The following is a 138,466-nucleotide window of genomic DNA, read 5'->3' on the forward strand; positions in this document are numbered from 1 at the left end:
CTCTCCTAGTACTTTCCTTGAGGAATTCTGCATTCTAGCCAAACTGCATTACACATTGTTCTCTTTTTGAGATTTCTTTCTCCTGGCCTTTTCTTTGGCTGCCCATGTCTCAGTTCTTAGATAGCCTTCAAAGCCCAGCTAAAATGTCGCCTCATTAGCATGTAATAGCCCTTTAACTCTTCCTATAGCTCTTAACTCTTCTCTCTCTAGCTCAGATTTTTCTCTAACTCAGAGAAAAATCTGAACTAGAGAGATTTGGGGGCTTGCATATTCAGGATAGGATATGAAAACCTTTTCTCTATTGTGTTAAAACTACAGGTATTTATATACTTTTCTGCCAGATATATCACTGTGCATCTCGGTAACCGTGACACTATCTAACACAGTCACTTACATCTATAAGTACTGGTAAATAGCTAATCAATAATGGGTTAAATTAAATTCTGTTAAACTTCAATAAGGTATTAGAAGTTAGTAAAAGCAATCTAAGATTTTAATAAGCTGCCTGCAAATGTGACATTGATTTTTATCTATTTTTGGTGTTCAGAGATAACTCAGACTTTATGCTAAGAGCAATGGGGAACCATTGGAGGGTTTATAACAGGGCGAGATGAGAGAATTGATGAAAAAAGGTCAGATTGTGGGTAGGAAGTTAGTGTGAGGCTGTTAACATTATCTAGGTGATGACTTATAGTGTCTAAATAGGTCCTGGGAGTAAGGCTTTAAAAAAATAGATTAGGAACTATTTCTCCACTTGCTATTGCCAATGATATTGAATATTTGGGGAGATACTGATATGTATGAGGCATTGTTCTTGGTTCTTTAAGTACATTATCTTATTTAATTTTTATAATATGTTTGTAAGAAGGGTACCATTATTATGCTTCTTTTCACAGATGAGGCTCAGAAATGTGATGTAATTTGCCCATGGTTATATAACTGGTGGTTAAACTCAAGTCTGTCTTACTCTGAATTTGGTTTTCTGAACTACTTTATTATACTGTTTCCTAGTCTCTATGTGTATTTTTAAATCCTCACCGAAGGATATGTTTTTTGATTTTAGAGAGAGGAAGGGAGACAGAGAGAGAGACATTGATCTATTAGTTGCTTCCTGTGTGTGCCTTGACCGGGGATTGAACCTGCAACCCAGGTATATGTTCTGATTAGGATCAAACCTGTAACCTTTGGTGTACACTCCAGACAGATGAATCACTCAGCCAAGACTTGGTCTATATTTCATCACTAATGATAAACATGTAGGGCCCAGAGACATATGCTTCAATGTGTATTGAAAAAACTTGGCCCTTTATGTTTATAAATTAAGATCACTGAGAGATGTGGCATCAATTTCAACCAACATAATGACAATAAAAAAGGAGAAGCAGGAGGCATCGGCCATGTTGAATCCCTTCAGTTTTGTTTTGGAATCTTGGAAAGCATGAATGCAGTAGATGTGTACAGGCAAATATTGGTAAAGTATAAGTAGAGGCTATCATTCAAAGATTGGTCTATTGTTCCTTCATTGATTATTTTTAGGAATATTTATTATGCTTTTTGGTTTTGTTTGCTTCTGCTTTTGATAAAATTGTTTACTCACTGTAAATCATTTTCTTTCTACTTATTTTTGTCCACACTGATTGCCATATCAGGGCATTACTTCATACTGATTGCTAACTACTACTATTAATCTTCTATTGTACAATATTTAACATAGCAACACATCACTTAAGAGTTTTCTGTATATAAATCACTGGTATTCTGACATTATATTTGAAATCTTGTTTCATGTTGTGAAGGCCCCGAATGAACATATTTTGTGATCAAGTATAATTTTATAGTTGTCTGTGTAAGATCCCAACTCTACAGTCATATCATACAATAATGCCAAATGTACATGCATGTAAAATATTTTAATTTTGCATAGCACACAGCATCATAGTAGGTACTTAAGGGTAGATATGTTGAAACATATAAAACATGGTCTCTGGACTCACATTGCCATATTTCCTTGAATAGTCATGTTTTCTCTCAACTCTAAGTCATCGATGTTATATTCTCTCACACACCATATTTGTCCTTTTTTTGCCTGACTTCTACTCCTCTTTCAGTCTCAACATAGACTCATCATTAGTTCCTCTGGGGAGTTTTCCTTGACCCTGCCTCCCCCTCCCCCACAATATCCTACTCCTGTGACACATCTGTCATCATGTAAATATATATCGTTACCCAATAGACTGTACAGCCATCTGATCAAAGGTCATACCTATCTCATTCACTTGTTTTCCTGCTACATAGAGTAGATGTCAATAGATATTTGTTGAAAGAAAGAATAAATGAATGAATAATCATTTGAATCAAGGGCCTGGGAGGCACCATTAGTCTTCCAGACCACAAAAAACATATTTGCTGAAATGGTAACTTTATTTCAGCCAGAAGTGTGGAATCTTCAAACTCCTCTCTCACACTTTCACTGACTGTCCTGCCTCCCTCTTTCTCTTATAAGGACTCTTATGATTACATTGGACCTGCCTGGATATTCCCAGCTAGCCAACTAGCAACCTGATTCTATCTGCAACCTACATTCTCCCTTGTTATGTATTATAACATAACACAGACACAGGTTCTGAGAATTAGGATATGGACATCTTTGATGGGCCTTTCCCTTCCTACCATAAGAGCTTAGCATTTATGTTAGCCTGAAAAAAGATGACATCTTTTCTCAACATAAAAGAAGAAGAATAATAATAGATACTATAATAATTGAATGTTTGTATGTTATAAATATGTTCTAGGTTCTTTATTCTCATCAGTTCTATGAATTGTGTTCTACAGTCATGCTCATTTTTTGGATGAACTTTAGGAAGAGAGAGGTTAAATAACCTACTAAAGTTCCATTTGAACCGAAACGATCTGACATCTGGCCTTTGCTCTTTGTTCAGGAGGAAGATGGCAAAGTAATTGAAGAGAGTATATATGTCTTTTAAGACATATCTTTACACTGCAAAGTATTATGTTGTTTTATGTATTGTTAATTATTTAAATATACAATATATTTATAGCTATAATTTTGCAAAGTTAGTTGGAAAATAGTCAATTTTTAAACATCTTTTGGGCTAAAGCAACTTATTTGAAATTTGAGAGAGATTCAAAATATGTTTAGGATTATATTAAGAGAAGGCATTAAATATTTTTATAATTATTCACTGGATATTGTCCACTATGGATTTATGCTTTTTCCTTGTTCTTGGGGTAAAGAGATAGTATGGCACTTACATATGATGTAAAAACTAGGAATAGAAGAGTTAGAACAAGAACAGTTTCATTTTATGTCCCATTTTCCTGAATCTTTATAGTTGTCTCTTGGTGTTTCCTCATATCCTTTTATCCAGTTGTGACTGCTCTTTATGATACGCTCTATGCATCTAGGAAGCATTAATTACAGTATAAAATAACTTTATTTGAAGCATGACAATGTAAAGTAATATGCCAGATCGTGTAAAATGATATAAAGAGGTATAAGATTAATTTATTGGCGATGAAGAAACAGAGAGCAATGTGGTGAACAGAACCCGATGATATTAAGCAGGGAAGCCTTGTTAGAATTAGTTTTAAAGATTTTTGTATTTTTAACAAGGGTTGACAGGAAAAAGGAACTACAGTGAGGAAAATGACAGAGAAAAAAGATTCTGCAACAGGAATTAGCTAATCACAGGAAGAGGAAAACATGTCCGATTAGAGCAGAGGCCTCGCCTGAAAATGGATGAATATTTCCTTAGAACAGTGAGGGACCACCCTGCTGAAGTTAACGAATTGAAAGAGATACTGTTTGAGAGGTTTCCTGGGAAGTTGTTTTCTATTATATCTCTAGGGAAACGATCATGAAATCTGAACTGTTGATTTTCAAATAAATTTTTGGAAATAGCCTATTTGTAAATTAAGACATGCCCAGAAGGCAGTGTGGTGAGGGGAAAGAGCTCTGCCTGGTGGTCAAATAACTGACATGTAATATCCCAAGCAGCTGTTCCGTGAAAAGCCCCTGCAGGTGTGAGTTTATTTAAAAACAGACCACAACACAGGTGTTGTTCTGCTTATAAACATTCAACCACAAAACACTACCCTAAAGTCTACGTGGAAAGCCGTTGGAAAAAAGATAATTCATTTTTCTGTTTGTCTTAATTTTTTAATTTAAAAAAAGACCTTGGAATGCAGGGTCTTCCTCATGTTTTGAGTTTTTTGGTTAATTTAGCTGTTGCCTCCTGATGTCTAAATATAAATTTTACAAACTCTGATTGGATACAGAAGCATATTTGAAGAAATTCTGCATGCAAGAACCAAAATGTTCAGGGTTGAAAACTGTCCAATTAGAAGAAATTTCTTCATATAGATGCAAAAGAAATAATAATGGCTTTTGGTTTTGTGGGAGGTGAAATGGCCTGGAAGTTAGGAAGCCTGTGCTCCTGCTTCAGCTTTAGAATGACTAAGTTAAGTGGGAGGGGATAATGGCGGGGAGAGGGGACAGGTTTTCAGGAACGTCTATAAGGGACACATGGACAAAACCAAGGGGGGGATAGTAGCAAGGGAGGGAGGTGGGCTTGGCTGGGGTCGGTGGGGGGAGTGGTGGTGGGTAAACGCAAACAAATGTAATTGAACAATAATAAAATAATTTTAAAAAGAATGACTAAGTTTGAGTCTCAAATTCAAAGAAGACTCTATCCTTGTATAATTCAAATGGGGAAAAAATTACCCTTGTAAAGACGTACACAGTGTCATCTGCTGTGGTTCTCCCTGTCTCTCTACTTCCCCTCCAGAGGCCTTGCTCCCTGCTACTTGTCCTGTGCAGACCAAGCTCTTTCCTGTCTTGGGTCTTCTCCTTGCTGTTTCCTTTATTCTTGGAAGACAACTTTGTTTGATTCTGTTGTAGGCAGAATAATATACCTCTGGAATATCTGCAGGCCCTAATTTCTAGAACCTGTCAATATGTTGCCTGTTATGTAGCAAAAGAATTCAGAGATGTGATTAAGGGTGTGGACCTGAAAATGAGAGGATTATTCACGATTATCTGGATGGGCCCAATGTAATCACATGAATCCCTAAAAACAGGACTTTCTCTGGCTGAAAGCAGGAGAGATGAGGCAAAAGCAGAGGTCAGGGAGATTTGAAGCATGAGAAGGACTTGGTCCACTGTGGCTTACTATTGCTGGCTTTGAAGATCAAGGGGGCCACTAGCTAGGGCATGCTGTCAGCATCTAGAAGCCAAGGACAGCCTCCATGAGGTAGGCAAGGGTATGGGAACCTTGGCCCTAAAGCCATAAGGGAATTTCACTAAATTTCACTGAATTTCACTAACAACCTAAGTAAGATTGGAAGTAGATTTCTCCTAGAGCCTAGGATAAGAGCTAAGGTGACTGGCATCTTGGGTTTCCACATTGTGAAAGAGAGGCGTTAGCTTAGCCCACCCAGGCTTCCAACTTACAGCATTTTGAAATGATGCATTTGTGTTATTTTAAGCCACTCAGTCTGTAATTTGTTAGGAGCACAGAAAAGTAGCACAGATTCTCTTTCTTTCTTTTCTTGCCCATTTAATCAAAAGTATGTATATATTTTATATGAAATATTATTTTGTATTAGTGTACAGTGTAGTGGTTAGGTAGTCATATACTTTATAAAGTATTCCCTCACCATACATAGTTATTATAATATTATTGAGAGGGAATATTATATTCCTTATGCTAGTACAGGCTCCTTTTTATTTGCCCCCGGTTCAACCTAGATATTACTGTTTCTGAGAGGACTTTCCTGAGTATGTCTTCTGAAGTAAACTAATTTAACCCTATGGCAAATGCTGTCTATCACAATACTTTGTCTATTTCCTTCATTGCATTTATCTCAAACTGATTGTTTATTTGCTTTTCTTATCTGTCTTCTCCACTAGAGTGTAATCTCTGGGAGGGCAGAGCCTGGTTGTTCACGGCCATTTGTATCTTAGCACCAAGGGTTCAACATACCAGATGCATATTAGGTCTACAACATACATTTGTTGAAAAATAGTTTTTGACTTAATGGTAAATGGGGTAATCCCAAATGGGGTAGTAGACACTTTATGCAAAAAAACCCATGGTATATTGACATAATGGAATATTACATAACTACATCAAAGGTTACTATGGCTTCTACAAGGTCTGTCTGGAAGAAGTCCAGGCATTGTTGATATAATGAGAACAGTTTGCATGATGTTGATGTAACCTGGCAGCCAAGGAGAGTGGACAGGAATGTGCATGTGTGAACAATGATGACTTCACCATACTGGTCAGTGGGAGTGGTAGACACCATTGAGTGAGCATGGGTACTGTGTGGCTGTCGCATTCAAAATGACTGAGCGTGTGGAGCAATGAATCTGCATCTGATTTTGGTTAAGCTTGAACGTTCCTCCCCAGAAACTATTCAGATGATTCAGAAGGCCACAGCTATGGGCAACTGGTGATTGGCAGCTTCGTCACAATGTGCCTATTCATGCATTACGTCTTGTGCAGAGCTTTTTGGTGAAACATCAAATCACTCAGTTGACTTGACACCCCTACAGCCCAGATTTGGTGCCCTGTGACTTCTGGTTTCACCTAAAACTAAAATCACCTTTGAAAGGGGAGAGATTTTAGACTGTCACTAAGATCCAGGAAAATACAATGGGTCAGCTGATGGTGATTGAGAGAACTGTGTGAGGTCCTAAGGTGCCTAATTTGAAGGGAACTGAGGTATGATTGTCCTATGTACAATGTTTCTCGTACCTTTTATCTTCTTCAATAAATGTCTCTGTTTTTCATATTTCATGGCTGGATACCTTCTGGACAGACCTCGTATATCAATTTTTGGAAACTGGTATGTAAAACACGCAACAAAAAGGAACACAAAATAATTTGTGGGAAAAGTACAATTGTATAAAATGCAATTATATATGCTTTTAAAGATTAAAAATTAATTTTGGAAATAAAGTTTAGTATTTTTAATTCTGCACTTAATACTAAGCATTGACTTAACTATAATAATATTCAAAAGGTGCGGTCATTAGTTAATTCTTAGCTGACTGGATAGATCCAGATTAAAGATTCTGAAAGGGGAAGGATAGGCATCCCTTGTTTGGAGTGATAATTGGTCTCTTTTGGATAATTACTCAATTGTTTTAAAGTTATTGTCAAAATACAGCCCTGGCTGGTGTAGCTCAGTGGATTGAGCACTGGCCTGTGAACCAAAGGGTAGCCAGTTCAATTCCCAGTCAGGGCACATGCATGGGTTGCTGGCCAAGTCAGGTCCCCAGTGGGGGGTGAATGAGAGGCAACCGCACACTGATGTTTCTTTCCTCTCTCTTCCTCCCTTCCCTTCTGTCTAAAATAAATAAATAACGTTTTTTAAAAAAGAAAATACAAGTTGTAAAGGGTAATATAACACTCATGTACTCCATCTTGATTTTTAAGAAGTAAAGCATGGCAAATACAGTTGTAATCTATCCTCCTTAATATTATCAAACATCTTAAATTTTTTGTTGATAATGATTCCTGGTAAGTTACACTTGCTTTTGTGCAGATGGAGAGAGAGGGCGCCCCAAGAGTTCTGGGAAATCCAGAGCAGCCCAGACAGGATCTCTGTGGGGAGGAGTAGATTGCCAGTCGGATCAGCCTTTAGCTCAGTTTTGTCATAGAAAAACCTCTTTTCAGTCTTTGTGAGTAACTTTGTGGACCTTTGAGTGACTATAGGATGTTTGGGGACTTTTAGAATGTTTAAAAGTAAGCTGATAACAATTACATATTTGTTATATTGTGTATATATACACGTAAAATATTTTCCACTTTTGAATGCTTTATCTTGCTTCGCTTATCTTGGAGATCATTTTTGCTGTTAGCTTCCCTTGGCAATGATCTTTCCTCCAGTGCTAATATGATCTTTCCTCGGTTAATTTTTGAGGGTTGAATCCAAAGTTACTTTTCTACTGTCTAATGTCTCAAAGGTACAGAAGATAGAGATAGAGTGTGTAAGGGGAAGGGGTAAAGGCTCTGTTCCTGATGACCCTGTAACTCATTTCAGAGGCTGTGGTTTGGGAGCTGTTTTGGTTAATACTATTCAATACCAAAACTTGTTTTCCATATAAAGTTTAAGGACAAGTAGGAACAATGAATTCTTACACTAGGTGCAGAATTTAATCCATTAAAAGGAAAGTCAAGACAGTTCAGCCAGATCTCGGATTTAAAGCCAAGAAGTTCTTTAAAAATATCATCATCTCCTTTAAGTGTTTATCGGGCAAGATGCCAGGGTACAAGGAGCCTTTTATTTTATGGAAGATTTTTCAATTAGCAATAATTGCGCCTCGGATAAACCTCATTAGCTATGATACTGCCACTGCACAAAGCTATTTATGGAAGATTTTTAAGGGAAGTAATCACATGAAATTAAGACAGAGGCTAAGGACAGATTGATTACTTACAATTATTCATGCAATTCTTGTGGACAGAATGGAGAATTACAGTCTGTGTGATAGTATGTTATTATGTGAATTAACTTGAAACGAACTCCTATACTCCACCTGTGCATGTTAGTGTACTGGTGTTAGCTTAGAGGTGGGTATCTAGGTGTATGCCATAGAAGTCTATCTTCAGCACTACCATTTTCAACATTTTTCCTAATGACTTAAATGAGGATTCTGATAGCATGTGTATCGATTTTATAGATGCTGTGAGGCTGAGAGAAATAACTAACGTGCTAGATTTCAGAATCTGGACCCAAAAGAGAATTTAAACAGGTATAATGTTGGTTTGAGTTTAGCAAGATAAAACTGGGAGACCAATGCTAAAGCACATACCTAAATCTCAACTATTGAATTATTAAATGTGGGGAAGTCATTACTTTATAAAAACACATTTTAAAAGGGGAATTTTAGGTGACTGTACACTTAATAAAAGCCAATAGCATAATGTAGCCAAAAAGAGATACTATTATTTTAAGTGGCATTTATTGAAAAATGTTACAGTTCTGCTATGTTTTGTCCTTGGTCAGATGACACTTGGATTGTTGTGTACATCTGTATACTACACTTAAAAAAGCAACTATGACAATATGGAGCCTGTCCGAAAAAGAGACCAATATCATTAGAGGACATAAGATTAGAGAGTAGTTTTCAACTCTTTGTGAAAAAGTTTTCCATTCATCCCTTATTCAATCAGTACATTTTAGGCATTTCTGTGCTTGGTTCTTGGGAGAAGTGAGCAGCAAGATAATGCCATTCTCAAGGGTCTTTTGTTTTAATGAGGAGGAGATAGGTACTAAATAAAGTAAAGAAGAATTTCAAGCAATGATAAATACTATGAAAAAATACATTTGGGCAATATGACAATGACTAGCAGACTGCTTAGGAGGATTAGCAACCAGAGGCAATGGCATCTGACTTGAGACTTGAATGATGGGGAAGGGCCAGCCACGCAAGGATATGGAAAGTGTTCATGCGGAGGGAAGGGACTAAATAAAGAGTACAAAGGCCCTGAGCAGAAGTAGCTGGAGAGGGATGAATGAAAGGAAAAATTGTGGGAAATCAGGCAAGATAAGGAGTTTGAGTTTATTCCAAGTGTAATTAGAAGCCAGTGGAGGGCTTTAGTCAAACATGGTCTGACTTTTCTTTTGAAAAGATTGCTGTTTGCTGAGTGGACAATGATTCATAAGGGTAAGATTGGATGTAGAAGAGAGTTTGGAACAGTGAATAGTTTAATGAGTTAAGCATGAAACCATTTTTTTCTCCCAATCATTCTTCTAAATTACTATAATTAAATTTTCCTTTGACTTCTCTTGAGAGTGTTATAAAAACCTTCAATAATTTTATTTGTTTTTTGTTTATTTTTGCTCATGGATATGTATTTTAATAAAAACAGGTCTATCAAAATACAACAGTTTTTTCCATCTCCCAAGTAGAATTTAATAGGATGTTTTGTGTTAGAATTCTCTGTAAACCCTTCTATACCCACAAGCTTCCTGCTAATGCCAGGTATCAAGCTACAAGGACAAAGGCAGAACCAGTGTGCACAAAGCGAAGGATGTGTGTGTCGCTGTAGTTACGAATGGAGGAGAATGCTATGCACAAAGGTGATGCCTCGGGCAGCCAGAGTCCACAATCTGGCCACAGGTGCAAGTGCACGGGACTCTTGGTCAAGTAGGGCTGTGCTGCCCAGCTGCCCCATAGCATGTATGCCTGACTTGTAAGCAACCATGAGAACTTTTAGCTCTGACAGTTCTCTGCCTCATCTTCTCTGTGCTTGCTTAAGGGGTAGGAAGGCACTGGGAGGCTGGGCAGTTACCACTTCTCCATCTCTTGGTATCTCCTTTTTGAAGACCTACATCCAGCCACAGACCCATGTGGGTGAGGATTGGAGTTCTGGCTTTCTTGTGTGGTCTTTCAATTTCCATCCCCTCTGGAAGAGAAATCATTTGATGGTACAAGGGGAAAAGGTAAATAAGGAAGGCTGTTGTTCCCTTAGGGCTGGACAACCCAAGAGGGCTAAGTCTTCCTCCTGACCCTTTGGGTCGAGTCCAGTTCTTCACCAAGGCTCCTCCCAGGTGCCTTCTCTACTCTTGGCTCCTTACCAAGCAGCCTGGTAGGACTGGGTTGCATAAGGGGTTCCTCTGGCTGGCAGGAAGTCCTGGACTAGCAGCAAAACAGTGAGCTCAAGCAGCTCAGTTTTGGTCCTGTGCATGGCCTGTGGGACAAAGGCTTATGTCCCAAAGGTAAGCTGTCCAACTGGGTCTGAACGCCTCTCTGGAGAGGAGCAGAGTAAATAACTTGGACTCAGCTGAAGCAGTGAGGGAAGGGACAGAGAGTGGGGAGATGGCCATGCATCCTAAATGCAAGCCAGGTGGACCCCTAACTGCAATCAGCATACACCTGCCCGAGCCCTTCTGGGCCTTCTCTCAGATGCTCCACAACCCAAGCCCAGGCTCTTATCCCCATCTCTGACCACTTCTGAAAGTACCAGCTGCTCAGACCCTGCTGGAGGACGCCCTAACGCTGCCGAGCCTAACCCCTCACCTGCACCCACCATTCAGGTTTGGGCCTTAACAGTGCTGTCCAGCCCACAGGGGTGAGGTTAGTCCCATCTCTGGTGCAAATCTGCCATTTGACTTTGGCCAAAGAAGAAGATTCAATAATTTTGGTAGTTTTCTATTGTCAAATTTCTGGTTTATTTGCTATGAACCTAAAACTGCTCTAAAAGGTAGTCATAAAACTCTAATTTGGTCTAAAAACATGTATCTCAAACTCATGTTTAATTTCAAATCTCTGACACCCAATTCAAAACAAGATCAAATAACAGAACAAGATTTACCCTTTCACTTGAAACAACTGAAAAGAAAAAAATGGACAAAATGTAAAAACAAAATGATTTCTAAGACTTTGGACATTAGGCAACGAAAGATAGTGGTCTCTGAGAGGCAGAAAACCAAGAGGCGGCCTCTGCAATGGCCTCAGTTTGCTGCCTTGAAAGAGTTTCCAGGCCATCGCCTCACCGGTGAAATCTGCCAACAATCTAAAGAAAAAAATAATACTAATTCTACATAAACTCCTGCGGCAAATTGGAGCAGAGGAAATACTTCTAAACTCATCCTATTGGGCCACCATTATCTTGATAACAAAACCAGGTCAAAGCATTACAAGAAAAGAACATTTGAGACCACTATCTTTATGAACCTAAGAGCAGAAATTCTCAGCAAAATTTTAGTAAATTGAATCCATCAATTTATAAAAAGGATATTACATATTAAGTTGGTTTTATCCCAGGAATGCAAGGTTAGTTTAACACTTAAAATTGATGTAATTCACCATATTAGCCAACTAAAAAAGGAAAATCATATGGTCATTTTAGTAGAGAAAAAGCTTTTGAAAAAGATACAAGATCCATCTCTAATTAAAATAAACTCTCAGCAAACTAGGAACAGAAAAGGAGTTCCTTAACTTGATAAAGGACGTTAAAGGAAAATCTGACATCATACGTAAATGCTGAATTCTGAAGATGTGAATTTTTTAACAGCTTAATTGAGATGTAATTGATATACAATGGACTGTATACATTTGAGCCAAACAGTATGGTAAATTTCAACATATTTGCACACATGTGCATTCATAACCACCATTCAGATAATAAACATACCCATCCTCACCCAAGATTTCCTTATATACCATTGTAATCCTTTGCCCCTCTTCCTCTCCCTACCTACCTTCCAGGCAATCACTGGTCTGCTTTCTGTCACTACAGATTTGCTTATGTTTCCTAAAATTTTATTGAGATATATAATATTTAATATAATATGAAATTTAATATAAATATAAATACTTTTATGATGTATATCTAAGTATTATTTATAATATAGGGAATCATATGGTATGTACTCTCTTTTCAATAGTTTGGCTTCTTTCACTCAGAATAATTATTTGAGATTCATCCATGTGTTTGTATTTCAACAGTACATTTACTTTAATTGCTGAGTAATGGATACACTACAATTTGTTTTTCCAATTTATTTATGGACATTTAGTTTGCTTCTAGTTTTAGGCTATTACAAATAAAGCTAACACTTCTTCTAAGTGTCCTCTGCCTCTCCTCCAAGTCAGAAAAACTCTGGATATATCATTTTTCTTTATATGTCCTAGCTTTATTGAAAATTAATTGGCATATAACATTATGTAAATTTAAGTTGTACAATGGGGTGACTTGATACACATATATATGGTGAAATGGATACTACAATAAGGTGAGTTACCACATCCTTCACCTCACGTAGTTACCATTTTGTTGTTGTTGTCATGGTGAGAACATTAAAGCTCTACTCCCATAGCAACTTTCAAGTACAGTAGTCGCCCCCCAGCTGTGGGGATTTGTTCCAAGGCCCCCACTGGATGCTGGAACGTATGTTTTCCCCCTGTACATACGTAGTTTTTAACTTAAAAGAAGCACTTTACAGATTCTCTTTGGAATATGTGAATTGCCAGCATCACTACTGTTTCACTTTGGGCCATTTTTACGTAAAATAAAGGTTACTTGAGCACAAGCCTGGCGATACCATGACGGTAGATCTGGTAACTGAGACATCTACTGAGCGGTGGATGAGTAGCAGACGATGCAGCGTGCACACGCGGGACGCAGGCGTGATTCGCATTCTGGATGGGCTCCAGCAGGACTGCAGGAGATTGCATTATGCTACTTGGAAGAGCGCAAAATTTAAAACTTACGAGTTGTTTATTTCTGAAATTTTCCATCTGATGTTTTCAGATCCCAGTTGACTTTCGGTAAATGAAACCATGAACAGTGAAACTTCAGATAAGGAGTGGGGCGACTGTATACAATACAGCGTTATTAACTACAGTCACCATGCTGTACCTTAGAACCTGGAACATGCTCATCTTACAAGGGGAACTTCGTGATCCTCGGCTGACAGCTCCCCATTTCCCCTCACTCAATCCTCGTCATCCCTGCCTGCAGCCACCACGTGACTTTGTGTTTCTATGAGTTCAGTGTTTTTCCATCCCACCTGTAAATGAGATTATACAGTATTTATGTTTTTCTGTCTGACTTCCTTCTCTTGGCACAATGCCCTCAAGGTTCATCTACATTGCCACAAATGGCAGGATTCCCTTCTTTTAAAAAATTATATATATATATATATATATATATATATATATATAGTTTTAATTTTAATTCTGGTTTACACTCAATATTATTTTATATTAGTTTCAGATGTGTACATAGTGGTTAGATAATCATGTATTTTGTAAAGTGTTCCCCCTGATATTTCTAGCACCCGCTTGGTACCATACATAGTTATTTTGATGACTATATTTTCTACACTGTACTTTATATCCCCATGACTATTTTGTAAATACCAGTTTGTACGTCTTAATCCCTTCAAGTTTTCCATCCAGTCCCCCAACCCCCTTCCCTCCCTCTAGCAACCAACAGTCTGATCTCTGTATCTGTGAGTCTGTTTCAATTTTGTTTATTTTTTCTTTAGATTCTACCCATGAGTGAAATCATATGGCATTTGTTTTTCTCTGTCTGACTTGTTTCACTTAGCATAATGTCCCCTAAGTATGCAGATTAGTACAGCCACTATGGAAAATGGTGGGGAGGGTCTGCAAAAAAAAGTAAAGATGGAACTGCCTTATGACCCAGTGATCCCACGTCTTGTTATATATCCAAAGAAATCCAGAACACTAATTCAAAAGGATATATGCACCCCTGTGTTCATTGCTACCTTATTTAGCCAGAATATATACAAGCAACCCAAGTGCCCATCAATAGACAAGTAGATAAAAAATCAATGATACCTATATACAATGGAATATTACTTGACCATAAAAATGAAATCTCCCCTTCATTTTTATGGCCGAAAAATATTCCATTGTGTGTGTGTGCACATTTTTCTCTATCCATTCACCTGTCAACGACACCTAGGTTGTTTCCACATCTTGGCTGTTGTGAGAAGTGCTGCAGTGAGCGTGGGGATACAGATGTCTTCCTAATCTAGTGATTTAATTTTCCTTAGGTGTATACACAGAAGTGGAAATGTGGGATTATACGGCAGTTCTACCTTTAATTTTTTAAAGAAACTTTATACTGTTTTCCATAGTGGCTGTACTAATTTACATTTTTTCCAATGGCTTACGGGGCACCCTTTTCTCTACATCCTCGTCAGTGTTTGTTAGCTCTTATCTTTTTTCGTTAAATAATAGCCAGTCTAACAGGTGTGAGGTGGTACCTCGTTTTGGTTCTGATTTGCATTTCCCTGATGGTTAGTGATGTTGAGCACGTTTTCATTGACTTGTTGGCCATATGAATGCTTTCTTTAGAGAAATGTGTACTTAAGTTTCCTGTCAATTTTTAAACCAGGTTTTTCCACTTTGTTGTATGAGTTTCTTATTATTTGACATATTAACATTCTATGAGATATATGGCTTGTGAATTGTTCTCCCATTCTGTAAGCTGCATTTTTATTTTATGATTGCTTTGTATATTTTGCTGTGCAGAAGCTTTTTAGTTTGATTTAGTCCCAGTTGTTGCTTTTTGCTTTTGTTGCTTATGCTTTTTGTGTTATATCCAAAAACTCAATGCCAAGACCTATGTCAAGGAGATTTTTTCTTTTTTCTTTTCCTAGGAGTTTTATGGTTTCAGGCCTTACGTTTAAGTTCTTAATCCATTTCAAGTTAATTTTTGTGAGTGGTGTGAGGTAGGGGTCCAGTTTTATTTTTTCACATGTGACATCCAGCTTTCCCAGTGTCTTTTAGTGAAGAGACTATTCTTTCCCCATTGAGCATTCTCTCCCTCATCATATATTAGTTGACCATATACATGTGGATTTATTTCGGGGCTCTTAATTCTGTCCTATTGGTCTATATGTCTGCTGTTTATGCCAGTAACATACTGTTTTTACTACTCTAGCTTTCTGAATATTTTCTAATATTCCTTATAAGGGCCACTTAGCATGAACACATATTAGTTTCTATGTTCCCACATGCCTGTAACCCAAAGGGAAATGTCAAGCTCTCCCAGAAATGCTTTCATCAAACTTCATTAGAGTTGATATCCTCAGGTTGCGTTTGCATTTTCTGCAACTCAGCAAGGAGTGACCAACATAAGGATGATGATGTGATAATGGGTATGACAATGTTAATAATCATGAATAATTGTTAATAATCACAGGCCAAGATCTGCTCTACCTTCTTTATATGCAATAATACATATTAAGCCTCATGTCAACCCTATGAAATATATATTGATATTGTCCCCATTTTACAGATAAGGAATTGAAACAGAAGTTAAATTGTCACATAGCTGGTAAGTGGTGGACTGGGAGATGAACCCAAGCAGCAGACTCAGAATTCTTTCACCTGACTATTATGCTATATTGCATCTCAGTTTCCCTTTTTTGCAGGGTCCCTGATCTCTCTGAGTTATTTTCTTGAATCTCTCCCTCATTTGACTATGAGAAAGAAGAACACCGTGTCTTTCTCCTTCCTAAGAATAAAGGGGAAATGTCTTTTACCACAAACACTGTGTCCGAAAGGTCAACAGCTCCCATGATGACATTCTTCTCCTTTTGCCCCCCAAATCACCTAAAGACGAGGTGGGAGCTGGGAAGTGGCGAGGTGGTGGTTGATGGCAGTGAGCTGAGTTCTGTTGCCTCTTGTTAAGGCTTGGAGGATGTGTCCGACTCTCTTAGAATTTGGGGTACTTTGCCATTGTCATCTGTCAGCTGCGAGTGATAGTTGCCAGGGCTGGGGCAAAGAGATAACCATTTTTTTTTAAATCACCAGGACTATTGTAGTCGTCTGAAAAAAAGGATAGGGGCTTGGACTAGGGTAGCAGGCAAAATGGAAAGACTCAGATAAGTTTGTGATATATCTTGGGAAGAAAGCCATTAGGACACGACGATAAACTGAATGTGGGGGAGAGGACAAAAAGCAATCAAAGGAGAGGGTTTTGGCAAGCAGCTAGTTGGGTTGGTGCCATTGACCAAGGAAGACTAAAGACAGAGAGAGTTTGGAATGGTGGCGTGAGGGTGACTTGGTCCTCAAGTGGACTGTTTTCCTGGTTACCTGTTAGACAGCCAAGTGGGGATATCAAACAGAGAGCTGGAGCTGAGCGGGCAAGGAAAAGTCTAGAGTTTTCTATCTGAAAGTCACAGCATGTCCTATATTCAAAGCCATGGGATCAGATAAAGTTAATCAGGCAGAGGACTGAGGAAAACTCAGCAAGAGACTGAGGCATCACCAATGAAAGCAGGAAAACAAGGAGAGTGTGTTTGCTATGTCCCAAGAGAATAAAGTGTCATGATTTGAGTGTCTCCAGTATAATAAGCTGTGTCAGAGGAAGTGAAGCGTTGCCCTACTTCAGGTGGTTTTTAAACAAATGCTAAACTCAGACTGTCTGCTGTATAGGTAATTGAAAAAGAACTGGAGTGGAAATAAAGGGGAGACAAAATTACTGTAAGCTCTTTTTTATTCAGATGAGTCTATCACTGAACCCCTTACCGTGAGAATATCATGTATGGATGTAAAAAAAAATCATTTTTGGTGAAAAATTTGGAACATGTAGCTAAGCTCCCAATTACTTATTTGACTTGCTTAAAAAGAGTTCTATTCACATTTTACATTTTTTAGTGGGAAGAACAAAATCTGGAGATGAAATGGTTTAAAAATTAAACTGCAATCTATTATATATATATGTAGATATATTTAGTTAGAAAACATCTATATAACTATATAATAACCAGTATGTAGGTGTATTTGGTTAGTGCTAAAAAGATTAAACAATTTGCCTATATCACAGAATTGTGAATAAATTTGCTCTAAAAATGAACTTTATTAACTTCTTGCTCTTTTATAGTTAAGGCTGCTAGTTATTCCCCTGCCCGCCTCCCCTCCCCCAGGCTTCTAGTTCACCAATTTTTACACTGTGGTGTACTTAACAGTCAACTGCAAGACTTTTTAATGATACGCATTTCAAGGTTACATCTCCAGAAACTCTGACTGGGCGTAACCAGGAAAGCCGAGTTTTTACTAGTGCTCCAGGTGTTTCTGGGGAAGACAATCCCTGGGACACGCCTGGCAAAACACTGGTTCTGGTGTTACATTGCAAGTCTAGTTAACTATTCTGGTGGCAAAAGTGCCTCTTGGATCCCCATGCCTTGTTTTTATTAAAATTACTTTTAGATGTGCAGCTTACCTGATAGAAATATAAAACTATAATTTTGAAAGAATACAAACACCAAATATAGAGCTGTCCTTTAGTATTTATGAACCAGGTAATCGTCTTTGCTTTTATACAAAATGAGCTTTGGGGAAAGCTTTAATTTGACCCCAGGAATATATCCAATTGTTTTTGGGAAGCAGTTTAGTCTTGTGTTTACTTTCAAGGAAGTAAAAATTTCTAAAAAAGTATCAAGCTAACTTCTAGTTACTCTTCTTTTGGAGTGATGGAATAAATCAGTTATTTAGAAACTACAGTTAAAGATGAGGAACTCTTTAAGTGGTTGGTATTTGTTTTTACATCCTGACCACATACCTAAAATAATGTGCTTTCAGATCTGTTTCTTCTTCTACTAGGTATAATTGTTCACGTGAACCCAGCGCATTTTCTTAACCCCAAAGAGTTTCTAAATTTGCTGAGAGTGGACAATAAAATAAAAGTAAATTCTGACAGTATAGTAATATTGTATATTCTAGAACTTGACTTTTAATACTTATTGCTGAACTTTTAATACATATTGATTTAAGGAGAGCAATTATGTGCTCCACTTTATAGCTTTCATTCTGCTGTATTCTACTGCTGGCTGTGAAAGCTGCTTGCTTACTTATGACCCTGAAGTATTTCTTTACTACCTCTCAAAATTCTAGGAGATCCTTAAAAAATTAGAGAACTAAGAACCAAAAGTAACATAGATTTGATGTGCATGTAAATGTAACCAATATGCTCTTGGAACAAGCCTTCCTGAGACAGAAAATTCTAGTATATTGGGATGGTGGTGGTGGTAAGATAGGTGAATGCTCTGTCCAAAAGCTCAGATTTTTTGTTTTTGCACTAATTAATGAAAAAAATATTTATAAGAAATACTACAGTGTTCTGTTTTCTGTTGAGGCATCTTAAATGAAGATCATTTTATGGGTTTACAATTCTGAAAGGTGTTACTAGATGAGCAAACACAAAGTCTGCCTTAATGCTATCAAATTAAAATGTGGCAGCTGAGACTTCTAGTCTCCACTTATTTCTAATTCCAATTCCATGTTTGAGCTTATATGTATATGTATCTGCTGTTTGAGATATATCATATATATTAAAAATATACATATAGTAGCTTGGTTGATTAAGGACTAGAAGAAAAATTGACATAAGATACAATTGGGACCTTAATGAGCTTTAATTCATTTATAGTCCTTCATTTATTGTTCCAAGCACAAAAAATGCCATGTATATTTGAAAACTTTATTATCTAGGGTATAAAGTTGAAAATTCCTATTTAAACATTCTTAATGGACTCCTGCCGTGAAATTATTAGTAGTCTTCTCCTTTAGTTATATGGAGTAAATGTAAAATAGTGATCACATCAAAACATGACTTTTGGGGAGATGCTCTGGAAGAAAATAGGTAAATCTGAGCCATACATTTCTTTCCAGGGCAGCATTAAAATTTCAGACTTCAGCCGCAGTTGTGATTGGTTTTAGTTTGTTAGCTGCCTGGAGCGTTATTTTAAGAAAGCAGAAGCACCGTTGTTCGCCACACTCCTCACAGATCACACACCTTAACCTTGACTTTTTGGCTCCAGTTTTCGAAAGAAGAGAAGGCAAGATGAAGAACCATTTGCTTCTCTGGGGAGTCCTGGCCATTTTTGTTAAGGCTGTTCTTGTGACAGGTATGTGGTATTTTGAAAATAAACCCAGATAAAAGGAAAAAGATGCCCCAGATTTGTTCTTCAGAGTGAAACATTAATGCTTGTGCTTTAGTTGGCTGGCTAGCTGGCTACTTTTTTCGAACTTGCCTTAATCTTTGTATAGGCAGTGATCTTTATGCAGACAAGACTCATAATTCTTTTTTTTCTTTTTCTCTTATTTGTTTGACTACTAAATCTTGTAGGGCTGTCCAACCTGTGGCCCCTGGGCTGCATGCAGCCCAGGATGGCAATGAATGCAGCCCAACACAAAACTGTAAATTTACTTAAAAGCTTTTTTTGCTCATTAGTTTTCATTAGTGTTTGTGTATTTAATGTGTCGCTCAAGATAACTCTTCTTCCAGTGTGGCCCAGAGATGCCAAAAGGTTGGACACCCCTTATTAAAATATATATCTCCAGGTAAGTGTTGATATGAATCCTGTACCTATATGAATATACATATTGACTCAAAAATCAGTAGTCCTCTCTTTGAGTGTCTTAAATTAGTATTAGGAAAAATGAAGTAGTAATTACTATTAATACATCATAGAATGCATTGGGATTTTATTTCTCTAGATTTATCATGACCCTTTAACAATGTTTAGTGTTCCATAGGGCCTATAACCAAACGGCTGAACTTCGGGTATTTTGTTTATTAACCCTTCAAAGTACTGTAGAAAGTGGAATACATTCTGCAAATAGAGGTACAGTTTTTCATAATTTTTATCCAGAACACATGCGAATTAGAGGTGATATAATTTGGCTGGATTATTTCTAACATTTACTGAGCTTATTCTTATTTCAAGAATGAGTATTACATAATTAAGAATAGTCATTTAAAATATATTTTATTCTAATTTAGCACAAGAACAATGAATTTCTAATAATATTTACAATATAAAGATAGTAATAAAATGTATAGTATGTGTATCTATATGTAGGTATAAATACACACATATACACATATATGAGCTATAATTATTGAGCACATGTTATATTGTACACATTATGCTAATTACTTTACATATACTATTATAATTGTCACAACAACTGCTTGAGGATAGGTACCAATTTCTGACATATGTTTGAGCCCACTGAGATTGAAAGAGGCCAAACATCTTCCCTGAGGTCACACAGCAAGCATGTGGTAGGCAGAATCCAGACCCTCTGACCCAACAGTCTGCACTTCTAACTACTATCCTGTTTTGCCTGTATGAGAGAATCACCTAATAATAATTAGTAAATTAATTATGTTCAGATGTAGTATGTTATTAAGTCTATTTTCTTATTTGTTTGAACTGAAGTAAGTTAAATAAATATTTATTGAGTACCTACTATGTCTCAGGTGCTCTTAGAATAAAGTAAGGGACAGTCTTTAATAACAGGTTTGTTAGGAAAGGTGCTGCCTGCCAGTGAGAGAGAATATCAGAACCGTGTAAGTCGTGGTGACTTGAAGGCATTTGCATGTTTTCTAGTAGGAATATTGGGCTGCCTAATACTTTTATATAACAATAGTAATGTTGTTTCCCCCCTTAGGTTTCAGGTAAGAAAATAAACTGTATAACATAAATAAAATATAGACACTTTCTATTGAAGACTTAATGGTCAAGTCGCGTATTGATTCGATTTCTTCCTTTGCACCGGCACTGCCGGCTTATTTGTATTTTATTGGGAAACACATTTAAGAGTCATGATACAGCAGTTGGTATGACGACAGCACTGAAGGTACCCTCCCACCACAGCGGGAGGGAGAGTTGCATGATGCTCTTGAACCGACGTCGTGATGCTTCTTCTCCAGCACCACACAGACTTGTACCAGAAGATTTATTCGGAAGTTGTGAATGATGACGTCATATGCATTCTAAAATACTTCAAACAGTTTATAAGTACAATAACAATGATTTTAAAATGTTTCCGTAATGACTATTATCATTGAGTCAGAAATACGGCAATTAGGGCCTCTCTGCTCTGGGATCACTCTGGAATAATTCGACTTCCAGTAACAGTGGTGTGTGCCAATCATTTAACGCCATTAACTGGAATTTATGGGCTAAATTTTTGTTTTTTTTTCAGTAGAGGCTTGGCAAGAGGAAGTTTTAAAGGTTGCTTAGCTAATATTACAGGACTAAAAAAGTATTTAACATGGTTATTATCTGATTAGCACTGTTAAAAAGAGCTATTATTAACTCCTCAAATATCTGTTAACTGGTATAAGTCCAGCTATTAATAAATTTACTTTATTTATTCTTTGCAACACTTACTAGGTCTTATTGTGTAATATTCATATTAGACAATAAATGTTGAAAGTTAAGGCCTTAGTGGTCATCTCTATACTCATTCATTTACTAATTTTTTCTGCATTCAGGCATATTAAATGAAATAGTGATTGTACTTCTCAATATTTTCTGAATTGTTTTTGCAAATTTATAGCACTTCATGTCTATATATAACTTTAAAAATAATTCTTATAAGAGATATCAATATAGCACCTATTATTTTATTTGATTGAATCTTATCATAATAACCAGATTGTTATTATGAAAAAATAAATAATTAATTTTAGGGAAGTTGTAGTACAGAATGTTGAAAAACCTTACAAAACAAGGCTGTCTTGGGGGGAAGTGTGCGTGTGCCCAGCTCTGATGCCAGGTGGGCAGACGGTGTGTGAGTGGGAGTTCAGCAGGGGGGCGACACTTCGCCGGGTTTACAAAAACTGATGTTATTTTGGTCCACTGTTGAATGGATTGCTTTGGTCTGAGAGAACTGCAGTCTACATTTTTTGTTTTCTCTCTTACTTCAGCATCTGGCACTCCTTTTTACAAAGGCTACATCACTCAGAGAGCTGTGCCACTGTTAAAAGCCCCGGATGAAAACCACAGTTCTTTCTGTTCAGGTTCCCATAGACTGGTCCACCGGAAGAAGAGGAAACCCTTTGGGAGTACCTTTCCTTCACTATGCTGTGAGATTCTACTCCGCTCTTTTAGAGTAGGAAGGAGAACAAACCATAAAACTTCTCAACCGCAAAACTTACCTTTTTCCGCAGGAAAAAAGATGAGCTCAGTACAGAGTTGACCAGTAGATTTTCATTTCCATTTCTTCTCAACACTGTTTTCTCTTTCAAGCCCAAGATGAAGAGGAAGGGACTGTTCTTGTGAACAACAAGTGCAAGTGTGCCCGTGTCACTTCCAGGATCATCCCTTCTCCCGAAGACCCTAGTAAAGACATTGTCGAGAGAAACATCAGGATCATGTGCGTGGTATTTTATGTTTCACCTTTTCATGTTGTAAGCAGATACTCTGTCATATTAGCCATCGTTTGGAAGTAATGCCTCTACCTCTGCCCCTCTTTTTGATGTGTAGCCCCTGACATGAGGTTGAATCTGGTTAATGTGCTTGAGCCAATGACGCACAAGTTGAGAGCAGGAATGAGGTTTCCATGCAGTTGAAAATTGGTCATCTAGATCAAATGACGATAACTGGGGTTTCAGGCCTCGTCATCAGCATGCCCTGTTTATATGGAATTAATTCATTTTCAATCAGAGCTTCTAACTGCTCTTGATTAGTTCAAACTGAAACTCGAGATCCACTAAAAGCCTTATTTTGTACTACATCTGGACAGAGTACTTTACATAGTACTCAACTGTCTGGATACAGGTAAGGCAGACTAATCGAAGTGACTTATTTGATTTATTCTTCCCCTGCACATTGGACTTAAGATACTCGTTTCACACATAGTCCAGGTTATAAGCTATGAGTCTTGGTTTTCAATAGCCAAAATGCTAATAATAATTAACAAGCGAGATTCCTATTGGATCCAAACAATCCTTGAGTAGTTTTCCCCCAGCTGAGTGCCTCTTCTTGAAACAACATAACATTCAATTCCATCCAATCAATTGAAGAAGTTGTATGCGTTTAAAATTTTCTTTCAAGTTCTGGTTGGGCCACTTAATAGCTGTGCGCTCCTGTATGCAAGTTACTTCTCTACTCTAAACTTTCATAGCATACATCTCATCAGTCTATTGTAAAGCTATATTAAAATTTATTCCTTTTAGAGCATGTATAATTTCTGGCGCACTTTCAAAAAGTATTTGCTGGGATTTATCTGCTTATCCTATGTGTCAGTTATCATTATGTCACTATACTTCTTAAAATATTTTTGCTGGGTTACTCAACATTGTTATTATGATAAATTAAAAATGCCTCAGCCTAACCTACAACACTGAGCATACCTCTCTATTGACATTTTTTTCATCTTTTGTCTGAAAATCCAGCAGTATTGTTGTGCCCTCATTTCCCCACTCATAATGCTTTCTTTCTCTTCTATTTTTGCGTATGTTGTTCCCCTCCTGAAGAACTCCTTTCCCCACCCCTCTTAGCCGGCTAACTTCGCCTCAAGCTGCGTGTCCTAGCTTAGACATCACTTCCTCTAGCAGCTTTTCCCTGACCATTCAGGCTCCATACCACTTAGCTCCCTGTTAGAGGCAGAGCAACGAGAGACCCGTGTGACTCGAGGGGCTGCTGTCTGTGACGCTGGCACCTAACCTGTGTTGAAGATCACTGTCCATCTGTGTTTGACCCTTCAGATTTGTAGACAGCACTCCACAATTCTCTGATTCATCTCCTTTCTGTGACCATTTTTTTATGATGATGTATTGTTTTCTGAATTCAGATAATTCAGTGACTTCATCCACTTTGCCTGATGGGTATTGGAGGTTCTCTGATCTCATTTCTGAAAGTTCTATCATCATTACCAAGCCATTATTCCCAACTCCATCACTTACTAATCAAATGACTTTGGGCAAGTTTCTTAACTAATTGAGCCTGTTTCCTAAACTGTAAAAATGGGATAATAAATGAATGTAGATATACACTATACTTTCTAGGATTGTGAGGTTTAAATGTGATAGTGTGTAAAAGCATCTAGAACTGTGTTTGACCCATGGTAGACATTCATATAGGTTTATTTTCTTATCTCTAGCAATACTTAAAGCCTTTTCTGATATTACTAGAGCCCTTTCAATCTAATGAAGAATAGATTCATTCATTCATTCATTCACTCATCTATCTGACAAACATTTATTGAGTGCTAGTGAATGCCACTGAGGCTGGAGTTGGGGGCCCACTGGAGAATTCATGGTCCAGTAGGGAACTGTAAGCAGTTAAAAAGACAGTTACAATACGGTATTGTAAGTGCTGTGACAGAAACAGACATAGGATGCTAGAGGGCACCTGGTTCAGTCCTGGGGGTGGGTGGAGAGTGACAGTGGAGGCAGAACAGAATGTAGGGAGGCAGTGGTGGGAGTGATGTCGGTGGTTAGATGGCTGCGCAGTTCACTGGGTGGATGTGTGGGGCATGGCGGCCGGCAGGTGGGGCAGGGCATTCCAGGAAAAGGAAGCAGGGTTGCTGTGAGGGTTACATGAGATCATCACGTAACGTATTTACATAGTACTAGACTCACTTTAAGCACTTAGTAAACATGAGACCTGTGTTTGTTATTGCCAAGACTTGGACATGAGAAAAGCATGGTAAATTTGTGGAATTGCAAGCTACCGTTTGTAGCTGGCTGAAGGGCGAAGAGGGTGGCGTGCTGAGAAGTGAGACTGGAGAGTGAGAGGCATATTGTTAAGGACACCCGGCCATTCGTGGGAGACACTGTAGGTTTTAGGTAGGGAAGGAAGTTAGGCTCCTATAGTAGAAATGCCGTTTTGGTGACAATGGGGCTAATGCATCGGAGGGGTCAAGCCTGAAGGAGGGTGTTGCTAGGAGAGAAATGGTGGTGTCCTGAACCCAGTGGGTGGATTTCACAGGTGCAAAGAATTGGAGTCACTTGACCTGTGAGACAGATTAAATGACCTCATGACACAGAGGGAGGACTCAGGGACGATGTCCAAGTTTTTGCTTGGATACTCATGTGGATATTATTGCTAAACACTGAGTTAGGAAACACAAGTTGTTCTTTGTATCTTTTGGAAGGTGCATTGATGGGGAATGCTGATATAGATGATAAGAACATAAAAGTGAATGAAATCACCTGGACTAATTGATAAGCATTATCTAATTTTTCCTGGAAATTGCCAAATCAGGAGATTTGGGTTCCAGCTACAGTTTTATGACTCAGTAGTTGTGCGATCTTGGGTAGATTGCTAACCTGTCTGATTCATAATTTATGCATCTCAGAAAACGTGGCTAATACTATCTGTCCATTCATTCCACAAATATTGAACACATTCCACATGCCACACATCTAGCGAGGCACTGGGAATGCACACTTGTTTTTGCCTCAATGAACTTAGGTAGTCGAGAGAAGCAATTATTTTGTAGACAAGCAACTATGGTGCGGTCTTTGTTCTAACAGAGGTCTATGAACAGCGATGAGGGTACGAAGAGGGGCTTTATTGAGGGCTGGAGAGGGGATCAACATAAACCTCAGAGAGAGGGCAAAACGTGAGCTGCTAAAGGAAAACAGACTTGCCAAGTAAGCAAAGATCTTTGACTGGGGGATTCTTGTGAGGTTGATTTTGACTGGGAAATGCTCAAAATGTGGCAAAGTACTGTGAAATCTGAGTACTAGCATTACTATACAGACTCTTATAGAGTGCCAACTGTACCAAACGTAAGGGAGTAAGTACTGTCTGAGCAATATATCTGCTACCAAAAAATGGCAATACCCATTAGTTTCATTATTTTGACTGTTTTTTTTCTTTCTTTCTTTTTTTAGTGTTCCTTTTGGCAACAGGGAGAATATCTCTGATCCCACCACACCACTGAGGACCAAATTTGTGTACCATTTGTCTGACCTGTAAGAGACTGTCCTTCATAGTAATATATACATGAATATATATTCACATGTTATATATATTCACATTATTATATTTGTAGTAATATGTATATGCAAGCTAATAACTTTAAAAAATTAACTTGTTAGTAAGAATGTTTTGGAAAACATGTTGGGGTGTAAATATTTAGCAATATAATATGTACTTTTGAATACATTAGTTTTTATGTTAATTATTAAATATTGATATCATCAATTTGTAGAACTTTATCACAGATACAAGTTAGCTGTAAGTTTATTCTAAAGAAGAAATATTTGCTATTAGTTCACTATAGAATCCAATAACAAACAATTTTTAAAAAATTCTTCCTTCTTTGTCAGTATAAATAACTTGTTTAATCCTGGTACACAATATGTAATAAATCCAACAGAGTAGAAATCATTAATCATATTGGTCACTTTCAGCTAATTTTTATGTTGAAGGTTGAAAACAGTCCTGTAAACTACTCTGTACTGTAGGGCAGCTGAGCTCTGAAAGGAGCTGCCCTCTGTCAGTCGTCAGGCCAGAGCTGATGACTCGTTGATTTTGGGTGGAAATGTGTGGTCACTGAAATGCTGAGACAGCATTTGGTGGGGATTGTCTGATGCACGTGCTTGTTTTCCAGCTGCAAAAAATGTGGTCCCGTGGAAGTGGAACTGGAAGATCAAGTAGTTACTGCCACCCAGAGCAATATCTGTGACGAGGACAACGAGACCTGCTACGCTTATGACAGAAACAAGTGCTACACAAATCGGGTCCCAGTTTCGTATGGTGGTAAGACCGTGATGGTGGAAACGGCCTTGACCCCGGAATCCTGCTACCCTGACTAACTCAAGTCCTTGCTGGCTGCACAGCTCCTTATCTTGAAAGGCTCTCCATTTTGACCTAGAAAGTGAAAATATTTACCACCAAAGAATTTGAAACCATATTTTTTTGATAATGTAAAACTTTTCCCCAAAGTAATTGGAATAGTAACATTGTTATTTTTATTAGGTAATTACTCTAAGTGTTGACTCTCTTATCATCCTAGGGTATATGGTCTTAAGAATGTAATTTCTAACATTTAAAAGATAGGTAAGAAGAAAAAATGAAACTCAAAGTAAAAATCAGGATGCAGAATTAAATTTTATCTTTTTTTTTTTTTTGCTTTGCCTTGGAGAGCCACAGCTTTTGCACATCCTATGCTATTCTCTTTGCAAAAAGTAAAGCTGTGTAGAGAAAACTGATGTGTAAACACAGGTTGATTGTAGGTCTTCATTATGAAAATGATTGGAAAACATGCTTTGGAAATATTTATAAAAATAATTAAATTGGGATTTTTAATATTTACGAAACCAGGAGCTGCAAGGGACATAATTAAATGCATAATTAAAAATATGTTTTGACATAATACAGATTTGATAGCAGATGATACATATTTTTTTGATAATCTATTTTGGATCATCAGGATAGTATAAGAAATTCCCATTGGAAATTGTCAATGTTGTAACTGAATCTAACAAAATATCTTTTTCAAAATATGTATTCTCCAGCACAGTTTGAACAATTAAATGGATTCTTAAGCATATACCTGTGTGAAATAATTTACCAGGAAAAAAGACTGTGTTAATTTTGTTATATGTAAGTTAAAGATAATTTATTGCTTATGGATAGTTTTTGTAAGTTTGATGTAATTTTGCATTAATCACTGAATTCATGCACACACATATCTGAGGTAGCTTTGTGATTTAAACTGAAGTTAAATAAAAAGACAAGATTGTTAGGGGGAAGGGTGCATAGGGGACTAAATGGCAATGAAAAAAATCAATAAAAACAGAACAAACAAAAGATAAGGTCCCTCCCAACAAACTTAATGTTCATAAGCTCAGTTAACATTTATCACATACAGTTATAACAATTTCTTTTTGTTTCCTTATGATAAGGACTTTTAGGGGGAGGTTTTTTTCTGGAGAGTCTCCTCTGAGCTCTCCCCATCTTCACCATTGTTTTTTTTTCTGAAAAAGTTCTGTTGCCACGTGGCCGACTCCTATCCCAGCATTACTACTTCGCTAAATGCCAGCTGGAGGGGCACATCCAACTGAGTCCTGTAGATCTTCCTTCTTTCAGAAGTTCAGCTAAACTCGAAGACCATCATATTAATAACAATTTAGCATTCACCACCTCCTAGGCATCGATCAGTGCCTTATTAAACATTAACCCATTCAACATAAATCCAGAGTAGCTGGTGGCTCTTCACTGAGAGTTACTGAAGAAAGATTAAAGCCTTCCTGTGCTTAGTTTTATCCATGCGTTTGCTTGTACCAGTTAACAGTTTAGCGGGGAAACACGGAGGAATCAATGAAAGGAGATGAGGCAGCTATGAAAGGAGCCTCTGGGTTCTTTGCAGGGAGTATATTGACCGATGGCTCTGGTACCCAGCACTGCGGGGAGGGGGGGTGGTATGAGGTCCACGGGCTGCTCCCAGCCAGTGATGACTGCGAGTGTCAAGGTACTGAGACAGGCCAGGTCCTGGGAGCCACAGGACTTCTCTAGGGTGACTGACTTGAAGACTCCCCATCAGCTTCATTGAGAATTTCTTAGCACTGCACCACTTATTACCTGCACAGCCTTCCTTCCTACCCTTGGTCAGTGTGGGTCAGGCCTGAGTCAAAGTCTGAAGCCTCCCTCTCCCAGCCTTCTTGGGATCCTACCCCATTTTCTCCTGTATCTTTAATTTCACCTTGGATTCTGCCTCGGGAGGGCCTGAATTGTTAGCGTAGTAGCCAATTGTGCGGCGGTATCCGATATAATGATGTCCATACTGAATATTCTTTATCTGCCACATGATTCACCTATGTCATCTCACTTTGTACCTCCGAATAACTCTGGGGTTTACTTTTATATTGTTAAGGAGAAAGTGCACTCAGTGCATAAGTAACAGTTTGACTGGTTCACTTGTCTAGTAAATGGCAATGAAAACCCGATCACTGCCATAGCTGCAAGGAATACCAACAGAAGCTCTTTCATAATCATGCAGGCTGACAGGGTCCAGAGAGGAGAGGGGAGAGAATCCCAGGGGAAAAGGGGAGGGACTCACAGGAACAAGTATAAAGGACACATGGACAATAATTAAGGTGGGGGGCGGAAATGGGAGGGAGATGGGGAGCACTGGGGTGGGGGGCAGGGCAGGGAATATAAAACAGAAAACTGTACTTGAATAAGAATTAAATTTAAAAAAAAATCATGTATGCCCACTATAGCATTTTCTTACAGTTCATGTGGCATTTTGAGGTTAATGTGACCAATTCATGGATCTGTTGTAAGTCAATTGTTTGTGTGCTATTTGTCTTCCCTTTTTAATTTGGATTAAATGGATATTTTAATGAGATAGGTATAAGGGAGTATTATGGATACAAATGTTTTACTTTTGCATGGTTCTTAGCCATTTGCTTAAGTGAGCACACTCACCACCAACCAGAGAAAAAATACATTAATTGATAACAAGAATAACACTCCTCTTGTACCAGGACCTTAAAAACCAGTAGACCCAAGTTAGTATTCAGTTTTCTGACTGAATACGTGTCATTTTGAGTGGTTTTGTGTAACTTGATATTCAAAATGAACCATTATGAGTCAAAACTATGCTTCTGCAGTCACAGATACACACATGTGTACACACTCATGACCAGACATGTACGGATGCGTGACTTGGGGTCAGTGGGTTAGGAAAGTTACCCTCTAATAGGCTTCCCAGGTCTTGGCTTTGGGGTGGCTGTGTAATGCAGTGGGTAGTCTATGTGCTAGATGGAGTACAGACTGTATATTTTGTGACTAAATGACAAGTCACTAAGGGCAAGTTCATTCAGTCTGATAGAAAACAGGAGTAAAAACTATCTCATACATTTTTGTGAAAATAAGGATTTATGCCATGATGTGTGTATATCACTTAGTACAGCTATTGTAGCATTCTGTAGCATTCTCTACCTTTGGTACAGAGTGTAGTTTTGGGTTCATTGACATCTGGCTCTTCTCTCTGTCCAGACAACAAATCAGAGAAAAATGTGGACGCATTGAATCACTGATTCTCAATCTTTAGAATGCGTGAGACTCACGCGGAGGACTCTTGAAACAGATTGCTGAACCCCTGCCCTCCACCATGATGACTGAGTAGTTCTGGGGTGCCTTAGGGGCAACTGCATTTCTAAAAACATTCTCAGCTGTTGCTTGGGAATTGAGAGTCCCTGTTTTAGAATTATAAACCTCCATCTCCACCTAGTGGTTAATTTATGAAGCACAACACATATGCATTTTGTTTCATTTAATCCTCATAACTGCCCTATGAAATAACTACTATCTTCATTTTACATATGATGAAACTGAAACGCAAGAGGCTGAAGAAATCTTCTTAAGGTTTTAAAGATAGTGTATGGAGAATGGTCATTGAGTCTAAAACTGTCAAACTCCAAAGCCACGGCCGTCATTCAGTATGTTGCCCTGTCTAAAACACACTCCCAGCCTGTTTCCTTCAGTAATTCCACTTCTGAGGAGATAAAAAATACAGACAAAACAGCATAAGGATATTTATCACAGCATTATTTATTATAGTGAAAAGTTATAGTAAACTTTAAGTCCACTGTTACAGGAAATGATAAGATAGGTGTACTTCAAATATTTTACAGACAACGAAAATGAAGTTTTAAATAGTTTTAGTGTTATGGAAGTTGTATAACATCAAAAGGGAAAATAGAATATTTTATAAATGAAGCACTTTAAGGCCCTTCCAATACACATATGTAAAATAGGCCAAAATATTAACATTGGATGGTAGGATTATATATTATTTGCTTTTATTTCCCTTTACTTTTCAGTATGTGTCAAATGATATTCTGTAATTATTATGCATTTCACACTTAAAATATTCATTATTAATTTTTCATCAATTATTTTAAAATATGGAAAATTCTAAAATTCTCTCCATTTACAAAATGTATTTAAAGAAAAAGAGGTGTTTATTTAGCATCTACTCTGTGCTCAGCACACTTCTAGATGCTATGACCAATACACAAGAAGAATAAGAATTGGGCCTCACTTTTTAGAAGTATTTTTCCCTAACATGAACAGAACTAACACAGAAAAAAAATCAGCACACGACATAAGACAATATGGGATTCAATATAAAAGAGGGTGTGCTATGAGCCTTCAGGAGAGCTGGGGTAATATGGAGGAGATATTAATGTAACAGGGCCTTCATGGATGGAAGTGGAACTTCCTAGCACTACATGAGCCACACAAAGAAACAAGAAGCATAACATAAATGTGGGAATAGAGATGGGATTGTCCTGTTCCTCTTTCTCTTTGCATTTTTAACAGACCTTGCATTTACGTGCTTCGTTTATACACATGCCCCCCAAATTGGTGATGCTCAGATTTTTCAGTGGTCAAGACCTTTCTCTTCCCTCGGTCGTGAGTGTGCAGTAGACCCTTATCTGTAACAAATAGCCTAGCACTTTGAAATTCCAAATTTGGTCTACCAACTGGCTCACTCATCATCACCTGGAAGCAGGTCCATAATACAGAATTGCAGACCCCACTCCCGATCACAGAATCAAAGCCTGCCTTTTATTGAGACTCATGGGCACATTAAAGCTTGAGAAACGCTGACAGAGCGTGTGGTACTCACTTACGGTCAGAGACAGCTTGCATCCTGAGTGATGGGGCAGCTGCCAGTGTGGCTTAACAGCTAAGGGACTAACAAGGCCCACCCCAGTGTTTTCTACCCTTATTCTTTCCTGCATGCACCATGATTTGACCTCACTGTTCATGGGCATGGTGGGTAATTTGGGAGGATTACATATCTGCCAACATTTGAGCAGAAATCGTTTACCTGGTCAATCACAGCAAATACCTGCTTCGTACAGTGCGGCATGGTTATTTGGACAAGACCCAAAGAGAAAGTTACTGTCCAAGTTCTGATAAAGCACAGAAAAGAGGATGCAGAAGATGATGGGCACCGAGTGCAGAGGACCTTGAACAGGGAAGCAATGGGCTTTGAGAGCTGTTCCATCTATTTCACAATGATGTCTGTGTCACATTACAGCTCAGCTTCCTCCTCTTTTATTTGAAGAATTCGGCTTTACCCGAATGGAATTGTGTTTGTTACCAGCTGTACCCTGTTTCTAAATCGTATTGGCTCTGACTTCAAAGTGAGATAAAGGTCTAGTGGCTGATGCGACTGGCCTAAGGAAGAACAGGTGGACAAAACCAAAAGCTCTGTTCCGTTGTGAAATAGTGATTACCTTTTTCCATCAAGTGCAGTTTTTCTTCTGAGTTTTAATTGGGCAGTTGGTCTGAGTCACAGTGAAACCTCTGAGGTTTTGTGAAGAAAGGTCACAGTTGTTCACCTGAAATCCAACATTTCTGGTTCCCTTTTTGGTTTTTAGAAATGAAGTTTGGTTTTCTGAGGGCAAGAAGCATCTTCTGTAGGGTCCATTGGGTCATGACAGAGGTGGACGGGGGTATTATGCCAAAACAAGCAACAAAAGCATCTCAAAGGTCATGTCTTGTGAATTTTCTTTAAAGTTGTATAAAGTTAAGAAGACTTTGATGTGAGTGATTGAAGGCAAACATGTTCAGGGCATTCAAAAGGCCAGAGGAAGAGCCTTCATAATAATGGCTGCCAGGCTCAGTGTTCGGAGGGGGCTGGACCCTCCATTTCTTCCTGCTTTGCTTCCTGCTCAAGGTGCAAAAGCTTAAGATTTCCCTCAGACAACTGGATCAATGACCAATACCGTCTAGAACAGGGGTCCCCAACCTTCGGGCCTCAGAGGGGTACCAGTCCAGGTCTGTCAGGAGCCGGGCCCCACGGCGGGAGGTAAGCCTGAATGTAATGTGCTTGAATCATCCTGAAACCACCCCCACCCTGGTCTGTGGAAAAATTGTCTTCTGTGAAAATGGTCCCTGGTGCCAAAAAGGTTGGGGACCGCTGCTCTAGAGAAATCTATTACAGGCTGTGAGACGGAAGTGCTTATAGATGGCAGGTGTGTGTTAGCCTTGCTAGATTATGTCCTGTGTTGTCATCCTCAGGTGTTATTTCCTTCTTATTTATTTACTTTATGATCTAAAGACATCACCAGGATATATCCAGCCATTTTAAAATTAGCAGGTGACAACCACGAGGTGTAGGAACTTGCCATAGGAACAGGGTCACGGCGGGGGGCTGAGAGCGGTAGGGACAGGAGGGGGTCACCTCAGAGCCTGCCACCCCTGCTGCACGCACCTTAACTTCAGAGCTGACTTCCAAAGCTTTATCAATAACGTAACAAACACTTAACAGGGCACACAGGGTAATTTCTTTGCTCTAAGGAATGCAGGCCTGGTATCAGGTTTGCAGAAGGATACTTGTGTTGATGGAATGAAGAGTCATTTTCCTCTCTACTGTCTCAAATTTAATACATGTGCTTTGTTCCCTAGCGTGTTTACATGTTACATTACAGAGGTCTCAGGTGATTAACTAAGTTGCAGTGACTCAGAGGTGAAGACGTGCCAACATATCTGCTAAAACAAATGTACGATCCATACATTTTGATGAAATATCGAGGTGAAAGAGTATTTTACAGTGAAAGCCATTCGTATATAGATTTAAAAAATCATTTGAAAAAATAGTGAAACGTAAAATGTAATTTTATTTTGATAAGGATCATTCTTAAGAGACACTTTATAGAGAATAAGTTAATTATTTTGCAATGAATGATTAAAATATAAAACTGGCTGTGGTGGTGGATTTAAGCAACTAGTGGGTGGCCTAGAATAGCCTATATCTAAGATCCCTTCTTACCCTGAGATTCTACAATGCAAATGTTGCGGAATATTTTAAGCTACAGAATGTGGTAGGTCATTCAGCATCCTCTGTGGTTTACCAGCAGGAAGAGCACACTGCTGTATTTTCATGGGAGCTTTAAAAGCTATTTTAAGAATCAATCAGTAAGTATTTATTGGGCATCTACTATGTGCAAGACCCTGTACCAGGAACTTTATAAAACTAAAACGACAAGATTCATTTCCTCAGGAAGTTTTCAACATTATATTTTTTCAGATATCTGAGATCTCCTTTTGAACTCTGTCCCAGAAAATTTTTTTCCTAAGAAATTCCTTAGAGTTAGAAGGTTACTTTCCTGGTAATTCTGAGAACTCTTTCTCTCTAGGCAGGAATATACAGAGAGTAGGCCAAATGCTGTTAATAAAAGCAAAACACCTTGTATTCTAAGCAAGGCATTATAGAAATGTCTACTTTACAAAATCATTTACACTATTTAATCGAGATATGAAGAAAGTGGGTCTGCAAATAGTTCTACCAGGATATGAGGAGTAAAAGTCTTTGTTACTAGAAGCACATATTGCTAGCATCACTCATATTGTACTATTAAAGAAAACTAGCCATTGAGCGTTTCCCTTAACTGATCAGGACAGTGTTTCCCAAATCCTGCAGGTGATGAGTTGGTGCTGGGGGACGGCAAGTCCTACTCTTTCTGGTCTGGATGCTCAGTCGCAGCGTGGCAGTCCTTGCCCCCCTACCTTCCCCAGCCGTGGTCCCCGACTGCTAGTTCTGGGTAACTAGCTTCTCTCCCCCTAAACTTGTCCTCGAATGTGTTCCTTTGACTGAGCTGTGTCTACCTGGTAGAGAACATGAGAATATTAAAAACAAAAGCAGGTACTAATGTCTACTATTCCAGAAACATATTCTAAAATGAAGGTTAGGCTTGGCCAAGAAAAATTAGGTTAGAGTTTAGAGAGTAGATACCATAAAGGGAGAGCAACTTGCAATCTTAAGATATTAAAATAGTGCAGCAAGGAGAAAAATTAACTGAAGGGAAGAAGGAGTCATTGAAAGAGATTGAGTGACAAGTGACATGTCGGGAGACAGAACAGAGAGATGGGAAGAGAGGAAGACAGAATGGAAAAGGTAGATGTAAAGACTACTGATGGTTAGAGATAGCTTAGTATGTAAGAAGTGGTAAAAAGATGGGAATGAAAAAATAGAAAGCTAAATATAGAACAGTTGAGAGAGAAATAAAAGAAGGAAGATAAGAAAGGAAATGATAAAGGTGAAAAAAAGGTAGTGGAAGAGAACATTAACTAGGAGAAGAACTGACAAAGACCAACACAAGAAAAAATGTACAATCATCAGGATTATATAGATCTCCATACACAAAATGGAAAGTTCAGCTGCTTTTCTGTCTTGCAAAATCAGAGAATTTTGTAAGCACAGAACTTTGAGAGAAAAAGGAAGAATTAGCAAGCAGAGGGAAGAATTAGCAAGCAGGTTAGTTAGGGAAACTAACCTGAGCAGTGGCGTCCAGGTTTCAAGGTGGTGGCGGTCATAGTCTTCCTGCCTTTTTTTTTTAAAGGTCTGTGCCTATAGTGACAGCCCTAGATGTAGTGACACCCAGAGACCCAACCTCATCACATCACCTGGGCCACTACTCCTACTGCTGGAAAGGGGAAAAACTTAAGAATCACCAAGAGGGTCAGATACTTAACCAAATCTTGGGGGGGAAGTTTGAGAACAACTGTGCGATATCAGGCATTTTCCTTCTCCAAAGAATACTCAGTTGATATAATCCCTAGGCCTGAAGTAGTAAGCAGTCTTGCACCTGGTCGTGTGGATTGGTCCCTATTTGAAGGGAATCAAGTGGGGTGTGTTCATCTGCATTAAGTGGGTCTACATTTATACTCTGAAACTCAGTCCCAGTGGCTAATCCAGCCAATGAGTTAGGAATTTCAGTAGGCATTAATGAATCCCCATTGAATGGGCTTTGCCTTCCAATGCTAGAGGGATTTCCAGGGCCGGAGGAGTGATACTTGGCTAATTTGGAGCCAAAGCATGGCAACGGGAGGATGCTAGATGGTCTTTGTTGTTGCCTTTCACCCTCATTTCCCAGCACTTCGCTTTGGATGTCTTCTGGCTTGGGGCCTTCATCAGGTGTCCCGATAACAAGCTGTTCAGGAGTAAGGTCAACGGTCCTTTCATTGAGCTGGTTGCCTTCAAATATTTCTTCCAAAATATTGTTTCCTTCTCCTCCAGGGTCATTTTTGAGACAAGGTGTGTTCTTTGATTGAAGGGAACCGGCTTCAGAAAACGGCATAATTCCCCTTTGGTCCAGTTGATTCTTTATAGAACATGGCATGTTCCTCCTCAGAGTAGACACATCATCTCTAAAAGCACTTGGATTTTGACTTTCTACAAGCTGTCTTTTCTCTGAGCTGTTTGTTTGGGTAGGTAGGATGCTTGTTGGGGAAACAGTATGTCTCGTATGCTTCGCATGACCATCTTTTGTATACAGAAGGCTGGTTTCTTGGTTCTCCCCTGGCACCGGACCAAAGGATGGAGTGTAGTCTTGTAGAGCAAGTGGATTGTCTTTGTGCCCAGGGGAGCCAGCAGCACAGCAAGGGCTTCTCTGCCTCAGGTGAAATAAATGTGCTTCTTTTTGACCAATTGAGTAACTTGGAGGCAGTAAGTCCTGGAAAGCCAAATATCCACTGTCTGGTGAATTTAACCTAGGAATCTGCATGTCATAATTCAAGTTCTCACCTTCATGCCATGTTGGATTTCCCTGAAGCCCAGCTGGGGAGTTGGGATAAGGCTGGTTCTCCTTCTGGTGTGGTGGACTAGCAGGGGCTTGGTGTAAATGTCTTGGCTGATCCCAGAAATTTCTGCTAAAATATGGTCTTCTTTCTCTCTGCCCTTGGGCTTCTGTCCTGTGGTCCCAAGAGTTCCAAGAAGGGAACAGAGCACCTTCTTCTTGTCCAACAGCTCTATTAGCATAATAGCCCCTGCCCTCCACAGGTGGTAGTACAGTGGGCACTGCATTATATGATGGAACATTCTCATCTGGATTCCAGGGGTAATATTCACCATAAGCAAAATCCTCCCTAGGTTTTGCTGGATTATCTAAGGAATAGGGAAGGTATTCCTTTGGTTGACTTGAGGTATGCTGCTCACCTTTGTAATGCCTAAGTGTGGTGCCTTCTTTAAAGCTCGACTCCTCCACACCCCATTTACTTTGTTCCGGAAAAAGTTCATCTCCAGTTGGATCAATTGGGTTCTCTTCATTATAAGGGACTGTTTCTCTCAGACCTGGAGTATTCATGGGGTACAGTGGATCTTCTGGTAGCCCCATAGTATTGGGTGAATCATCTCTCTCATCCCATTTACTGCTTCTAATGTATGGTGAGTTTTCCCTGGGATCAAAAGGGTTATAGTCAGTGTAGTGCACATCTCCTGTAGAGCCATGAGGAGGATGAGGCAAGTGTTCTTCCTGCCTGCCTGGATCTTCCTTAAAAGGTGGAGAGGTTTCTTGGTGGTTCCAAGTATTTCTTCCACCAGGATATTGTTCTCTTGCGGGGGAAGGGACTCCCTCAGGGTATGCAGGCTCATATGTACTGTGCTTTAATTCTGGCTGCTTAGTTTCTGATTCATATGGGATCCTTCTCGGTTCTAAAATAATCCCTTTGGGCAAACTCTGAGTTTGGGTTTGTCCATCAGAAATTGGGGCTCTTCTGGAATCTCCTCTTGGGTAATACGAGATTTCACGTTGATCAACAGAATTAAAACTTGGGACTAACACGTTACCCTCAGGGTGAGGCAGTTTATAGTTTGATTTATTAACTCCATAATCTCGAGAGTTTCTCCAGGAGCCAGTTGGATCCCTTGTAGGAACGACTATTCTTTCTTTTTGACCTAATGGCTTCTCTCTTGGATTTTGAATTTTTTCATTGGGGCCAACAGTAGTACTATGTTTGGGACCCAGAGGGGCAATGTTGGTTCCCATGGGGTTTTTACTTGGCCCCTGAGGTTTCCTTCTGAAATTTGTTGGATTTCCTGCAAGATTGGGAGAACTGCCTCTTGCAGTGGAAGCATAAGGTTTGGAATGGGTTGGATTTCCTGGAGGAACTGCTTGTTTGCTTTCCAAAGCATAGGAGTTCCACTGAGGGCCTCTTTGGACTTGGTTTGGGTAAAAAGGCCAATTCTGTCTGTGCCCCGTGGCGGTACCAGGGTAACGCCATTGTCTTCCCACAGGAAAACTTTGAACGTTAGGATTTGGGTAACTTGCGCGAATATTCGGCTGACTTGGTCTCGATGGGATTTGACTTCTTGGTGCCCCCTGGCCTGAAACATTAACTGCTGGGGGCGGGGTCCCGTTTTGAGCTGTAGGGTTGCTCACAGTGTTTGGCCCCTGGCCACTGTTGCCTGTTGGGCTTGTGTCATTTCCACCTGGATGCCCGCCGGGATTGGCTGCATTTGCTTGGGTAGAATTAGTCTCAGGAACTGTTGAATTTGACGAGGGTTCGGTGGTGGCTGGACTCTCAGTTTTAGGAGGGTCTTCTTCTTTGGGTTTTTCAAAATCTTGTTCAAACATCTCTTCTGAGTAATATGGAGGACGGCCCCCAAACCCATGATATCCAAAATATCCAAAGTAAGGATTCTGTAGGAAAGAAGATGGACATCGTTAATTACTCTTTGTTTCCCACCATGGTGTTGTTGTTGTTTTTTTTTAATGTGATAGAGAATCTTATCAGCCGCATGCTTCTTTTAACTCTAATGACTTAAGCTTTCTTTCCTGAGATTTAAGTTCTCCTTGGGTTCCATGACCCCACTCCCTTCTCGTTTTCTCTTCTTGTACTTGCACTTCCTGACCATTACTTCTCAGCTTTCTCTTCCTAGGCTTGGATTCTGAACCTAATTGTTTTTTTAAAGGTTTCCATCCTCTATCCTCCTCATTCTTCTGTTCTCATTGTGCATATCTGCTGTGCCACAAACACTGCAATGACTTTCGATGACACGGTGCTGGACTGCAGTAACAGTACATCACTCTGCGACACGCATTTGGCTCTTCTCCTAGTGTGGTGTAGTAAAAAAGTCATGGAGGTCGGAAAACTTGGGTTCTGGGAAAAGTTTATCCACTCGGTAGGTGATATTAATTAGTAATTTATTTTCTCCGGGATTTAATAATATTTGCACAATGAGAAAGTTAGATGATTACTTAATTCCCTTCTGGGGATAACGTTCTAAGATTCTCTTACTTCCTTTCCTGTCTACTAGTGGCTCCATCACTGTCTAGGGTCCAGCGTCTGCCTGGAGCCTAGGTTATTAGGTTAGCCTTCTTTGAGAAAGAGGGAGGGAGAGGGAGAGAAAGAGACAGGGAGGGAAAAAAGGAGGGAGATTTCAATACACGCAGAGGAGAAATGATGTATCGCATTTGTTTTGTTTTAGGTTACTGGCTTGATTTGTTTCACTTTTCCCCTCTATAGTTTGAGCTATAGTTTCATGTGTCGGATTTTAACTTTATTAGCTAAGGATGAAAAAAGTAGACACTAAAAATTGTAATTGTAATTCCTACTGGGGAATGTAGCTTTACTAATACTTACTCCCCCTTCTTCATTGCTGACAGGTGGACGTCCGTAACCTGGTGGTACCCTCTGAAAGGTGAAGAACACAGTGACCATCAGAGAGAAAACCACTTTTTATGCTGCTACTTGCTTGTTAGACTTGAGGGGTCTTAAAATAGTGTATATCAGTGATTGGGTGTCAGCCTCATTAGCTTTTAGCATCTGAGTCGTTAGCTTTCACAATCCAGCTATTAATAACTATAATTATAACCTATCAGTGAATACTGGTGAGTGCAAAAGCTTCAGAAGGATGGTAGGTCATCCCACTCAAAATATCATCTCCTTGCAGTCACTGGCCCCATCACCCCAACACACACACACACACACACACACACACACATGGAGTGTTGAGTGCCACCAGGGTCCAAACATCCATGTTAGAACATGTAATAATGGAGAGTAAATAATGATGCTATTTTTAGAATGTCTACTTTTCACTTAGGGTGACAAATTGACAATCTTTCCTGGATTATTACTATAATATTTTTATTTTATTAAGGTTTGTTTTTCTAATCAAATTTGAAGGCTGAGTTTCTACTCAGAGGAGGGTTTAGAAAAACAGTTCAACTGCTATAGACCTTGAGAAATTCTGTGTAGATGAGATTAATAGCTACTTCAGCATGAGAATCATTCTCACTGACCTTTTATCTTTATTTATTTTTAATAACTTTATTTATTTATTTATTTTTCTAAGAGTTTAATTATTTATCTTTAGAAGGGAAGGGAAGGAGAAAAGGAGAGAAATATCAATGTATGGTTGCTTCTGGTGCGTCCCCTGCTGGGAACTGGCCTGGAATCCAGGCGTGTGCCCTGACTGGGAATCGACCCACGATCCTTTGGTTTGCAGGCTTGTGCTCAATCCACTGAGCATAAATAGTCACCTAGTACTGCCTCAGCTTCCTTAGTGCAGTATGGCCAGTAAAAGGGAGTAACTCTTTCATGAAAAAAAACTAACAGACTCTTACTGAAATGAATTGTTCCTTGTTAATAAGAAGCGTTCTTGGTCATAAGAGTGAAAGACAAGAAAAACTGATGCTGTAGCTGAATGAAGTCACAAAATATTTCTTCTTCTTTTTTTGTTAATTTAACAGCAACTGGCCTTTACTATTTCTTTAGTTCAAACAGGTTATTTTGCAATTCATTCATATTTTAATACCTATGATGCAATTTCAATACTATATTTTAATGACTTTAAACTTTAAAGGATTCTTGTAAATATTATTTTGTATGATTTTTTATAATAAAATATCTGTATCTAAAAACAAGATATGATGAAAAGATGTTTGTCTAATTATCTTATGATTTTCAAACTCCATTTTGTTCCAATTTCCTCATTACATTAAATTAGGATAATCTTTATGTTTTCTAACCTCTAGTGGAAGCAGGGAATGGTAATGAAGTAGCACAACCTTTAAAATTAATTCATTAACTAAGTTATTAGTGGTTGTTTGGTGATTTAATCTGTGTCCGTGTCACCAAAATGAATAAAAAATTCACTTAAAAATTTTTTTCCCCTACGTGATGACAGATGTGATGATTTTGTTCCAGATTCTCTACTTATTGGCATACAGCAGTCCATTTAGCAGTGTAAACTCATATTAATTTGAGGTATAACATGCGAATATTACTTTTTACTTCTAACGTAAAGGAAAGAACTCACGTGTGGAACTTGCCACGGTGGCTGTTGATAGGGAAAGATCCCGTTGCCGAATGGTGGGAATGGCTGGAGAGAAAGGAGAACCAGAGGGATGTGGAAGTGAGAAGAAGAAATGAAAAATAAAACAAACCCAGTCCATACCGTTATTTGAAACTTGGGAGAGTCTACGTCTTGCCTTAAACTGTGATTTTTAATTTTAGGGCAGAGACGACAGTAACACTAGTTAGTATTAGCATTATTGAACACTTGTTCTAGGCTTCGTGCTGAGCACTTCATAATGGAAAGCTTATTTAATCCTCACATGCCCAGGGGAAATATGTGCTACAGTTGTTCCCATTTCACTTAAGATCTGAGGTTTGCAGAACTTAGTCCCTTGACCCAAACTGCACAGCTGGTAAATGATTGAAGCCAGGATTCCAATCCAGAAGAGTCTTTTCATTCAATTCTCTTTTCTCTACATTTATAATAGTGTCTAGTAATAAATGCTGATTGACTAAGACACAGTATTTGAGAAGCTCCACACCAGATGAGATCTTGAGAAACCACTTATGCATTTTCTTGCTCTAAGTCAGGACCATCCTGAAGTACCGGAAGCAGTGCAACCTTTCGGGGCAACATTTTGGATCACCAAAGCTCAGATCTTGGAAGGGACTTGAAGAGCATTTCGTTCATCCATGGAGAACCCAGATTCTAGAGAGGTGAAGTGACTTGCTCAAGCTCATACAACCAATAGGGGCTGGGGATAGAATTCAAATCTCTGTTCCCTGAGTCTACCATTAGTGTTCATGTTACCTCTGTATTTTAAAAGGAGCTTCTTTAAGGCAAGAGTTTTGGGGTAATTTTTAATCAAACAAGGACCAAAATTGACTCACTAGGCAGTTCTGGATAGGTGATGACAGTATCACCTTGGATGAAGATGTCACAACTAATGCTTCTAATTTGTACACAGTAGTACCTGGGTTGAGCAGTACTGAAGCCAGCGTGGTATGCGAGAGCAGCAAGATCATGCCATCACTCGGAGGCCATACGATTTGGTTTGAAATTTTGCTGGGCAAGTCTCACCTGAGGTGGCTGGGCTTCCTCTTGTGGTGGAGTTGGGGCAGGTGGTGGCTGCTTTAAGGGCTGCTTTGGTTGAGGCTGGTTGGGTTTCTCGGTCTCTGGGCCTTGATCAGTCCTGCTCTGGTGTTTGGGTGCTGAAGGAGATGAAGGTTTCCGTGGGCGCCCCATTTTGGGTGGTGGCTGGGGCCACATGGGCATCTGGTACTGTGGGAAGAGCTGAGGAATGTGCGTACCATATCCATAAAAGGGGCCCAGCTGTGCTAGCTGCAAGGGTAGCAAATGACAGTAAGGTCACCTGAGGGCTGAGATTCTGGCTCTCCCTACTCTCTTGTGTTCATCTCTGACCTCAGCCAGGGATCTTACAAATCCTATGGAACTTAACAAGGGAAGCATCAAGGTCTTTAGCTAGCATTCTTTTAAATGTGATCTTACAGAAATGAATTTCACTCAGTCTTGTAGAAAACCAACCAACCAAACAAAGCAAAAGGCCGAAGTGGGGGGTGGGTGGGTGGGAACTTCAGTTTAAGAATGAAGCCCTGACAGGTAAGAAGTGTATAAATAAGTTTATAGGGAAGTTGATGTCCAATTCAAACCTGCTGTGGCTTCTTAGAGGCTGGAGAAGGAGGAGGAAAAGCAAAAAGAAGATAAAGAAAGTGAGGGTGTTAAAAAAAACAAATGAAGGACGAGAGACTAGGAATTCTGCTGTGGAAACACCCCCTTAATGGTGCCTGTGCTTCTTGATCACAGGTGAATTTCGTTTTCATGATCAGAATCTCCACAACTACAAGGTTGACAAGGAAGCAAAAATAGTTGTAATCTGAAAGTGCTAATGTCTGAATTGACCTGTTACAACGTTAACTCCCATTCAAATGTTCCTTCTCTGGCCTAACACCAGCGTCTCTCCCAGTCTTCAGTAATTAATCTCTTTCTGTCTGTTGGATGATGTACACACCAAACAGTGAAAATGCCCCATGGGCTGAAGGAAGGTAAAATTGCAAATCTTGCATTAAAATGCAGTATTTTATGACAATGAAGTTGGTGAACAGTTCAAATTATAGGCAAAGGCACTAAAATCAAGAATGATAGTTTAAAAGAGCCCAATCAGTAGCTGAAGATGAGAAAATTAACAATGATAGTAATTTTAGGTGAGGGGCTTTAAAAGAGAATGACTTGAATAAAAAGAAAATTAATGAAGTACTAGATTTTTCCCAAAAATAGTTTTTATAATTATATCACAAGTCAAAGGTGACATGATATTGCTGCAGTAAGAATCAATACATGGTGGTATCATCTAAATTTATTTAAATAAAATAGGAACTTATTTCATAATTTTGGTGTTATCTTCTAAGACAATCCACACCCTGAGTATTCACTATGCTATTTTTGTGTTCTCATTGTTTAGGAATAGTTTTGTGTGATCTTTTCCCAGGGCCCATTTCTCTTGGATTTAAAGAATACTTGTAATTAATAAATGAGTTTTATTTACTCAAAACAATGATAGTAATGAATAAAAAGAAAATTTGAGCCCTGGCTGGTGTGGCTCAGTGGACTGAGCGTGGCTGGCAACCAAGGAGTCGCTGGTTCAATTCTCAGTTTGGGCACATGCCTGGGTTGTGGACCAGGTCCCCAGTTGGCGGCACAGAAGAGGCAAACACACATTGATGTTTCTCTCTCTCTTTATCCTTCCCTTCCCCTCTCTCTAAAAATAAATAAATAAAATCTAAAAAAAAGAGAATTTGATGTAAGGGGACAGATGGAATTATTTCTCCCCCTTGAAATTCTTATAATGGTTACATTGTAACTTAAATGTATAGATAGCTATTGATGTCTTAATTGGCTAAGACAAACCCCATAATGTAATTATGAGTATATAAACAAGAAATCACCAGAGATAATATAAATCTTTAGAAATAATCACTTACATGTGGAGAGTTCATGAAGCTGAATTGACTATACCGCATCATCTGTAACCAAAGGAATCCATCAACAGAAATTGTTTCATTCAATCAGTCCACGAATCACAATTTTTTAAGGTATAAGAGCCCTAATATCTTTTAGTGGTTATTAATAAATTTTAAATAAATAGGCAATAAACACTTCTATGGGATTTTCATTTTTTACTCAGAGTTTTATTTTGAGAAGCATCAATATAGAATAATGGAGAATAAAAATCTTGTGTATGTTGAAGTTGTTAAATATTCTACTGTACTTTTTTGGAGTTCAGGATTTGAGAGTGTGATAAAAAGATGATAAAAAAGATTCTATGAAAAGATGACCCTCCCTTCTGGTGTGTGATGAATTTGGCTGATGATCCTGGATAGGAGTCAGGTAAAAGTTACTTATATACTTAAGTGTCTACCTTCTAACAGCCAAACGGTACAAATGGCTACATTTGCTGGCTTGAAAACTTAGCAAAAAAGCTATCTATATGTAACACAAATTCACATTTCCCTTGAAAAGGAATATTGAAATACATAGGTAGGATGATGCTCGGGAAATTATTAATTTGCCTTGATTTGAGAGTTTAAGTCTTTCAATATCACTTCCGCTATCTCTTTCATAAGGAATTTTATATGTCAGAAAGTTTTCCAATATTCTCCTTTTTAAGTGAACTCTCAGAACAGGGCTCTGGAAAACTTTGCCCCAGAGACTTGACATACATACCTCCTCACTTTTGCTGCTAAATCCAGGCATTCGGGGCATTTGCATTTGCATCTGGAAGTGAAAGAATATCAACGACAAATTCAGAATGTCAGATGAAATAAGCCCAATAATTTCCTCCAAGATATGTAACAAGGACACAAAAAAGTCCTAAAGTTTTAAAAAATACTCACTGGCATAGCAATAGCATTGCCAAGCACACCTAGAAAGGCCAGGAGAATCTTCATTTTTCCACTTGGTACCTGGAATTAAAAAATGGATTTTATTTTTCAACTATGGAATAATTATGCTTGGGGTACTCTGCACTTCCTTGAGCACTAGCCCGTCTGTCCGTCAAGGGGAATGCAGAAACAGACAGTGATAGGGGCCTCTGCTGCCATTCTTATTTTACATTAAGAAACCATTAGATAGTTGTTACCTGGAGTTGTTCTAACTGCCAAACGGGTCAAAGCAAAAAGAAGAGATGAGAGAGAGAGATAGGCAGAGAAAGAGAGAGGAAGTATATTGATGCTTGAGAAGATGAAAGATGGTTCATAGCACTGGAATGTGGAAATTAGAAGTTAGGAGTTTGCCTGAAAAATATGAATATTGCAGGTTTTGAATTTCTAGTTGCTAGCCTGGTTAGGAAAGGCATAGTAATGTCTGACTATATTCATTATTTAGAATAATCTCAGTTTAAGTGAGGGAACGCTCCAAAATCAGTACTTTGAAATCCTACCTAAGAAGCTACAGACAACATCCAGTTATATAGGGGCTAATTAAATACGCTAAAATAGTCCAGAATCCTATCCTTTTCTTTTTTGCTCTACTGTTGTTTCTTTATTGTCATTTTACCTTTTTAAGAATCACTTCTGCTCAAGGGCTGGTCAGAGAAATAGAAAAACATAAGCAAAGCTAAAATCTCATCTCTTTGTTAGGTACTTTGATTAAACATATAGAGAGAGATATTGATACTGTAGACATATATGTAGCTTGGAGATTATTTTCATGGATTTCATTTATCCTACTTTAGTTAATTATTCAAGCCTTGTCTAATTAGAGCTTGTATTTACACGTGTGAACAAGATTTGTTCTGAAGCATTTCCTTGGATAATTCCTTAAGAAAACTGTTCTACTTGCATACATAATAGAGGAGACTGAATGTTCTAATCAGAATGATTTATTTTCGTGGTATATCAGATACAACACAATTCCCTGCACAGTAACCAGCATGTAGACGCCAGGAGCTTTTCATCCCGTTTGTTCCCGCTGCCTCTGTCTAGGCATGAAATGCATCTTGTAGTGGTTTGAGCCGATGCTCACCCTGCTGCTTCTTTCCTAGCAATATAGTTAAAGAATGCTTCAGCATTTTTGTAAAATTTAGGTGTAATAAATTACCTTTTATATGTTAGAAAAATTGAGAGAGTGTAATTAAACAAAGGAAGCAGTAATAGGTAAATGCCTTGTCTCCTAATTAAAGACTTTCAGAATTATAATATTGTAAAAATAACAACTGAAGCTGGTGTGTTTAGTATAGCCTACAATAATACAAGGAAGCTGATAAGAGACTATTGATGAGTGCTTTTCTCCCCCTAAATCTCCTTTCTAAGATTGTAGCCTTAGATTTGGGGGAACTTTTAGATGTTTAATTTCTCTGTTGTTTAATCATCCATCTCTATAATAGCTGTCACTTAGATTCTTGATAATGTTTCACACTTATGTAGGATGATGTGGTCTTTTATTTTGCAAACATAAAATGCTACTCATTCTATCTTTTGTAAAATTAATATATTATGTTGGATGACTTTTAAGATTCCTTCCAATTCTAAAAGTTCATGATTAGATGAAAATTTATGATTAGTTATTTTTTGAACAGAAAATAACACTCATAATTATTGCTATGAGATGTGATGGCTTTGTAAGTTCCTACTTTTTCTATCCCAGCTGTCAACTCAAATCATCTTTGTTTCTTCTGACATACTGAAATAGTGTTTTATTCCATCCAGTGTACTTCTGACAATATTTAGTTTGGTATGGGACCCGTGTGTATGAGGAAAAATAAGTGAAAATACTCACCAAGTTATCTAGCTTAGGAAAAGAGGCTCCATGTCTGCACTGAAGCAGCACCATTTTTTCACCAAAATTTTCATAAGCCTTCGAGAAAGAGATGGTTTGGCATGAGAAAAAAACTCATACAGAAATGAAACAAACAAAATTATTTGCAAAGCTTCAGTTCTATGGCAGCACATATAGAGGTAATTATTTTACCCAATCATACTTTTATTAGAGTGCCTTCAAAATCAAGCTTAATCTGTTCTTTTAAGGGTAGAGTAGAAACTAAATCAGAGAGAAAATGACCTGGGCACTGTATTGTGAGATATTTCCAGTGCAGTGTTGATAAAACTTGGCTGCTCTGTTGGAAATGTACAACATCACAGTATTAAATGAGATGTAACTAGGTTGGAAGAAAACTTATAAGAAAACAAATACAGCAAATAAACCAAGTTTTATCAGAAATCAGTCTGCAAACCATGCTTATACAACTAATATCAAAGGATGCAATTCAGAAGTCAACCAACACCTATGAATTAAGTTTACTTTTAGCTCTACATTATTTATGTTGATAATCTCTAATACTCACCCAGTGCCAGTTAGAAGCTCCAATATTTAAAAAATAACTTTTACTTGAACTTTGTTAGCCTGTCTTTGAAGTATATTCTTAATGGTCTACAGTGGAAATGACTACAAATTGCAGAAGCCAGAGAGATTTCAAGAAGCAAGACACATTTATTTCTGAATAATAAAACAAATTCTTCGTAAAGTTACCATGTTCGGTACCAAAAAGGCTCCTCCTTGTTGGAAGAGCTTGGGAGAGCAAGGTCACATTTAAGCACCGTTGCTGACCTGTGCAACCAATCAGCTTTGAGAAAAATGGTTTTGCCCTCACAAGAGTTTAAGGTAAAAAAAACACACCCAATGTAAAATTTATAATGTGTTATTATAGATGCTGTCAAATCAAGTCTCTTATTATGTATAATAGCAGTCTAGGAAAAAGAGCTTGCAGCAAGATTTAGAAGATGCTTTCCTGGATGAATCTGGGCTTTTCTGGTGTAGAAACTCGGTTTATACAAAGACATTTAAGGAACAAAGGTGAATGTTTACTCCGCTATTGTCATATATCATTGAATATCATCAAAAGGCAGGCCAATATATGTATTTAATTTAATGTGTAGTTAATATAATTAATATATATATATATATATGTTTATATATATAATTAAAATTAACTGGAATGTCATGTCCATGGAAGGCTTGATTGGTTCCAATTCCATAAGGCTACCAGGACCTAGTGTTCTTTCTGAAGTTCACTATCGTTCCGTCCCTGGGGGTTCAGAGTTTGAGAGGAGATGGGCAAAATAACAAATGAACTCTCACCTATCCATGACAACACAACTTCTTAAAAATATGAGTTGAGAAATTCACCGAAGGGGTTGTTTACTATGGGTTTTCTTTTTGAAATCTGACTTACCATAATAAATATTTCATTTCTAAATAAATGGGCCAATCATACTTTTCATTGACAAGAACAAGTTCTGCTATCTTTGCTGAACTTGAATTCTCCTGTTCTCTTACAGCTCCACAAGAGAAAAACATTTGTAGTGGTGAGTTTGCTTATTTTAATGTTTCGTTTAAAAATTAAAAATGGTATCACTTCTCGGCCTTTTGGCTAAGATCAGGTGTAAAAATTAAAAATGTTAAATTTGATGCCAAAAGCTGGTTCCTATTTTGTATGCCTGTGCACCTCAATTCATCCAGAAGTTGCACAGGCCGCTGTTTTTCCAAGTCGCGAGAGGGATCATGTTCTGTCTCTGGAGCCAGATGACTTTGCACTTCTTAGCCCTACTCCCACCCCCCGTATGTATCACTGCAAATTAAAATTGCTCCAGACTTGAAATTAAGCTTTAAATATCTTTTAAGCCTGTAGGTATCAAAGATGTGCAAAGGTACATCTAAGCCCGGCTGTCTTTGTCTGATTTTTGTAGAAGCTGAGTACAAATGATAATATTGTATGTACGGTGTCTACACTGAGATGAATTTGCAAGTGGTAGGACACATAGTGCGCAGTGTATTCTTGGAGGGGAAATGGGAATCATCTTTCGCGATGACGCTAGCTTCTGCCTGCGCCCTCCATGTAGGGGCTCGAGTTTTGCTTTCAGCCTTAGAGGGATAGGTTATTGGGAAATGCCACTAAACCTCACTTTTGATCATCTTCTCTGTTTTTCCTGTTCCCACTGCCACAAGAGTGGTTATTGGTTGTGAAATAATCCATGTTTTAAAACCCAGCCAAGCTATTGAATGGGTGAACTTTTAGTAGTGGTGGCTTGGATTGAGAAAACAATTGAGTCTCTTTTTGCTTTAAGAACTCTGAAAAGGTGCTTAACTCAATATAATATTTTGAAACCAGGCCTTTGCGACCTTTCTCCATCTGCTTCAGTAATCTCAACTTAGTTTATAATTTTTCCCCTTCCTGTTGGCTAACATGTTTATGATTTGGCTTTTTAAAAAAGTTTGTTTGTCTGGGTGTTTGTTGCTTGTTTGCCTCTCCTCCCCATCTTCTTGTCCATAAAACAAGTCTTCCTAAACAGGATCTGTAAACCCATAAAATTGTATGTAAGTATTTGTGTGTGTGCACAAATGTGCTTTTATTTGTCCCTGAAAGAGAACTCACATCCTCCAAAGGTCTGTGACCTCTTCACTTTTCTTTTCCTCCAATTGTTAAGATTCTCTCATTGCCTTAGAGCAGTGGTTTTCGACTGCTGTGCCACAAAAAAACTTAAAACATGCAGTACCTGACTATTTAGTCGGGGGCACTGACCTCTTTTTCCCTGAGACAGTCAAAGACAACAAATGACAACAGCCGACACAACAATATTCATCTGGTGTAAATGAATCAAAATTATACCTATTTTTTGTCAGATTGGCAAAAGTATATATCTTTCTGGTGTGCTGCAGGATTTTAGTAATTAGTTTATGTGTGTCATGAGATGAAAAAGGTTGCAAACTGCTGCCCTGGAGTTTACAATGCCAGGAGCAGCAGAGTCCTCTGATTTCTTTTACTTCAGGTGTGGTGGAAAGAGGCCAGGCTTTGACATTGCCAGACCTGAGTTTAAACCTTCCACAAATCATCCAACGATTCAATTTCCTCTTTAGTAAATTAGGGAGTAGTGAGTTCATTCTAAGAAGCAAATGTAATGAGGTGTGGGAGCTGCCTGGTACCTGGTTGGCACTGAGTGATGATCAGTGACTCGCTGGTTAATACGTGAGTTACTTTCATGGTTCCACATTTGACCTTACGATGACTTACTAAGGACTTCAGAGTAATCAAGGCAGTCTAAAGGTCTGTGGATTATTTTTGGTAGAATACTACAACACTGTAGAATTTTTGAACTTGAGACACTTGAGATAAAGTTGTGTCTCGGGGATCCATTACTGGTGACCAAGTAGCACCTGAGAATCTACAACCTTGACTTCTCTCTGGAACCATTCATATCGCCTATCTGCAGGCTCTAAATCTGAGAAACTCTTCTGACCCAGAAGAAGAGGAGCATAGTTTCATCTCCCACATACTAAATGGTTAATAACATTTTACTCCACAAAAATTTCTTGAGTGATTTCTCATGAAAAACCCCAGCTAAGGTGTCCACCCATCCTGTACGAGACATTAGGTTAGGAAGTTTTCTGAGTCAGAGCTCAGAATTGGGTTTCAATTTTGGCTTCATATAATGACTTATGTGTTTTCAAATCTTGATCAAGTGAGTTCATCTCTTTATGTCTAAGTTTTCTCATTTGTAAAGTAGATGATAATAATAGTGTTTCCTTTATTGGTTTGTTGAGAATTTAATGAAATAATGTTTAAAGTTCTTAGCATATAGTGCAAATAAATGTTATAAATAGATAGACATATAAATGTTACCCACTGATGACTATGATTAGATTTTTCATACTAGTTGCTTTAACACTGACCAGGGACATACTTCCTAAAGAAGTTTTGAGGGAAGTTTCACCTCATTGTGCTTTTTTATCAAAACAAAACAAGAAAAATGGAGAAGGAACAAAAAACCTTCCAACAAGCAATCAGACATGTCTTACACATAATTGGAAGAGAGAAGAAAACTGAATCATAAAGCTTATCAGACCCATCCAGTTTCAGTCCAGCTTCTGTCTACAAAAGCGAACGGTGCCCTGTGGTGTGGGCATGTTCCGGCCGGTGGGTGGTGATTTCTGTGGACCTCCCTCAAAGATGGTGTTTATTTCTTGCAGCTCTAAGTGATCACTCTCATAGATGTACTCAAGGTGGGCTTTAAAATGATTTAGAGTTTAAGAAGACTGTCTTCTTTTCTATCCTCTCTTCACCCCGAGAAGGAAATGTCACCCAGTGGTTGAGCACATGGGCCTGGAGGTTTGCAACACTGAGTGATGTGCAACTGTGCCTTAGAACAGCACCTGACTCATGGAAAATGCTTCGTGTGGGTCAGACACTAGGAGAAGCTGGATGGAGGGACTGTGGGAGTGAGAAGAAACAGCATTCTTAGATAATCGCAGGCAAGTTTTACAAAACCTCATGGCCCCTCTGAAACACTGCCTGGGCCCCTCTGAGGGCGTGGAAGGGGCCTGGACCTCATGAGTTTCAGTGTGACTCTACTTCTGACTCCACCTTGAACCTATCTGTGAACTTCCTGTCTGCTGTGCCTACCTTCCAATTTTATTAATGTTAGCATTATTTCTTGCTGTGCACTGTCTAAAAATACTTTTTGAAGAGAGATAGATATAAAAATTCAATCAGGTAGTGACAATAAACCTTGTCATTATATTTTTCTTGCAGTAACTGCACCTTGAACTATGTAACAGTAACAACTTCATTTATTATGCGCTGGGCGTGTTGCCAAGTGCTTTGGATGACTCATCTTATTTACAAAAAACCTGTAAGGTAGGTGCTATGATTCTCCCCACTAACATTTTACCATTGGAGAAAAAAAAGAATCTTAGTTGGGTTAAATAACTTGCCGAAGGCTAAGAAGTAGAATGGGGATTTGGAACTAGGTCTGCCTGCAGTTAAGTGTTTCATTCCAGTGTCGCTGGAACATGCAGTCTGCCTGTTCTTACCAGTGGTATCAGAAAAAGATTCTATGAAAGTCTCCCTGTAAAAATGATGTGGGATGTGACCTGTAAGGAAATTGGTTAGTGCAACTTCAATTACAAATACTGACACACGATTATAATTTTTTGAAGTTCCATGGCATGTAAAGTTAAAAAAAAGTTCTTGCTCCTCTTGAAAACAAGAGGCTCTCTCTTGGTGCTAGGAGTGTAGTGTATGCTGGGCAAGATGAATCAATTTTAAATAAACAGTTAGAGCAGACTAGATAATTGAGTAAGTTGAAGCTTGGGGAGTCTATCACGTCATTTCTTACCAGACATCATGTAATCACTTCTTTCAGAAATGCTAACATCTACACAAACACATGTACATTGAGCAGCGCGCATATTCGGTTCAAGCTCTTCTTCCTAAATGTGTGGGGTGCAGCCCTCTGTTTATGGTTTTTGTGTCGTATGGGTTCCCTTTCCCACCCATCACTATGCAAATTCACCCAGCTATTTATAGGTAATGGCTGTCATATGCCCACCCTTGGGAGGTTAGACAAATGTGTCCTTGAATTCCAAGGTGCTGCTACCCATTTGTTCAGCATGTGACCTAGGGAAAAAGGTGTGTACCTCAGATATGTTGTCTTTTCCTCACACCTCTGAACAGTAGATATTTAACACTTGTGGAAATGGAGGCTCAGGTGATAAAGGTACGAACAGGAGCCGAGGTTACGCAGATGAAATGTGGGTCTTCACCAAGGCGGTCTGCCTCCACTTTCTGCTCAGCACAGTGTTCTTCACAGGACCAGGCAAACACCAGGGCAAGGGGCGCTGCTTGCCCAGCGCCACCAGAGTTAGTAGGTCGACATGTCAGTCATAAGCAACTTGCCTCTGTTTCTCGGCATTGTTCCATCTTTCCTCTGATGATAAGGTCCTTCTGTCTTCCCTGCTCTCTGCCCCCGAGCAATTCAATACTTGCTTTATCTATAATAAAAGTAGTTACTTTCCTAACCCAGCCCCGTTTAGGTTCAAAAGGTGAGTGCTGAAATAGATGGTTTTTCTTTTTAAAGAAATGGACCACTTTCTTTCATTGTTTTTAAAAAGGGTTATTGTCATAGATTTTCCCTTATTATAAAGCTTCCTTAAGAGAGGAAAGGATTTAACAGAGATTCCATATTTTCAGGTTTTTTAAAAATGAATGAAAGATTCTACTATGAAAAGAGAGAAAAAGCGTCTTTAAGTCATGTAATCTCAGAGTCATAAGAGACCTTGGATCTTTTACAGGAATGTGTCTCTGTCCTTCTAGTTTCACAAACCTAAAACTTTGGGATCCCCCTTAATTCTTTCTTCCTCCATTTCTGAGCAAATTCTGTCAGTTCTGCATTCAAAGTAGATCCTGAATTGGACCATTCTGCACTACCGTGGTCCAATCGTACCACCTTAGTGGTCTCTCTGCTTCTTGTTTCTCTTCAGTTTATTTTAAATCAGTAGCCAGAGAAATATACTAAATATATAGATCCTCATCTTGGCCTGCATCAGAGACGGTAACTATCTGGCCACAAGGCCCTATGTGACCCGATGCCAGCTCTCTGATGTCCACCTCTTCATACTTTCTGTCCTTCCTCTTCTCCATCCACACTGGCCTTGTTACTTTATTTTCGTCACATCAGGGATGCTTCTGCCTCAGGACCTTTGCACTAGCTGTGCTTTTTGCTTGGAATGCTTTTTTCTAGAGTGTACGTGGTTTGCTCTCTTGCTTCTTTTAGGTCTTCATTCAAATGCTGTCTTCTTAGTGAAGCTTTGCCTAATCAAAATTGTAACCCTGTGATCTTTCCCAACCCCCTTTCCTGTTTAATTTTTCTCTTTTACTCATCATCAATTAACACATATTCTTTTTAAAAATATTTTATTTATTTATCTCTAGAGGGGAAGGGAAGGAGAGAGGGAGAGAAACATCAATATATGGTTGCCTCCCATGCTGGAAACTGGCCTGCAACCCAGGCATGTGCCCTGATGGAATAGAACCGGATCCTTTGGTTTGCAGACCTGTGCTCAATACACTAAGCTACACCAGCAAGGGCAACACATCTTTTTAATTCATTTTTTGTCTCTTTTTTTTTTCTACAATAAAGGCAGGGAGTTTTGTATATTTTGTCCATTACTGAATTTCTAGCACCTAGAAAGTAGTAGAAACTCAGTAAATGCTGATAGAATTAAATAAAATCTGGTAATTTAACACTTTTATTGTATGAATAAGGGAATTGAGATCTAGAGAGATAAATTGATTTTTTCCAAGTTCCCACTGATGGTGAGGGTCAGCACTGGGGGCTTTGACTTCCAATTTACTGTCCATTTTACCACATGACATTTTGTTTTGATTAATTCTTGGCAATCGATACCACATTTTAATTTTTTATGTGTGTGTTTGACTGATTGTTCTCTAAGGACCTTTCAGTTTTGAAATCATCGCATTCAAATGTCACCTCCTCAGGGAGTGCCCCCTGATCAGCCATAGTTCCTTCTTCCTCTCTCTTCCTTCCCCCCCCCCCGCGTTAGTTTTCTTCACAGTGTTTGTCACTACCCGCCATTGTATCAGAGACTTCATGTTCATGCTTCCTGATGGCTGGGATGGTGCCCAGTGCATGGCGTTCCAATGAATCTTTGTTGAAGAGACATGTTTTACAGAAGATTGGCATACACGGTAACCCTCAGAAGCAGCATGGCATCTTTCACAAAAATGTATGCTTAGTGCTAACCTTTCTGAAACTATAAAAAAGGGAGACAAATGTTGTATTTTAAAGAATCTGCTATATAAGGGAAAACTATACTTCATCAGCTTGGTTTGAAAGTAGCTGAATTGGCATATTTGGGTTTTGAATGGATATGAAAGAACGCCTTAGAGATCCAAGACAGAGAGACAGACAGACAGTGTCCATCAGGATCCTTTTCTTTCTTTTTTTCCAAGGTTGCTACCTGCAGGAAGGCTGTAGCTTCTGTCATTTGGGACTCCATCTTCCTTGCCTCATGGAGGTAGCGTAGCCTAGACAGTCATATTTGAAATGATGTTAGACGCAATATACTAGACACACAACTCCAGGGTTGACCTTTTCATGTCAGCTTTTCAAACACAGCTTTAAAAAACACCCAGACATTTCTAGTTTGTGAATAAATTGGAATGTAAATCCCCATCCACTCTGGAAAACTCACAGTCATTTCCTTCACTGTGCTCATTACTGCTTATTTTAAAGTCATTATCAACCTGGTTGTTAGGTGGATCTCTTGGCAGAAAGCTGCTGAAGCCTGGGGAAAGATGAAAGTGCAGGAAGAGAGCTGAAGGCATCAGCGAAAGGTATTCTGACAAACTGCTTCATAATGATCATTTCTCAAACCTGAGGATTTTGTTTCTAATGTCTGGCTTTTGTGAAGTGTGGTTGTTGGTACTCTTACTTTCCTCCTAGTCTCTAATGTTCACAGAAGAAAGAAATTGTCTAAACATCAGGTTTGATCTCCCTTTCTAGAAAATGCAGCATAGCCTGTCTGTCTGTTGATATCATTTGGAGTCATGTGTTGTCTGTACAAGTCAATCTTTTAGTGCTGAGCACTTTGTTTTGTTCTTTGGCGGGGTAGGGGGGGCAGTGGTGGTGGGGAGAGAGAGAGAGAGGTAGATATCAATCTATTGTTCCACTTATTTATGCATTCATTGTTTGATTCTTGTATGTGCCCTGACCAGGGATCAAACCCACAACCTAACTGAACTACCCAGCCAGGGCTTGTGCTGAGCAGTTTTGGATGGAAGAGGAACACACTTAGGAACTCAAAGCTTTTATGTGTTTGGGATTTTTTCCCCACAGAGAATATTTTCAAGTTCAAAAAAAACCTCATATTGTGAGTCTGGGTCAGTTTGAATATTTGCTTCAACTTCAACATTACCATGCACTGGTAGGTAATTGAGTGATCAAACTTTAGGCCCTCTGAGTAATCACTAAAATTGTCAGCAAACTTTAATGTATTCTCTCCATTTTAAAGGAAAGATCATTTATAGCTTTCATTAGATTCTCAAATAAATGCTTGGCCACTGTGGCAGTTCTCTGTAGCAGAGAGCAGAACAGAAATCCGAAGGCCTGGATTTTCACCCTCTAATACCAACCAGAGTTTGGAAAAAGATAGTACTCCTCCAGGCCTTAGTCTCCTTACACATAAATGAGAAGACTGAATTAATTCAGTGTTGTTTCCACACCTTGTTCATGTTCATAGTCATTCATGTATTGCCCGTGTACTGTACTACTTACTTAATATTTTTGAAATTATTTATTTTAAAAGGAACCTCATTTTTATCTTGGCAAATGGAAAGCCAGCATCACTTGATATAAGTAAAAATAGGATTTTTCAAGAATTCGATAAAATCTATCCCCTGGGACACACAGGTTTAATGGATGTATCATGTTTGACACTCCTGATTCACTCTCTCACCCTTCCCCACCCAGAAGGGTCCAGAAAGCACTTTCTTCGCTAAGTTTTATGAAGAGCTCTGCGGTTTTATCCTCTGGAGCACAGATATGGAGATGGTAGATGTTGGTTTGGACTCTCAGTGGGAGAAACAAGGCTATGAAATAGAAGGCAGATCGTGTGGCCAACATGTCAGAGACAAGGAGGATGCAATAAGCCACATAATGAAACGATAATTGGGGTGCTTTGACGGATAGGAACAGTAGATCATGGGTTTCTGGGAAAAAAATGGTGGACATCCTCTTAAGGATGCACCTTTTTATGTCAAGGTGCTACTTGACCTAAAAAGACAAAAAAAATTCTAGCTTCACTGAGCCTAAGTCAAATCACCATGGTGGAATTCACATTTTCTTACCCAGTTCCCAGACCTAGAGCCCTTCAGTCAAGGGGAGACCAGATTCCTATGAGACGAGACTGAATTTGACCACATGTATAGACCATGGAAGTCCCCTTAAGCTTTCTCTAGAGGTTCGGGAAGCAATTTACAAGGGTGATTGTATAGGGTGGGGCGGAAGAGGGGAATACCTGGACTTTCTGGAAGTTGCTAGATAGTGGTTCCTCACCTGAAAAGCATTCATAGTTTACCAATTAAAGCTTACAGAAGTCAGATGAGAGATGGAATCTGGGTCCACATCCATGTGACAGTGGGTCCAAAGCATCTGTCTCGTGCTTATTTCCCCAGTCCCAGAATGTGTAGTGAGACGAGATACACCTAATGACTGACTGGCAGAACCCCACATCGATTTCTACATGGTGAAATGAAAGGTATCGTGGTAGAAAGGGCCAAGTGGAAGAAGCTCCTGGGGGTGGGGGTGGGAACTTTTTTCCACCCCCTCCCAAACGCCCAACAAGATGTTAATTCCTGTAGGGGGAATTGCAGGGCTCACTGGCACCACTGAAGACCTGAGAAACACAGGGAATTTGTCCTACCACACCCCATGTAACTCAACTGTTTAGCTGATACCAAAGCTAGATGGGTAATGGGGAACTGCAGTGGATTACTGCAGACTCTGGAAGATGGTGAGGGCAGCTGTAGCTGTTCTAGGTGTGGTAAGTTAGGAGCACATCAGTATAACCCATGGCACCAAGCATGTGGCTATTGATCTGACAGATACTTTCTTTCTATTCCAATTGGCAAGAAAAATCAGGGCCAATATACACTTAAACCACCTTGCCCCAGGACTCTGTCACCTTTCCTGCAGTTTTTTATAATACAGTCCTAAAAGTCCTTGATCATCTTCCTCTTCTACAGGACGCCACACCAGTCCACCACACTGGGCAAGATTGGGTGAATAGGGAGGGTGGGGCATCAGGGGCATTCTGGTTTTGGTCAAAAACTGCTGAACAGTCAGCATGGTGTGGGCAGATGCACCTGTAAATCATCCATCATAAAATGTTCAAATGCTTGAGTCTTAAAAAAATTTACCAAAGCTTAATTCAGCCTCTCACAACAATGCCAGCTGATACACGGATACAGATGGGTTCCTAGAACACTCTCCTAGCAGGGGAAACATGTACTACAAGGAGCCTGCTCTCCAGAAGCTAATTTCTGTTTTTTTTGGTTCCCCACTTATATGCTACATACTATGTAACTCGAAAGGCTGACAGTTTTGAGAGGACTTAGGGTATGAGAGGGGTTTATACTGTAGTATACACTTCCCTGTCACTTGGGCATTGAGACACAGGGACTGAAATATATTGGAACTATCTATGGCTGTATGAGACCTCTGGAAAGCCCTGAGAGAATAACACCACAGAACCTTAAGGGGTTTTTTATGTGTGTGTGTGTGTGTGTGTGAGAAGCATAATAGTTTTTGTCACTGAACCTTGATAGAGACAATGTGCCTGATTATGGGATGTCAAGTGGGTATCCTATAGAGTTACCCATCTTGAAGTAGGTGGTAAATAATCCACTGAACCATGAAATTGAATATAAATAGCAGCGTTCCATTTTAAGTTAAAATGATGGGCATGATCTCAGTCTAGAAGGCTCAAGCAAATTGCACAAACAAGTGGTTCAGACTTTAATGTATTCACTTTTTATAACTTTGATGCTTCCCCCTTATTCTGCATGTTTGGCTTCATGGGGAATTCCATATTACTAAAATAATCAGATGTCCGGGTTTTGTCTGGGTATTACCGGTTTAATACCTGTTGTTCAACATTCATTCATCATTCACAATACTACTTTTTATTAGCAAAAGTGTCCCAGTTCAGGTAATCAATTATATGGCTATCCTATCTATGATCAAGTAGTGGGGAGAGAAGAGTGTGTACCTGGCTCATGGATTTCTGTTTGGTATTCTGGCATCGGCTGGAAGTGAACAGTTAATGTGCCATAGCCCCACTCAGTGGGCAGAATTTAAATGACACATCTGGTTGTCTATATTGTCTAGGAGACATGACCTGAGATACAGACTGACACTTACTCAGGGTCACTACCAGATTGGTTAGTTGGTCAGAGACTTTGAAAGAATAAAACCAATGTATTTGTAATAAGAAGGTCCAAAGGGCGGGCTATTTGCATAGACCTCTTGGAATGGGATACAGTATGAAGATATTCATTTCTCATGTAAATGCCTCGTAGAGGGAAGTCCTGGTGGAGAAGATGCTCAATTATTAAGATCTCCCTCACTTCTTGGGTGACATTCAGTCTCTTTCCCTGGCCACTTTGGTTTGCTCTGTGGGTTTGTGTTTAAAGTGTATGGTGGCAAGAACAGAGGTTACTCAGGGTTCAACAACATGGTATCCCCCCTTGTCAAAGTCGATCTATTAATACTGTCAAATGCCTGGCCTGCCAGTTTTAGAGGCCAACTTTGAGCCCTTGATATGACACCATTCATCAGCAAAAGCAGCATACATGATCCCAGAAATGCGTGTTCCAAATTACCAAGAAGGATTAGAAGGGCAGTGTGTGGTGTGTAAGTAGAAAAGCACAAATTCATCAGGGAGAGAGAACAATTTCATCTTTCCATTGTTACTGCAGCTATTTTGCTAGGTTGTCTTTGTGGAAAGGATCAGCAGGAAAAAAAGAAACTACTACAATTCAGCAATTTTATTTGTGTACTTTATCTCATTTGTGTCTCACAATGACCTTGCGAGGTAGGTCGGGTTGTAGCTCTACCATAAATACGGAAACACAGGAGGAGAGAGATTAAGTACCACAGACTCATCGGTGGTTAGATGTGATGCCAAGGTTCGAACCCAGGTCTGTATGCCTGTTTGCATACTGTTTGTTAAGAGAGTGTGTGGATTGCTAAGATGGGTCTCAGTGGGCTCTCATCCGAGGAGGTCATTCTCCTGCCCTCGCACCTTTGCCAGAGACACTATGGGATGCAAATTGAGTGTTAAACTCCTGCATGTCTCTTTAGGCTCTGGCCACTGAGTGGGGTGAGCAGAGCTCTGCCTGAGAAAGGGAGACAACAGTTGATGCCTGCATGCTCCTGCTCAGGCTCCTGAATATCCCAATCAGGAGCCCCCTCGGGGCTCTTTTCCTGCACCCCAGGACCTTCGTAGGGGATGACAGGGAGTCTCAGTTCTGTGGAGTCTAAGACGTGGACTGGGCAACTTGGGAGGAAGTGGGGAGAATGGAGCAGGAGGCTACTTCTCGGGGGCCACCAAACCTGGCCTTGGAATCTCTTAGTTTAGTCCAATAGCCTTCACTGGTACATACCTAGTTTGGTGGCAGGGAATAATAATTTCCTGGGCTCCATTTCCCTCATTGTATTTCACAGGGAAGAGCTAATTCCCACTTGGCATTCGGCCTTTTCACAGCACTTTCACATGGGAGGTAGGTTTGCAAATATCTATTTTGCAGTGTTGTTGTGAGATAATATATACAGTGGACTTCAGCTCAGCCCAGAGTGTCTGTTTTTATTGTTATTGTGGTTGTCTGTCTACTTGTAAGTTGTGAGGGAAGGGACTATGTCCATGTTGCCTAGTATAGTGCCCATGACATTGATAGATGCTCAACAATCTTTGTGTGAGGGAATGAATGAATAAGATAAAGTGAGTTAAAGAGTAGCCAAGGTGGGGGATGAGTTGCTTTTCCTAACCATTTAAATATATGTAAATAATAAACATATAATGCCTGATATTTTCAGTGAGAAAAATTCTTTATTTAAAATAGGCTAGATGTTTTTACTAGATTAAATAAAATACTCTACAGATGAGAATTTAAAATCCAACATACCAAACCTAGTAACACCAGTCAGATTGTCCACCCATCTCCATTTAATAACATTTGAATGAAATAGCTTATAATTCTGAGACAATGAGCCTTTGCTGTGAGAAAAATATCCAAGGCAGTGTCACATTTTCTGGATCTAACAGTATTACACTAGTAAGAGAAATTCTGTGATGCCCATGACAGCTAAGAAGCTGTGATTGACGGCAAAGAAACTGGGATTTTCGAATGCAAAGATTAATAGTATTTCTATGTCACAGAGTCAACAGGTTTTATTTAAATAAGAGAACAAAAGCAAGAAGGGAACCTACACTACTTCTGCCACTTGAGTTTATTAATATATGCTGAGCACTTGTAACACCTTTGCTGCAGAGGGTAATAAATGTTTTGGGAAGAAGATAGGCAATTGGGACAAAGCCAGGGAGCTTGTGCCTACAGAATGTAGCTAATATCTCAAGGCTCTTAGGGCTCTTGGAAATGCCACACATTTTGCATCATATCGGGCTGCTGGGCCTTGTTTCCTGGCATCGATGTTTGCTCTGTGTCTGGGGTCACTGTGGTATCCACGGTCGTTTCGCCCAAGGGTGTAGTCATATCAACACTGTAGGGCTCATAAACATCAGCTAATCCAGGGGTCATCAGTGGGTCAGCAGCTGCTGGGGTAACCCTTGGGGATCCCTTGTTATGCTCTGCAGGGTCTCCAGTCAGGCCGGGAACATAGTCCTTCGGGAGAGCGAGAAGCCCTCCAAGGGCACCAGGAGTTGCTTCTTCTGGAAGCAGAGTTGGGTTTTCTGGATTGACTGGATTGGCCTCCGGAGGCATGGGCGAGCCTTGCACAACTCCTTCTCCCTTCTCTGGGCCTCTGGTTGCAGCCACTGGGGTGTCAAATTCCAGGGTAAAGTCCCCGCCCATGCCTGGGTGTGGAGGCATCCCTCCAAGGCTGGTCCTCAAGCCTCCAAATCCTGGGAACATGGCTCCATAGGCCATGGGACCTCCTCTGCCTCCCTGGAAAAAAAACATTTACCAAAGACACCGTTATGACACAATTCCATACCATTCAATCATACCTGGTCAGATTCACAGAGAAACCATACAAAACTGACAAGGAACAGGGAGCTGGCTGACAGACAGCTTTGTGTGAGCACATTTCTTCCTAAGCTGGCTCTGAAATACAAGGGAGAGAATTCTGCACTTTCCTGGTGGGGGAGCCCACTTCTCTGAAAGGGAGACGGAGGTCTCTTGCCATCCCTGGCTGAAAGGATGGGAAAGAAACAAGTGGGGCAGAACCAAGGCCATAGGCAAAAAGTAACTTGAATTCCATTTTAAGAAAACAATAAGCAGCTAAAGTGGGCAATACGACATCATAAAAAAACAAAACAAAAACATATACATTGCTGAGTTTATTGTGGGACGTTTTGGAGGATTGTGTCAATATCATTTCTTAGTGTCCTGTAAAGGAATGAAACCCCATGTAAGACTGTTTCTTTTCCTTCTACAAAAAATATGTATTGAAAAAAAAAGCTTGATTTCTCTGGAGGAACTGCAATACTTTCTTCCTTTGGGCAGTTTGAATTCTAGAACTGAACATATTTCTTTTTTCTCCTCTCTGCTGCCCCACATTTTGACACCAAAATCTTGGGCGCTTCACAGGAATTGCTCCAGGCTTTGTAACTTGCATACCTCACAACCTTGATTATCTCATATCTCATATCTCTAACTTGCATATCTCATATCTTTCATTTTCTCACAACCTTGATTCATTTAAACTTACATCTTCGGTTTTTTGGTTACACTTATTTACTTATTGTGTGTTTCTTGTAAGTTATAGCAAAGGCTTTCAAATATGAGGCAGAATATAAATAAATTAGTTAAAATTATAAGATGATAATTAACACTTACTTGAAATTTCAAACCAGTTGTGCTGGTGTTGTATAGATACCATACTGTTTTCTCTCACCTCCTGTCTCTCTACTCTTACCTTTGGCATCACCTTCTACAGAAGGTGACATTTTAAAGCCCGAGGCTGGGCTGAATGGCCCTCTTCTTTCCCTCTCTTACAGCTCTGATAGACTTATCACGAGATTTCGGCACTAGCTTGCCCTAGTACTGATCTCTTCCATCGATTAGACTGTAAACTGGTTGAGAACTGGATACTTACTTATTTAGCTCACAGGAAGCACTCAATGTTGAGATGCAAATTTTCTTTCAGTGATAGCATGTGGCTGTCATTATTAATTTGCTAAGATCTGCAGTTGCTAACAATTTGTTAATTCAGTATGGTTTTGTTTTGCTTTGTGCTCTAACAGATGTAACATGAACTTTCTGAGAGAAAAAGTCAAATTGTGTGTCTATGGACTTTGCATTTTAAATTTGTAAAATACAGAGATAATAATAGCAGAATAGAAATATACTTCAATTAACTTTCAATGTTAATGTAGTTTTTATGGTACTTTCAACTATATAATTGTAGTTTAAATGTATTTTTAATGCACTTTCAATTACATAATAATGAAAATTTAAACTTAGTTAATTTTCTTTTTCTTTTTTGATCTCTCAGTTTTGAGTCCAAATGATTTGTGATGCTGCTGGATTTGTTTCGAGGGGTTAAATGGTCTGAGAAGGACCAGGAGCTTTGTATGAGCCGAGAGTGTCTCTCTTGGTCTGAAGCATTTGCTGTTCAATGATGACTTTTCAAGAGAGATTTCTTCTCTCCTCATAGTTAGGAAGTAGAGCAAAACCCTATGCTCAAGGAAGGTCATCACTCAGAAACGTGTATGTGCGAAACCTGATGAAATCTTTGCGTGCCGCTTCGGGATCAAGTTCTGGTCTTGGAGCGGAACAATCTGAGTCCCACGCTGTGTATTTGGCTACATTCATAGCCAGTGCCTTTTGCAGCTAGTCATCTTTGACTGTTCCCCCTGGACGCTATTTTAAGAAAAGGTTGAAGATATCACTCACCATCATTTCTTCTGAGCTCATGATACCAAGTCTGGTAGGAGCATTCTGTTCAAAAATAAACACTGCATTGTGTTAGGAACCAGCTGACTCCTACTGCAGCTACTCAAGACAAAGTTAAAGATCATGTAGTTTCTCCTTAAAACTTAAATCTTAGCATTGCGGCTGTGTCCGGAGGCAGAGTATAGGGGTGAGATGGGTATTATTTAATAAATGTAGCCAGTTTGAATAATCCAAACAGCAAATTTACCTTTTCTTTAACGCCTTGCGTGTGTGTGAGAGTGTGTGTGTGTGTGTGTGTGTGTGTGTGTGTGTCTGGCCAGAATTATCCAAATAAAAAGGGTCTCCTTGCCATTTCAGTTGCTAACTTAGGCATTCAGAGAATTTGGAATATATTGTGTGAGGATTGGATTTTGTAACTTTAGCTCTTAAGATAACATTTAATTAAAAAATGACACTTTTCAAAGAATACAGACTTACCAATTGATTTGCACCATAGGACATGTAAAACATTCCTGGAAAAAGCTAAATATAAATACAATAATCAACACAAAGTGCATTTTCCAAGGGAAAAACTTTTAAGCGAATTATAAAAAACACTTACTGGGGATGGTTTATCTTGTGGAATTGGTCCCTGAGATATCAGACGGGCTATTGTGAAAATCTTTAAGGGGTAGAAAACAGAATAAATAATTCATATTTGCTACAACACAGGCAAACCTTCCATTACTGCCATTTCTAAGAGTTGCATGAAACACATTTTCAGAAGTATTCATAAGACAAAGAAGTATTTAATATTTAAGAAAACCAAGGAACTCACTATACTTCTTACTCATAATATGTCAGGGAATTTAAATTTTTTACTCTTTTCTTGAAGAATGAGATGTTTTTCCCAAGAAAGTTTCATTGAGATCTGTACTTACTGATGGGTCTTGTGGGCCAGCAAAATCCATTCCTGGTAGCTGCATCACAGATAAATATTTTAAAAATTACTAAACTACCAAAATAGAAAAAGTAAATCAAACATACTCTTATTTACAAATACGATGAAGCAATCTCAAATAAGTTTCCTGATTTTTCCTTTAACTTGTCTTGGGGGCTACAAACGAAGAAATTACCATGGCCTGTTTCTGACATGACGCAAGTGCATGGGCAGGGAGGTGCCGCATCCCTGTGTTGGGTTTCCTTTGTCTTGTACAGTAGAAAGAATGAGTTTTGGAATCAGATCATACCGAGTTGGTTTGAATCCTGACGCTGCCACTTAATTTTTGTGTGATACTGGGAAAATTTTATAACCTCTCAAAGTCTGTCTTCTCCTTTTTAAAAAGGATAAGGAAATCTGTTTATACAGGACTATAGTCAGAAGGATAAAGGCAATGTCAATGTCTATAGCATACTAGATGTATGGTACCTTCCTTTTCTGTCCGTGGTTCTTTTCTCTACATTATTGCAAGATATTTTTTCATGGTTGCCTTCTCTACTAGCAGGTAGAGAAATAATAGTGCAAAATATTCCTTGCAATGTTGAGGGATCAATCACTTTTCTCTGTCCGCCCAATAGTGAAAAAGACCCAGGTGATAGGAAGCCTGGACTTCTCTGGGCTTCCCTATTTTCTCTGAAAACTTTCCTTGTTTTGTACTTAAGAAACCAAATTTTAGACACTGGATCTTTCAGAATTCATTCCCTATTCCTGATGGCGAAGTACAGGGATGGATATTTATGTTCTACTCCCAGATAAGTCAACGGATTGAAAACATATTTGCATTTTCATGCATTATACCTTAAAGCTCTGAGTATTTAAATGTGCTCTGCAAATTTGTTTTCTTTATGTTAGTGGGTAGACCTGATCAGACCTCAGAGGAAGGACTTACCTCAGCCTTTGGTGGCTTATCTGATGGCGCCACCTGTTGTTGAATCATTGCCTCCTCTTCTTGATTCAAGGGTGGCTGTCCCTGGTAAACTGGAGGCTGAGGTACTCCCTTCTGGGCTGTGTTCTGGATGGCCGTTACAACAGTGGGCTGGAGGAAAGGCTTTTGTCCTGGCAGTTGAGGATGTAGGGATGGCTGCGATGGGAGAGGTGGGGGATGCACAGGCAAAGAATATTCATACTGCAGAGAAATTTGAAAGGAGTGTCAGGAAGTGATGGCTCACTGAACTGGGGTGTCTAGAGTTTCTGAAACAAAAGAGCTTGGGGAACTTTGTATTTCAAGAGTCTGCTCATGAAGATAGGAAGCTTTGTGAACTGCTTTGTAGAACGGGTCATTCGTCCTCTGGGTTCTCACAGTTGTCCCTGCGCATCCCTATTGGACCATTTTCTCACTGGATTACAATGATTTGTTATCAATCTTTGTCCCTAGTCAACCGGGAGAGATTTGTCTTATTTATCTTTATAGCCCCAGGACTTAACATAGTTCCTAACAAGTGCCTGACACATGAGAGATACTTAGTATACTTTTTGAGTTAATGAAAGAAGAGAGAATACTTACATAAAATACCGACTGAATTTCTGCACTGCAGAGCCCATTTGGGAGACAGTCAAGGGGAGAAACAGTTGACATTACACAATTCACTACCCCACTAAGTGTGGTTGGGTGGGCAGTGCTGCCTGTTGGGGGGGCCACCTGGGTTTAACAGTTTCTAGTAAAACAACTGTACATTGTTGATAGTCTTTAAAATTAGTTTTGGTAAATGGCTCCGTCATTTTTAATTTGAAGAGATCGCCAACTCCTCAAAGGGACATAGATCTCACAACAAGCATTGGCCATCTCTAAACCCCCATGCCTCTCATTCCTTAGTCCTCATTCATTACTTATACCTCACAACTTAGCACTTTGCAATATATTGTTTCTCTTACTTCTCAGTCAGATCGGATATTCCATGTGCCCTGGAGCCATTCTTAAATATTTTCACTCTGGATCCCAACCTGCAATTTGGTTGGTGTATTAGGAACCTAATAAATAATGGTTAAAGTTAACTAATGTATTTATTGACTACTGTAGAGTTGTGATGTTTTCACCCCAACTTTGGCATCATTTTAAATGTGCCTTTTAATAATTATTTGGGGAATCTTTATTAAAATGGGAATTGACCAGAATTTAGCTTGCTTCTGTTTTGAGGATAGTTTATCTAGTTATTGCTGATATCTTTAACATAGGTCTCATATTTTGGAGTCTATATCTTCCTGTTTGAAATAACTGTTCAAATGGATTGAAAATTTGGACCATTTTATTAAAAATATTCTGAAGTACTGAAAACAATTAAAGGTTTTCAAAATTAAATTTACTAGGGTGACATTGGGTAGTAAAATTATACAGGTTTCATGTATATAATTCTACAATACATCATCTGTATATCATATTGCGTGTTGACCACCCCAAGTGAAGTCTCCATTTATCCCCCCGACGCCTTTGCCTACCACCTCCCCTCCCTTTTCCTCTGGCCATCACCACAGTGTTGTCCATGCCCATGAGTCTTTCTTTCTTTCTTTTTCTCTTTGCTTCATCCCTTCACCCTTCTCACCCAGCACAAGTTTTGATGTACTTGGTACCTGGATGATTTTTTTACTCATTACTTTTACCTGTCTGTGGATAATATATGACAACTTAGAGAATTAAGTAGGGGAAGATTCTACAGCTTGATGTTTTAAACATCTTGATGCAAATAACTTACCTGTTGTGTTTCATGTTCCCTTGGTCTTATCCATGGGAAGGAGGCGTGTGGTGGGAGGAGACCATGCATCCACAAAGAATTGAGTGATTTCCCAAGGCCAAACTTTGAATACTAAAGACATGGCAGGGGGGAGAGAAGGAGAGAGAAATAGACTTCAATTTCAGTATCAGCTTACATTTGGTTTTTATTTTCTAGAAGATCCGGAGAAATTGTAGAGAAAAAAAATAAGAGTGTTCCTGATTAATTTAATATGGGTAAGTAAACACTGTGTTCGAACAGACTTACACTCCATTCTGAGCCACACTGTGATACCTTCATAAATTTGTTTGAGATTTAGCTTTTTAAGCACTCACATTTTGGGCTGTATAATAAAATTGATAATTCAAAGAAATTTTTTTTTACTAAAGAAAATTCAATACTGTTTTTATTTTCCCTTGCCAGCCCAACCTAGAATCTTCTTCTGTTTCAGGTTATCTCAGCTATTCATTTTTTCATCCATTGCTTAGGATATCACCTGTTCACAAACTTATTTTATAAATTCCAATACTGCTGCGAATGTTACTCCCATCACCACCATTCCTACTTGCAATGAGAAATATCTGAAGACAAGGTTACCTGAGAAAGCATGTTTAATCCCTGCAAGGTACTCAATTGTCTCATTGTCTATAAAGAAAAAAAAAAGAGTGGCTTAACGTTTACCATAGATGCTCTTTTTCTGTATGACACAACTCATTTCTCAATATATATCATTAGCACGAAGTTTGGAGTGGGTCAACTGAACACAACCGAAGTAGACATTAATCATGCCTAAAAAGTGGAACTGTTGAACGTGGTTCTGCCACTGTCGCTATTATTGCCATTAAAGCAGTGGGTTGCTTTCCATTATTCAGTAAGAGACAAAGCATTATTTAACTGAGATCACACTGAAACATGGGAAAAATAGTTCATTTAACTGAAATATAAATGCGATCATGAGAACGTCGCTTCACTGACTCTTACTCCCACTTTACTTTACTTTGCCTTTTAAAATTCAACCTAAAGAGGAGTTTGAAAAACAAAGAGACAAACAAAACAAAATGAGACACTCTCTGTCTCCTCCCCAGACAAAAAAAGTCCTCAAAATAAACAATCTAAAAGACATTGGGGAAAATGGTATGTGGATAGATTGTCAAGAATACCAGCAATTCAACAGAAAGTTAATTTTAATGCGAGGGGAATAGGTTAAGGGTGTTTTGAATTGAGTTTAAGCTGTAAACTCAGTGAAATTAGCTTGCAGGTGAAATAAGCTTCTAGCCAATACAGGTACTGATTGCCCTCAGATTGTTATAATCTGAATAAACTTTATAAAGTCTTGTGAAAAATGTATACTTTCATAAATATTTTTCTAATTGTGACTGCCAATATATCCTATTCATATGGTCCAACAGTTCCATTTTGCTGGGATTTTCTAAACAGAGTACATCCTAGATATGAGACATGTAAGGAGACGACAACAGGTTATGCAGCAGGTACAATTTAGTGTTATTACAGGAGTTCTTACAGATAACTAAATTTTGTAAGGTGAATATTCTTCATGGGGACTTTATAATATAATACAGTATAAAGAGAAGGAATTGAATATAAACCATTCATGACTCCAGAACAATGTGTTTGCATTAATAGAGTAATTATATTAATGTAGTAATTACATTAATGTATTTATATCAGGTATTAAATAATAGTACTAGTATTGCTTTGGTTCACACACAGATGGTGTTCTAAGGACTAAAACATTTGAGAATTTAAAATTAAAGAAAAATGATAAAACAAGGCTCTCATGAACATCATGAGCTTCTCTAGAACTACACAGGAGAACAGCCACTGATTTCCGATGAGGAAAATGAAGAAAGCCCACTGAGTTTCTCCCCTATCAGGAACACACAAATGGAAAAAATTAAATGGAAATGCTCTGATAATACATACCTCCAGGCTCAAGCTAGCCACCCCTGGTGTCCCAGGTTGCTGAGGAAACACCTAAGTAGAAATAAGAATAATTTTGTGTTTTCTTTGATGAGAAACTTCCTCACCCACTGGTAGACAGTACAGCTGAGGGGGTGGAAATGGGAGGGAGGTGGGCGGGGAGGTGGGCTGGGATGGGGTAAAAGGCAGGAAACTGTACTTGAACAACAGTTTAAAAAACAAATAGAAAGTACAGCTGAGAGAACATCATTTGGTTTTTTACCCAAAGAACTTGAAATTTTTGGCAGAGAGAATAATTTAAATTATTTGGGGGAATTACCATACTATTGAACAATTTTGCTCTTATAGAAATCATCTACCATTTGCTTGCATTTTAATGCTATGTTGCTCTAAAAGCAAAATTTTGTTTTAGTTTAGAAAGTTACATAAGAAGTAAAATAAAACCACACAATAGAAAGTAAGAGTACTTTATATTCTTAAATGTCTTCATATAGAAAAGCAAAGGGACCAACTTGAGGTCAATTTTCTTGTGTGTTTGACAAACCTACATGCTGCTGGTTTACGGAAGTGGGCATGTGATCATGGTGTTCAGCAAAACTCAGTGCAAAACCTAACTTGCCTCCTATTCAAAGGGCTCCCACAAATCCTCCATCATCTTTAGTGAAAAAGTACTTTATGTATAACCAGTTGATCTGGGCTTATATTTTGGGGATCATATCACAGGTATTTTTCTTAAATAAAAATCATTGTAGCTCTAAGTTCTTCTAATGTGTTCTTTTAAGCTGTTAAAAATGTAGCTATATTTGAACTAGATTTTTTAAATGTCAAATATTTTTCATTTTAAATTAATCCTTGTTAATTCGCACAGATGCCAGTGGAAAAATGAAGAATGGAAGAGTAAGAAATAGAGCAAATTAAATTTTGAGGGTCTCTAGTTATTTGGATATTCTTATTTTAGAGTCCAGGAGTTTTAATGCTTTCCTTCCTTCATCATCACACCACAAATAGTTATGTAATCTTCCCTAAATGCACTTAAATTATTTTTTCTTGATGAGTAAGAAGATCAGGAATATTTTCTTGAACATATGTTATTTATCCTTCATCTCCTACTTTTTTTTTATATAGGTAAAATCCCACCCTCCGAGTCTTTGTGCAAATTTCTCCCAATCATTTAGTTTTGGAAATAAGTAGAGGGAAAAGAGTTACACACATGAGTTAATATTCCAAGTAGAGGAAAAGGTTAGCTGTGTAGACAGGAAGAGTGATGTGGGTGTGTGTTGAGCAGAGTGCAGATTGTTCAGAACTTGCGGGGACTGTGGGAGCAGAGCCTCTTTCCTCGTGTTGGCCAGGACATAAATAAAGTATCTTGGACAGCATATTCAACTATAGTCAGTACAAAGTGTGCTTTGCTTTCCAACTGCTCCACGTCACAGGTTAAAGAACTGTATTTACGTTAATGTAAATAGACAGGGGATACACTTCCCATGTGGTAATTGAAGGAGAAGAACATCTGATTCAGCAGGCAGTCAGCTGGCAACCCTAAGCAATCGCCTCGTTCCCCAGAGTGGATCTGTTATCGGTGTGGAGTAGCATAGGCCCCAATAGTGTCAAGGTGTTATGATGATGGAGGCTGACCTCACTGTTGGTTTCAGCGGAAGGTAAGCTAGAACGGCAGCTTCAATTTTTCTTTCATTTAAAGTACATGTTGAGCAATAGAAGGGAAATGATTTATTTGTTGAATTGGGGTATTCATCCTTGTAATCAATTTTCATCCTTTTTTTCCCCAAAATGGTTGACTTTAAGAAACCCAAATAACTAACCTTCTTTCTCAAGGCACTGAAATATTTTGAAGTGCATTTGAGGCGGATTTTGAGCTCCCCAGACAAGACACCAGGCCACATTTGCCTTCGTGGCCTCAATGTCCAGCACATCGCTGGATACGTGGCAGGTGCTTGGTCAACATTTGCCAAAAGCAGATAGCAGTTGAATAAAGTCCTCATGAAAACAGAATCACATGCCTGTTGCAGTAGTTCAGTGCCCAGAAGAATTGTATTCTTATATTACCTCAATATTTGATAGAGTGGGCCAGGTACGTGACTGTAACATGTAATTAGCCCCATTGCCATGGCAAATTTTGACGTAAGAAACTTCAGCTTTCTACCACACAATATCTTTCTTATAAAACAAATTTGTTGGTTAATTACTAGCTTCAAATGGAATTTGGCTAATATTGCTTTTTTAAAAATGAAGAAAATGTACTTCACTTTCTTGTAGACATTTTCTCTCTCCAGTTTAATTTCATAATAGTAGCAAGTAGTTGATAAGAAAATTCTGCCATAGCATTGTGCATAATTCTCTCTCTTTTTCAAAATTGATTTTTATTGAATTTATTGGGATGACACTAGTTAATGAAGTTACATAGGTTCCAAGTATACAATTCTATAATACATCATCTGCATCTTTTATCATGTATTTACCACTCAAAGTCATGTCTTCTTCACCATTTATTCCCCCATACCCTCTCCTACTACCCCCATCCCCCTTCCCGGTGGCAATCACCATAATGCTGTCTGTGCCCATAAATCTCTCCCCCTCCCTTTTTAAAATTCCTTCAACACCTTTGGTGAATGGAAGAAGACTTAGAAATTGTCTTTGGAATATTTTAAATCTCTGTCTGAATAGAAAAAATTATATGTGACATTGCTTTTGGAGGGTAAAGCTGATGTCTGGGCAGCTCTGACTTTTGGCTCAGTAGGAATTATGGCACTGGATTAATTCCAAAGTGTCCTACGTGGACTCTCAGCCCATATCCATCAGCACTGTTTGGTGTCCAACAACGCCTCTTTAGGACACACTAGAGAAGACTCTGACTTACCGGCACTGCAGAACTCATTTCCAGGAGGTACAAGATCAGTATCAGGTTCTTCATCTTGAACAGTGGGATCTGAAACAGTTAGTTTGGAGAACTAAATCAGATAAATTTTTATTTCAGAAGGGTTAAAAGACAACACTTCAAGTGAGTTGAGTCTCTGATCTTCCAAAACCACCAGGTTCAAAACAAAAACAGAAGCGAAAACAAAAAACTAACCACTGCTGAACAACTGACTTGTATTTACTAGTTTTTGGAAAGAATTGACAAGCAATAAAAAATTGGCAAGTACATTTTTGCAAAGCTACAATGTAAATAGATATGTAGGAACAACCTTTATGCATATTCTTTAACTGCTCTGCTTCATTCCATAAAATAAAACAGGAATTGAAGAATCCCTTTACTATGGGAAAGTTTGGTCTATTAGTATCATTCACAGGAGGTTATATTTTGTTTCCTTCCAGAGTAAGTTTTGAAATGCACTGGAAATGTAATACAGACAACAATAATTTCATAACAAACCTTTATTTGCAGATTGAGTAAACCTAAGCACATTCTGTGTTTAGGTTACCTCCATAATCCAAACTTATGTTTTCAAACTAAGAATTAATACTTTAGTTTCCTATAATGTTAGTGGAAAATATTTCTCAAAATTGAGTTTTTCTTGTTCTAAAATGTTGTTTCTTTAAAAATTATTTTACAAGTTCAAAAGGCTCTTTACCCTTACATGAACAAACATCTGTGTAGCCAAGAGATTTGATCATCTTCTAATAGTTTTATAAATTAAACACTGTCACTAATCAACACAAATAGTAAAAAAAGTTAGTTGATAACTTTCTTTCCCCCTTTAACTGGAAGGGTATCAGATACATCTTCTCTACAACTTACTAATGGTTTACAATAAGATATTATTCAACTTCTGGTTAAGAGAGAGCCTCTGTACAAAAGCTACCTGGAGATAGGAAGAAAGAACTTACAGGAAGCACATTGAAATCATAAAATCACGTTTTACCTTCAATGATGGCCTGCACTGTGCTCTCAGGGCCTGGTGATGCCAACCCAGATAGGACTAAGAAAAGAAGATTAATTTTTTTTTCCTGGATTGTGTGTGCCTGGGGCTCGATCTGTATCTCTCATTCAGGGTACACCTGAAATCTTTATTTAAAGTGCCAACCCACCAATCAAAGTGAAGCAAAATGGGGGAAAAAAACACCCAAGTCCTGGTCCTGCAATTAGCCCACACCTTTTTACTGCATGCAAGGACATTGACCCAGTGCAGTCTCATTATTTTTAATTGCAACTCACCCCCTGTATTTATTCAGAGAACTTGATTGCAGGGAAGGCAGTGAAGGAATAATGGACATGAACTTTGAAGACAATCATTTCAGTGAGCTGGGGGGAAATACATGTGAAATAGGTGCAAAATAAACCATTATCTGTTTTGTGCAGGTTTTATTCTGCAGATAAAGCCAGTAACCTAGTGCCAACCTTCTCAAGGTTTCCCCACTCACGTTTGTTGTGGTGAGAGTAACTCCCTCTTCCCTCAACAAACACACAGCCTAGAAGAAAACACTAAAATAACTTCTGGGGCTTGAACAAGAGGATGAAAATATTAGCTGAATCATGTTACGATTTCCCACCCTCCCAGAATTTCTTGGATATTACACTAGAGACAACCAAACTTTAGTAAGAAATTTCAGTTGGACCCTCTGAAAGAATCACTCCAGGTAAACACTTTGGTGCATGTTCTTTGCAGGGGAAGAAGGGCGTAAGTCAGACATTCTCCAGGAACCAATCAAGTCAGTGGGCATACTCTCAGTTCACTCTTTAGATGGACCCATTTCCAGGCATTTGTGTTGCTTAAAAGGCTAACTTTAACATGGATGGGGTTTTTCTCCACGAGCAGATAAAAGTGTCTTGGATGTGGATTGAACTTTAGCTGCTTTTGTTATTTCTGTGACCCTCCTTGTCTTTCCAAAGGTGTGATTTTAGAAGTGAGAGAGGTAAATATTTAAGAGTAGTTTCCTAAAAAGGGATGAGTCAGTACACTCCTTAGGGAAGTAGGGATCTTACCAATTACAGGGGGCTTGCAGGAAGCTGGTATTATGGAAGAAGTATGTCTTCATACCTAGGTGTTGGCCTAAAAGCTTCAAATAATGTTATCCAAGAAGCTGTCCCTGAAAAAAACCTCTATTTCTTAGAGGAACAAATATAAAGGATACATGGACAACAACTAAGAAGGGTGGAAATGGGGGGAGAGGGGGGAGCAAGGGGAGGTGGGATGGGATGGGAGTAATAAATAGAAAACTGTACTTGAAAAATAATTAAATACATTTTTAAAAAAGAAAAAAACCTCTATTTCTCATTGATAAAATAATTATTTTTAGGATGCAAAAAAATGCTTTGTAAACACCAAAATGTTGTTGAAGTGAAAAGTATACAATTTTTGGCTTCTCTCTTTCTCTTTCTCTCTCCCTCTCTATCTTTGTTCCATCGTTGTTGCTCAGTCAAGTCCCTTAATTTCTCTAAGCCCCAGTTTCTTCTTCTGTAATCGAAGGACAGTCATTTAGCACACATTTAGGACTGTCTGGGGGATTTGGTGAGATGACGGAGATGGAGCAGCTGCCCCACAGTGGGTGCTGAATGAGTGGGATGATTGTCTTTTTTGTGGGAGAAAGTACATGAAACACGGGGCCACAAAGATACACTTGTGTGTGTTTGTGTGCTGCAGGAAAAGGAGTACTGGCAATTAGGTCAAAAGTTCCAAGGAGGGTAGGGCAGGGACCCACTGGAAGACATTTCCTGTGCATGGAAGTTGACGCTAAAAGCATGGGTTTACGCTTCCTAATGACTGCTGAAGAGGGAAACAAAGTTTGTGCCTATCTTTTTTGGCTTATGAGCATGATCATGACATCCTAACGGCGATGATTTGGTAGAGCCAAATGTTCTCTCTTGCTCTTAAGCCAAATATACCATATCCATAAATAAGGTGGCTTTCACCTTTTTAAATGTCTCTTACACTCAGTCCTGGAGCATCACCTGTCAGATATTTACCTGTAGTTTCTTTCTCCTACAATTTCCTGCATACCCATGCCAAGTTCATCATCTTAAAATATTGGTTTCAGCATTTCACTGCCCTACTCCAAAACTTTTTAAGGATCCCTAAGACTCTCATGTAAAACTCACCCCTTGTAACTAGACCATCAAATCAACATTTTAATTCACTTTCCCAATCTTGTCTCCCATTTAATGTGAGACATGGTGTGATCATATAGTACTAATGAGTGTTGTAATCAACTGAAGTTGGTTTCATTTTGCATCTAGTCGACAACATTTTTTATTTAGTTAGNCTGCATACCCATGCCAAGTTCATCATCTTAAAATATTGGTTTCAGCATTTCACTGCCCTACTCCAAAACTTTTTAAGGATCCCTAAGACTCTCGTGTAAAACTCACCCCTTGTAACTAGACCATCAAATCAACATTTTAATTCACTTTCCCAATCTTGTCTCCCATTTAATGTGAGACATGGTGTGATGATATAGTACTAATGAGTGTTGTAATCAACTGAAGTTGGTTTCATTTTGCATCTAGTCGACAACATTTTTTATTTAGTTAGGTTTTATGCTACTAGGAGAGTTAGTAAATATAATCCTATTACACCTTATAAAAATGTTTTAATTACAAAAAATTTGGAAATTAGTATGAGTATATGAATGCATTTCTTTTTTAAAAAATGTATTTATTTAGTTTTAGAGAGGGGGGAAGGGAGGGAGAAAGAAAAGGAGAGAAACATCAATGTGTGGTTGCCTTCTGAGCTCTCCCCACTGGAGGACCTGGCCTGCAACCCAGGCATGTGCCCTAGACTGGGAATCTAACCCATAACCTTCTGGTTTGCAGATTGGCACTCAGTCCACTGAGCCACACCAGCCAGGGCATGAATACATTTCTAATAGTGATTGTAGGTGTTAAGGAAGTTACTATAACTGACAAAAACAACCAGAGCATCAATTCAAAACAAAATGCTGTGTCCAAAGTACAGCAAAAAAGAAAAAAACTCTGACAGAAGATCTAAGACACATGAGGGGACACATGCCACAGAAAAAGTTTTAAAGAAGATCCTGTGGAAGATTTCATATTGATGCAGACCCTGGCTCATGGGGTCTGCCACATCGTGGATGAGACACAGAAATTCACACATACTACTGAGTCCTGTGGAGGAAAAGGAATGACATGGGTTTCCTCTCAAGGAAAACACTGTGGCCCTTGCTGTGACAGGCCTTTATTGTGTTTCTGGGCACATTGCATGATCATCCTCATTTACTATGCATGGAATAGCTTTAGGGGGTTTCCTTTTACAAAAAACAAAGGAGCCAATGCTGCTAATCACATCATAGAAGAAAGATATTTGCAAATGAAAAGGAAAAAGTGGTTGAACTGGTTACATTCATCCTTGGAGGGTTTAGCATGGATTTTAGGACATTACTCTGCAGTAAATGTTTTCTGCCTCAGTTCAGGGTGAGGGAGTTTTAGCAAAAGCAAGTCTCATAGCAGTCTAGGTACAATGCAGGCCTGATTCCCCTATCTGTGGGCGTGGGTCCTCTAGGCCCATGTAATGCATAATGGTCTCCTACATATATAGTAGCTGACAGCACAGCTGTTTCAGTCCCCTCTGTGCCATTGATCATGGGACATTGGGTGAACTATTCAGCTACAATATGTATAGTATTTTCACCTGTGGTATGTGGTCTGCCACGAGAAAGCATTAATTTAATTTAAATACAATAAATATAAAGTGCTTCGTACACTATCTGGTAAGAAGACAATGTTTAGTGATCATGAGTTAATTTTTATTATTCTTGTTGAAATAAAGAAATATGTCTGCTAAAAACCTGCTTCATATTGGATTGTGGGCCTTGACCATAGTTATTCCAGCCACCAATGGCAACTATGACAGCTAACTAAAATGTATACGAGTAATTTTGATTGCTCATGGGTATGTCAATTCTACATGACAAAGCGTGGACTTTGAGTTCTGTTTTGTTTTGATATGTCCTTTTTAAAAAAATTATGTATTTATTTTTAGACAGAGGGGAAGGGAGGGAGAGAGGGAGAAAACCATCAGTGTGTGATGGCCTCTTGTGCACCCCCTACTGGGAACCTGGCAGACAACCCAATCATATGCTCTGATTGGGAATTGAACCAGCAAACCTTTGGTTCTCAGGCCTGCAGTCAATCCACTGAGCCACACCAGCCAGGGCTCAGTATGTCCTTTTCAACCTTCTGTTCCAGCCAGACTGGTGGAGGCTCCCCAGGATGTGTCATGGTTTTCCTCTTCTTGGGGTTCTGGTTGAAACTTTCTCTCTGCTTAGACTCTTTTCTCGTCTCTTCACAACCTCCTTTCATATTCTACTCAAATTTCATCTCTCTGTGACCTCTTCCTCCACCATTCCATTCCTCTGATTTTCAAATATTTGTCAGTCATTTGAAAATCATTCCTGCTTTATATTGTGATAACTAGCTTGTTACATACCTTTAACATTTTATTTTGCATGTGACCTTCTCATTTTTTTGGATATGATTTTCATGTTCTTTCAACCATGGACAACATTCCTGTGGGGTGGAAATCACCCATTTTACTAAGTTGCATCTTTTACTGTTCTATGCTCAATGTAATAGGTAATATTTGGATAGTTTTTATTGTGGAAAGGCAGTGTTTTAGTGTTTTACATACATGCATTTTTAAAATTCTCACAAATATTTTATGAAGAAAATAATATTTTCCCTTTTGATACATGAGAAAACAGAACTATGGAGAAGTGAAGTGAATTGCCTAAAGTACCAGTAAGTAGTGGAACCAGAATTTAGATGCAGACATCTGGCTCCAGAGTCCTTGCTGTTATGCACTGCGCCAAAATGAATCAGTCACTCAATGACAGAAGAGGTAGAGTTAACCACCACGGGATATAACACAATATACATGTTTGTAAGGGATTTTTCAGATATTTACTCAAAGAAGAAAGATAAAGAAAATAGTTAATGAAGCATACAATAAATCAACAATAATTAAAAAGCTCATTAATATCAGAGGGCATAATTCCACATGGATCACCTACTAAAAAAAGAATGCTACAGAACAGTGATTCTCAGTCAGGGATGATTCATTAAAAATTTTTTAATTACAGTTGACATACAATATTATATTAGTTGAAGATGTACAACATAGTGATTAGACATTTGTATAACTTACAAAGTGTTCATGTAGTAAACCTAGTACCCACCAGTCAGGGATGATTTTTGCAGGGAACATTTAAGAATGGGAAATGGTAAAATTTTGGTTGTCAGGTTTGCTGGTGAGAGGGTAAGAGGGAGGAAGAATTTGCTATAGGCATCTAGTAAGTAGAGGCAAGAGATACTGTTAAATACCATAAAATGCACAGAAGAGGCCCCTGCTCACCAGAAACTTTATCCAGCCCCAAACGGCAGTAGAGGCGAAGCTGGGAAACTTCACTATGCAAGAATATTATAAAAGTGTTGATGTTGGATGAATTTTGCAGGTCGGTTGTTAAGAAAATAGATTCATGCTGATCATTGATGGAGGAATGAGATTTGACAAGATGCTTAGTCAATAGCTAGTGACTGAGTGTATTGGTAAGTATTTAGTGTTCCAGAGAAAGAATCTCTTGGAGTGTCATGCATTAAGTCTTAGTGCAAGGGACTCAGGGCAGAGTATGGTCACATCAGAGGAAGGCCAATTGATAAAGGTGACTTAATAGATAAAATGCAATATTTCATTAGTGTTTTCATTGATATTTCTTTGTTCATTATCAAGGTTAAATTTTTTTTCACATATTTATTTACTAACTGTATTCCCTCTTTTGTGAAGTTATCATGTTTTGCTTGTTAGCCACAAGGAAATTGATATCAACATGTATGTGTGTTCTATACATTATCAAGCATGCATATATAATATGTTCAACACACATAGTTAATAAAGTTAATATATATAGTTAATACAGTTAAATATACATATGTATTTAACTTTATTTTTATTGTTTACATTGTTACAGATGTCCCTATTTTTTTTCACTTTGTCTACCTCCACCCAGCCCTTGACCTCCGCCCTTCCCTTAGGCCATCAGCACAGTGTTGTCGACGTCTGTGGGTCATACATAAATGTTCTTTGGCTAATCCTGTCACCTTCTTTCATCTGGTCCCCTCATCCAGGCCCTCCCCTCTCACAGCTGTCAGTCTGTTCCATGTGTCCATGTCCCTGTTTCCATTTTGTTCATCAGTTTATTTTGTTCATTAGATTCCACATGTAAGTGAGATCATATGGTATTTGTTTTTCACTGACTGAATATATTATAAAACATTTTATATAACACACAAATTAATCTCTTGCCATGTTTGATATAATTTTTTGAGACATTAAAATATATGTTAAAGTGGCTTCCATGTAAAGGTTTTCTATTTCACGGTAATTTCTTACATTGAATGCTTCACACATTTTATTGGAGTCAGGCTGAGCTCATTTTCCACCCCTCATATCTTTCTTTGCGTAGCAGGGATCTAAAGACACATACCTGGCAATTCTGACAGTAAACAAATTTGGCTTTGATCCTTTACACACAAGAGTTTGTGGCAAAATATGTGTAATGGACACAATACTTGGTGATTCATTTGCTTTTTCTCAGGGTTGTTATCATCTGCCAGTTGATGCCCATTTATGCCCACTTCAGAAGGACTTTTGGAAGAATGAATCGACCATAGGACAATACAGGATGATTTCAGCTTTTTATGCAGTGCTCCCACACACTGACCTCAGAGTACATTTTACAGTAGAAACAGTATTTGGTTTTCTGCCTTGCCCAGAGGAAGCCTCTTGTGTAGATAGTTGGAAAACAAGTCAGGAAACACGTCTTATGCTAGTCACTTAAATGCTGAGTTTGTTAAAGAGCACTTATTAAAGGCTTGTTATGAACAGACTATTATCATATTAGATTTAATGATGGGAAGAGGGATACTCAGGCTTCTTTTTCTCAAAATGTGTAGTCCAGTTGAAGAAACTATGCATGGCATTGATACATGAACTGACATGAGTCTTATTATGCAATATCTTACCATGTAAAGGAAGATAGGGTACACATTGCTTGGTTGCCAAGAATGTGGGCTCCGGGGTCTGACTGGTCAGGTTGGGATACAGATTCATGATTCTCTAGCTGTGAGTCTTGGACAAGTTATGTCACTTTTCTGAGCCTTAGTTTCTTCTTCTGTAAAAGATTACAAAGGACTAAACATGGGAGTAAATGAACTACTACTCTAAGGCCCTTAGAACAGTGCCTGATGTATTATAAACATTCAATTAAGGCAAATTATTATCGATTTAGCATACATGTTAAAGGACTGTCAAAAAAGGAGGTTATTAGGACGGGATAGACTTAACCATGGAGCCATTCTTGCAGAAAATGAGTTTTGAATTCAGGATGGCGGCAAATAAAGAATATAGACTGACAGTTACAGGTAGAAGATGCTTTATGTTGAAGGAATGATCTATAAAAAAGAAAGGAGCTGATTGCTTGAGGGTGAAAGAAAAGCAAGTTGGGAGGGAGGTGGGGAACACTGTGGGGGGGTGGGCAGGGCTGGCAATATAAGACAGAAAATTGTACTTGAACAATAATTAAATAAATACATTTTTAAAATAAATAAATAATTGAATTAAAAATTTCAAAAAAAGAAAAGAAAAGAAAAGAAAGTTGGCTGAGGTTGAATGATACTAAGGGGTCTAGTGAAAAAAGGTATCCAGTTAGTAGGATGTGATATAATCACGATGTCAAACATAGTGAACTTAGTAAGTTACATGCAGAAAAAGAAGAGAAACTGATTTGCCTCACAGTTTTCCTAGCTATCACCATATTTATCTTCCAAAAGGAAAGGCCAAGGTTTTCAATTTTAGAAATACTTATTGTCACCTGAAATAATAGCTGAGTTTAAGAACTAGGATAAACATGCAAAACAAAACAAAAACAAAGAATAGACACCCTAGGGCCACTTGCTATAGAATCTGTTTCTCACTGCCTTAAAGAGAATGGGTGTTTATAATGGTCATTGTGCCATTAAAATCAGGTTACATTTTTTTATTGTTAAGTTAAGGAAACAGATGTTTGTATTCTAAAATTATGGAACATATCGGAATTCCTTACCCTTACCAATTTCTAGGGCAGGCACAAGCAGTATTTTGGTAGATAAACGGTGCTCTGGTGCTTGTAGGGGACTGGTTTGTTTTGGTCTGGCAAATGTGACTCAGCTCTGTATGGAAAACCTACAGAAGCAAAGTGGTGGGCAGTAGCCGGACCTTCACACTGAGTTTTCCCATGGGAATCAGGCCTAGAAAATGCATACAGATTGTTATGGCTTGCTCTTGCTAAAACTCCATCACCCTGGTCTAAAGCAACAAATGTGTATTGTCTATCTTCAAGGTAATTTCCAAAGCCTGCATAAACTTTCCCAAAGACAGAGCTAATCAGCTCATCGCCATTCCCCTCTGCATGTTATTTTCATTTCCTTGATTGTACCTAAAATGTAGACAATAATATTCTATGTAATAGATAACAAATCTTTCTCTGATGTAAGACCCGAGGAAAACAATAAAGTCCTGTCTAGGCAAGGGTCAGTGCGCTCTCCCCTTGAGAGAGTGGCCCAGGCATCCATAGGCACTCTCCCCTTGAGAGAGTAGTTGTGCTGTTCCCTTTTCTCCACAGGACAGTTGTTGCCTCTGCATTCATTCTCATTGTCAGCCACAACCGGCGGACTCTGCTGGCCAGGGTCCGCCACAGGTGCTGAATTACAATAACTTTTCCCTCCCTGGAGAGCAAGCCAGCTTAACAAGGCAGAAGAAAGTGTGGAGGCTCTTTTAACTCCTTTATTATCTATCTATCTATCTATCTATCTATCTATCTATCTATATACCTATTTATTCACTTAATTGACTTGAATTTATTTGGGGGAACACTGGTTAAGAGAATTGTACAGGTTTTAGGTGCACAATTCTACGACACATCATCTGTACACTGTACTGTGTGTTCACCACCCCAAGTCAATTACTCCTTTTCTTTTAAAATTGGAACCTAGAACAAACCCCACCAAGGAATTTCTTGTTCTCCTTCTTCTGAGACTCTTCTCGACGCATTCTAAAGGCCTACAGATGCCGTCAAAGGTCACACTGAGCCCCAAAGACTCCTGAGATCAAATGCCTCCAAATCTTTTAGTTCTAGGTCAATAACTACAGACTAAAAAGCCACAAAAATTTCTTATCCAAGATACCTCTAGTTTCAAAGCCTCTTTCTCCAAGCCTCTGCAGCTCTGCACCAGCTGTCAAAGACCATAGCGCACAGTCCCCCATGTCTGCACCCAGAGGGGATGGAAGGGGCAGTCAGGCTCCAGGGGCATCGCTGCCTCGGGCAGGGGTGTGGCCCCCAGTCCTCTTCATCTAGGGTCAGGCTGTCTGTGCGGCTCTGAACTTGTGATGTAGCCCTCATCCCTTCTTCACATCCCTCCGTTTTCTTCTCTGCCTTCTGGAACTCCTTTGCAAGTTAGTTGGGGTGAGTGGAGTAGGAAGTGGGTTAACTTCAAACTTCATTTACCTGAAAATTCACTTGTGTGGAACAGCACATTCTCTGATAAGCCCAATGAATGGAGTATTCTTGGTCATATAGTACAACCTATGCAATATAAATTATATAATGGAATAATAATATTTAATTATAATATAATGTAATATATATGAAGACTTATGTCTCACATGATCACTTCTTTTGGATTTATTTTTTCACCGAGAAGTAAATTTCAACTAGTCAGAGACAGACATGGATTACAGTAATGAGTGTACAGTAAGAAATTTTCTTTTGTCTCTGGAACATAGCATTTCACAGGGTATGTGAAGTGTTGGGTTAAACATTATTAAAATTCATTTGTTAAAAATTTGACTGGCCAGGAGAGTCTCAGGAATGGAGTTGAAAGGATTTCACTGATTTTTAGCCAGGGCGAGGTAACATTTAGTTGACGTGGTAAAAATGTAGGACTCTAAACTGACTAACCTACCAATATAAGAACAGCTTCTCCCACAAAGCAGCCAAATCTCTTACTCGGGCAAGATGAGATCCTGTCTCAGCAGTTCTGGCTGAGACACAGAGGTGCAGAAAGGTCCAAAACTGCCAGCAAAAGTAACAGAGGAAGGACACGTGCTCAAGCACATGTAGTTGCTCTTCAAAGCAGCAGCACGGACGTAGTGCCTACGGGTTCCACTTTCCAGAATGCAGTAAAATAAGGGGGCAGGAGCGGACTATACACTGGGTCCCACTTTTACTCTGGGCCTGGCTCTTCCCATACATGGTTACATCTATTCCTCACAAGGGCCCCAGGGGCAGCTGCTAGTATGATCCCTGTTGTTTAGACACGGAAATGAACACCAAGGAGCTTTCACGACTTGCTTGAAGCCACGCAGGTAGATCGTAGAGTCAGATTTCTAGTCTAGCCTGAGTCCCACGCCCAGAGCTGCCCTATTGTAGACACGTAGCCCAACACGTAGGGCTGAAACGCGGCTGCTCAGCGGCGTGGGGTGGGGGGCGGGGGAGGGAGGGAAGTGCCTGCCTTCCCTTCTGCCTCCTTCAAAGTCTTGCAGAAGAGGCTGCTTCCCACAGTTATATTTGAGGTCTGCTCTTTCCAAAGTATTTTCTGATAAACATTGAGATGCTTCTTAAAAAAAAAGTTATGTGCTTAAATAGAAGCATTGCATCCTATGTCCTCAAGCACATTATTAGTTCCAGAAAACTTCATAGTAAAGAAACTTCAGAAACTTTCCCTCAGTTTTCCCCATATTCGGTTTTCTTAATAAATTTGTTAGCCTGTGGAACTGGTATTCCATAAAAATGCTACTTAAAGATGAGTCTTCCGCAGCCTGGAATGTGAACTTTGGGGACAGGGTCTGTCATTTACTTTTTGTAACTCCAGTGCCTAGAACACATTTAGGGCACAGTGTTGGTTAAACAAATGACTCAGCAAATAAATAAACTCATCCGGTCCCTCCAGACAGGTATCCTTTCGAGGAAGGGGAGGCACAGTCATGGGCTTACTCAAGATGTAAGAGGGAAGAGCCTTCACTTTCAGCATTGCATCTAAAGACACACAGGTCACCTCTCCCTATATCTCCCGAGATATATTTGAAATTGATTGATTCCCGCACTCTGTTGGGGGAAAATGGGGTGGAAGCAAGATAGTAACACTTATTCAGTATCTGTTACATGATTGATTATAGAGAGGCACCTTTTTGTGTTATTTCATGTAATCTTCATGTCAACATTATAAAGTAAGTTTTACTGTCACCATCTTATAGTAATAAACACAGAGTTCCTTCCAAGAGATTAAGGAACTTGGTGAAGCTACATATCTGATAGGCACGTCAGAATTTGAATTTGGGTCAGTCTAGTTCTCAAATCCATACATACTTTTCACCCTCCATCACTCCGTCCCTAAGTAGGAAACTGGATTTGGGTAGGTGATATTAATACAGTGTTATTTAAGACATAGATGTGTTTTGAATATGTTGTATATAAATTTGTAATATTAATTCACAAGATTAACTCATAGTAGTTGATAAAATAGAAGGATCCAGACAATTGACTCGATTACTTTCATTTGATTATGGGCTCCCCTCACTATATACATATTTTAAAAAGAAACAAAACAATCAGATTCTACCACTCTACAGCCTGAACTGTAAATTATGATATAAATTCTCTGCATGTGAGTATTTTTTTTACCATGCTGCTTTTTCAAATGCTGTCTCTTTGCACATTTCTGAGCTACACTTCATCATTTGTCCCAATTCTTCAAAGGCAAGAAAATTTACTGATTTTTTTTTGGAAGAGCTGGTCAGAACTGGCAGTCTCTGATTACAGGTTTAAGCTAACTTGGAGAAAATCACGTTATATTCAATCTACATTTCTGTATGATAGGCAATGTCTGAAGTCATCTATGTGGGTAATTACTCAGGGAAAATATAGGTTAGAAAAAACAGAAAAATGGGCAGGCTATTTTTTCCCCTAAAACCAAAAAAAACACAAAAACCCCCAAACCCAACCCATCCAAAAAATGATCATTAACAGAAAGTAAAAAGTAGAGTCAGCATGTCAAAAATTTTAGGGTTTTCATGATTTGATTAAAAGACCAATTAAAACTGAAAAAAAAATGTCTTAGAGAGCATGAACAAAAAAATTTATGGGGTAAATATATTTTAAGGAGTTATAAAATATGGCTCTGCTAAGAGTTTCATTTCTCCAGATTATTTCTATAGATGTTGACTGCTAATGATGATTGTAAATGATCTAAAACAATAATAATTAATATTAATGGGTTCATACAATATGCTGGGCATATATTAAGCACTTGACATATATCATCTCATTTAAAAACCTGGGGTGTCAGTCCTTCTGAATGGTAGCTATGACCAAAGTTGGGGAGCAAGTACTGCTTATAACAGGACAAGCATCCTCCTTGTTCTTCTTACACCTGGCTGGCTTCACTCATGTATCTTACTTGCCTTGACCGGGTAAACATTTTGGGTTTTGATGCCTTCTCTAAATCTTAAGTGCTTGTCACATGGCATGAAGTATAACTGACTAAACTGTTTCCACTCTCTTATAGAGATTAGAGTGTCATGTGGCTTATGCTGCTACCAGCTGTAGTAACAAAACATGCTCCTTAACTGACGAAAGCAAAATAGGAACACATGCATCTTCAGGCCTCAAGGAGAAGGGATGCCATCCGACACCTTTGGGACGCTGGTACCTGCCAGCAGTTTCATGACTTAGCAGGCACTGTTGCCTTGTCCTATGGAAGCAGTCACTGTTATGGAGGCATGTGGGGGCCACTTGGCCCCAAAGTCCCCCAGTCCGCCACGGGTGAAAGTGAAACTATCAAGACAAGATCTGCTTGGGGAGGAGAGGTGGCCCATCCCTCAAAGGGGAAGGGCCAAGAGCCCCTTCCTCAAGGGGCTTTTGTTGGGTTTATTTGCACAAGAACACAAGTAAGGATCAAGCAATAGATAGCATTTACAGAACCAGGAGGGCTTATTCTCAGTCAGGGTCAGGTAGCTAATGAGCCATAAAACTTTGAGGAACAAACTTCTTGCTTGGATCCTTATCATTTAAATGAGAGCATTCTAAACAAAGCAGGTTTCACAGGATTTTTACATTCTTTCTTATGCCTGACTTACCCCGGATACTGGCCCTTTCCAGCACAGGGCTGCACTGCCTTCCCCATCATAGGTTTTTAGGCTTAAGTGGATTAGAGCCAGGAGGTGCTTCTCCCAGATGGAAATGGGAACTTGGGCTCTGTCCCTCTTTGTCGCAGCCCCCCCCACCCCAAGTCCTTCCATGATGGCCTCCCAGGTGATCATGTCTGGCCTAGGTTGCCCCTCTCTGAGGGGTTGTACTGGCCATGGACATCGACCAAACTTTGGGGGCAGGGGAAGAAGCAGAAGCGGCGCTTGCTGCCAGAGCCAAGCTTCGTCTCCTGTGGCCTGCATTCTGGAGGTTGCTCACTTAGCCATGGGAGGCAGTTACAATTCCTCAAACCAGGCAGGCAATTCCCAGCAGAGGCACAACTGTTCCCTGTGGCACTGTGAATGAACCAGCTGTTACTAACTGCTTCTTCCTAAATTTCCAGTTTAAATTTCCCCAGAGACAGGACCTGACTGATTCAACTAATCGTGGTTCCATATGGTCTGTATTGGGCAGATCTTTTGAGTCAGGGCACTCCACACACTATTGGCCAGAACAAGTATGCATTCTTAGTCATTTATGCCCAGGGAGGCAGAGGGTAAAGGTATGAGATGATTAGAAGGGGATGTGGGCCTAGCAGGCATTCTGAAGCTTCCAGAAGGGGTTATGACAGTTGGGTAGCTTTCTTGGCCTATTCAATTATAAGCTTTGTGACACATGGGAGTATTAAAAAAAGGTAAAATTGGACTGCTATTTAATTAATTTATAAGAAGCAGGAGAACTTTCTCTCTGGTCAGACTCCAGTATCTTCCCATAGAAGGACCTACATCAAAAGCTAAATCATAATCACACAATTCTTTGTGAACCCAGGTGTTAAGTGGACTAAGTTATTCTGACACATGTTGTTCATGATAGGGTGGGACCCACCACCGGGCCTGGAACAGAGTTTCTTAGCTACTAGCTCCTGCATCTTGCTCACACCATAATGGCCTCAGAAATGGTTTCGAAATTTGAAGATTCACTGGAAAGAGCGACTTCAGTAAGCAAGGTTCGGCTAGACACTACTGGTGTCCGTGACTCATCTTTTTCTAAAGATACTATTTATTTTTTATTTTTAGCTAAAAATTAACAATATTTTAGCTAAAGAATTGTTAATTTTTTAAGTGAAAATATTTCATTTTATTTTTTCTTGTAAAAATAATATATGGCTCTCCTTAATACTTCCAGTCACAAGCCCTTGCCTAGCCAAGACTCTGGTCATTTAAGGACCACTGTGGTCATGGGGCCAAAGGTACAATGATCCATGTGGAAATTATTGTCCCCCAACTGTGTGAGGTGACCAAGCCAAGACTGGCATTCTAAGGTCTGCCAGAATGGCATGACCAGTGTGGTGCCCCTGGAGTGTATGGAGCAGAATCTGTCCTTGAAGGAGAGGCCCATTAACATTTCCTCTCCCACATCCGATCTACAGGCACATGGTTCTAAGAGTGCAGTTTGGGGGCCTGGCATTCTCCAGATCCTTTTGGAGTCCTGAGTTGAACACTCTAAAAAAATAATAGTACTAAGATACCTTGTCCTTTTCTATTCACATTCTCTTCTCCCATAAGTGCATGGTGGTGTTTTCCAAAAGCTACGTGATATATGATATAACAGAGTGAATGTAGAATTAGACAGGACAAAACAGCTATCTTTTATTCAGTAAGACATTAAAGAGATTTACGGATATGTAAAAGTGTTGCTATTCTTACTAAAATTTTTGTGGAAAATATAGTTATTTTTATACAAATATTTTATTCATGTTAACCTGCAATTGGTTTATTATTGTTATTTAAAAATATACTATGAATAAATGTTAAAACAATTTTTTAGTTTTAACCCACAATACCTTTTTGGATCTTCAATGATTTGTAAGAGTTGGAGGAGTCCTGCCACCCAGAAAGTTTGAGAACCCCCCCAATAAGTCTTTTGTTCTTTTTTCTTTTTAGCATTACTATAATTTTAGAATTGTCAAAAACATGTGTTTACATTATATGATCCCAATGCTGTAAAATCATAGACATATATGTATACAAAGAAATAATGTAATAATCTTTGTTATGATTGCAGATGATTTAAAATTTGAATGTATCGTTTCAAAGTTTCTACGAGTAGTACCAATTCTTTTATTATTAAAATAAAATAATGCATTAGATATCATTTAAAACATAGAGCATGCTTATTCTTTGGTAATGCCTACGTGGTAAAGGGAATTAGAGTAAACTGGTTTAGAGATTAAGGATTATTTCCAAGTACATAAAGTTTAGTTTTACAGAAATGCTACAGAATATAATTCCTTCCATTTTTAAAGAAGGTAAAAGCTTTTCAACCTTAGCATGGGCTTCATCTTTTCTTTCCTTACTCTATTTCCCTTCCGTTTCCTTTCAAGAATTCTCTCATAGGGAAAATTTTGGCAGAAGCGAGAATCGAAAGTTAGAACTGAAGTCACAACAAATTATAATGTTAATTTGAAGGTAAAATTCTGGGGATTTTTATTGCAATGGTTTTAATTGTTGTGTTCATTCCCATTAAAATGCTTCCACATCAAATTCCTCATAGATTTAATTAATGCATCCTATAAGGTCATTCATAAATACTCACTGGATGACTTCTTTGAACTAGTCAGTGTACTCTGATGCTGAGATCACAAAGGTGAATAATCATGGTCCCCTTCCTCATGGAGCTAACAGTTTGTGAGACAGACATATTAAAGAACTTATTAAAGTTTGATCTGACAAGTGTTATAAAACAGGGATGTGGCAAGAACTATGCTACCACATAAAATTTGGATGTTACCTTATTCACTGAACCAGAATTTACTGAGAGCTTTCTAACTTTGTACAAAGTATAGCGTAGGACATGGCAAATAATTTTGCCTTCGAGAAGTGTACATCCAGTTGAGCAGGCAATGATGCACACACATACACATCCTAAGATCAGCAGTGGTAGTTGAAGGCTGTATGAGATGAAATTCCAATTATTTACAGAAAATAGAGCCATAGGATTTCAGTTTATAGGCAGGAGCAGTTTCAAAGCCCTAATTTTTTAATAGTTAAATTAATATTTTTATTGTTGTTCAGTTTCTGTTGTCCCATCTTCTCCCCATTGCTCACCGCTGCCCCCTCCTCCCATACTCCCACAGTCAATCCCTCCCCATTGTCCATGCACCTGAGTCCTCTATTCATGTTCCTTTGCGCGCCCCTTCCTCTTCCCCTCAACCCATGTTACCTCCCTCACCCCTCTCCTCTGTTCACTGTCAGTTTGTTCTTTATGTTCAAGTCTCTGGTTCTGTTTTGCTCATTTGTTTGTTTTGTTGATTAGGTTTCACTCAAAGCCCTCATTTCAAAACCACTTAAAGGAGCCTTGAAGAACAGATTGGATCACAGGACAGAGAGGAGGGGCAAAGTGTCTGAGGGTGGGGGTTGCAGACATTTCATTCCCTGTAGACCCAAAGCCCTCTTTACATAATAAATATTACCTTTTCTGAAGTCAAATTAATTCCATAACCTACATGCACACATAGTTTAAAAACTAAATTATATTAAATGTAAATATAATGTTCTCACTATAATTAGAAAAAGAAAAAGTATAATAAGCAGTGTGAATTTTAATATGTAAGGCTTGAGCATGACTACACAAGAAAACAAAATGAAGTAGTCAGGTGTTGGTGCTTACTTGAAATGACTCAGAATTTAGAAGAGGTAAAATTAAAAGCCATGCCAAACAGAAAGTAGAGGAAAATGAAAGAGCAGAGGTTCAGTGGACATAGAATGAAAACTGGTGCTGGGATTAGTAATGAGAGACTAGACCTGTCTATATATGATAAGAGAAAAAGGGACATAATCTTAACTGCAGCAAGGATAACATGTCAAGACAAATTACAGATTGTTGAAGTGAGAAAATGAGGAAGCACGATATTTTTGCAAAGAGCTGGACCCTTATTTATAAGAGTGTCCAGATACTTCCCTGTGTGGCATGGGTTGGTGATGAGACAGAATATTTCATTAAAGAAATTCTATCTTGAGACCACACATTGAGATTTACTCTCTGTCTTGAATATCCAAAACAGCCACAGAGACCACATGTTCTGATAGTCATCAGGAAACTAGAGATCTATTGAAAAAAGAAGTAGCAATTCAAGGGACAGTGGAGAAGGTCTGTGGCAGAACTCTGAGGACTGTAAGATGGCAAAGAACATTAGATTGTAGAACATGAGGCCATTTCAAGAAATTTTTAGTTGTAATGTTCATGACATACACAATAAGTAACAATTTCTGCCACAGAATCACAATAAAATAAAAATTATTAATAAAATGGTGTAGACCTTTGCATTCCACATACCTCAGCTGATATTAGTGGCATCTCGAATCTTCACTGTAAAATATTTGCAAGCATCAGCTACCAATGCAAATGATTCAAGTGTGAGACATTGGCTCAAACACCGCGTGGTGCTTTCCTTTAGGAATATGATTTTTGACAATGAAAAAGTCATTGTCAAAAAGTCTTTGAAAAAGTTTGAGCAAAACCAAAATATTCTCTTCCTATGATTAAAAGTAAGGTGCAGGCTAAAATATTCCATGTGCACTATTACTATGCAAAAAAATAAATTGTGTTATATATCAAAAAGAGTTGGATCCTAAGCTCAGATACACAAATTGCTTTATTTACCTCCATGAAAATCTGGTTGGTCATTTGTAAGTTGTGCAGGATGCGAAGCCAACCTTCCCTGCCTGGCACGTCCCCATGCTCTGCAGGGCATTTACCAGCACTGGTTCGTGTAGTGTGTGTCAATGGCAACTGTAACTGTGATGGCAAAAATGCCCGAAAATATTGCCAAAATACCCTCCATAATGTCGTCCCATGTCTATTCCAACATCCTTTATTATAAAGCAATGAAAAAAGCTGAACTAAGTTATGTTACCCTATGACAGTAATAATGTATTACAGTAGATTTGAAGGAGAGTGAGGAGGCCTTCTGTTGGGTAGAACCAGCTGGTAGACTTTAAAATCCAAGGCTGCAGATGTTATTTCAAAAAAGTCTTGTGAAATTATTAACATGTTCTAATGTCTTGAGTTAGTATAAAATGTATGCATTTGTAGTTTTTCATGTTCCTATAATTTTTTATTATCACTGTTCAAAAGGAGCTCACTCTTTAGATCAAAAAACAACAACTGAGTTTGCAAGTTGTATTGACTTACTGGTGGATGTTTAAGCAGGATTCAGGTCTCACTGTCTGCTATGAACATTTGTGGGTAAACATCAGTTGTAGTGAATGTTCATTTCAGGATGTTATTCCTGGAAAATCATGTCTCCTAGCACATCAAATAAGTAACTACTGGTCATGTAATGAAGGGGTGAGAATAGGGAGCCTGCCAGAATTCTTGTTTTGTGAAATTTTATAGTCTTGCAATAATGCAAATCTTTAAATCATGGCTAAGTTAGGAAAGAATCAAGAACATACCTGGTTTCTCTTGGGACTACTGACCATATTTTTTACCCCAGACTTCAAAGGGCTTTGAGCCATTTTTTCTCTTTTAGTGTCTAGGTTTCTTGTATGCTGAGTGTCATAGTTTAGGGAAATTTGAAGCTTGAATATTTTAGTATCTTCCAGAGGGTATTGTAGAAGGATGTCCCTGCTTTTCACAGAGGCATAATTATTTTAATAACCCAGCATAAATGCATACCAATCATCCCTTCTTTACAGAGAATGGATGATTTCTTTGGGTCCCAGACCCCAGAAATCTTCTGGGACTTGGTAATTTCCAGGAGAAAAGAGTAGGATAATTTCAAGAACAAGAATGTATTTTATTTATTATGTATTTCAAGCACCTAGCATGATGTCTGGTACATAGTAGGCATTTAGTAATTGTCTTTGAATGAATGAGGGAGAAACGTGTAGGGTAGTTGCTGTGCTTTGTGATTTTCCAGGTTTGTTCTTAGTTCAGGCTTCTCTGGCTAATGCTGTCTGGCCAGTAGAGGAAGCCCAAGATCTATCTATGTCAGGATCAGAGAAAAAAGTGCAGAAAGGAGGAAATTTCTAGCCATAGAAAAGCAACTGTCAGAAAAAGGAAAGAGGTGAACTTGAAATTGCCAGTGGGGCTTAATTTAATACTTTTAATAAAAGATTACTTTTGGAGTTCTAACTAATCTTCATATTCACGGAGAATATATTAGAGGAAAACATCTATTTTTTTTTAAATATTTTATTTATTTATCTTTAGAGGGGAAGGAAAGGAGAAAGGAAGAGAAACTTCAATGTATGGTTGCTTCTCCTGCATCCCCTGCTGGGAACTGGACCCTGCAGGGAACTGGCTTGCAACCCAGGCATGTGCCCTGACTGGGAATCGAACCGCGATCATCTGGTTCGCAGGCCTGCGCTCAATCCACTGAGCTATGCCAGCCAGGGCGAAAACATCTATTTTTATTTGACTTCGAAATGTAGAACAACCAGAAAATTTCAAGGAGAAAGTGAAGGTTGCCCAGACTAACTTTGACTCAAATTTGATTGTATGTACTTTTATTTTTAGAGACATAATTTATAGAATATGAGATTTTCAAGGAAATGATTTTTTGTATTATTTATTGAATTAATCTAAATACCTATTATCAATAAGTGCCTGGCACATGTAGATAGTAAATAATGAAACTGTTGAATTAATCAAGAATTAAAATTTTACTATAATATAGTTAGTGTCACTTTTATTCAGCATTATCTTGTCCATCAACAGATGAATTGATAAAGATATGATACACACACACGCGCACACACACACACACACGGGATCTTGTTTAGCCCTGAGAGTGAAGGAAATGTCTCCATTAGCGACAACACAAATGGAACTTGAGGGAAGTTCCACAAATGGAACATTTCCACAAATGGAAATGTTAAGTGAAATAAGCCAGAGAGCAGACAGAGAAACACAAATACTGCATGGCATGACTTACCAGTGGAATCTAAAAACAAACAACAAAATAAGAAAACACAAAAAAGCTCCTAGACAGAGAACAGATTGGCAGTTGCCGTGGGCTGGAAAGGACTGGAAAGGACTGGGTAAAATGGGCCAAGGGAGTCAAACAGCACGAACCTCCAGTTATAAAATAAGCTGGTCAATGTCCAGCCTGGTGACCATTTAGTTAGTGAATAACACTGAATTACTCATTGGAATGTTGCTGAGAGAAGATCTTAAATGTTCTCATCACAAGAAAAATATTCTGTAATGATGTAAGGTTTTGATTGTTGAACAGAATCATTGTGATTATTTCACAGTGTATAAAAATATTGAATTATGTTGTACACCTGAAATTCATGTAATGTTATATGTCTTATGTAACATTACATAATGTTACATCTCAATTACAAAAAAAAAAAACAACAGAAAAGTAAAACTCACAGGAACAGAAAGTAGGACAGTGTAGCCATGGCCTGGGGAGTAGGGTGGGGGCAATCGGGAGAGGTTGGTAAAAGGGCACGACTTCCACCTGGGTCTGAGGATCTAATGTACAACATGGTGACTCTAGTTAATAACGTTAGTATTGTGTAACTGAAATTTGCTGGGAGAGTAGAACTTAAATGTTCCCACCTGAAAAAACAAAGATATATATATGAAGTGATGGGTGTGTTAATCGACTAGACGAGGGGGAATCCTTTCACAATGTGTATGTTTACCAAATCACCATAATGTACACTTCAAATATTTAACATTTCTAACATGTCAATTATACCTCAATAAAGCTGAAAAAATAAGTATCATAAGGATTTTCCTGTTATATTATTAAAATGTACATTATATTTTATTAGCAATATATCACAATTTTATCTATTCAATAAAATATTCATTATCTTTTGATTAAAAATACTCACTACAAACAACAACAACAAAATACTCACTACGAAGCCCAACTCCCAGAGATATTTTGTAAAGTTTGTCATGAAATTTTAGTGTACAGCCAGGACTAGGAAGCACTGCTATAAATCACACAGCCAAACTACTTTCCAGAAAGGTTGCACTGATTAACAACAGAATCATTTGCATGTAGCACACAGCTATTTTCAACAGTATTCATCATCGTGGTTACATATCACCTGAATGTTCAAGGTGTGGTACCCAGGCTCAGAAACATTGGCATCACTTGGAGACTGTGAGAAATGCAGACTCTGTTTTCCTTTTTTCTCTGCCTCAGTGATTCAGGATCTAAACTTTCACGAGATCTTCTGGTGATTTGTACGCATTAAAGTTTGAGAAGCACTGATGTAAAATAGTTTTTCTTAATTTGATAAGGCAAGTTCAATGTTTGAGGATAAATTCTCCTTTCCACGTTTATCATCCATTTCTAGCTTTTAAAAATTGTCAATTTCCATACTTTGCCTGTTTTAAAATTATGGATATTTTCTCCTATGTTTGAAGGTATGAAAAACTGATGGGTTTAAAAAAGAACATGAATGAACTATGAAATATATATCTATTAACATTGAAGTTTAAATCTATCTAAAGGCACATGACACAAAAAACAAAGGCACAATGTTCTGAAAAAAGAAAGAATAATTAAACTGACCTTTCGTTGGGGCTCTTAGCTTTTATATCTCTCTTCTTAGCATTCACCCAGCACTCAGTCATTCATTTATTTAATACATTTCTGATTTTTCTGTATAGTATACTGTACGAGTGTTGTGAGTCTGTGTGCCTATAAGGAAGTCTGTTTGCTCATCTTGGGGGCCTTATCTGCTTGGTGCGGTTACATGTACACAAAGTTAACTAATGATAAAAATTTTTGTTGATTATAATGGATTGCACACTAACTGGATGGCTCATACATTGGGGTTGTCTGGGCATTAGGCAATGAATAGTGCAAGGAATGGAACTTATATCCATTGAGTGCTTACCATGTATTTGTCCTATCTTATTCAAGTCTCATGATGGCACTGTATGTAGTCAAGATATTGGATCATCAGCCACACAAAGATTTGACAAGTTATTGCTACTAGTTTCCAATAAAATAAAATTTGGGGGGAGGGAGAGAAAATGGGCAAATTTGCTTTACATAAGAATTCTAATTAATAAAGAAAGAAAGAATCAAGGGACTAGAAAACCACCATTAGAAACCCACGGGTATCATCACTGTAGGGAAGATCCACAGATGAATGCCAACAGTAGTGGTCAACATTTTAAGAAGAAACACAATATTTGTGTAGCTTCAATTATCTCCTCCAAATATTTATTAGAGAAAATACTACATTTGTGGTAGAGAAATCTAGCCAACAGTATTTCAACATCACATAAAACATATTGATACCAGTTATCTCGTGCGTGATGCACCGAGGACACATCACCTCTGTGGTTCTGCTCCTCAGAATGAAAACCAATCCAACCACAAGAAAACAAAAACCAAGTTGACTGTACAAAATACCTCCCAACACTTCCAGCGCCAAAGTCATAAGGACAAGGAAAGACTGAGAAATAGAAGCCGACTGGAAGAGGCTAAGGAAACGTGGCAACAAATGAAATGTGGGACCTGAAATGAATCCTGGGGAAAAAAAAGATCAGTAGTAGAAAAACTGGTGAAACCCAAATAAAGTCTGTAGTTTGGTTAACGACATTGTACTAATGTCTTTTTCTTCTTGTTTTTTAAAATATAATCTTTATTATATTTTTTCCATTTTTCCATTTTGTTTCAAATAATGTTATTTTCTTAGTTTTGATAATTGTACCATGTTTGCGCAAGATGGTGACATTATAGAAAATTGGTTGAAGAGCTTATGCTTCTATAAGTCTAAAATTATTTGCAGAAACGTAAAAATGTAAACTACAAAAAAAAGTTTAACTATCTTCTTCATCTTGATTCAGTTCTCAACATATGACTGCAACCCTAACCCTCTTTACAAAAAAGCAAAAATGAAAAATTGTAATTAGGCTTTCCTTTTGTAAAGAGTGATCATTCCAATGCAAAACACAGAGTGGCTGATGGGATGCAGTCACCCTTTAGCTGTCAGAAGTTCTGCAAATTATTGTTCTGTGAGGTGAAAATGCCATGGTATACTGAATCTTCCTTGTCCTAGGCTTTTCTGAAATTGCTCTTCACAATCAACAGTGTTTCATCTTGGGCATCACACAATCCAGCTTGCTGATTTTCACTTTATAGTTAAAAAAGAGGGGGGAAATAGTGCACTTTGCAAAGCAGTTTTAAATTTATACCTCACTGTGGTCTCATCAGTCCCATAAGATAGAGTAATTACTAGTAGTGTCCCTGTTTTATAGATTTCAAAATATAATCTCTGGGATATTTTTTAAGTTCTAAAGACACAAAACTTATTATTGACTGGTACTCTTTTGTACTTTTCTAAAAGTGAAAGTGGAAAGTCAAATTCTCTTGCCCTTACAGAAAATGGGTAACATTTATGTAATAATAATAATAATAATAATAATATCTAGTCTTTATTGCAGTCTTACCACATGCTAGAGAATTTGCCAAGTGTTTTCTAAATAAGGAACTTCATTTACTCTTCTTTATGATTTTACACAGGGGTTGATTGGCATCTGATTGAGTGTGATGGGCAGAATAGGGGAGAGGGTCACGATGGTTATAAGCTTTGGGGATGTGAAATATGGTGGGACCACTGACGAAAGCAGAGGGTGCAGAAAGAGGAATATGAAAAGATGATTTCTGTTTTGAATATGTCATGTGTCTACTCTCCACTCTGCAGTATGCCTCCTATTTGGTTTCTTTAAAGCACTTAGAATAATTTAAGATTAAAAAAAACTTTAATGTGTATGCTGTTGGGTTCAGAGACAAATTTGATCAGATATGAGAATGTAAGCTCGTAACTTTCAGCAGACTCATCTAGGGGCCACTTGCTGGGTATGGTGCGAAAGCTTCCCTAAGCATGTTTGAAGATTGCATTGGTACAACTAGCTTCAATTAGCCCGGTGAGACATTCCTTTGAAAAGCAAGTCAGATTACAATTACAGCCTGTGGGTCAGACTGGGCGTGGAGGGAGTAAAGACTGGTAATTAACTAGAAGAAGCTTGCTGACATAAAGTCTGATTTGAGCAGTGATACAGAACATATCTATAGTTACCGAATATAGGTTTTCCTTCTCCGTAAGCCCACAACTACACCCTTTGAGCGGACGAGAGTGGAGAGAGACAGAGCATTACTAAGCAGCCTTCCATCAGCTGATCAAGGACACACACGGTGCCCACAAGAATGGATGAAACAGCCCTTCAGTCCACAGTCAAGTCCTTCAACCCCCACAACTCCCTGCGCGCAGTCACCCCACCATGTTACTCAGGATAAAAGACTCCCTCCATCTCTCCGGAAAATAACAGTTTGTGCTTCTATATTGTTTTATACTTTGTAAGAGAAAAAAGAACCTTCCCCTTTGGATTGACTCTTTTTCATGCCTCTACATTCTCTTCATCTAGGGCCCCACTCTTTCTTGCCCCGTTTCCAGAGCAAGCTGTTAGGTCCATTGATTCGCCACCAGATGGGGCTTCCTGAGGGAGGAGCTTGTCCCACCCGCAGCGTGTCTAGCAGCCCGTCACATCTTCCACATTGCCAGGACAACCACTTGCCTGTCTTCCGTTTGATATTATTCCTAAAAACTCTCTTTCCTTCCTTCTCTTACCAAATGCTGCCCTCTGTTACATATCATGTCACAACTCTGAGGACAGATGAAGGAAAAATACCAAGTACCATCTCACTGATGCCAGTTTTCAGGTAGGCAGAAGGAGGAAACAATGCTCACAGTGATGGGAAATTCCAACGTCACTCTAGCTGTAGGTATAACAACAGAAATAAAGTTATCCTTATAGTACAAAGTCTCTTTAAGATTGTTAAGTCTCATTAAGATTGCCTGAATAACTTATGATTGATCAATAAAGTAGAATTTAATTTAGGAAAATTAAATTTTCCTAAATTTACAAATTTAATTTATGAAAATTGTTGTTTAGCAAAGTAATGACAGGAAAAATAGTTATGATATATATTTAAGTAGGAAAAGCATGATACATACCATTACATGCTGCTCCAGCATAAATTAAACTTTGTGGGAAAAAAAATATGTAATATGTACAGAAACAAGTGACTAGAATATATTCATCAAAGTGTTAATGGTAGTAACATGAATGGTGGGATTTAGGGGGAAACTTTTCTTATAATTTTATGCATTAAAATGTTTCTACTTGTTTTTGATTCAAAAAACAAAATCATAAAAATCAGCTGGTGAGTTGCCAATGGTCTTATGATTTGATAAACTGCATTAGCTCCAAAAAATATTTAGAGATTTTTTTACTGTTCTGGTATAATATTTGTTTTTTATACAAAAGGATATTAAAAAACAAGTAAGACACTATTACAACATGACATTGTCATACTGGGATTTTGTTTTACTTTCTAAATGAAAACACATATGCGTATTTAGAGAAAGCAAAAGAACTAATGTAATATTTTGAAGTCCTATATGCGCATATACAAACACACTCACACACTCTCTTTTTCATTCTTATTAATTGTTTTCTTTATTCAGGACCATCAGGGGACAGTAATGTTTAACTTTTGAGATTCTGGATGTATTTCCATGAATACTCACTTCTTACTTAATACAGGTGCTGAGGCACCATGTGGGGCTGTTCCTACTTTATCAGAATCAGCAACTGAGCTCCAGTTGAGAGCAAAAGGGACGGATCATCTACATTCTTAGTTTCGGGGAAAGATCAGGTATTGGGACCAGCCCTTCCTTGGACACCATACACCTTTTGATTGTTAGTATACCTTCCCCCTGCCTGGGTTAGGAATAAAGACCAGGAATAGACTTCTAGTTGAAGTAATGGTAAATTAAATCACTTGGACTGATTCCCCTGCTCAGGTCAACTAAAAAGCTGAATGAAATATATATAAAAAGATTAAAACTATCAAAAATTTAATCAAATACTGAGAAATTAGTAGACCAAGATCCACTAATGAAATGAAACTTTAGAGAGAAGAATCCTGCATTTGAGGACATTTGTGCCCTGTTATCTGAGTGATCCAGAAAAGTATCAAATTCTGAAATTGGATGAAAATAAACTGTAAGATTGGATTAAGATGACCCAGATTGTTGATCTCCCAGGCTCCTGGTGGAAACAAACAAAATAGTCTCTGACCCTAACTGTTTCCACAAAATTTTGGGAACAGCAATGGACATGTTCTCCAAGGTAATCACTTTGTGTTTGCTTAGTTCCAGTGAGTTGCTTGACTGTGGCTTCTTACATCTTAGATTAAAAGTCTACTACTGAGGTCTGCCAATATTTTGCTGGGAGGATGAGCCTGCATTTTTTGGCCTTCTTTTCCTGGCCTGCAGAGCACTTCCTACTACCCAGGGGGTACCTAGACAGTTGGAGGAGTTACAGAATTTGCTTTCCTTTTTTTTGGAGTCACTGCCGTGGTATTATAAGGCATCGGTCACATATACTCTGCTCTTGCACTCTCTGATATTGCTTAAATGTCCTCTATAACCCATATTCTTGGATAGTTGAGTTCTTACGTAGATTTATGGAAGGCTTTCAGATTTGAAACTTAATTTGCTTCTAGAAGTACCTTGTTCCTCCAAACTGTTGTTGCTGTCTTTTCCATGGCTCCAGCTGGTTCCTTACATTTTTAGTTTTTCTGTTCTACAGCCACTAGGGGGCAATATTTTCTAGCTCAGCCCTATTACTCCTAGCAAACTGTATCAATTTGAAAACATTGTGGACTAATATTTTAAAATACAAACCAGAATTTAAAAAATTATTATACTTTTAAAAATAAGTTTTGGGCATACAGAAAAATTGAGCAGAAAGTAAAGAGTTCCCCTTTATCTTCTTTCTCTCTCCCCTATATTTAATACTATTGTTAGTGTCTTGCATTAGTTTGGTACATATGTTAAAACTGATAATCCAATACTGACACAATTTTAATAATTAAATTCCATAGTCTACATTAAGGTTAATTCTTTGTGTTGTGTGTTCTATGAGTTTTTACAACTTTATGATGATGTGCATCTATAATTTCAATCGTTTCATTGCCTAAAAGTCCCCTTTGCTCCACCTAGTCATCCCTCCCTCCCCCTGGACCTCTGGCAACCACTTACTGTCCTCACAGTTTTGTGTTTCCCAAAATGTCATCTAGCTGAAATTATACAGTATACATCCTTTTCAGATTGGCTCTTTCATTTAACAATATGACTTTTTTGTGGCGATAGCTGAATAATTCTCCATTGTGTGGTCGTACCACCGCGTGTTTGTCCATTCACTATTGAAGAACATCTTGGTTGCTTCCAAGTCGGGCAATTATGAGTAAAGTGACTATAAACATTTGTATGCAGATTCTCACGTGAACATAAGTTTTCAATTCATTTAGGTAAATACCAGGTAGTATGATTGCTGAATCATATGGTAAGAGTATGTTAAGTTTTCTCAGATACTGCAAACTGCCTTCCAAAGTGGTTATACCATTTTGCATTCCCAGCAGCAATGAATGAGAGTTCTTGTTGCTTCTCATCCTCCCAGCATTTGGTATTATCAGTGTTGTGGGTTTTGCTTTCCAGTGTGTGTATAGTGGTATCTCATTGATTTTTTGAACTTGCAATTTCTTATTGATATATGATAATGAATATTTCTTTATATGCCTATTTGCCATCTTTATGTTTCTTTAGTAAAGTGTCTACAGATGTTTTGCTCATTAAAAAACAGGATTGCAAAAAAACCCCAGGATTGCTTGTTTTCCTATTTTTGAGCTTTCTGAATTCTTTGTATATTTTTAATACCAGTCCTTTATCAGATATAAGTTTTGCTAAAATTACCTCCCAGCCTATGGCTTGTCTTTTCATTCTCTTAACACTATATTTTGCAGAGCAGAAATTTTAAATTTTAATGGAATTCCAACTTACCAATTCTTTATCTTTCATGGAGAGCACTTTTGGTGTTGTATCTGAAAGTCAGCACTGAACCCAAAGCCACCTAGATTTTCTCCTATGATATATTCCAGGGATTTTGTAATTTTGCATTTTACATTTAAGTCTATGAGCTATATTGAGTTAATTTTTGTAAATTAAATTTAAGCATCTCACAAAAATATTTAAAAAGTTAATTTCAAAAGTATATTTTTGTATTAACATATAATATACATTATTGATGTACTACAATACATTAATAACTAAACATGTTAAATTTCTCAGTTTTCATTTTTACCATCAAATTGTTTTCAGTGACCAATTATCTGATAATTCTAGTAGGTTCTCACTTAATTTTGTTGAGAGCTAAGAACAAGAAACTACCTGAATCACAAAAGGTCAATTTTATTCTTAACACCAGCAGCAATATTTCAAATTCTTGCTTGATTTTGTGTGTGGAAGTTTCCTATGCCAGAGCAGTTTTCCGCAGCGGGATCAGTGAGAGACGAGACATAGTTCTTTCTTTGTAATGTGGGAAAAGAGAAACTATGAATGGAGAGGAAGAAAAGAACATGCTTTCAGGCAGATCTGTGTTAGAAAAGTACATTTGTGGGAGTTAATCATGGAAATTGCCCCCTTAAAATCATCTGTGCTTAATACTCTCCAGTTCCATCTATGCTGTAGCATAAGATAGGAGTTCTTTCTTTCTGTTGCATAGTATTCCATTGTGTAGATGTGCCACAGTTTTTTGATCCATTTCTTTACTGATGGGCACTTAGGCTGTTTCCAGTGGTGGGATATTATAGGTAATGCTGCTATGAACATTGGTGTGCATAGGTTCTTTTGAATGGGTGATTCAGGATTCTTAGGGCATAATCCCAACAATGAAATCACTGGGTCAAAATGTAGCTCCATTTCTAGTTTTTTGAATATATTTCATATTGTTTACCACAGTGGCTGTACCAGTCTGCATTTATAACAACAGTATACTAGGGTTCCCTTTTCTCCACGTCCTTGTCAGCATTTGTTGTTCATTGATATGTCTTTTTTTAAAAAAGATTTTATTTATTTATCTTTAGAGAGGAAGGGAAGGAGAGAAGGAGAGGAATATAAATGTATGGTTGCCTCTCGTGAATACCCTGCTGAGAACTGGCCTGCAACCCAGGCATGTGCCCTGACTGGGAATTAAACTGCGATCGTGTGGTTTGCAGGCCTGCGCTCAATCCACTGGGCTACACCAGCCAGGGCTGATTTGTCTTTTTTAAATGTTAATGACCTTCTTGTTTTAATTGTTGTTCAAGTATTGTTGTCTCCATTCCATCCCTATGCCCCACCCCCAGCCATCCCTATCTCCCATCCTCGATCCTACCCACCTTTTGGCTTTGACCATGTGTCCTTAATACATGTTCCTTGACAACCCTCTCCCTAATCCCCCCCAACATCCCCTCCCACCTTCCCTCTGGTCACTGTCATTCTTAATTTCAATGTCTCTGGTTATATTTTGCTTGCTTTTTTGTTTTTGTTGGTTTGGTTCTACTTATAGGTGAGATCATATGGTATTTATTTGTCTTTCAATGCTCTCTAGATCCACCCATACTGTCACAAAATATGGGAGCTCCTACTTTCCTTCTGCTGCATAGCATTCCATCATGTAAATGTACCACCATTTTTTGATCCACTCATATACTGATGGGCACCTAGGTTGCTTCCAGCACTTGGCTATTGTAAAATGTGTTGCTATGAACATTGGGATGTATAGGTTCTTATGGATTGGTGTTTCAGGGTTCTTAGGATATAATCCTAGCAGTGAAATTGCTGGATCAAAAGCCAGATTCGTTTTTAGTTTCCTGAGGAAATTCCATACTGTTTCCCACTATAGCTGCACCAGTCTGCATTCTCATCAACAGTGTTCTAGGGTTCCCTTTTTCCCACAACCTCACCAGCACTTGTTTATTGATTTGTGTATGATGGCCATTCTGACTGGTGTGAAGTGGTATCTCATTGTGGTTTTAATTTGCATCTCTCTGATGGCTACTGATGCTGACTATCCTTTCATATGTCTCTGGGCTCTCTATATGTCCTCCTTGGAGAAGTGTCTGTTCAGGTTCTTTGCCCATTTTTTAATTAGACTGTTGGTCTTCCTTGCATTGAGTCATATGAGTTCTTGATATATTTTGGAGATCAAACCCCTGTCTGAGGTATCATTGGTGAAATTGTTTTCCCATATGGTTGGTTCCCTTTTCCTTTTGATGATGTCTTCTTTAGTCATGCAGAAGGTTTTTACTCTGATGCAGTCCCATTTGTTAATTATTTCATTTATCTTCCTTTACCCTAGGAGATATATCAGTAAAAATATTGCTGTGTGGGATATCTGAAATTTTCTTACTCTATGTTTTCCTCTAGGACTTTTATGATGTCATGACTTATATTTAAGACTTTTATCCATCTTGAGTTTATGCTGGCGTATTGTGTAAGTTGGTGGTCTAGTTTTATTTTTTTTATATGTACTTGTACAGATCTCCCAACACCATTTATTGAAGAGGTGATTTTTACTCTATTTTGTGCTCCTGTCCAAAAAATATTTTTGTTAAATATTAACTGGCTATAGAGACATGGGTTTATTTCTGGGCTCCCTATTCTGTTTCATTGATCAATGTGTCTTTTCTTATGGCATTACCAGACTGTTTTGATTACAGTGGTCTTGTTATATAGTTTGATATCAGGTATTGTGATCCTTCCTATTTTTTCTTCTTTTTCTGAGACTATTTGGGGTTGTTTTTTGTTCCATATAAATTTTTGAAATATTTGTTCTAGATTTGGGAAATATGCTATTGGTATTTTAATAGGGATTGTGTTGAATCTATAGATTGCTTTGGTTAGTATGTACATTTTAATTATATTACTGCTTCCAATCCATGAAAAGGGTATATACTTCCATTTATTTGTGTCTTCCTTAATTTCTTTCTTCAGTGTTCTATAGTTTTCTGAGTACAGGTCTGTTACCTCCTTGTTTAAGTTTATTCCTAGGTAGTTTGCTTTTCTTGTTATAATAGTAAATGGTATTTCCTTCCTAGTTTCTGATATTTCATTGTTGATATACAAATATGCCTTAGATTTCTAATTATTGACTTTGTAATCTGTTATTTTGCCAAATTCAATTATTAGGTCAAGTGGTTTTTTGGTGGAGTCTATAGGGTTTTCTATGTATACTATTGTGGACTGCTCTGCCTAGATTCAGGAATTGTAACTCTCTACCCCTTGTGGCTTAAGGATGAGTGAGCAACTACCTCTAGAATGTGAGCTGCAGGAGACAAAGCTTGTCTCTGGTAGCAAACACTGCCTCACTTTCCTCTCCCTGACCCCAAAGTTTGGTGGGAAGTCAATGATGGGTAAGACCCGTCACAGCGGGGGGCAACCTAAGCCAGACTCAATCACTTGGGAGACCATCATAGAAGGACTTGAGGGCTGCAACAGAGAGCAATGAACCCTTGCCCCCACCCCCGGCTTTGACAAAGCCTGAGTCCCCATGTCCTCTGGGAGAAGTGCTTCCTGGCTCTAATCCCCTTAAGCCTGAATTCCGGATGGGGAGGGGTGCAGCTCCTTGCCTTGCTAGAGTGTGTCATGGGGGAAAATCTGGCATCACAAAGACTTCCTGATAAACCTGTGAAATCTGCTCTGCTAAGAGTGCTTTCATTCATATGTTAAGGGTTCGAGTGGGAAACCCTAAAACTCTGTTCCTGACAGACTCTGTCCCAGACTAAGCCTTCAGATTTCTTTGAAATGTTATCTACTGTTTGATCCTTGCCACCCTGTATTCCTGTGTATTACACCCCAATAAAAGCCCTGGAGGAAGGGGCTCGGGGCCTTTTTCTCCTTGGAGAAACTGGCTGCTGCTGGCCTTTGTCTCCCCTAAGAAACTGGCCACAGCTCACCTCTCCTCCCCAAGCAGATCACGTCATATCTCGGCCATGTTCACTCTCCATCTGTGGCACGAGGGGGGACTTGCGAGAAAGTTGCCTCCTCAGTATACTATCATGTCATCTGCAAATAATGACAGTCTTACTTCCCCCTTTCCGATTTGGATCTACTTTATTTCTTTTTCTTGTCTGATCATTGTGGTTAGAACTTCCAATATTATGTTGAATAAAAGTGGTGAGAATGGACACTCTTCTTGTTCTTGATCTTAAGGGGAAAGCTTTTAGTTTGTGACCATTGAGTACGATGTTAGCTGTAGGTTTCTCGTACTTGCCCTTTATTATGTTGAGATATACTCCCTCTGCTCCCATTTTGCTAAGTGGTTTTCTTTTCATCATAAATGGGTGCTATACTTTAGCAAATGCTTTTTCTGCATCTATTGATATGATCAGGTGATTTTTGTATATCATTTTTATGTTGTGTATTATGTTTATTGATTTGTGAATATTGTACCATTCTTGTATCCCTGGGATTAATCCCACTTGGTCATGGTATGTGATCTTTTTAATATATTGATGGATCTGGATTGCTAATATTTTGCTGAAGATTTTAAATATCTATGTTCATCAGTGATATGGGCCTGTAGTTTTCTTTTTGTTGTGTCTTCACCTGGTTTTGGAATTAGGATGATACTGGCTTCATAAAAAGAGCTTGGGAGTCGTCCCTCTTCTTAAAATTTTTGGAGTAGTTTGAGAAGTATAGGAGTTAGTTCTTCTTTAAATGTTTGGTAAAATTTGCTTGTGAAGCTGTCCTGTGCAGGACTTTTTTTTGTGCCGGGAATACTTTGATGACTGCTTTGATTTCACTCATTGTTATCCATCTATTCAGGCTTTTTTCTTCTTCTTGACTCAGTTTTGGAAACTTATATGTTTCTAGAAATTTGTCCATTTAGCCCGGGTTGTCCAATTTCTTGGCATATGTTTATTCATAGTAATTTCTTACAATCCTTTGTATTTCTGTGGTATTAGTTGTAACTACTCTTTCATTTCTGATTTTATTTATTTGGGTCCTCTCTCTTTTTTTCTTGATGAGCCTAGTTAAAGGCTTGTCAATTTTGTTTATCTTTTCAAAGAACCAGCTCCTGGATTTATTGATCCCTTAAACTGTTATTTTAGTCTCTATGTTATTTAATTCTGCTCTGATTTTGATTATTTCTTTCCTTCTACTTGCTCTGGGCTTTGTTAATTGTTGTTCCTCAAGAACTTATAGATGTAGGGTTAGGTTGTTTATTTGAGATTTTTCTCTTTTTTAGGTAGGCTCTATTGCTATGAACTTCCCTCTCAGGGTTGCTTTTGTTGTGTCCCATAGGTTTTGGGCTGTTTTGTGTTCATTTTTATCTGTTTCTAGAAACTTTTTGATTTCTTCTTTGATTTCATTGTTAACCATTCGTTATTTAATTTAGAATTTTTTGACAGAGGGTTACTGAGAAAGTCTTCTGATAGCTCTTTTAATCAGTTCATACGGCATTAGTGACAAAAGAATTTTGGAAAATTGAATCCTAATTTATTCTTATTTGTCTGTGAAAACCTCAGCAATTCATAAGTGTTATTCAGATTCTACAAATCTGAAACACTATGACCAATAAGTCTAAAACCACTAGTAAATCTTTAACCACCTAAAAAACTTAACATGGAGTATTTCTATTTCATGGGTGTACATTTAGTTTGTTCCATACTGATGGGGATGACTCAACTATACTGAGGTATGTTATTGAACCTATCCATCCATATCTTTCATCCGTGGGGGCCATGGTGTAGTTTGTAGTAATCTCTCTCATCCTCTCGCACTCTGAGTGAAGTGTAATGATGTAGGTCAGTTATTTTTAACTGGTTGGTGTGTCTCAAGAATGTTTAAAACATGCAATACCTGACTAGTTAGTTATTGGCACTGACATCTTTTCCCTTACATTGTCAAATAAAAAAATGACTGTAGCTAACACAGCAACAACCATCTGGTGTGAATAAATGAAAATTATATCTATTGTTTTCAGAAGGATGAAAAATATTTTTTTGGTGTCATATTGAATCTTAGTGTGCCAAGACATGAAAAGTGGAGAAAATCATTGGTCTAGGTCAGGGGTGTCAAACTCATCGTCACTGGGGTCCACAACAGTCTCGAGGTTGCCTTCAAAGGGCTGAATGTAATTTTAGAACTGTGTAAATGTAACTACTCCTTAACAGTTAAGCAAGAGCTCAGTGCTGCCACCGGGTAGAAACAAGGTGCTGGGCCGGGTAAAACAAGGTGGAGGGTGGGATTCAGCCTGTGGGCCTTGTGTTTGCCACCTGTGGTCTAAAAGGTTATAAATTTAAACCACATTAAATTCTACCTTTTATGCTGAGAAACTAGAGTATCACCATTAATGATAACTTTTATCACTGTCATTTCTTACTCTCAGACATACTAAAATTAAGTATTAAACACCATAATCACTAGCTCTGGTTTAAAGCAGCTTGAGGATAAACAATATGATTTATATTCTTTGTTTTCACCATATATTTTAGATGATCAAATATACTATTTGCCTATTGAAATTAAATGGGTAGCTCTTGTGGAAGAGAAGACGTCATAAAGTGGTTGTGAAGAAATCAGAAACTTCCCTCCCATTGATGGGTGTCCACCCCCATGACTGCCGCACTGCTTGCTTCCAAAGAAGGCCCTAGATGCCCATGTCATCCTAGGGTGCTGGGGTCCTATAGTTCCTGAAAGGGTCTGCCTTTCTTTCATCCCCCCAAAAGAAAAAGACAGTTTTCAAAATATGTTTTAATACATGTTATCTTCTATATCCAAGATGACATAATGTTACATTTCAAAGACAAATCATCCATTTAATTGTTCTTTTTCAGAAGTCAGCACTCTCTAGGAAGAATGCATTTGTTGAAATTTCAAGAAGGTTTTTAGTTAACTAAGAATTAATATCTTCTGATATTCTCTAGTGTGTCTCAATGTTTTCCAAAATATGGCCAATGAGAAAAAGCATCACATTTAAGGTCATTTAGATGAAAAACAATTCAGCTTACTGAATTCCTGGAAGAGAAGAAAACATTTTTTAAATAAGGTAAAAAACATATTGAATTTAAACACTTTCTTTGACATCAAAATTTCTTTCCTAGGAGTAAGAGTGTCAATATCAAATTGTTCTTTTGTTATCTCCAAGGACATTTGGTTTTAGATATCCGCACTTGTTCAACTATTATCTTTGTTGTTGGTGCTAGAAGAGCTTATTTTTGCAGCATTTGTTAAGTTTCACCAGTGGAGAATGGCCCGTGGGGTCACCTTTGTGCTAATTCCAGTGTGCTGCTAGCAGCTGCTTATTGACAATAAGTTAGGGAGGTTCTGAGGCTTCATTGAGTAGGAAAGAGTATCATGAGTCACTGCACCTACTGTGAGTCTGTGTGTGTTTGAGATGGGAAAAGGAGAGATCAGTTTGTTTACAAATATTTCTAGTTCTGACCTAAAATGAAAAGTATGTTATACAAGCAATTAAATGTTTTCTTTCTGGGTTGAGCCAATAGGGTTGGTGACCCAGTAAATATATTCCCTCCCATTGCTGCAGCCCCTCTAAGTAAAGGGGCTCCCTGACTTTAATGAGATCTGTATTTGCCAGGACAGAGAAGTCTTCAGTCCCACCCAGCAGCTGACTTTGCTGACCCAGTGGCACTTTCCTAGCTGGGCAAACTTACCATTTGGGGGCCCTGTAGTGGTTCCCTCGGGAACATGCACCCCCCTCTGGATGCCTGCAGGGGTGGTCACTTCAAAGTCGTCATCAGTGTCTGTGCCACTAGGGGTCAGGAAGGGGCTATTGGTTCCCTGGGTGGAGGGGTTTACTCCTGCTTGTCCTGCAGGGAGGATTCTGTTCTGGACATCCGGATTAGCCTGGCTGCTGGGCAGGATAGCTCCGGGGAGCAAGGGCTGGAAGATGAGGCCTGTGAAGATGTGTGGGCCTAGTGGCTGGAGTGAGGAAAGGAAACAGAAAACAGAGTTAAAGGAATACATTTCAAAGCCCAGTCAACCAGCCTTTCTTCTCTGAGGGGAGCAGGTTGGGGTAGGAATGGCAGGATGGAGAAGGTAGAGTCAGAGTAGATAAGAAAGACGGGGTATTCCTCATCTTTAGGCCATTCCTCCCTCCCTGCGCCGAGCCTGATGCTGGTTTCCCAAATGGAGTGCCGTGCTGTGCTCTGTTTTCAGAAAGGGAAAGGGAAAGCCACCATCCAGCCAGTCGCCGGAAAAGGAAGAATGCATCCTTTGATCATATCAGGTGTAGCTGCAGGAAGAACTCACCCAGAAAATTTCTACAGTTATAACGCTGTATCTCTGCTATTGACCTAAGTCATAGTCTTTTTTGCTTTTGCCCATAATTTTAAAAAAAGTAATGTAGGAGACTAAAAATTAATGGGCAAACTTATTTCAAGTAGATTACTCAATCCTTATCTCATGGTTTGCACCCCTTCACCGTTCTTTTGATGTGTTTTTCAAAGGCACTGGAATATTCAGTCAGAAATCTTTCTTTTAGCAATTTTAATGATTTACACACTGGTATGAATGCTGTTGCTGCCACACTTTTTCTTTTTTGGGAAAAAATTACTGTTAGAAATTCCCCCTAAGCAGAAATACTTTCATCTTGGCTGGTTTTGGAAAGAGTTCAGACAGAAACCAGCTCTCTGGACCCTCCCAGTTCTGATGGAATAAAAGCGTCAAGAGCTCATAGTCAAAGTATGGGTCAGTTTCCTTGAACATCATTCTTAATTGTTAGTTTTCACTAAGAACCACGTAAGGAACTTGTTAAAAAAGGCAAGTTCCTAGGCTCCACTGTTGGAGAGGTTGTGATTGAGTAGGTTGAGAAATCTGCATTTTAACCAGCATTCCAAGTTGTCCTGATTTGGTGGTCCAGGACTGAAGTTTGGGCAGCCCTGTTAGTGAAGCCAGAATTAAACTTATGCTGGATGAGAGACAGGAGTAGAGTACAGAAGTTTTCCAACTTGGGGGTCATGACATTCATAGGTTTGGAATAAAGCAGGTGGGTTGTGCATGTCATTACAAATCAGACACAAAGTGTAGACTCTATAGAATATATATTACATGTGTATCCTGTATAAGTGTAAATGTAGTTTTATGAAATGTGTGTGTGTGTGTGTGTGTGTGTGTGAACTGCATGAGAAACGTAGCTGTTACTGTGGGTTTTACCAAAAAATATTTGAAAATCACTGGCATAGCAGACAGAAATATGACTTTTGATCTATTTTTAAAATACATTAAAAATCCTCATCTGAGGATGTTTATCAATTTTTCTAGAGACAGAGTGAAAAAGAGACGGAGAAATATCAATGCAAGAGAGAAACACCGATTGAGCGCCTCCCATATGAACCCTGACTGGGTTTGAACCAGCAACGTTTTGGTGTGTGGGACGACGCTCCAACCAGCTGACTCACCTGGCCACAGCAGCATTCAATCTGTTTTTGATCTTGAGATTTAATTTGCTTAAGCTCTCTGAGTCTCAGTTTCTTTATCTATAAAGTTGGGTTAACAATTTCTACTTTATAATTTGGCGAGGATTAAAGGCAATGCATGTAATAGACCTACTAAGGTGCTGGTTGTATAGAATTGGCTCAAAAACTGGTAGACATAGGTGTTCATGTACCCACGCTGGCAATCAGCCCCATTATTTTACTGATGGACAGTCCAGCAAATCTCTACCTTTTCATAACAGAATAATTAAATAAACACTGTCTTCCTAGATATTGCCTCAACTCTTAATATCAATGTCATATTTAGATATCACATCAATTATGGGACATGCATAGAAGGGCCTGGAAATGATAATATGAGTATTATTTGTGTTAAGCCCTTTAGTTATTTGTGTGTAGAGGGAGGGGATTGTTCATCACTATACAACACTAGAAGATATATTTTTCTATGAAAATTAAAATTTTAAGTCAAGTAAATTAATGTTTCCTGCAATAAATATCAATATATATATTATTTTACATCTGCATACATTTCAAGAATTTATAATCCTAGATTTTAATCAACATAAAGTAAAAAATATGCACTGGCTTTTTGGATAGAATCAAACCTGACATCAGTATATGAGAAACAAAAGTTAAGTCAAATCAATGGAGATGTAGCTGGAAAGTGATGATAGAGGTCCCTTCTCCATAAAGGACGACCTACTGCAAAGAGCTATAAAATTGTTCAATTTATTGTAGTAGATACCAACTTTGGGGTTTGTGGTCAAAGAAACTATGGATGTGAGGACAGAAAACAGTATTATGTTAGCACTGAAAAGAATTGTAAGTATTAGGAATTAAAATTATTTTTACCAATTCCTCTGAGCTTAGGATGGTTCCCTAAAAGAAAAACAATAGGGTGAATTATTACACAAATAGTAATATACGTATGGCAAGGTGTGTATAACATAACTTAAAAAGTTAAAAAAGTTTTAAGAATTATAAGAAGAGAATTTTAAAGTTTTTAAAAAAGATTTTATTTATTTATCTTTAGAGGGGAAAGGAAGGAGAGAGGGAGAGAAATAATAATGTATGGTTGCCTCTCGTGCATCCCCTGCTGGGAACTGGCCTGCAACCCGGGCATGTGCCCTGACTGGGAGTCGAACCATGATCATTTGGTTTGCAGGTCCGTGCTCAATCCACTGAGCTACACCAGCCAGGGAAGAATTTTTAAGTTTTTAACAAAATTATAAAACTATTTTGTGACTCGCATCGTAAAACTTGTCAGCACATGATATTGGACTGCTGGCATTATCTGATGTGAGTTCTCCCATATTTTAAAATTTATATATTTTCTCTTATTAAGAAATAGATGTACATTATAATAAATTTGGAAAAGGCATAAAGCAATAACAAAGATCTAATCCCATCAAGCAGAGTTTGATGTATTTCTTTCCAATGTTTTTCACACATTTATTTTTTACATAATAGAAGTCATGTCATTTATCCAATTTGTGTCTTATCTTTCAATACTATACAACAGTCATTTAACCATATAACTGACATACTTTAATAAATAGACTTTTGAATGATCACAAAGTATTTGCTTTTTTGTTGCAGTTTACTTATGTTCTCTTCTGTAAAATTTAAATTGAACCCAATATTCTTCTGTAGCACAAATATTATTTTGATGAATACATTTGTAAGTAAACCTTTGCTGTGTTTCAGATTATTTCCTTGGGTTGCATTCCCAGTTGTGGAATGAAGAGTTGTTAAGAATTTTATATTTGATTCTGTTCTTACAAGTAAAAGCTGCCACTGGATGCTCATATTTAATTTTGACTCTTGGTCATTTTATCAGTGGTCTCAAGAATCATCTTTGACAAAAAAGAATAAAGTGAGAGATGAGGAAGTGTTTGTATTACATTTAGGAAAAAGAAATGTATTTAATAAATAAGTTTGAAATTAATAAGTAAATCCCCAAGTCATTACTCATTAGATCAATCTCATTACTTTAGTTTTCTTGACAATGTTGTTTGAAGGGCTGACTGCTTGCCTCATGTGTGACATTTACTGTGTGATTATAACGGAATTACTGAATCTCCAGTTACTCATTTTCAAGTTTGAAATAAAAATATTGTCTGTAAAAGGTTGCTTTGAAGCTTAAATGAGGTAGTGTATAATAAATAATAAAATACTTACAATAGTGCTTGGCACATAGTAAGGACTCAGTAAGTGTTCCCATTATTATCAATGTCCATACAACGCCAAGGAAATAGGAAACTTGGCAACTATCCAGTGAATTGAAGCACAATGAAATATTTCACATTAAGATGTTTAAAACAAAAATCATCATACAAATAATCTTACCTGGGCTCCAAGTTGTGCTACAATAAGTGGTAACATCTGAAAAAAATGGTAAAAATTCAGTAAAAAATATATTCAAAGGTATGTCCTGATGGATGGTATAAACATCAAGATTTGCTTACAAACACAATATTTGTTAAACACCTATTTGTTACTAATGTATCATTCATAATCATAGATATAGACTCATAGAGCTGTATAGGAGTCAGCACTCATCCAATCTGTGAAAAGATTAGATGCAGAGACATTTGGAAACCAGTACAAGGCAGCACATTGAGTAGGTAGAAGTTAGCAAATTGGATGATCCAAAAATAATTTTGGTCTTAAGCTACCTCCAAACTGAAAATTATTCCAAGAAATAATAATGTAAAGTGTGATAAAGATGCATGTTTATTTTATGTTACTTCAGAAGATACATTAAAACTCAGTAGATCTTTTAAAATACGGAAGTTTGAAAGTGAGTCACAGAATGGTTAAGTAACTTGGCCAACATCACTCATGTACTAAGGGGAGAGCTGAGATTTGACCTGCTTTGTGATTAGAATTCACTCAACCATGCTGGCCTTGCTTTATTAAATGGGAGCTTTGGACAGGTGACCAAGTTCCTGGCAGAAGACCCTGGAAAGGCAGGGTCAGAGGAACTGGAGCTACACAGAAGAAGCTCAGGCATAGAGACCTTTGGTGGTGGAATAGCCTAGAGGCACTGAGGAATCTCCACGAAGAATGGGGATTGATTTATGTTGTTGCATGTTGGGGTGTGTGCAATGTTAAACCCTCTCCTCTACTGACCTTTAATAACATCTACAGTGACCACTAATGCATATGACTGGAGTGGATATTCTTTGGTGAATATGAAGGTGTACTAAGTCTGACTTCAAGGTTAGAGCAGGGCAGTAATTGAACTGAAGTTGGGCAGTTGGCATAAGACCTATACCAAGATCACGTGTTAAAGGAAGTCTCATTTTATTTGCCTCTCTCTAGTCCATTTCAGAGGATCACTTTTATTATTGGGGTGTAAATAAGCAGCAAATATATTGAGTGAAGGATTTAATATATCTGTAAGAAATAAATATAAGTATACATCTCAATACTAAAAAAGAAGTGTAAAAATTTATTACATGACAGAATTTTGCAAATATGAATTGATGAAGCAGTATAGAGTGTCCTGTGTTGTTATTTTGGACAAAGGTATGAAAAAGTATTAGTTGCTTATAATGTGAAATCTAAATCAAGCAGACTAAAATTATTTTGTCAGTTAAACTCAGTTTTGAACATAATTACTAATGAACACAAGCTTACTCTTACTGAAACCTGGAGGTGCCCATAGTGGTAAGAAGGTGGTTAGGATGCACCGGTCCACTGTTACATTCGTGCTTCTTAATCTGGGAATGTGTTTAAAAGTCTTGTATTTTTGTATGTCTTTGGACCTACAGATTCTTTTCCTAAGAACTGGTCCTAAGGAAGTAATCATTGATAGGGGCAAAAACTTAGTTACTAGGATGTTTACTGTAGCATAATTTGTAGAAGCAAATTTTGACCCCCCCAATTTGCAATATGAAGGAATACTGAACAGTCACTAAAAACAATGTTGTAAGTGAATATTTCAAAACACAAAGGCTAATCAATATTTATTAAGGGAAAATATTATTGTAGAACATTAGATATTGGAAGAACATGTTTTATTAAAAAATGTGCTTAACATATCACAGAAAAAAAGACAGGAAGGACATATCCTAGAATGCTAACGGTGTTTTAGCCCGGCTATTATGATTATATTGCCCCCTAATGTTAAACTGAATTCTGTCGATGTTTTTTTGCTCACCTGTATTTTCGGAGTTACCTACAATTACCATATATGATGTATGTAATAAACAATAAAGCTTCTACAAAAAATTTATACCATTATGTGAAGCTGAGATAACTTGTTAGGGAGAATAAATTATCCATATTGACTTAGTCCAATCATGAAGGGATCTTTATATTTCTCTCAAGGGACTAATAATCTACTTAAGGAAGTTTAAAAAAGGTAAAAATTAGGGCTTTGTCTGTAATTAAAATCCAAACACTCCCCTAAGTGTTTGATGCCCTAAGTGTATACTTTGTATCTTACTGTGAGAGGGTTTTCTAGGTTTTTTCCTGAAAAATGATGGTGGAAAATAGGAAAGATCTAGGAAGTACTGGGTGACTTTCAAAGGGACCTGCTAAACAAGTCCGAAAGAAAAAGATTGGATTTGCTGGATTTAAATTTTATTCACCTCTTAATTTTAATTTGGGATGATTCTGGCCGCCCAGAAAGCCTTCAACAGAAAACACAACATGCTGTTTGACTGGGGTGGTGAACACCCCCCACAGTGTACGGACGATGTGTTTTAGAATTGTGCACCGGAAGCCTTTAGAATTTTATTGACGTGTGTCACCCCAGTAAATTCAATATAATGAAAAAAATGATACAAAAAGAAAACACACCATGCTAGAGAAGAATCCTGCTACTTCTCAGTCTCTCCCCTCATACTTTTGACCCTTCCCCAGCTCTTCACATTTCTCTGCCACCCATGACAAATGTGGCCTGGAGAGGTTATGGGGCAAAATCTATGAGAACACACTCCATTTCCTGGGTGTGTTCTCATGGATTTTCAACCAAATCATCAAAGACTGTTCCATGTTCTGTAGGGCATTGCTCTGCAAATTATCTGGGTAGAATGTTTAAGAATCTTGAAAAAATTCTTTCCTCCCCTTTAGACTTCCACCTGAGAGAAAATGCTCCCCAGTGGTCAACTGAGGTCCCCTTGTTGAACTTACTTGTGGCTGCAGCTGCTGCTGTACGTTTAATGCCCCCAGGGTCAGTGGGAGGGTCTGGGCAGCAGGTGCCATCCCTGCGGGAGGATTTAGCTACAAGGCAAAGAAGATTTTCATTGTGTTGTTTCAGTGTGAACATTCAGGAAGCTACCATGTATTTACTGAATGCAAAACATGTTTAAATAAAAATTTACTATATTTCATTTGGAATAAGTTACGGGGACAGAGTTCACAGACTAATCTACCAGCACAACCATACGTTGTTGTGTTTTTCCATGTTAAATTTTTCTTTGGCACTTACCTCATTCTTTTTGAGAACTCCTTAGGATTTCATCCTGGCTTTTTGTTTTTGGCTCTAACAGCAACAGTTCTTGGAGTTTTTCTGACGGGTTTCTTATTAAGAAATGATTGTTCATAGAAACAAAGTATTTTGCATATAATCTATTACTATGTATTGGACACATCTGATCACTGGATCCAGATTTAATCAGGAAATTCACTTTAATCAGGGAAGGAACTTAAATTATACAAACAGTTCAAATAACTGTGCTGATATTCTATAAAAAATGAAAACCTTTCTGTCCCTCTGGCTCCCTCTTGTCATCTCAGTGGAGAAGGCGGTTGTGTGGCGCAGTGGGTGTGTAGCTGTTGTGGGGCAGACAGGAAGGTCTGGTTAAGAAATGGGGAGAGGCACTTGGATAAGAGGTGAGAAAAATGTAAAGAGCAAAGACTTAAGAATTCTAATTCTTTTAGAGGCTATTTTGCTCAGAAAAAATTTCAAGATGTATTGCATAGCATTCAGTTCTCTGACTTCCCTGTCATCTCTCTTTCAACTGATCTACCATGAATATGTGTGTATGTGTACATTTGTGGATACACACTCACATACACACACTCAATGTTAGGCATTATATATACTGAACAATGGATATTAAAATGATATAAAAGAGTACTCACCAGCTGCAGATCTGACCCCAGTGTGAGCATCTGTGTCAATGGTATTAGACTTAAAGAATGGAAGACCTGCAGGGCATTGAAATTGGTGAGACAAGAGGTGGTATGTTTTCACTAACTTGTCAGTTGTGGAAATCCTCAAGTAACTTGTAGTCCCATCAGAGGGGGATTGGCCATGAAGGTAAATGAAGGTGAAGCCTCAGGGCCTCTCACTGTATTGCCCCCTCCTTTGGTCCTGGAGGCACCCTAGCAGCCAATCCAGTTTATGGCATTTATCAGCTTAAAAATGTGTATTTTTTATTTCTCATCTCCTTGTGAATTATCCACTTTAGTACTTAAATTTACACATCTAATTTTGTATTCTTTTTCTTGCAGAGTATCCCCAAATTACATAAGCTTCAGTTTCCCTAAAGAGAGAGGTAGGGTTATGATTTGAGTATTCCATAATATCCATAGATTTAAAAAAGAACTTTAGACTCTGTTGTTATCTGATCGTTTCACAAAGTCTAGATGAAGGTGAGGTGGGGGGACTTTAGAACAGAGAGGATGGGTCGGAGTCCGAAGAAGGGTAGTAGTTAAGAGACAAAGTAGTTTTCAAAAGTATTTAAATATGCTTTGAAGAAATAGACACCACAGTGATGCACTAGCTCATCACTAGCAATGGAACTTGAGGAAATCTGCAGTTATTTTTATATATTATCTCTTAATCCCTGGTAGTTCTGGCAAATACTACAGTGACATGTCACAGTATCACAAGGGCATAGAAACCCAAACTTTATCTATGGGTGTACCTACTGCTTTTACTGGATTTGGTGGCTAAGACAAGTTATTATTCAGACAATGAGGATGCTTTGTTTTCCTGACTCAACTTTTTCAAAAAAGTGTATGGTTTCTGTTTTGCTTTTTTCCCAAAAGGAAAGCCTCTCTCTCATGCAGTCAGCTGACACTGTGCAAGTCTTGATTTTAAATCCACTAGTCTTACTATGTGTCCTTCACTGGTCTGCAAATATTCCTCTTGGAGGACTCTTACCTGATTTGGTTGCTGTTGGTTCGGCAGGGTTGTCTGATCTGGAACCAGCTGAGCTGGGGGAAGTCCCAAAGCAGGGGTGAGCTGCATCTGTGACAACAAATATTTGAAGAGTCAGAGATGTGTTTGAAGTTTTGTATCCATTTATTTCCATGATGTAACAATTTGTCCCAAATGCAAATATGTCTGCCTTTAGGCTCTGTGTGTTTGGAGTTTTAATTTCCTGGAACATTTTATGCATAACAGAAGTTGGAACTGTAGAGTTGGAAAATAGCCTAGGTGGTGAGTGATGTGGGGAGCGAGGCAGACAGGGAGAGGGCCCATGCATTTCTAGCTTCCCATTTCTTTTCTGTGACTGCCTTCTTCTTTTTTCAGGGCATGAAAGACATAGTCTGCCCTTAGCTCTTTACACATGTGCGTTTCCGCAGTGCTTGGAGATGCGCCGCCACCATTTCTAGTGTGTTTTCACAATGCATTTCGCTTTTGACCTGTGCCTGACAAGTCACTTTCTGTAATGGAAGTGAAGTTCCTTTTCTGGCCAGAGTATTTTCCTAGTATATTAAGAAGCACTGCCTTTTAGGGGTGAAAATGTGCCTGGGATTCCTATGCTATATTTGTATGCTTTTGTTTAAGGATAAGGAAACTGAGGCTCAGACAAGCAGAGTGACCTGCCCAAGGTGGCGTGGTGAGTGGCAGAGCCAGTACTAGGGTCCCGCAAGTGCTCTCGGTCCCCGAAGAAAGGAGTCCTTCTCTCGGCTTCTCTCAGCCCTCCCTCTGCATTCAGGTGGAACTCCCTGGCCCGGCTGACCCCAGTTAGCCTTTGCTTCTGGCTGCACTTCAGAGAGCAGTGGGGTGGGGTGTGGCCTTTCAGAATGTGCCCTTAGGCCACTTGGATATACCCTAGAGCTGCTGCCAAATTCCTGGTTTCACTTTGAAATTTCCCCCTCGGTTATAAGAGGTAAGACAGGCATTATCTGTTCTTAGGAGTTCCTATAAGCTTTAAGATATGTAAGTATACATTCTGCAAATTTCTTTTCATCCCTTGTAATCTATCGTCAACATGGTAGCCAGACCAGTCCTTTGAGAACAGCAGTCTGCTCCTTTCACTTCTCTCTGCTCACCTCTGTGATGACTTCTATTCTCACTCAGAATAAAAGTCACAGACCCTACGGTGGCCGACAAGGCCCTCATGCCTGGTCCCCGGTGTTGTTTCTGTGACAGTGAAGGCCCAGCCCTGCCTCAGAGCCTCACTGTGTTTGTTCCCTCTGTCTTGAAAGCTCTTTCCTCACACATTGACTCACTCCCTGACCTGCTTCAAGTCTTTGCTTGAGTTCATTTCTTACTGATGCTCACTGTCCTGAAGGTGCAACCTGCCCCATCTCCAATTCCTAGACAGACCTACTGAAAACACGTGTTGGGCTATTTTGTGTCCACATTTGCAAATTGATTCATTTGGATGCCTTTATGATAATTCAATAAATTACAGATCATAAAAAGTCACATCTATGTGTCCTGATTTTTTGGTTGATAAATGCCACTGCTATATGTTGAGGGCAAGGGGAACTAGCCAGAACATAGCTGTACGGAAGCAAAAGGTGTTTTACTAACTAACGCAAAGAGGCTCCGGGACACGCCCGAAGAGCAGGGTGTGTTCCAGGATGTGGTTTAAGAGCAAAGGTTAGTCAGGCAGATAGCCATCTGGACAGTCACTAGGGAGGGAAATTTTGCCCCTGTGCGCGAGCTCAACTGACCAATCAAGTAAAAGAGCACGAGCCAGGGCACAAGTTAACTCACCAATAATCAGTAACCCTATTGTGCCCCTGAGCCAACCGCTAACCGCCACATCTGCTTCTGTATCCAGCTTGCTTGCGCGCCTCCATAAAACCCTAAGCCTGTAAGCGTTTGGCGCGACTCTCATTTGCAGCCCTTGCGGGCACCGTGTCTCCGGACACTTTGGAGAGTTCGCCCCTGCGCAGGTTAAACTTGGCCAATAAAGTAACATCTTTGGAACCCCGAAAGTCTCCGACATTTGTTCTCGCGGTTGGTGAATGCAACACTATACGTAATAGATATTTCAGCGCTGCCCTCTGCCCCACCCCACACCCCCTGCACCACGTCTCTCTAGCTGCTGTCGTGTTGTTGGTTATTAGCAGTTGACACAGACCTGCATACTTCTCCTCAGTCTGCACTGAATGGAAGCTGTGCTCCTGGAAATTTTATTTCTCTTCAGTTTTTATGAAGTGTATGTATGGTAAATTAAATACATGAGAGATACTGTTTAGGAGACTCTTGGTAAATTTATTTGAAGTGAAAAATTGATATTTTACAAAAAAATTAACTTACTCATTTACCTTGTTTAGAAATTGAATTTGTACAAGATCATTTCTTTCAAGGACACATGTATCATTTGGAATGAAATACAAAGGAGGCTTATTCGTGTCTGTTCCATCCTCTTCCTACAAGATCACCCTCTTCATCTCCTGACTAATCATAGTTATATTGATCATTTAACAGTTCTTTTAGAAATCATTTATTATTTATTAGTACTGTGCTAGTGAACACCATGGGGGACCATGCTCTTTTCCCCCCTCATCACTGTATTTTCAGCTACTGGCTGGCACAGTGTCTGCTTTATAGAATGTTTCCAGTAAACATTTGTTCATGGTATGGATGACTACAGAAGTATCAAGTGGGCTTAAAGCTCACCTAAAATGTTTTCTTGGTGCTCTGCTATTTCATAGCTAATACATTCTCTTAGTTTCTTATTGCTCACACTTAAGCATATCAAATAGTCAAGGGGAAGCCTACTTAGAGGCCCAGCCTATCTCTAGGTCTATAAAATATTGGAGGACATTGGAGTATATATTCAAATGCAAGTGCTCAATTCTTTCAAAAACCTGTCACATGTAAACACGTTTTGTGATGAAATGTTCTAAGTCAAAAGTTACAAAAAAGTCTGTCATACTTCCTTGCAATTACGTGCTGTGGTAGTCTTTTTAGAGTTTAGATAATCTAGATGTTTTGTGCTTCCAATTAGAAAAAATCAGAAAATGTAGTTTATTTCTTTAGTTATGAGAAAATAATTAGTTGCCCCAAAACCTTAAATTCTTTTGGGGAAGTAAAATTGTATTACACTTGAGTAGTTATAATCCAAAGTATTCTTTTTTTCTTATTCCTACCTATGGCTCTGCCCAGATAGTAGAAGTTCTATCACAATAGAGTGGATGCATTTAAAAAATGTAAATACATTAAAATATGCACAAATACTTTCTTAGTCTATTATCTGTCACCTCGGAAAATGAAAATTGAAAACTACGGAAATGAGTCACAGAACAGAGCAGTTTTAGCTGCGGGCAGGAAGAGCGATAGTTCTGCAATTAAGATGCTGCTAAGGCTGGTTCGCACATAAAAGAAACATACTGCACTTACTGGTAATGCCTGAGTTGATCCCAGAAGAAAAACCAGTAGAATCATTGTCTTCATGTTTCGAATTGCTACCTATAACAACAAAATAGTGTTACTTTTTCACTCCATTTTTTCCTTTTGAGGAAAGATGATACTTAAAAAAAGAATGTTTTATTTGAAACACAGTCAGTTAATGTTACCTTTCTCTCCACTAGGCAAAGGGCACAGGTGAAGCAGCCTCTGCCAGCCCAGTTGATTTCTCCAGTTCTTATGGAGAAAATCTTACCCTTTGGTGAGTTGTGAGTTTGTAGAAGGAATTTAAACTGAATGCCAGGAGGTTGGCAACTGAAAGACCAATCAGGCAGGACTCAGCTGTGAAATCATTTGGTTTCTTTAATTTCCCAACACTGCATTAGGTGAGTTATTAGCTGCAGACATCATATTACCCAATGTCTACCGTTTGAATAGAGGGTATTTCAGGAAGACATGTCTTGTGTAATTAAAAAGTATACAGACAATTAAAAGCATTAAAATCCTTCTTTATCTTCATTTCCTTCCCAAATGACTCTCCAGAGGTACCTGTTTTATCATGTATATATGGACATATAAATAAAGCATCAAAATATAATTATATGTTGAAAAATGAGTTCTATTATGCACATTGCTCTTCAGGTTACTTGGTTTACTTGACAAATCATGAACAATTTTGTGCCTGTACATGTAGATTTGTTTACCTCATTTAATGATTACATTGTACTATATTACATTTCATTTTGGTGGATATTTAATCTATTTCCATTTTATTTTATAATTTAAGGAGTGGTACAATGAATATTCTCATACTTTTTTTCACACACATGGGAGTACTTCTGTAGGTATTACACCTAGAAATACTGTATTTGTTTATGTTTTTTTAAATATATTTTATTGATTATACCATTACAGTTGTTCTATTCCCCCCCTTCATTCCCCTCCACCCGCACACTCCCTCCCCCACCATTCTCCCCCCCTTAGTTTATAACCACGTGTCTCAAGTTCTTTAGATTCTATATTTCCCCCACTATTCTTGCCCTCCCCCCTATCTATTTTCTACCTACCATCTATGCTATTTTCTGTGCCTTCTCCCCCCTTCTCCCCCTCCCACCCCCCTGTTTCTAACCCTCCATGTGTTCTTCATTTCTATGGTTCCACTCCTGATCTAGCTGTCCTCTTGGTTTGCTTTTGTTTTAGGTGTGGTTGTTAATAACTGTGTGTTTGCTGTCCTTTCACTGTTAATAGTCTTCATCTTCTTTTTCTTATATAAGTCCCTTTAGCATTTCATATAATAAGGGCTTGCTGATGATGAACTCCTTGAACTTGACCTTATCTGAGAAGCACTTTATCTGTCCTTCCATTCTAAATGAAAGTTTTGCTGGATAAAGCAATCTTGGCTGTAGGTCTTTGGATTTCATGACTTGGAATACTTCTTTCCAGCCCCTTCTTGCCTGGAAGGTGTCTTTTGAGAAATCCGCTGACAGTCTGATGGGTACTCCTTTGTAGGTGACTGTCCCCTTATCCCTTGCTGCTTCTAGGATTCTCTCCTTCATTTTGGTCTTGGCTAATGTAATTATGATGTGCCTTGGTGTGTTCCTTCTTGGGTACAACTTCTTTGGCATTCTCTGAGCTTCCTGGATTTCCTGGAAGTCTATTCCCTTTGCCAGACTGGGGAAGTTCTCCTTTATTATTTGTTCAAATACGTTTTCCACTCATGGCTGTTTCTTTCCCCCTTCTGGTACCCCTATAATCCAGATGTTGGAACATTTAAAGATGTCCTGGAGGTTCCTAAGCCTCTCCTCATTTTTTTGAATTCTCATTTCTTCATTCCTTTCTGGTGGGATGTTTTGTTCTTCCTTCTGGTCCATTCCATTGATTTGAGTCCCAGTTTCCTTTTCATCACTATTGGTTTCCTGGACATCTCCCTTCATTTCAATTAGTTTAGCCTTCATATGTTCCTCTAATTTGTGACTATGTTCCTCTAATTTGTGACTATAATCTACCAGTTCTGTGAGCATCCTGATAAATAGTGTCTTGAATTGTGCTTCTGAGAGGCTGGCAATTTCTCGGTCACTTAGAGTTATTGGCTCTGGGACTTTGAGTTCTTCTTGCACCATCTTTTGGGCTGTTCGTGTCTTTTCCATAGCAGGATCAGAGCCCTAAAGTGTTCACTAGAACAGGGCAACTAAGTCACTGGGCTGTGACGTTGTATGTGGGGGCAGGGTCAAAGAGGGACAATGGCTTCCCGTCTGCCTCCTGCCGCCGCCACAGCCCCGGTGCCGCAGCCACCACCGTCACCAGGCCCACACGTTTCGTTCCACTGCACGCGAGTGTGCCACCGCCGTCAGCCCTCCACCACTGGGTTCGCCCCCTGGGGCCTGTGTGGTCCGTCTCACTGTGCGCTAATGTGCGACTGCGGCCAGTCTGCCCCGCACCCCGACTTGTTCCGGGCTGCCCGTGCGCCTGGGTTGGGGGATCTGTCCTGCCTGACCCAGCTCTGCTGCTGGCTCCGCCTCTCTTACCGTCCCGTTGAACAGTTCGTAGTTGTCGGACTTCCGTATAATTCCGTTTTCTGGTCTTTGGGTGTGTCCTAGTTCTCCAAACCTTTGTTGTGTTCAAACTTGGTTGTGGGAGAAGGCACAGTGTTTCCACCTATGCCTCCATCTTGGCGGAAGTTGCCTATATATGTTTTAAAATTCAATAAATATTGAGGAAATACACTGGTTAACAAGTAATTATATGCTTGATAAGTTACAATACTAAGAGTATACACAGGCATAAAGGGGAGTGTTGTTAATTGTTGGGGTCAGAAGGGTAGAGAAGGCTTATAAGAGTTGACACTTGAACTGGATTTTGAAGAATAAAAAAATTCCTTAAGAATTCAAGGAGAGCATCCAGGCAGACTAAGTATCTAGATGAGTGATTTTTTTCTTCACCACTGAAACTTTTGTAGTAGGGGTAGCAGTGGAAGATGGGGTTGGAGTGACATCTAATTTTAATCACCTTTAGTATTTTGGTTTCTGTTGCTCATTTTGACTCTTGATCAGGTATTATTTTACATGGCTCCTTCATTATTTTCCTATGGTATGTTTGCCTTGAGCTGTATGGGGAGTTCCTGGGGTCTTGTCTTATACTTCTTCCATGACTTCTATGTTGATAACATTAACATTGCAAAGCACCAGATGGTCTCTGCACACTGATGAATATGTTGTAGAGGTATATACTGCAGGGAGTTGAGGTGAAGAAAGACTTCAGAGAAGAGATGGAGCTTTAAGTGGATGTGGAGACTAAATATGATGGACAGCACAGAAAACAGCATGGTAAAGGAGCAAATATTGAGAGGAGCAATGGAACACAGTGCTGAAGACTGTGGAAAGGAAGCAACTGGCTTTCATAGACATATTGATCCCTTCTTTCATTCAGTCAATTCATTCTTCCTGCCCATCATTTAGCATATACTCGCTCTGTGTACTGTTAGCATTGTTTTGGTTCCTGGGAGTAAAACAATGAATGAAAAGGACAAAGACCCCCTGCCCTCTTGGAGCTTACACTATGGTAGGGAGAACATGAAGTACTCGCCTCACTGTGTGGAAGGGAGCCTGTGACTCCAGGGAGCCCACTGTCCTCTGGGCATTATTTCCAACCAAAGTGTAGGAGGAGGGGCTTCGTTAATTTGTTTTTCTTTTGGGTTGATATAGAATTGAATTTCAGGCCACTGTTCTGGGTGAGGAGGTATGTTCTATTGCCAGCCTAGAGTATGGTGCCAGAGAATAGCTCATTTGAACTGAATCACTGTTTGTGACTGTTTGGGCTTCAGGTGATTCAGGGACAGACTGAGCGTGGTTGCCTGTTGCAGACATGCTTTCAACCCCGGGCTGGGATGGGACACACCCTATCTTGGAAACTGAGCAGGCAGTGCGATGTGACCAAAATAAACAAGAGAAATTAAGAAGGCTGAGTAATTTCTTAGACAAGAAATTTTAAGTCTGAAGGCAGATAGCTTGTAATACTATAATTATGGATTTGTGTCTAGAAGTAGGTAGTATACACAGGAAAAATCCCTAAATCATTCTATAACTAAGAGACATCAGCAAAAACAGTGAAGTGATTTATTTTTCTGAAATAACTTAGGATATCAGGGTTCATTAAAGAGTTATATGAACCATAGGTGACATCACTTAGCCCTGCAGGTCTAGACATTTCTTGATCTTTCACGTTGGTTTTAGTCTTAAGTTTCTTTTGGTTATGCACCCCTATGAGAATCTGGTTGAATCTATACATCATCTCCTCAGGAAAATGCACATATGTCCATACACATAACGTTTATTAGACAACTTCAGGAGTTCCACAGATTGTAGTGACATAAAGCTCCAACTCAATGTTAAAAGTACACACTCATAGATTAAAAACTAAGCTTGGATGTAGGTGAAATTGGGAAAGGACGTCTTGCAAATGGCAACAAATGAGGACGCTAAGGAGAGGGATAAGAGACGCAGTACTACTAGTGAAAAGAATACATGATCATAGTGTATGGATGATGGGTGGTGGTTTAGATAAGGCACGGGGATGCTGTTGGGAACATATATAGTCTCAGAGTTAATACAGTACCCACACTGCCAATTGGGTAAATGCTTTCAGTTTTGTGGTGCCGTAAGGAGATTCCGTGTTTCAGAGTTGAATGCAGTCAGTGTAAGGTTGGGTGCCATCATGGGGGGAGGCTTTTGTTTCAGAGTAGTTGACATAGGTGCCAGCTTCAGGGCCATTGTAGTATCAAGTGGTGTGTTTAGGGTTATAGCAGATGTCAGTGCGGGACGTACGGCTGGAGTTGCAGATGTGGATGGAGGTGGTGGTAGAAGACGCTTTAGAAGTAGTGGTAGCAGGGGCTGTGAAAGTTATAGTGGTGGTTTGTGTTTGAGGGTAAGAGTTTAAAAATGAGAATATCCAAATCTGGGATTGCATAGAGGGGCATAGAAGGAAAAAATTATTTTTCATTATGTTTTTTTTCCAAATCTTGTTGATAAGTAGCTTTGGGCAAAATTAGTGTGATCAGGTATTTTTGAGGTGGCACTGGACAAGATTGAGATATAGAAACTTTTTATCAGTAGCAACTTTCACAAAATATTTTGATAGATGAGATTTTGATTGACCATAGAATTTTCTATGAATTATTTGAGAGCAAGTTCCTGATTGAATAGGTCTTTTAAGAGGAGCTTTGGATGGGACAATTCTTGGCTTAATAGCTGCTGTTGGGTGATTATATGGAAAGGCAATACCAAATGAAACAAGGTTTTTTTTGTATATATTTTAGATGGGTTGGCTCTTTGCTTATTACCTCTTCTTTTTTTGAAAAAAGATTCTATTTATCTTTAGAGGGGAAGGGAAGGAGAGAGGGAGAGAAATATCAATGTATGGTTGCCTCTCATGTATCCCCTGCTGGGAACTGGCCTACAACCCAGGCATATGCCCTGACTAGGAATTGAACTGTGATCCTTTGGTTCACAGGCCCATGCTCAATCCACTGAGCTATGCCAGCAAGGGCGCTTATTACATATTCCTGAATGGTATTCTTAACTGAACACCTGTTTTCAGCCAGCTCTGGACAAGAAAGTCTCTCTCTGATAAGTTAGTTTTAGGCGAGTTTGATAGAGGTAGCTGTTTTTAGGAGAGTTTTGGATGGTGCAGCTGTTCGAGTTTGTGGTAGTGCCTTGCTGAATAGCTTCTTTGGACAGGAGAGTACTTTGCAGATCATCTTATCTGACGAATTTGTGTAGAGCTAGGTTTTCGCTGAGCAGTTGCTTTTGGGTGATCTTCGGACAAAGAAACTTTTCCTGACAAGCTGATTTCAGCTGAGTTTATGTAGCACTAGCTCTTGAACAAACCACTGTTTGGGGATGAGTTTGGGATGAGGCAGTTCTTTGTTGATTTGTTGGTCCTTGATAAATTTGTGTCAAGCCAAATTTTGGCTAATTTCTGGATGAATTTATGAGTATTCTTTGCTCCCCAGTGAGTTTTGGAAGAAATTAATTGTTTTTTTAATTCAGGTATAAGTGATGTACAAGTTTAAGGTATATGACACATTGATTTGATATATATCACTGTTGTAATACTATTGTTGTTGTAGTGTTAGGTAATACTTCTATCACATCCCAAAACTATGAAGAATTTGAATTTAACCATACTTTTATTGAGATGAAGCTGGCCCCAAAACAAGTGAATCACTTTGTTCTTTGTTTAGTTCTAGCTTTTCTTTGCTGAGTATCACAGGATTGATTAGAAAGACTGATAAGCTTAAAAAGACCATCACTGAATTTTAGAAGAGAAATAAGTAGATAAACTGATTATAGAGTTTTAAGTTGGTCCTCAAAGGGAAGTATAGGCTAGCTCTCATTCGTCTATGTAGTTTCGATGTGTGGTTTTCTTGATCATAGTCCTCTGATTAAGTACTCCAAACAAATTCCTACTTGTGTTTTTAAATCACCATGTGTCGAGGAGGTGCTGAAGCATGAATTGTTGACTTCATCAACTTCCCAGGCTGCATAGTTTATGTTAACTGGTGTGAGAACCTGTTGAAGTGGGGTAGGAGGAATTCTTGTCTTTTTGCATTTGGTCTTTTGTTTTAGTGGCTAGTTTCTCAGTGTGTCCCCACCGCCTTACCTAGGTCCAATTACATTCCAGTTTTAGCCAATTCATTATTGAAACACCTATCTATTAGGTATTTACTATTTTTTTCAGACACTATGCTAGACTGTGGGGGATTGAGCTAGTAGGTTGCTAATTTGCTATCTGAAATGTGAAATGAGAATAGATGACACCTAAGATTCAGTCACTCTGAAGGCCAATGTCTCGAACTGTGGGTGGAGGTAGAAGTTAGTACAGGAGACTGAGAAGGAACAGCACCTCCAAGGAAAACTTGGGTGGTGTTATACAAGGCAAAGTAACAGAGGTTTTAAAAAATGACCAAGTGATTAAGTTGTAATTGCTAAGAAGTTTAGTACAATAGTGACTGAAATATGTCCATTTAAATTAGCAACAAGTAGGGCATTGGTGATGAGAGTGCAGTGGGAAGTGAATGGAAGGTTAAGAAGTGGACAATGAATGTTATCATGTTTGTAGACAACTCAGCCTTTTGAAAAATCCAGCTTTGAGTTGATGAAGGAGTGAAAGAATAAAGGCCTCAGAAGGCCCTGTAGGCATAAAGGTCCCGAAGGGCAGAATGTTTTTGTATCTAGAATACAAATGGTGGGATTGGTCTTTGACTGGGCCATTGTAACAAGATTAAAGGAGAGGATATGAACACAAGAGGGTGGATTTGTAGATAAGGTGGCAGTAAATTGAAGAAGTCAATTTGATGGCTTCTGTTTACTTTGTGAACTGTTAGTCAAGTTTATTTACTAAGGAGGGGGCATCAAGGGAAGGAGACTGAGATTCTAGGCTGGAGGATATACAAGTATGCTTTGTTTGATTGAGGTTGCTTGAGCTTCACAGGTGTTGCCTTTTTTTACAAATTGAAGGCAAAACCCTGCACCAGCAGAAACATCACAGCTCACTTTACTGCAGTGCTCACTTTGTTATGTGGCTCTAGAACTGAACCTGCCTATTTCTGAGGTATGACTGAATAACAGTTCTTTGGGGTGTGAGTGAGCCTGTTGCCAGGGCCTAATGGTCTGGGGCAAGAGTTTCTAGTAATTCCACTTGTTCTGCTGTGTGATCATCTCCAGTAATTCTCTGCATCTGGGTTACAGTGCTGTGGCTTGGGTACTTGTGGGGTGCCTTTATTTTTATGGATACTTAGCCATGGTGCTGAGGGTAGTCATAGCTTTAGGGCATGGATGGAACTGTTACTGTTGGTATTTAACTAATTATTAATAGGAAAGGGGAACAAAGGGAAGTAGACATTGAGCTTAATAAAATGGGGAACACAAGCCCGCTTGCTTCGCCAGGAAGCTGCAGCTGTGTACTCCAGGGGATCATGCATTGCTCCACCAAGGAGATTAACATTCTTCCTCCCCCACTTTGCTGCTGGATTGTTGCAGGGCACTAGGTGAGGTGCTACATAGTTTATGTTAACTGGTGTGAGAACCTGTTGAAGTGGGGTATAGAGGTCTGCCAGTCTAACTGGAGGGTGTGGACCCATCCAAAGTCTGCAAAAACCTGGAGACGTGATTGGTCATTTTGAAAAAGCATCTTGTCATCTGAAACCCAAACTCTTGATTATAAGCCCAGGGAACAAAGAAGCTCTCTGTGTCTTGTTCGTGACTTGCACTTGCACTTGCACTGTGCACATGCATGGCCTCTATCCATAGTTATGTGGCCTAGGCAACCCCATGGACCATGACCGTGGGGAATCCACATGCAGGTTCCAGGAAGCAGCCTGAATACTGTAGCATCACAATGGACTACAGCTGGAAGGACACACTAAGCTAGCTGGATGCTGGACTGGACTATTTTTTAATATAGAACAGAAAGTCTGGGCAGTGGCCTTTATCCTGGTCCTACTAAAGACAAGGTTAAACTTTTCCATGGCCAGATGGACAGGGATGGGATATTGGGAAGTCAGGAAGGGAACCCCCTTAATTTTACATCGTTAGTAAAGTTCAAAACAGTTTTATGCAGGTCTCAGGAAATTCTTTTCCTCATGATAACACAAGCACCCCACTTTCTCTGATAACAGAACTAGTAAAGGATCCCCACTTGGAATTATTCCTCCCAAATCTCTTCTTCCCCACTTCTTCCAGCTGATTTCCTCATCTTAATCGAAACAACGTGGAGAGAAGAACAGTCATTTTAGGGGAACTCTTTTCTTCTCAACCCACCTACACCTGGACTTATCCTTTTGTTGTTACAATGGAAGGAGTATTCTTACTCCTACTAATGGACAACTCCTCCACTTTTGTTCTGGATCCCATTCCTTTTTACTTTCTAAAGGACTTCACTTCTTTGGTTACCTTCCACTTTATTTTTCCTTGGATCATTTCCATTAGCATACCAACATGCTCCACATTAAGAAATAAAAAACTATCTTGACTTGGCACCTCTATCCAATAATAACACAACTATCTTGACTCAGCATCTCTATCCAACAGCTGCCTCATTTCTTAGCTCTTCTGTATAGGAATTGTTTGCAATCCCTCTCTCTCTTCCTTCACTCCCTGTGGACTCACTTCACAATGGTGTTCGTTCCTACCACTCCACTGGAACTGCTGTTTCTTTCTTTCTTTTTTTTTTTTTTAAATTTTTGGAGATGTTCTTTTTTTTTAAGACTTTTTATTTATTTATTTTTAGAGAGGGGAAGGGAGGGAGAAAGAGAGAGAGAGAAACATCAGTGTGTGGTTTCCTCTCATGTGGCCCCCACTGGGGATCTGGCCCACAACCCAGGCATGTGCCCTGACTGGGAATCGAGCCTGTGACCCTTTGGTTTGCAGCCCATTCTCAATCCACTGAGCTATGCCAGCCAGGGCTGGAACTGCTCTTTCTTAACATTGCGAATGCCCTCCAAGTTTTCAGTGCTAAGGGACACTGGTCTTCATCTCATTCAGCCTTTGGGTACCATAGGCTACTGCCTTTTTCTTGAAATACTTTCCTCTCTTGCATTCATGATACTGCTCTTTCGGTTTTTCTGTTGTCTCTCTGCTTGTTCCTTCTAATGTTCTGTATCATCTTTAGAAAGGTTAGCTTTAGTCTTGAGCTTTCTTCCCTTGCCTTCTCTTTCATGATTTTCCCTTTTTATCTCTTCTTCTCCCACCTCTTTCCCTATGGGATCTCACTCAATTCCATGTCTTTAAATATAATTCAAATGCTGTTTCCTCTTAATTTCATATTTTTCCTGCATTTTTCCGATGAGTTAAAACGTCTATACCTAAGGGCCTACTTAAGATCTCTATCTGAATATCTGATAACATCATAAACATAATGTATTTCAAACTAATTTTTTGAACGCACTCCATTTCCCTCCCAAACTCATTTTCCCAAATCTTCCCCATCTAGGTAAATAACACCACCACCCACCAGTTATCTAGGTCGAACACCTTGTATTTGCACTTTAACCTTTGGCATGGCTGTTGTTACTGAATGAAAGTTCCTATTCCTGACCCTTTGAAGGGCCAAAACTCAAAATATCAGAGTTTGGAGTAAGGAAAGATTTATTGATCGAGAAGGCACCCACTGAGAAGATGGGAGACCTAATGGTACCTTAAGTCCATCTTACTTGCTGGACTAGGTTAAGGGTTTTTCACAGGTGAGAGGGAACAGGTATGCAGAAATGCTGGCAGGACAAGTTTTAATCAGAGGGCCTTGGATTTTGGCTATTTAAGGTAAAGAGGAGTCAACACTGGATCTTCCTAGACAATGGAACTTTGGCTTCTGAAAGGGTTCTAGTGTTCAAGTTCTGGTTATGTCTTGGTTTTTTGGTTTTGAGGAGGGTGGGGTGCAAGACTTTGGTGTGCAGCTGAAGACTGAAGTTCTCTGTGTGACTTGCAGTTTTGGTCTGTTGTTTCTGAAAAGCAACTCAGTATTCTGCTGTACAGAATTGGACCATGTTGAGCTCATTCTGCTGTTATACTCATAGTACAACTTCTAAAATATATCCCAATTGCTCAATTTTTTTCCAATTCTGTCCCCCGCCCCCCGCCAAGTCTTATCTAGTTCTGGGTTTTTCACCCTTAGCATCATTGACATTACTGGCTAGATAATTTTTTTTCAGGGAGACAGCCCTGTGAATTGTAGGATGTTTAGCAGCATCCTTGGCCTCTACCAACTAGATGCCAGTAGTGTTTCATTATGACAACAAAAAATGTCTCCAGATGTTTCTAGATGTCTCCGGTAGGGGTGACACTGTACTCAGTTAAGAACCACTGATCTAGACTCAGACACCCTCATCTCTAGCATGAGTCACTGTGGTGACCTCCCTATAAACTCTCGGCTCCTAGCCCTCCCTCCTGCCCCTGGATCCCATCGTCTGGGCTGGGACTGCTGCAGTAGCTTTTTCACTAACCCCTGTTTCCACTCTGATTTCTACCCAGTCACTGTATAAAATATCAATCAGATGATATCTTGTCCTGCTTAAAATCTTTAGTGGCTTTTCATTGAATTTTGAGTGAGATGCAAACTCATTACTGTGGTCTACAAAATCTTTTTTTAATTTTTAAGTGAAAAAGTCTCCTTAATAATTTAGTGCCTGTGAACCTCCTGTGGTACCCGTCTTCCCACAGTTTACTACTTTCTTACCACACTGGACTCTTTCCTGTTCTCAAACATGACGGAGACTTTGCCCTGGCTTTTTTCATCTGCCTGAATGCTTGGCCCCTAAATGTTGGCCTGGCTGGCTCTTATTCAAACTTTAGGGCTTGGCTTAAATGTTTTCTTCTCAGAGACCTTTTCTGGAACACTCTAGTGCCCAGAGAAGTGTTCTCCCTCGCCTCACTTTCTCTCACATCACCCTGTTTATTTCCTTCCAGGTACTAACCACCCTTCTAATTACCTTGTTTATGTGCTGTCTACTTGCATGTTGTCATTTTCTTGACTGGAATGCAAGTTTTATGGAAGTGACATTTTCTTTTCCACTGCTGTCTTGTTGACTGGCACATAATAGGCACTTGATACGTATTTTTGCATGAGTGAATGAGATAATTTTGTATAGTGGAAAGAAACATATTTGCACTTGAATCCTGACTTTGTTACTTTCCAGCTGGATGTTGTCAAATTAAGAAATTTTATTAACCTTTAAATTCTTTATCCATAAAACAGGCATTTCGTCTTCATCTTATAGAGCTGAAGGTTTGTATCTCTCACAGTGCTTGATGCATAGTAAATATTTAATATTTATGTCCTTTTTGGGGTCTGAGACCCAAGGGCTAAACTGACAGCAGATTGGTGTCTGAGGAAAGGCATGTTCATTGGGTCCCTTTGCTTCTGGTTTTAAGCAACAACAAGTCACTTCTTCGCAAAAGACGAAGGACTTCTTTTTATTTATTTAGATTTTATTTATTTATCTTAGAGGAGAAGGGAAGGATTGAGAGAGAGAGAGAGAGAGAGAGAGAGAGAGAGAGAGAAATATCAATGTATGGTTGCTTCTCGTGCGTCCCCTGCCGGGAACCAGGAACCGGCCTGCAACCCAGGCATGTGCCCTGACTGGGAATCAAACCGCGATCATGTGGTTCGCAGGCCCACGCTCAATCCACTGAGCTACACCAGCCAGGGCAACACGAAGGACTTCTTTCGCTTCGTCCCACATCACCGCCGGGTCTCTAGTTCCTGACTGCAGGTGTGGGTGTTCTAAGTCCGTTGCACTGGGGACTCCTGAATATCCTCATGATTAAAAACTCACTAGAGAATGAACACACATTAGAAGGTACTGGGGCAGTTTCGATAACCCAACTCTGGTCCCTACTCTCTCCTTTTATAAATAGCAGAAAACTCTGATGTTTCTGACAATAGTCTTCGTAATTTTGCTGTTTTGCCCTCTCAAGTTGCTCACATCCATTATCCAGATTATCCCTCAATTCTCTCTTTGCATAATCCAAGGTGTTACAAGAAGGAGCAGCTCTTTCTCTAAAAGGAATGCTACTTCCTCCAGGCTTCCCACGGCAGCAGCATAAACACCCCTCTCCCTTTCTACATTTGTAATTCAGTGGAGAAATAAAATGAATCTCTGAGTAATGAACGCTGTTTCTAATATATGCCCACCACTGACATAAAAGAGAGAAAAACAGGAAGAAAAACAGTTAAATATCCAAGTGTTCTTTGAAGACTGTTTTGGATGTTATCTGACCAAGTTGTGTTCGTTCAGGGAAACTGGGTGAGGATGCTTGTTCCACATCGTGCCTGGTTAAAACAAAAAACTATTCACCTCTGGGTAGTTCCTAGGGTTCATCTGTTTGTCTGGGAAGATTAGGGATCTGTAACCTGCTTTCATGCTGGAGGAGAGAGCCTTGCTTCCAAGGCAGTCGATCTTCAGAAACCCCATCGGATAATGTCATTTTATTTTGTTTGAGACTCTTGCTATGAAATCTATACTCTTTTAGCATATCCACATTCTTCTGTAATGTTTGTATGTGCTACTGTAAATTACTAATATGGTTAACAAGTTAAAGAATGAGATTAAACTATACCCTGCATCACAGCAATGTAAAACATGATGCGGTGTGCTGTTTGCTGTCACTTCTAATCTCTGGACTTTTAGATTTTTTTAGATTGTGCCTTTTAAAGAGACTCAGTTATTCACTTGATAGATAGATAGATAACAGAGCGAGTGAGCAAGGGAGCAAACAAGGAAAAAGAAACAAACCAAACACCAAGATCAGAACCTGCAATGTAGGCAGGCAGCCACCAGAGGGCACGTCTGTCAAGCTGTAGAACTTCGGTGAGCAGTTTTTCGGTATGAGTTTAGCCAAAAAGTGGAGAATCAGTGAACAGCTTTTCTAAAGCTCTGAAGGTAGACCTCTTCCTTTCCTGTCAACGGTCAGAAATAAAGTTCTCTCTAAAAAAAAGCAAAATGAAAACAGTATTGGACAGCCTATTTGTAAATAAAAGGATGCTGAAGAGCAATAGTTTTTAAGATACAATTTAGTCATCTTTTTACCAATATTTTGTAATTGTTTCTGATTACAAATCAAATTGTCCGGAACTCCTTGAGTAAAAATTTAGTCTATTATTTTTAATTCTAATAGTGGATAGACTTTACCCTAAACTCCCCAATCAGACTATTTACTGACAAAATACAAGGGTAGATTACTCAAATATATTTTAGGATTACTGAATTGTTTAGAAACTTTCAACTAGAGATTAATGTTTGCTTTGAAAACTCAAAAGCCATAAGGAGCAAATTAAGAAGGCTGTTTTATTTTGCTTTTCAATGTCTCAGTGTGGAGCCAAATCTCCTGTGGGTGGGTGCCCAGCATCGCAAATGTTCCCTGAAAAATGTACAATGAACTGATGATAATATCTTTCCTTTTTCAGCTGTTAATCATTCATTCCACAGGATGTGCCATAAAAAAGGGGATCCATAGTTAAGTAGGTTTGGGAGAAGTTACACAGTGTAAAATTCTCGGAGGCTCACAATGCTTCTGTGTGTGCAAAGCTCCCAGAAGTCCTAGAATAAATGAATATGTTTTCTCTAACATACCTCAAATTTACTTCCTTAGAAAATTTATTTTCATGCAACTACTTTTCTGTGGAGTACATTTTGAGAAGCACAAAGCACATTATCACTTGAAACTTACTATTTTTGTGTGTCTAGGTATGATACATTTTTGTCATAAATTGATGTTTGATAAGGTTTTAGAAAAGACTGAAATGAGTTTCATATTTTTAATGAATCACATTTTAAGTATCATCAGATTTATAGCTCTTTTATATGTATTATATGTACTATATAAGTTAATTTGAACATACTGGGATTTTCTTGAATATTATATTTCCTACATTACATTTCCTAAAAATAATACTGACAAATATCATGTGGGGTGGATTGATAGAAAGAATACGAGCATTGTGTAAACACTGAGCAGTGTTTCTTTTTTCTTTAATCCTCAGTAGAGGATATGTTTACTGATGTTAGTGAGAAAGGAGAGGGTGGAAGATGAGAGAGAATGAGAGAGGGAGAGAAAGATCAATGTGAGAGGGAAACATCTATTGGTTACCTAACACACACACTCTGATCAAGGATTGAATCTGTAACCTAGGTATGTGCCCTGACAAGGATACTGAACCTGCGACCTTTTGGATGGGGTACAGGATGACACTCCAACCAACTGAGCCACTCAGCCAGGACAGAGCAGAGTTTTCTTACAAGAGGAAGTCAGCACAATCAAAATAGTCACCAGAGAAAGCAGCAACTTTCTCTAAGAGAGATCTGTATAAACTTCCTGACTGCTGTCAACGAAAGATTGCACCAGACAAGTTATACAGGCAGAGAAGAATTTATTAAAGACTATTGCAATAGGGAGAGAGTTTGACCTCAAACTCTCCCTGACATATGCTCGTACATAATATTAAACTCATTCTCCATATAGTAGCATGAATAAATGTTGGGACTGCCTTACCTGGACCCAGTACAGTCCTCATACTCTAAATTATACACTACTCAATATGACTGCTAAAATGCAATACGCAGACTGTCAGTAGTAACTAAACATCTTATAGTTTTACCTCATCTTTTTCAGACTTCCATAGCCTGGTCCAAGTACATTTTTAAAGTTCCTTACTATTGAAGCAAAACCAAGATTAATTTTCCATATGCACCCCAAAGTCTTGGATAATAAGCCCATTGAACAGCTGAGGAGCTCATCCAGCAAACGGGTAAAATAGGAAAGATAACAATATTTGCAAGTTTTCTTTCTGACATTTTAAGAGTCATTGTTTTTCTTATCACTGTCAAAAATGTTTATTGATAATTGATTGTGCATGGAACCTTGTGTCCTGCACTGGGTAGACAAATATTAAGAGAATGTAGAGTTCCTAAGAATGCAGTTGAAGGACAGAAGTGTCTATTCTTCCTGCTCTCTGATGGTGGCTCAGTTAGTGGATTTCTTAATTTCTTCTGAAAGAAGTATCTTTGTCAAAGATAAGAAAATGCATTTTATTGAATTTCAGCATGAACTTATCATTTAGAAAATCACGTGAGAGGGATAAGATTGAAAGTACAAGGTTGAATAGATTTTCTGGCAAAAAAAAAAGCTTAACTAAATATTTGGCTTTTGTGAGTCTATGATTTGTTTTGACTATAGACAAATGAACAAAAAGGCCCTTTTTATTTTTAATTTTTTTAATTTTAATTTTTATTTAATTATTGTTCAAGTACAGTTTTCTGTCTTATATTCTCAGCCCTGCCCCTCCCCCACGTGCTCCCCACCTCCCTCCCATTTCTGCCCCTCACCTTAGTTATTGTCCATGTGTCCTTTATACTTGTTCATGTGAGTCCATCCCCTTTTCCCCTATGATTCTCTCCCCTCTCCCCTCTGGACCCTGTCAGCCTGTTCTGTAATTGAGTGTCATTGGTCATATTTTGCTTGCTTGTTTGTTTTGTTTAGATCCCTATTAACGGTGATATCATATGGTATTTGTCTTTCACCGCCTGGCTTATTTCGCTCAGCATAATGCTTTCCAGTTCCATCCATGATGTTGCAAAGGGTAGTAGTTCCTTCTTCCTTTCTGCAGCATAGAATTCCATTGTGTAAATGTACCATAGTTTTTTGATCCAGTCATTGACTGATGGGCATCTAGGTTGCTTCCAACTCTTGGCTATCATGACTTGTGCTGCTACGAACATTGGGGTGCATAGGTTCTTTTGGACTGGTGTTTCAGGATTCTTAGGATATACTCCTAAGAGTGGGATTGCTGGGTCAAAAGGCACGTTCATTTTTAGTTTTCTTAGAAAATTACATATTGTTTTCCATAGTGGTTGTACCAGTCTGCAATCCCACCAACAGTGAACTAGGGCCCCCTTTTCCCCACAACCTCTCCAGCACTTGTTTGCTTCTTTGTTTATGGTAGCCATTCTGACTGGTGTTAAGTGGTATCTCATGGTGGTTTTAATTTGCATCTCTCTGATAGCTAGCGATATCGAGCATCTTTTCATGTGTCTCTGGATTCTCTGTATGTCCTCCTTGGAGAAATGTCTGTTCAAGTCCTCTGCCCAATTTTTAATCGGGTTGCTTGTCTTCTTTGAGTGGAGTCGAGTGAGTTCTTTGTATATTTTGGAGATTAAACCCTTATCTGCGGTATCATTGGCAAATATGTTTTCCCAAACAGCTGCTTCTCTTTTTATCTTGATACTGTTTTCCTTAGCCATGCAGAAGCTTTTAATTTTGATGAGATCCCATTTGTTTATTCTTTCCTTTATGTTCCTTGCTCTAGGGGACGTATCAGTAAAAATATTGCTGCGTGGAATATCTGAGATTTTCTTGCCAATGCTCTCCTCTAGGG

General features: G+C 38.8%; 4 protein-coding genes and 1 pseudogene across 4 annotated transcripts; 1 reads left to right on the top strand and 4 right to left on the bottom strand.

Moving 5' to 3' along the window:
- Positions 1-8,194: 8,194 nt before the first annotated feature.
- LOC118999126 (uncharacterized) lies at positions 8,195-8,397 on the bottom strand (annotated as a pseudogene).
- A 10,871-nt stretch (positions 8,398-19,268) lies between these two features.
- On the top strand, positions 19,269-27,826 carry JCHAIN (joining chain of multimeric IgA and IgM). Its single transcript, XM_037063466.1, has 4 exons — positions 19,269-19,428; positions 22,567-22,693; positions 26,163-26,243; positions 26,885-27,826. The coding sequence occupies exons 1-4, from the start codon at positions 19,365-19,367 to the stop codon at positions 27,087-27,089; spliced, it is 477 nt and encodes a 158-aa protein (XP_036919361.1). The 5' UTR covers positions 19,269-19,364; the 3' UTR covers positions 27,090-27,826.
- An 8,032-nt stretch (positions 27,827-35,858) lies between these two features.
- ENAM (enamelin) lies at positions 35,859-47,170 on the bottom strand. Its single transcript, XM_037063473.1, has 8 exons — positions 47,117-47,170; positions 45,235-45,303; positions 45,065-45,115; positions 44,323-44,364; positions 42,404-42,664; positions 41,345-41,407; positions 39,664-39,714; positions 35,859-38,720 (listed from the first exon to the last, which is right to left on the bottom strand). The coding sequence occupies exons 1-8, from the start codon at positions 47,168-47,170 to the stop codon at positions 35,859-35,861; spliced, it is 3,453 nt and encodes a 1,150-aa protein (XP_036919368.1).
- Positions 47,171-61,334: 14,164 nt separating this feature from the next.
- On the bottom strand, positions 61,335-91,001 carry AMBN (ameloblastin). Its single transcript, XM_037063469.1, has 11 exons — positions 90,981-91,001; positions 72,331-72,399; positions 69,459-69,509; positions 68,112-68,159; positions 67,497-67,607; positions 65,699-65,935; positions 64,751-64,789; positions 64,432-64,491; positions 64,308-64,352; positions 63,831-63,875; positions 61,335-61,877 (listed from the first exon to the last, which is right to left on the bottom strand). Exons 1-11 carry the CDS (start codon positions 90,999-91,001, stop codon positions 61,335-61,337), a joined length of 1,269 nt encoding a protein of 422 aa, XP_036919364.1.
- A 17,455-nt stretch (positions 91,002-108,456) lies between these two features.
- Positions 108,457-121,602, bottom strand: AMTN (amelotin). The gene is made up of 8 exons (XM_037063474.1): positions 121,538-121,602; positions 118,112-118,198; positions 117,085-117,150; positions 116,131-116,220; positions 113,335-113,370; positions 111,838-111,864; positions 109,201-109,468; positions 108,457-108,544 (listed from the first exon to the last, which is right to left on the bottom strand). The coding sequence occupies exons 1-8, from the start codon at positions 121,589-121,591 to the stop codon at positions 108,534-108,536; spliced, it is 639 nt and encodes a 212-aa protein (XP_036919369.1). The 5' UTR covers positions 121,592-121,602; the 3' UTR covers positions 108,457-108,533.
- Between the last annotated feature and the right edge of the window lie 16,864 nt (positions 121,603-138,466).

Source organism: Sturnira hondurensis, unplaced genomic scaffold (genome assembly GCF_014824575.4).
Source record: "Sturnira hondurensis isolate 20B ecotype Veracruz unplaced genomic scaffold, ASM1482457v3 Scaffold0014584, whole genome shotgun sequence".
Lineage (NCBI taxonomy): Eukaryota > Metazoa > Chordata > Mammalia > Chiroptera > Phyllostomidae > Sturnira > Sturnira hondurensis.

Bases quoted from the DNA above. Each gene is read 5' to 3' on its own strand.
- JCHAIN (XM_037063466.1), top strand. From the start codon at position 19,365: ATGAAGAACCATTTGCTTCTCTGGGGAGTCCTGGCCATTTTTGTTAAG. The intron at 19,429-22,566 runs GTATGTGGTATT...TTCTCTTTCAAG, and splicing joins TAAGGCTGTTCTTGTGACAG to CCCAAGATGAAGAGGAAGGG. The intron at 26,244-26,884 runs GTAAGAGACTGT...CTTGTTTTCCAG, and splicing joins GTGTACCATTTGTCTGACCT to CTGCAAAAAATGTGGTCCCG.
- ENAM (XM_037063473.1), bottom strand. From the start codon at position 47,170: ATGGTGCTGCTTCAGTGCAGACATGGAGCCTCTTTTCCTAAGCTAGAT. The intron at 45,304-47,116 runs GTGAGTATTTTC...TTTTAATTCCAG, and splicing joins TTCCTAAGCTAGATAACTTG to GTACCAAGTGGAAAAATGAA. The intron at 45,116-45,234 runs GTGAGTATTTTT...TTTCACTTCCAG, and splicing joins GCAATGCTATTGCTATGCCA to ATGCAAATGCAAATGCCCCG.
- AMBN (XM_037063469.1), bottom strand. From the start codon at position 91,001: ATGCCACTAATATCAGCTGAG. The intron at 64,492-64,750 runs GTAAGTACAGAT...TACCCCTTAAAG, and splicing joins CTGGCCCACAAGACCCATCA to ATTTTCACAATAGCCCGTCT. The intron at 61,878-63,830 runs GTGAGTGATATC...TTTTTTTTCCAG, and splicing joins TGAGCTCAGAAGAAATGATG to GGAGGCAGAGGAGGTCCCAT.
- AMTN (XM_037063474.1), bottom strand. From the start codon at position 121,591: ATGAAGACAATGATTCTACTGGTTTTTCTTCTGGGATCAACTCAGGCA. The intron at 118,199-121,537 runs GTAAGTGCAGTA...TTGTTGTCACAG, and splicing joins GATCAACTCAGGCATTACCA to ATGCAGCTCACCCCTGCTTT. The intron at 111,865-113,334 runs GTAAGATTATTT...TTTTTCTTTTAG, and splicing joins TAGCACAACTTGGAGCCCAG to GGAACCATCCTAAGCTCAGA.